The 101,887-nt window shown below is 40.0% G+C and overlaps 3 protein-coding genes across 10 annotated transcripts; all 3 read left to right on the top strand.

Moving 5' to 3' along the window:
• The first annotated feature begins 544 nt into the window (after positions 1 to 544).
• NAE1 (NEDD8 activating enzyme E1 subunit 1) lies at positions 545 to 25,720 on the top strand. Of its 6 annotated transcripts, XM_022583533.2 has the most exons (20): positions 545 to 668; positions 3,867 to 3,970; positions 4,060 to 4,120; positions 5,841 to 5,871; positions 6,614 to 6,685; positions 6,926 to 7,005; positions 7,604 to 7,713; positions 9,601 to 9,710; positions 10,622 to 10,684; positions 11,081 to 11,144; positions 12,010 to 12,101; positions 14,380 to 14,439; positions 14,533 to 14,666; positions 16,851 to 16,926; positions 17,166 to 17,205; positions 18,697 to 18,783; positions 19,606 to 19,698; positions 22,704 to 22,818; positions 22,904 to 22,953; positions 25,486 to 25,720. In XM_022583533.2, exons 1-20 carry the CDS (start codon positions 616 to 618, stop codon positions 25,593 to 25,595), a joined length of 1,605 nt encoding a protein of 534 aa, XP_022439241.1. In that variant the 5' UTR covers positions 545 to 615; the 3' UTR covers positions 25,596 to 25,720. The 6 variants fall into 6 exon arrangements, 5 of the variants coding, with proteins under 5 accessions (XP_022439241.1, XP_089759308.1, XP_089759309.1 ...); XM_089903182.1 differs by lacking the exon at positions 6,614 to 6,685; XM_089903184.1 differs by lacking the exon at positions 6,614 to 6,685 and having other exon boundaries at positions 548 to 668; positions 6,970 to 7,005.
• Positions 25,721 to 25,820: 100 nt separating this feature from the next.
• On the top strand, positions 25,821 to 73,825 carry TERB1 (telomere repeat binding bouquet formation protein 1). The gene is made up of 16 exons (XM_089903185.1): positions 25,821 to 37,870; positions 38,060 to 38,188; positions 39,896 to 40,027; positions 41,172 to 41,232; positions 41,327 to 41,442; positions 41,546 to 41,668; positions 46,094 to 46,246; positions 47,670 to 47,801; positions 49,312 to 49,437; positions 50,572 to 50,729; positions 61,361 to 61,710; positions 63,047 to 63,111; positions 63,404 to 63,499; positions 68,709 to 68,858; positions 69,923 to 69,988; positions 73,142 to 73,825. The coding sequence occupies exons 1-16, from the start codon at positions 37,762 to 37,764 to the stop codon at positions 73,327 to 73,329; spliced, it is 2,154 nt and encodes a 717-aa protein (XP_089759311.1). The 5' UTR covers positions 25,821 to 37,761; the 3' UTR covers positions 73,330 to 73,825.
• A 3,173-nt stretch (positions 73,826 to 76,998) lies between these two features.
• On the top strand, positions 76,999 to 101,005 carry DYNC1LI2 (dynein cytoplasmic 1 light intermediate chain 2). 3 transcript variants are annotated; one of them, XM_022583534.2, is made up of 13 exons: positions 76,999 to 77,120; positions 77,247 to 77,320; positions 79,340 to 79,456; positions 83,300 to 83,530; positions 89,011 to 89,180; positions 89,900 to 89,993; positions 91,209 to 91,344; positions 93,503 to 93,614; positions 94,266 to 94,325; positions 95,079 to 95,120; positions 95,525 to 95,642; positions 96,469 to 96,585; positions 98,032 to 101,005. In XM_022583534.2, the coding sequence occupies exons 1-13, from the start codon at positions 77,014 to 77,016 to the stop codon at positions 98,130 to 98,132; spliced, it is 1,479 nt and encodes a 492-aa protein (XP_022439242.1). In that variant the 5' UTR covers positions 76,999 to 77,013; the 3' UTR covers positions 98,133 to 101,005. The 3 variants fall into 3 exon arrangements, with proteins under 3 accessions (XP_022439242.1, XP_022439243.1, XP_089758498.1); XM_022583535.2 differs by lacking the exon at positions 83,300 to 83,530 and having other exon boundaries at positions 77,006 to 77,120; XM_089902372.1 differs by lacking the exon at positions 96,469 to 96,585 and having other exon boundaries at positions 77,006 to 77,120.
• The last annotated feature ends 882 nt before the right edge of the window (positions 101,006 to 101,887 follow it).

Below are 101,887 nucleotides of genomic sequence, written 5' to 3'. Positions count from 1 at the left end.
TCCCCTAGAACAGAGCCCCAGACTTATTCCTCTTTGCATCTGCATCCAGGAGCAGCTAGCTTTGTGATTGGAAACCTGCCCTAGTGTGAGCTTGTTGAATGACAGGATGGAAGAAATGGGTGAATAATAATGATCATAATAATGAAAGTTATTCAGATATGAATTTTTGTGAGTCTTGTTCTGTGTATTCAAAATCTCATTAAAGACTAATAGAACTCTGTGAAGGAGGCTCATTTATCCCCATTGCACAGAGGAACAAACTGAGGATATGAGCGGTAAAGAGCAGATCTCACAACCAGTAAGTGGTTAAAATCTAAATCTGCCTGATTCCAAAGCTCGAGTTCCCCACAGGTACTGCGTACATATTCTCGGACTGGCGGACTAGAGGGTCTGGTGCACTGGGGAGGACTAGATTACCAACCAGCCCGGAGTCTGAGTTTTGGCCGCACACGCCTGGCGTACAGGCGACGCGTGCGCAGTGCAGTGACGGCGCCCCCTGCGGGCAGCGCGCAGGAGGAAGCTGCAGCGAAGGGGGCTTAGTGCGCCTGCGCGCTCGTGGAGGTGGTGGTCGTTCTCGGTAGTGGCCCGGCGGCTCTCCGCGCGGCGGGCGCGGCCATGGCGCAGCCGGGAAAGCTGCTTAAGGAGCAGAAGTACGACCGGCAGCTGAGGTGAGCCAGGGCTCACCGAGTCGGGCGGGCCAGCGGGTTCCTCTGCGTCCGGGCCGGGGCTAAGCGGGCGGGCGGCGTGGTTGGGCCTCCCTCAGGCCTCCCACCGGGCTGGGCCGGGCCGTGCAGCCGGCGCTCAGGGTTCCGGCCTGGGGCCGGCGGTGCTTCCCGAGGGCCGGGACTCGCCTTCCCCGAGGGGCGCGCCCTCCCGCTCGCCACGCTGTGTGCAGGTCGAGGTGCACCGTCCCAGCGTCAGCCGGGTCACCGGGGCGGCTGCCAGTTCCACCTCGCTGTGCTCAGGCTTCTCGTTTTGCAGAATGAGGGGATCGGGAATACCCCATCCCGGCCGCAGAGAGCAGCACCGAGTCTTAGGTATTGTTCTAAGCCGGAGCTGTCCACTAGAAATATAATGCTAGTCTCATGTAAACCACCTGTGTAGTTATATATATTTTTTGGTAGCCACATTAAGAAAGGAAAAATAAACAGGTGAAAATAATTTTAATAATGCAGTTTATTTTATTTAACCAAATATATCCAAAGTATTACCATTTTAATGCATAATCAGTATAAAAAGTTATTAGAGATATTTAACATTTTTTTCCATTCTGTCCTTGAAATCCAGCACTTTACACTTATAGCACATCTCAGTTTGGACTAGCCTTATTCATTAGCCACATGTGGCTAATGGCTACCTTAATGGACACTGCAGGTCTAAGCCATCGGGCTGGTTCTTGACTACTTCCTCTCCCATGCATTTTCTCCTAACACTCCCCATTCCTTATTTATTGATCATCTTCTGTGTGTTAAGGCAGCAGAAGTAACACAAATGTTTGGCCCGCTTCCTTTCTGGAGCCCCCAAGCCAGAAGTTACAGTGTGTCCCTAAGGACTGGAACCCATTTGTACCTACAGCTTAGTGCTGGGTTAGGGGCTTTATGCACTCAATTCGGAGAGCAGCCTTGAAGGTAGATATTCTCTCTGCTTTATAGATGGGGAAACTGGGTCTTAGAGAAGTTCTGTAACCTGCCCAGTTTCCCATGTATTTGAACCAGGATGTAAACTCAGGTCCTTCTGGCTTTTTCAGAGCTGGTACTATCGGCTCCTGAGCTTCTGGGGAAAGAAGCAAGGTGGCAGAGCCCTTGTAACCAACTTGTGTTCTCTTGTAAATTCTTGGAGATCCTTGTGTTTTGAATGCAGATGTAACCATACATGACAGAGCTGAGAAAATATTTTAGATTACTAAGTAACTGTGACAAAAAAGCATTTTTCCTGAGTCCAGTCCATTTAAGGACCAAACTTTACCTTTCACCGTGAGAACTGTTTATTGGCTTTGAAGTGTCAGAGGGAAGCGGTTACAAGCAAAGCAGCAAAGCTGTTGAGCCAGCTAGCAGTCAGCAGGCCCTGTTTTCCTTAGGCCAGCAAGAGAATAGAGAGGATTGATTTCTTGTTTGGGCCGTTTCTTGAAATATATTACCTAGAGATGCGCCAGTATTCTTTTAGGCTTACTTTCCAACTACCCGGGTATCCATCAACCAAATATGTCAGGTGTCTTCTGTGTGCCCTACTTTCACAGAAAAAACAGACATTTCCAGTCTGTCTGGTTCTTCTAGGCTTTCCTCCATGCATTTGACAGTTATTCAGTGATCACTTATCCTGGGCAGAGCACTGTATCGGGCATTGGGGTTCCAGTGGTGAACAGTGGGAGTGGTCTGGACCCTTATGGAGCTTAGAGTGGAATGGAGAGATGGGTGTTCAGCAAATAAAACACCAAATGAGGGCTTCCCTGGTGGCGCAGTGGTTAAGAATCTGCCTGCCAATGCAGGGGACACGGGTTCGATCCCTGGTCTGGGAAGATCCCACATGCTGCGGAGTAACTAAGCCCGTGCGCCACAACTACTGAGCCTGCGCTCTGGAGCCCACGAGCCACAACTACCGAAGCCTGCGCGCCTAGAGCCCGTGCTCCGCAACAAGAGAAGCCACCGCACCGCAACGAAGAGTAGCCCCGGCTCGCTGCAACTAGAGAAAGCCCAGGCACAGCCACGAAGACCAGGCACAGCCACGAAGACCAAGCGCAGCCAAAAATAAATAAATAAAATAAATTAATTAAAGAAAAAAACCCCAAATGAGGCAGTTACAGTTGTGATATGCTCTGGAGGACATATGGGCTACATAAAAAGAGGGAATCTGCTTTAGATCAGGTGACGGGGAAGGCACCTTAAAGTCTATCAGTCCTCCAGGCTATGAAACTTTTCTAATGACTTGGGCTCCCCCTATACTAGTTCCTATACTGACAAGAAAAGATACATTAGTTAATAGGCTTTCTGGGCGAAGGTAACCAGGTTGGATCAGCTGTCATGATGCTTATTTGATCATGTACCTTGCCATGTTGATGATATGCTGGTGTGACAGGATATAACATATATTTCAGGTTATAACATATTTCTAATCCTTATTACATCTTTCTGTTTGTTAATGTATTAATGCATTTATTAATCATGCTATTAGAATGTTCATTGGGAATTACATTTTAAAGCACTCTTATTGAAGTCAGTGTGAAGGCTTTTCAGATGATAATTCAGTTTTCTTGGTAAAGCTTTTCTCACTCTTGCAGACGTCATGGTGATAAGTCCTATGTCAAGATCTTAAATATTCTGGATCCCTGTAACTTAAGGAGAAATGAAATAGAGAATAATAGGTTTTAAATCTAAGGTACTTCTCGGGACTTTCCTGGCGGTCCAGTGGTTAAGATTCCACACTTCCACTGCAGGGGGCGCAGGTTCAATCCCTGGGAGGAGAACCAAGATCCCACATGGCCCACATGCCGCGTGACACGGCCAAAAAAAAAGAATAATAATAATAAATAAATCTAAGTTTCTTCTCTAATGTTAATGACTACAAAGACTTTCTGTTCTGTAAGTTATCTGGCTTGAAAAGAGTAATGGACTAGGAGCTGGAAGACCAAATTTTTAGTCCTGATTTAACCCCCCCTTTAACCATGCCAGGCATCAACCTGTTTGAGTCTCAGGTTAGTCAGCTATATAATCCCCGTAACACCTCCTGCTGTTCCTGTCTCACATATTTGCCGTGGTTGTCACATCAGTTATTCTATACGAGAACACTTTAAAGATCAAAGATCATGATTCAAATAAAGTTGTATTTTCATGAAAGCTTTGTAAACGTTAAATTTGTGTGTTCTTTTGTAGGTTGTGGGGTGATCATGGGCAAGAGGCTTTAGAATCTGCTCATGTTTGCCTAATAAATGCAACAGCTACAGGAACTGAAATTCTTAAAAACTTGGTACTACCAGGTATTATACTTTTGTTGTTGTAAATTTACTTCTTTAAGGTTTTGAGCTAGAAATATATATTCTTGACTGACTCTTGTTTTGTCTCCCAGGTATTGGTTCATTTACAATTATTGATGGAAATCAGGTCAGCGGAGAAGATGCTGGAAATAAGTATGTTCTATTCTTTTCAAATACCTGCATGTTAGGGAAGGCAGTGCCTTGTCATGGGAGAGCAAGGCCTGAATCGCAGCTTCAACTCCTCAGTCAGGGTGACTTAACTTCCAGGTGGAAATAGTCCCTATGCTTAGGATCATGGCAAGGGTGAAGTGAGTTAATATAGGTAAAGTGCTAGCACAGTGTCTGGCAAATAGGCCTTTAGTAAAAGATACCCATCATTACTGTCTTTATTGTTGTTATTAATGAAAAAGGGTAGTCATTATTTATTTGTGAAATCTGGATCCTTCCTGAGTCCTTATATTGATTCCTAGATGTTAGTATATAATTAACAATAATTGTATTTTCGGATTATAAGATAGTAAAAGCTACCTTTTGTTTGTGGTGTCTTCTAAGCTTAGTCCAGGTATATCTCTTTCTACACTACACTGTCTGTAAAAAATGCTGTTCGTTTTTTTTTTTATAAATTTATTTATTTATTTATTTTATTTTTTTGGCTGTGTTGGGTCTTCGTTACTGTGCACAGGTTTTCTCTAGTTGTGGCGAGCAGGCATTACTCTTTGTTGCGGTGTGCAGGCTTCTCATTGCGGTGGCTTCTCTGGTTGCGCAGCACGGGCTCTAGGTGCGTGGGCTTCACTAGTTGCAGCACGCGGGCTCTAGAGCGCAGGCTCACCAGTTGTGGTGCACAGGCTTAGTTGCTCTGCGGCATGTGGGATCTTCCCGGGCCAGGGCTCAAACCCGTGTCCCCTGCATTGGCAGGTGGATTCTTAACCACTGCGCCACCAGGGAAGCCCTAAAATTGCTGTTTTAAAGATGGCCTGCATATCATTCTTTAAAGATGATCATATTTAGACTTTCAGAGCATTCCCCAATTTGGATTTCATGCTTGCCTTTTCAGGGACTTGGAGTCTGGGATCTCTCATTATATTTGTCAGTAAACAACAACAATGAGTAAATAGAAGGGAAATCAGAATTTGGTTCATATTGAGCTTTGTTATCTTTTCTCTGGGTGGTAATACAAGTTTCACTACCACAACACCCTTTTATTGGTATCTATAAAGAAAAAGTCCTTTTATCTTTGCTTGCTTGGTTGGTTAGAACAGGGTATAATAAGAATGAAGTTTCTTTCTCTTGTGGAGCTGCTGAGCTTGTGCTCCAAGGGTACCCTGACTCTGATCAGCAGACTCAGATCTGGACCTTGGGGCACAACAAGGGTATGTGTGGGAGGAACCCTGAATAAATCTGTTATAGTTACCTGCAAAAGCAGACTATTCAATGCAGCATTTCCCAAGTGTGGTCAGTAGCTGTTAAATGGGCAAATGGATTCCATGGTCAAATGAGTTTGGGAAATGGGTCAAATTAAACTAAATATTTCTTTAGTGTAAGACTTCAACATCATGCGTATTACATATATTATGAATTTCCAAGAGAGAATATAACATATGTTGTTTCCCAAACTTTTTAAAGCCCGGGAACCCTTTTCTCTCAGAGCATTTTGTGAAATTCATGTTCTGTGGTACATACTTTGGGAAACATTGATTTATTAGCCTGTCTTTGGTTACAAGTTTCGTCCAGCTTTCTTCCTCCAGGAAGGCTGTTACAGTCTGAAATTAAAATATAGTTTGTTTTAAACTATGAATGAAATGCACCTGGTATTACAAATAACCTTTCCTTTATAGTCAGAGAAGCCATTAAATTTGTTTTTATTCTGTTTTAGTTTTTTCCTTCAGAGAAGCAGTATTGGCAAGGTAAAAAATCAGTTTGTTATAGAATATAGTTGTATTTGAACATCCAGTGATGCCACTGTGTTTCGATTGTTTGAAAAGCTTTACTTTAAAAGAGCTTATTATTCCTCTGAGAAAAAAGCTAATTATCTCATTTTTTTTCTGATCTCGTAAATCTTTATATGCTTGGTAGTTTAAGAACTTAGAAGTACTATTCGTGTTTTTATTATCCTGTATTAAAGTTAAATATTCAGTGATGTTAATGTTCAGAGGTTGGAGTATTTTGGTTAAGAAGATTTTTTTTTACCAAGAGTTAGTCAGAATGTGTCTTAGTTTTGTATTTCATATTAAAAATCTTACAAAACCATATGGGTCAACTTAGTGTAGTATTCTGAATAGAAATTACTGTTTCTTTAATGACTGACCTCTCATGTGCAGGACTGTAAATGTGGGAGGTTAGAGTAAGTCTCAACTTGACTCAGAATCTCCCTGCCTCCTCCCCAGGGTTTTCTGGTCATTTGCCTAATCAGAAAAGTGGAGTGCAAGTCATGTAAGCATTTAAGAATTCTGAATAATGATGGTTTAGCTCTGTTTTAAGTAATACTCTGGTTTAGTCCTAGTTTAAACACTATGAAAAGCAGAGTTGTCATATCTGTGCATGGAATTTGGGTTGTTTTACAGTGTTTTTGCCTGATCTGTAAATTAAGGGGTTACATTTTAACCAAATTTTTTTCTAATTCAAGTAAAATGTTTTGTTTTTAAAAAGAACCGAGCTCAAGCCGCCATGGAATTCTTACAAGAATTAAATAACGATGTCTCTGGGAATTTTGTGGAAGAGGTATATATATATATGTATATATATACACATTATTATTTCTGGTCAGAAATTTAATTTTTTATTAATTCAGAGCCCTAGGAATTTAGAATTTTGAATCTTTGTATATTTATGTTGAGAGTTGAATTATTTTAACATTGGAGTCTAGCATTTACCTCACTTGTTCTAAAGTAGCTTAACTGTTTCTGTCATCTTTAATATGATTGTCAAATTGTTGGATTTTCTTTCCCCTGTCCTATTTAGAGTCCAGAAAACCTTCTAGACAATGATCCTTCATTTTTCTGTAGGTTTACCATTGTGGTTGCAACTCAGCTTCCTGAAAGGTAAATTTTTAAGTTAATTTGTTTTTATTTTAATCTCTTATTAGATTTGCATAGTTTTGTTTTCTCTGCAGAGTCTGTGGTCCTTAAAATTCTTAAACTCCATAGAAATCTTTAATTAGAAGTGCTTATAGATCTCCAGCACTAAAAAGATAGGGAAGAGAAAAATACTGAGATGTGAAACTTTAAAAAAAATATATTTAGAACAGTTAAATTGAACATTGGTTATTTTTTTAGTGAAAAAAAACTAGTTAGAATTAATTATAGGGAGTGCTTGGTGCTGTATACAAAGGTTTTATAAATATTTTCTTCTTTATTATGGAAATGTTTAGGAGATGTCTTTCAGTAGCATTCTCCCTAATACAAAGGACTAGGTTTTCCTATCTCTCTAGTCCAAAAGATATACTTTCTTTGAGACTGCAACCTTGTGGAATTTCTTGCTTTTCAGCATATGTTTAAGTAAATATGCTGTTTATGTAAATGCAATAGATATATCTTTGCATTTATTATTTAGTAAGAAAGTTGCTTTATTTTAAAGCATTTTCACATTTGGCATGTTTCCATTTGCTTATGTTCTTATCTTTTGTGCCTTCTTTTACAGTACATTACTACGTTTAGCAGATATCCTCTGGAGTTCCCAAATCCCTCTTTTGATCTGTAGGACATATGGACTAGTTGGTTATATGAGGATCATTATAAAAGAACATCCAGGTAAAATTGTTGCACATATGGGGCTTCCTATTGGTTACTTTAGCTATAATTTTAGGAACTTGACAATTTAGAAAGTCAATTTTAAATCACAGAGTAAATTTGTAGCAGCTCAACTCTGGCTATACTTTCAAAGTGGCAGTCAGAATCAGTAGGCTTTAATCTTTGTATTTCCTTTACTTAGCATTATAGAAGGATACAAAGCAGGAGATACAACAGGTGCAGCTGCTTCATCTTATTAGGAGGCCCAGCAGCTATGCAAATACCTAGCTTTTTTTGCCTCCTAACCTACATAGGGCATGTATGTCTGGCACAGGTAAGAGCCAAGGTATGTGGGTTACACTGACACAGAGAGGATATGCCACCTTTTCCCCCACCAGTATTCTATTCCATTCTCATACAGGCATTAGGCTTCCCCAGTTCAGGTGTAATTGCACACAGCAAGCAAGGCATTTACCTAACTACTGTTCCAAGGAAACAGTGTTTATAGGAGACTGAACTCATCCATAGGCAGGCTTGCATCAGTTCAAGTCCCTTTATTTAGAAAATTTTAATCTTAAATCATCATATAAAGTTTTCGTTCAGTACTCCTGCATTGCTCTGAGCCAGGTACTCTGCTAGTGTAATGACAGTCATTGGCATTGGTAGCATCACTGAAAAGTGGTATCTGCCTGGGCAGCTAAGGAGTGGCTTTTGAGGATAAGTTTTTGGCAGTGGTGCTGGGTCATTTAAGAGTTGTAAGTAGGAAAGTGACGAGGTAAACATTTTGTTTTAAACCGGTCACTCTGAAACCCGGTGGAGAATGAATGGATTTGGAGGGACAAAGATTGGAGACAAGGGTTGCTTTTAGGAGATTTTCAGTGGTCTAGGTAAGAGAAAGAGAGAGACAGAGAGAGATCTCCTGACTGAGGGCAGATGTTATAAGGATAGGGAAGAGGGGGTAGATGGTAATGAAGGTTAACATTGCTAGCTGTGTGCCTGCCTTTATGTGGATTATTTCATTTAATCTTTCCAATATCCTTGTAAGACTGATACTGTTTTATCTGCTTTTTACAGATAAGGATGCTGAGGCATAGAGAGATTAAGCTATTTGCCTAAGGTCACACAGCTGGCAAGTGACAGAATGGAGCCTAGCTCTAAACACTCACTGAAATTACACTTTCCCATGCTCCCCTATGTGGAGAGCTGTGTATGAAGTGACATCAGGATGTGGGGAGGGACTGATACTGGGCCAAGGAAGCTCAAAGTCAGGGAAGACCATCACATTTCTAGGGAAGAGGTCTAGGTAGATGGTGATGCTGTCTGTTGAAGACCACAGGCGGAGGAAGGGTAGGTTGTTGGGTGCTATCGGAACGCAAATTTTACCTATTTTGATCTTTTCCAATTGTAATAAGAAAATTCTTCACTAAAGGAATCTTGGTTTTACTTTTATTAAAACTATAGTCCAAAAAAAAAAAAAACTATAGTCCACTTAAAATTTGTGCATTTAGTAAAATACAAATTTATATGTATATGTAAATTAAACTCAATAATGAACAAAACAATGAGAAAAACCTGTAGGCCCTATGCCCATTTAAAAATTACAGATTTCCTGGCTTCCCTGGTGGCACAGTGGTTGAGAGTCTGCCTGCCGATGCAGGGGACACGGGTTCGTGCCCCAGTCCGGGAAGATCCCGCATGCCGCAGAGCGGCTGGGCCTGGGAGCCATGGCCGCTGAGCCTGCGCGTCTGGAGCCTGTGCTTCGCAACGGGAGAGGCCACAACAGTGAGAGGCCCGCGTACCGCAAAAAAAAAAAAAAAATTACAGATTTCCTAAGTTCCTATAATGTATGTACTGCCAGCAGTATTGCTAAAGAAGTAAGTTTATCTTTTGGGATTATTTGTTTCACAGTAATAGAATCTCATCCAGATAACGCATTAGAGGATCTACGACTGGATAAGCCATTTCCTGAACTGAGAGAACATTTTCAGTCTTATGATTTGGATCATATGGAAAAAAAGGTTGGTAGTGTGTGTGACCTTCCATTTATAGGTATACTTAAAACTTTGTTTTTAACCTAAGGTTTTTGAATTACAAAGTGAGGAAATACTATAAACCTCCGTAGTCCTGTCATCCAGGTCACATAGTAACAACATTGTACCTAATTTGTTTTAAATAAATCTATCTTTCCCCAAAATTTAAAAACTTTTTTATTGAAGAAAAGTACATTAACTGAACATATCTGTGTAATCAACACCCAGGTCAAGAAATTGGACATTAACATATCCCAGAAGCCCTCTTCATGGCTCTTTCCTAAACAAATAGATGTCCTTTTTAAAACAGTTTGAATTTGGGGTGGTGTTTGTTGAAATTGACTCCTCTTAAAACTTATTTTTAGTGTTTGAGAATTACCAAGGCAACTGCATATTTCATTATAGAAATAATGATATTTATAACAGGCCATGTAATTTAAGGCATACACACACACACACACACACATATATTTTTTTTTTCCCCTGACTACCCATTAATTAAATGCAGGTATTTGGTTCATCAGAAAACACAGAAAGGATCCCTTTTCCTTAGTCTAGGATTGGTATCTGAAATCAAGATACTTGAGCTTTGTTTTTGGGTGGCAGTCCCTGAGACAGTTTTCTTAATGGTAGAATGGGGACAATCATAGTATATACCTGCCTTATTAGAATTAAATTGGACACTGCCTTCAAAATCTTTGTAAAACAGTTTTTGTTAACCCAGTTCATTTTCCTTTGTTCATTATTCCACATATACTGAGAGATGTAAACATTGTTGAATAATTGAATTTAATAAATATTGTTGAATTTGTTGAAAATGATATGGTATAGTGAAAAATAAATGTCAACTAATTAATGTTAACTAATACTGATATTTCCTTTGATTCTTTTATTTTTAGGACCATAGCCACACTCCATGGATTGTGATCATAGCTAAATATTTAGCACAGTGGTATAGTGAAGTACGTCCTTTCTTGAAAAAAGAAATTCCATATATGACTGTATTTTTTCAGTTTATTATAAAGAATTTCATTGGAGGGGGTGGGACATTGATTTTTTTTTCCTTATGTGGTTATAGGGCAGCTGATTTAAACTGCTAGTTTAAATCTAGCAGTTTCCCTTTTGATACTGACATTTTTATTAACAAAATGAAATTTGAACAAATGTCATTCTGAAACTGGCAGTGGGGAATGAATGTAGAGAAGTGGCCCACAGTTTCTGTTTTCTATCAAGTCAGCTGATTTTACCAAGGTATAGATTTGCTGATGAAATCTCATATGGATAGGGGGAAACTGGACTTACAGTTTCCATATTTTGAGTTTTTACAACTAGATTAAAATTTTTTTAACCCAATTTAGACTAATGGACGAATACCTAAAACGTATAAAGAAAAAGAAGACTTCAGAGATTTGATCAGACAAGGTAATATGGGATGTGATTAAATGTATAAAGTTTGAAAAGCATATTGCTTGAAGCTAATGTTTATTGAATTTCTGTCAACACCTTTGTCAGATGATGCCATCATGAGATTTTCTTTTTTTAATTTGTTTATTTTTGGCTGCACTGGGTCTTCGTTGCTGCACATGGGCTTTCTTTACTTGCGGTGAGCGGGGCCTACTCTTCGGTTCGGTGCATGGGCTTCTCATTGCGGTGGCTTCTCTTGTTGAGGAGCATGGGCTCTAGGCACACGGGCTTCAGTAGTTGTAGCTCGTGGGCTCTAGAGTGCAGGCTCAGTAGTTTTGGTGCACGGGCTCAGTTGCTCCGCGGCATGTGGGATCTTCCTGGACCAGGGCTTGTTGGACCGGTGTCCGCTGCATTGGCAGGCGGATTCTTAACCACTGCGCCACCAGGGAAGCCCCCATCATGAGCTTTTATTTTATTTTCCTCGTGAGGTTAAGGAGCCACTCCTTGTGTAGTTTTAAGAATGACCAGTGGGCTTCCCTGGTGGCACAATGGTTGAGAGTCCGCCTGCCGATGCAGGGGACACAGGTTCGTGCCCCGGTCTGGGAAGATCCCACATGCCGCGGAGCGGCTGGGCCCGTGAGCCATGGCCGCTGAGCCTGCGCGTCCGGAGCCTGTGCTCTGCAAGGGGAGAGGCCACAACAGTGAGCGGCCCGCGTACCGCAAAAAAAAAAAAAGAATGACTAGTGATGAGCCATATTTCTTCTTAAGGTTCAGTATCCAGTCCTCCCTTCAGAATCTGACAAGGTTATCTCCATAATGCTGGGGGGAGAGAAAGAGTGAAAAGAAAAGGGCTTTGTTTGCTAATCAATTTCTATTTTAATAGGAATTCTAAAGAATGAAAATGGGGCTCCGGAAGATGAAGAGAATTTTGAAGAAGCTATTAAAAATGTGAACACAGCACTAAATATAACTCAGGTATTAAAAGCTGATGAGGTATTCACAAATGAAAGGTGTTTTCTGAAGTCCTCATACGTGAAATAGTTGATTTTAATTTTAAATTTCTCAAACTGTACAGTTGGTTAGAAATTAATACCTATAATACAGCTTGAATATTCTTTTAATAAGATTCTGTATTGTCCTTGTTAAAATGGATCTCAGTGCTTCAGCATATAATTTGATACAGTGATTTATATAAATTAATTGTTTGAAGTACATGATTTGTGAATAATAAGTGTTTTGGGGTAGGAATTATATAATGAAGGTGGTATTTTGCTGGTCCAAAATAGTGTTGCCTGAAAAGTTAAATCTTACCCTGCTTTGCTTTTGACAGTAATTATTTGGATACATTGGAAGATGTTCTTAATGACATTGTATACCTTAAAAATTACTTGGAGGATAACCTAGTTTAGTTGTTCTTTGTTTTGTTGTTGTTTTGTTTTTGAATTCTGGCCAGTGAGTTTTTTGGGGAACTTTGAAATAATACAACTGGTAGTATAAGTTAGAATTTTCTTATAATTTTTTTAATCCTTTTTTTTTTTTTTTAATCTTTTTTTTGGCTGCACCACACAGATTGTGGGATCTTAGTTCCCTGACAGGGATTGAACCCGGGCCCTCAGCAGTGAGGGCCTAACAGTTAGCAGTGTGGAGTCCTAACCACTGGACCACCAGGGAATTCCCAGAATTTTCTTATAATTTAAAACAGGAAAAAAATGCTACCTTTCAAGTTAGGAAAGCACTCAAGGTGTCATTACGTACTTTTTGGAGACAGTGAGGTAGTGTTGCTGAGTGATTAAAAGTGTGTGCCCTGTGAATCACACAGTTTTCTGGGGTGATGAAAATTTTCTGTGTCTCAGTTGGGGTGATGGTTAGAAGTATGTATATAGTTATCAAAAATCATTGAATTGTACATTTAAGATTTGTACATTTGGGGCTTCCCTGGTGACGCAGTGGTTGAGCATCCGCCTGCCGATGCAGGGGACATGGGTTCGTGCCCCGGTCCGGGAAGATCCCACATACCGTGGAGCGGCTGGGCCCGTGAGCCATGGCTGCCGAGCCTGCGTGTCCAGAGCCTGTGCTCCGCAACGGGAGAGGCCACAACAGTGAGGCCCGCGTACCACAAAAAAAAAAAAAAAAAAAAAGAAAAAACCCCAAAGAAACAAAAAAGATTTGTACGTTTTGCTGAATGTAAAATTTACTCCAATTAAAAAAAACAAGGTTCTCATGGTTGGGGGACAGTGAACTAAGCAAACAGACAAACGTACCAGGTGCTGTGAACAAAATAAGAGTAGAACAAAGGGGTAGAGCATGATGGAGAGGAGGTCTGGGATCAGGAGGGGCCAGGGAGACTCTCAAAGAGATGTGTTTAAGCAGAAGCCTAAGTGAAGTGTCATGCAGAGGTCTAGAAGAAGAACTTTTCAGGCCAAGGAAGCACATGTGCAAAGGCCCAGAAGTGGGATGATGCTTGGCATTTGTTCAAGGATCAGTTTGAAAGCCACTGTGATTGGAATGAAGTAAACAAGGGGGAAAGAGGTGGGAGGGATTTAAGTTTGGAGAGGCAGAAAGGGCCTGATCATAAAGGCACTGCAGGCCACTAAAGTGTTTTGAGCCGGGGAATGGAGTGACCTGATTTATATTTCTAAAAAAATTATTCTGGCTCTTGTGAGGTCAAAAGACTGTAGGGGACTTGGAGTGGAAGCAGAGAGAGCAGTTAGGAATTACCAGTAAGAAAGTTCTTTTTTCCACACAACAGTAGAATCAAAGCCTAAGATTTCTATAGTTTTTATTGATGTATGATGTTCTTGCTAGCATTAAACGTCCTTAATTTAACTACCTCATTTCTGTCAGAGTGGTTGTCTCTTTCAGCAGTCACTAATTAGGGTGTAAAGGTTTCAGATTTTTGACAAGATGGAAAAACATGAAGGACTACAAATCTAGCTTGGTATTAATGTCTGTTATCTTTGTTCTGTCTTCAAATATGACTATAAAAAGATTTACTTAGGCTCCTTCTTTACTCTATTTATGATGTAAGAGAATAGGTCAGTCTTTAATGCTAACAGCAGTGGGCAGGAGGGGACTTTCTTCCATTCGCTCTTTCGCCAATAAATCTCCATCTGGTGGTGATTCTGAATAAAAGTCTAAGTTTGTATTTGAACTTGTTTGGAAAATTGCAGTGGAAGTTAAAGTGGGCAGTGAAAATAAAAGTGAACTTATATTAATTCTTAGTATAAGTAAATGTTTCCTGTTCCTTTGTTAGATCCCAAGCAGTATTGAAGATATATTTAATGATGATCGCTGCATAAATATCACCAAACAGGTAACAATAACAAAAAAAGTAAAAATAATGCCACCTTAACCTTTGGGTCAAATTCAGATGTCACTTAATATTAATTTTTTTTGCTTCTTTTAGACTCCGACATTTTGGATTTTAGCTCGTGCCTTAAAGGAATTTGTGGCCAAAGAGGGTCAAGGAAATTTACCTGTTCGGGGCACAATTCCTGATATGATTGCAGATTCAGGCAAATATATAAAACTGCAAAATGTGTAAGTCACCTGTTTTCAAACTATGTAGTAGAAAAATCAATCTGTTTATATTAGAGATGAACATATTTTATCAGTCTACCAGAAATCAGAAATCAAATGGAAACCTGTTATAATCTTATCACTTTAAAAATAATCTAAGGGACTTCCCTAGGGGCATAGTGGTTAAGAATCCCCCTGCCAATGCGGGGACACAGGTTCTATCCCTGGTCCGGGAAGATTCCACATGCCGCGGAGTAACTAAGCCCGTGTGCCACAACTACTGAGCCTGTGCTCTAGAGCCTGCGAACCACAGCTATGGAAGCCTGCACGCCTAGAGCCCGTGCTCCACAACAAGAGAAGCCACTGCAATGAGAAGCCTGCACACCACGACAGAGTAGCCCCCGCTCGCCACAGCTAGAGAAAGCCCATGTGCAACAACGAAGACCCAATGCAGCCAAAACTAAATTTATAAAAATAAGCTAAAAAACTTAGGGGGCAGATTTTTAAAATATATATATATTTTTTTGTGGTACACGGGCCTCTCACTGTTGTGGCCTCTCCCGTTGCGGAGCATAGGCTCCGGACGCGCAGGCCCAGCGGCCATGGCTCACGGGCCCAGCCGCTCCACGGCATGTGGGATCTTCCCGGATCGGGGCACGAACCCGTGTCCCCTGCATCAGCAGGCAGACTCTCAACCACTGCGCCACCAGGGAAGCCCATGTTTTATTTTTAAGAATAGTTTTAAGTTCACAGCAAAATTGGGCAGAAAGTATAGAGTTCCCACATACCCCCGAAGGGTCAGATTTTGTTTTTCATATTTCAAGGTAAAACCTAACATTTGAGCACTTAACTCTGTGCTATCAACTGTTCAATGTATTAACTAATTTAATATTCACAATAGCCCTATGAGAGAGATACTATTATTGTCCCAGTTTTACAGGTGAGAAAACTAAGACATAGTAGAGGTAATTTTTTCAGGGTCTGACAGCTGGAAAATGGCAAAACCAAGATTTGAATCTATGCAACTCACCTCTGTACTCTTAACCATGGCCCTATACTCTCTTTTATCTGTAATTTAAAACTTTGAAGTCTTTAGTTTTGATGAATTTTTTGTCATTAATTTTCATAATTTAAAGAGTTCATGACTATAGATAGATACCTATCCAGGTATCACTAGCCTGAACCCAGGTAGATTGTCATAAGGACAGGTCTCAATGGATATTACCCTTGTGTACTTCGGGCATGGTGCTGATGAATCCAGGGCCACTGGCCTTGTTTCTTCAGGGGCCAGATGATGACACACAGAGAAGGTCTCTGTTGCCTAGACAGATTGTATGCTTCATCTCAGTCATTCTCTAACACATCTTTATTGCCCTAGCCTAAAAGTTCAACTACCTAAAACTTGGGAAAAGTCAGTTGAGGACAAAAGAATTATGACCTCACATCAGAGGTAGTCAGCTTAACACTGATTGTCTCTAGAGGGTGAAAGTGTAAATAGACTTAAAGAAAAGTTTTACATGAATTTATAGATGGACAGTTTTGAAGTATTTAACTTTCCTTGGACTTGACTTCAAGGAGATTGTGTTCTTTTGCAACATATTTTGTTAGGTCCTCTGTCAGAGAAGCATGGATCATGGATCTCTCTAGAAGGGCAGTTTTTAAGTTAGTATTGAGGGAGCCTAGGTTATTAGTGCAGTCCAAGAATCCATCACCAACCACTAACAGGTGCTGGTAGAATTTCCATGGCATTGTCACATTTGATGTGTTTTCAGATCAGTATTTTTTCATGAAAGGGAAAGACATTTTTTGTTTGATTCATGGTGAGATTTAGATTTGGTAATTATTTATTTATTTATTTATATTTGGCTGCGTTGGGTCTTTGTTGCTGCACACGGGCTTTCTCCAGTTGTGCCGAGTGGGGGCTACTCTTCGTTGCGGTGCACGGTTTTCTCATTGCCATGGCTTCTCTTGTTGCAGAGCATGGGCTCTAGGCACGCGGGCTTCAGTAGTTGTGGCACGTGGGCTCAGTAGTTGTGGCACATGGGCTTAGTTGCTCCGCGGCATGTGGGATCTTCCCGGCCCAGGGCTCGAACCCGTGTCCCCTGCACTGGCAGGCAGATTCTTAAACACTGTGCCACCAGGGAAGTCCCCAAATTTGGTAATTTAAATATTCGTTAATAGTAGCTTTTTGTTGTTCTTTTCCAGTTACCGTGAAAAAGCAAAGAAAGATGCTGCTGCTGTGGGTAATCACGTTGCCAAATTGCTTCAGTCTATAGGCCAGGTAAGCTGCCGGGCACACTGCCTTTGATGGACAGTACAGCTCCATATAGGCCTGATTGCATCATGTAACTCCAGCCAGAAAAGGCTTAGAGAGAAGGCGTGGCACTGGCTCAAAGCTTCTTTAGAGGTGTCCTCACTTGCCTGCTAATGAGAAGGCCTGTCATAGTGATGGGCTTTGTGCTGCACCCTCTGTTAATCTGCTTTTATACTGGAGCAAAATCTGCATTTATCTCTTTACAGGCACCAGAGTCCATTTCAGAGAAAGAATTAAAATTACTCTGTAAGTCACCTTGACTTAATTTCCTTATTTCGTTTGATAAAAATGTGCCATGGGAAATGTTCCCAGCAATTTTAAATGGTTGAAATTAAAAATTTTCCATGGTCTCAGTGGTATTGACATAGGTAATTATTGGGTAAGGTTTTTTTTTCTCATAATAAATGGAGAGGGTGTTCTAAGACTGGTCAGAGGTAGAGCATATTTATCTAATGCTAAAAAGACATGAAGATCAATTAATTGAAAATTATCAGTAAGACAATTATTTTCAGCTTACTCATTTTTTTTTTTTTTTTTTTTTTTTTGCGGTAAGCGGGTCTCTCACTCTTGTGGCCTCTCCCGCTGCGGAGTACAGGCTCCGGACGCGCAGGCTCAGCGGCCATGGCTCACGGGCCCAGCCGCTCCGCGGCATGTGGGATCCTCCCAAGCTGGGGCACAAACCCGCGTCCCCTGCATCGGCAGGCGGACTCTCAACCACTGCGCCACCAGAGAAGCCCCTCAGCTTACTCATTTTAAATAACTTGGGAAAGTTTTATCTGAAGGCTTTGGGTGTGAAGTCTTGAGTCACATGTACATTGAGAGTATTGGTTTAAATACTAACTTCGATCAGTGTTAAATGACTGTGATAGAATTAAGAATTTTGCCATCTAGTTTCAGAGTGGCTAGGCTCCTGGGGTCTTCTCAATAACTCCTGAGTAGGCCCAGAGAATTTAAGAGTTAGTTTAAGAGTAATAAAATCTGCTTTACATGCCATCTGAGGATTTTTCCCTGTAGCTATGACCCCTGGTTTCTGCAAAAGTCTACATTTTGTATGTTACCCATCCTTAAAATTATTTATCCAAATTATTCATTTTAAGACTCTTCAACATGTTTGTTTAGGCTTAGTTTCAATGTTTTGTTCCACTACTAATCTTACACTGTGTTTATGCATTAGTGTTTGTGCTACTAGATTATATGATACCAGATTAAAAGCTGGATGTGTTGGGTATTTGGGAGTTTATTATTCTGGTCTCTATTGGAATATGTTTGAAAATTTCCATAATACAAAGTTTTTTGCTTTTTTTTAAATTTTTTTAAAGCCTTACATATTCTCAGAGCACAGTATGTATAACACTCTCCTTCAGTACTGCTTGTCCATAATAATGATAAAAACTACTATTCATTGAGCCCTATCAGGCATTCTGCTTGGTACATACTGTACACAGTTACACTTTTGATCCACAGAACAGCTCAAAAGTAAACAATGTATCTCCATTTTACAAGTGAAAACTGAGGCTCAGAGAAGTGCCATCACCTATGTAGTCAGTGCTGAACTGGTTGTAATGCCAAGGACATGAATTTAAGATAACTTGTGTTCTGGTGCCATCTCTGCTAACTATTAGAACCTTTTCTTCATACTTCCATGTCTGTAAAGAGGATACACAGAATTTCCTCTTCTTAATTGGGATAGTCATGTATCTTAACCATTTACTTCCATAATGTCTTTTCTGTGTTCAGGCAGCAATTCTGCATTTCTTCGAGTGGTGAGATGTCGATCCTTAGCTGAAGAATATGGCTTGCATACAGTTAACAAGGATGAAATTAGTAAGTAAGAACCTTTTTTTTTTTAAAGTGATGTTTTTTCTTTTTAAAATTTATCTATTTATTTATTTATGGCTGTGTTGGGTCTTCGTTTCTGTGCTAGGGCTTTCTCTAGTTGCAGCGAGGGGGGGGCCAGTCTTCATCGCGGTGCGCGGGCCTCTCACTGTCGCGGCCTCTCGTTGCGGAGCACAGGCTCCAGACGCGCAGGCTCAGTAGTTGTGGCTCACGGGCCCAGTTGCTCCACGGCATGTGGGATCCTCCCAGACCAGGGCTCGAACCCGTGTCCCCTGCATTGGCAGGCAGACTCTCGACCACTGCGCCACCAGGGAAGCCCCAGTAATAACCTTTTGATGCTAGGTTATTAATTCTAAGGATATAAATATTTTGTGTAATAACAGAATGTATAGTAGAGTGTATGGTGATAACATAAAGGATAATATAAATATTTATACTCTAAATTTTATTCTATAAACCTATCTAAGAAGTCATAATTTCAAATATAAAACTTAATATATACATACATAAAATCCTATTTAGGTCACTGAGTAAGTTGTGTGATATGTAGAAGAGCTAAAGTCAGCATACTACTACCATAGTAGAGGTTATGTGACCATAGCTAATAGTCTATAAGACCTTTGGATTTTATCTCAGTAACGTAGCTCCCTTTATTTTATAGTTATTTATCATTTTCTATTTTATTGTCACTAAATTTTATGATAGAATTGCCTTGTATTCTGAAACTTTTTGAGTATATAGTAAATTCAGTCCTTCCTTATTTTTATGTCATGAATTACACAAATTATACTGAAATTTTTTTCCTTTCAGTTTCCAGCATGGACAATCCAGATAATGAGATAGTATTATACTTAATGTTACGGGCTGTTGATAGATTTCATAAACAACATGGTAGATATCCAGGTAAGAATAGCAATCAAATTATCAAATACAATAAAATCTTGTTTTTTGGCTGCACAGCATGGCTTGTGGGATCTTAGTTCCCTGACCAGGGATTGAACCCAGGCCACAGCAGTGAAAGCTCCAAGTCCTAACCACTGGACCACCAGGGAATTCCCAATAAAATCTTTTTTTTTTAAATTAATTAATTTATTTATGTCTGCGTTGGGTCTTTGTTGCTGCGCGCAGGCTTTCTCTAGTTGCAGTGAGTGGGGGCTACTTTTCTTGCGGTGTGCAGGCTTCTCATTGCAGTGGCTTGTCTGTGTTGCAGAGCACAGGCTCTAGGCATGCAAGTTTCAGTAGTTGTGGCACATGGCTCAGTAGTTGTGGCATATGGGCTTAGTTGCTCCGCAGCATGTGGGATCTCCCCGGACCAGGGCTCGAACCCATGACCCCTGCATTGGCAGGCAGATTCTTAACCACTGCGCCACCAGGGAAGTCCCCAATAAAATCTTAAATAAATACTTAAATAGAATGAAATCTTAAAGGATTCTTGGGGTGTTTGCAGTAGTGATGCTTGAAGTCACACTGTAAACAATTTACACCTGGTTCGTCTCAGTGAGGAAATACCATTTGGTTTTTAAGTGTAACCAGTTGCAAGTAGTGTTTGATTCAACACAGGGGACTGTTGGTTGATTGCATATAGGATAAAATTTTTTCCTGTCAGTTTGTACAGTTTACTTCTAAGACTCACACTGAGTTTGATTTAGTGGAATGAGAAAGCCACAAGAAGTATGCCTGTGATTTCTGAGCTCAGAACTCTGAAGATGTTTCTTTGCTCAGTATCTATTTTTTGTTATCTGTTAATTGGGGAATTGGCATATGCTCAAAGGTCTTCAGTTGCCCAGGATATCTTTATTAAGATTGTAATTTTAATTGTGCAGGATTATTGCATAGCAGCACATTCTGGGTGTGTCATAAAACCTGTTGTCCCAACTGATGTAGTATACCCACTGAGTTATAATCTTAATGAGCAAGCTTACCAGAAAAGGAAAAGGAATAAACACCAAATATGTATTGCTTTATTTGTATTGTTTGCTTAGAATGTATTTTTGGTTATCTCTTGCATAACCAACCATCCCCAAATTTAGTAGTTTAAAACAATCGATTTTTCTGTCTCATTGCTTTGTATGGGCTGGGCTCGGTTAGGCAGTTCTCACTGGGGGAAGGGGATCTCATGGAGTTGCATGACGCCTGGGGCTGGAGTCATCCAAGAAGACATGCTCACTCACCTGTGTGGCACTTTAGTTGGGATATCCGGAACTGCTGTGGGGGGAGCGGGCGGGTGCTGGTCAGGCCTCTGTCTCCACATGGCTACTTGGGGCTTCCTTTTAGCATGGGAGTCCTAGATTTCTTACATAGTGGCTGCCTTCCCCAGAGTTAACATTCCAAAAGACCCAGGTGGAAGGTACAAGGCTTTTTATGACTTGGCCTTGGAAGTCACAGCATCACTTTTGTCATGTTCTGTTGGCTTCACAGGGTCACATTAGATTAAGAGCAGAAGGGGGACCACACAAGGGCACGAAGAGGTGTTCATTGGGGAGCCATCATGGGAGATTAGCTATTACATAGAGCATAGGCTTTGGAGTTAAACCTAGGTCCAAATCCAAGTTCTATCTATCACTTATTATCTCTTGATCTTGGGTGAGTCACTATTTCCCTCCAAGTCTCAGTTCTCTCAGTATGGAAAGGTGATAATAACAACTACTCTATTAGATTGTAAGGGTTAGATACGTGATGTATGAAAATCACTTAACATACTGCTTAGCTTTTTTTAAGTACTCAGTAAAGGGTAGATGCTACTATTTTGAGAAGGAGTGATGATAGGTTTTTTTTTTATTAATTAATTTTTATTTTTGGCTGCATTGGGTCTTCGTTACTGCACATGGGCTTTCTCTAGTTGCGGCAAGTGGGGGCTACTCTTCATTGCGGTGTGCGGGCTTCCCGTTGTGGTGGCTTCTCTTGTTGCAGAGCACAGGCTCTAGGTGTGCAGGCTTCAGTAGTTGTGGCATGCGGTCTTAGTAGTTGTGGCTCGCAGGCTCTAGGCTCTAGAGCGCAGGCTCTAGAGCGCAGGCTCAGTAGTTGTGGCTTAGTTGCTCCGCGGCATGTGGGATCTTCCCAGACCAGGGCTCAAACCTGTGTCTCCTGCATTGGCAGGTGGATTCTTAACCACTGCGCCACCAGGGAAGTCCCAATGATAGTTTTTAAACTAGAGGGGTTAAAAAATAAAATAAACTAGAGGGTTTTAGTAATACCTGGATATTATGGCAATTACATTTTTCCTTCCAGTAGTAATAATAATAATAGCTTACCTTTGGAGACAAAATAGTTTCATCATTAAGAACTGCCTGGGCTCATATCACAGTTTTGCTACTTATGAGCTAAGTAACTCGGGCACATAACTTAATCTGTCTGTGCCTCAGTTTCCTTATCTGTAAAATGAAGATAATAATAGTGCCTACTTCATAGGGTTGCTGTAAGGATTAAATGAATTAATATTTTAGATGGTGTTTAGAACAATGTCCAGCATCTATTAATGCTCTGTGTTACCTATTATTATAGTTTTATATATGTCATTTAGTCTCCTGGAAATGGGTAATAAACGCTATAAGTTTTATAAAGGGTATAAATAGGACATTACTTTCTCATTCATTCAGTTCTATCAAATAATTACTGAGCACCACTACGTGTCAGATACTCTTCTAGATACTGGGTAAGGAGCACTGAACAAAGCAGATTTGTCAAACTCAAATTTTTAATAGATTTTAGACGGTTTCTTTGATTGTTACAGGTTTGTGATAGCTGCAAATATTTGTCTCATACTTTCCATTATTTTTGTTCTTAATTCAGTTTTACACCTTAATGTTTTGACTAGAATACCTAAAACTGGATTAAATAAAGGAGATAGCCAATAATTTTGAGTCACATATTTATTTTAATGAAAATTAATTTGCATATATATATTTTAGGGGTATCTAACTATCAAGTTGAAGAAGATATAGGCAAGTTGAAGTCTTGTCTCACTGGCTTCCTTCAGGAATATGGATTATCCATAATAGTGAAAGATGATTATGTCCATGAATTGTGAGTATTTTTTTAGGGAATGCAAGAGACAATACTGTCCTGTCATAAGGCTAATCTATGTTCATGTCTCCATCCTCTCCTGTAGTTGCCGATACGGAGCTGCTGAACCACACACCATTGCTGCATTCTTAGGGGGTGAGTTCCAGAGATGAGAAGACTGTCACCTGTTGTTATATAGTACAGTTATGAAGTTTTGTTTTCCCAGCTGTTTTAACTAGGGAGGTCAGTGAAGCACAATGTTAATATTGAGTTTAGATTATTTTGGTACCCCCCAAACTGGTCTCCCTGCTTTCCATCTCTCCCACTGCTGTCCATTTTAAACTCCTGAAGAGTAATTAATCTTTCTAAAGCATAGCTCTGATTGTGTCTCTCACTTAACCCTCTCACCTGGCAGTACACACATATACACTACAGTAGTCCTCGGAAAATAAATCCAGAGTCTTTCATTTGACATTTAAAACATTCTGTGTTGGGCTTCCCTGGTGGCGCAGTGGTTGAGAGTCTGCCTGCCAATGCAGGGGACACGGGTTCGTGCCCTGTTCCCGGAAGATCCCACATGCCGTGGAGCGGTTGGGCCCGTGAGCCATGGCTGCTGAGCCTACGCGTCCGGAGCCTGTGCCCCGCAACGGGAGAGGCCACAACAGTGAGAGGCCCGCGTACCACAAAAAAAAAAAAAAAAAAATTTCTGTGTTCTGGTTTTACCCAGCCTTTCTGGCCTTGGTTTTTTCAAGTTACTTGCTTTTCCCCTAGACATGCCCTTTGATTTCCCGCTCCTTGAATCTCTACCCCAATCTGGGCCCATTTGCCTTAAGTCTCCCTGTTGCCTGCATGTCTAAAATCTACCTGTTCTTCAGGACCCAACTCACCAATACCATCTCTTAAATAAAACTCCTTGGAGCCTGGAAGTTTGAGGTCAGGGCCAGCATAGTTGGTTTCTGGTGAGGCCTCTCTTTGTGGCTTGTAGGCAGTCACAATCTTGCTGTGTGCCATAACCTCTTCTTTGTGCAGGAAGGTGAGGAGGCTCTCTGGTGTCTCTTCTTATAAGTATACTAATCCCATCATGAGGGCCCCACCCCCATGACCTCAATTACCTAATTACCTCCCAAAGACTTCAACTCCATCGCCAAATATGGTAACATTGGGGGTTAAGGCTTTAACATATGAATTTTTGGGGACATGCATTCGGTCTATAACATGTGCATTCTATAATCATTCTGCACAAGTCATTTCTTTCAGGTCTTTTTTAAAATATTATCTTCCCTGTGAGGCCATCCCTGATTCATTTAAAACAGTCCCTCCTCTTGCATCATATCCCCCTTCCTTGCTTTTTCTCCTTAGCACTTAGTCACTTGACGTTTTACTTATTTGTAAATTCTCTCTCCCTCACTACTGAAAAGTAAGATCCATGAGGATAAGGATTTTTGTCTTTTGTTCCCTGCTGTATCCTTAGTGCCTAGGACAGTATCTGGTACACAGTAGAGTCTCAAATTTTATTGAATCAGTGAATGTGAAAGCGGAAGCTTCAGATTATAAAAGATGAAAAATTGTCTTCTTGGTAGTTTTTTTTTTTTTTCTGTTGTTTTGTTTTGAATAGTAACTTTAAAACTTGTTACTGTTACTATATACTCAGACTGTTACTGAGTATAGCAGTCTGGGTATCTAATATAGATCCTTTCCAAATTACAGATATTCCTTTACCCTCCCTTTTTAAAAATATTTATTTATTTATTTTTGGCTGCATTGGGTCTTTGTTGCTGAACGCGGGCTTTCTCTAGTTGTGGTGTGCGGGCTTCTCATTGTGGTGGCTTCTCCTGTTGCAGAGCACGGGCTCTAGGCGCCCGGGCTTCTGGAGTGTGGCTCGCGGGCTCTGGAGCGCAGGCTCAGTAGTCGTGGCACACGGGCTTCGTTGCTCCGTGGCATGTGAGATCTTCCTGGACCAGGGCTCAAACCCGTGTCCCCTGCTTTGGCAGGCAGGCAGATTCTTAACCACTGTACAACCAGGGAAGCCCCTTTATCCCCTCTTTTTTTTTTTTTTTTTTGCGGTACGCGGGCCTCTCACTGTTGTGGCCTCTCCCGTTGCGGAGCACAGGCCCTGGATGCACAGGCCCAGTGGCCATGGCTCACGGGCCCAGCCACTCCACAGCATGCGGGATCCTCCCGGACCGGGGCACGAACCCACGTCCCCTGCATCGGCAGGCGGACTCTCAACCACTGTGCCACCAGGGAACCCCCCCCTTTTTATGATAAAACATGCATAGGGTAAAATTCAAATGCAACAGAAGGGTATCCTTTGAGAATCCTTTCTGCCTATATTTAGCCTTTAAAAAAAGTGCAGTCATCTATACTATTGTTTTGACTTTTTCTTGCTTAATATATTTTGCCAGTCTTTTTAAACTACCATAATTAAAAATACTTCTTTTAAACTGTGGCATAATATGCCAGGGTGTGAATGTATATAACAAAATTTTTATTTCCTTTAATAACATAGTTATAAAAAATTGTAGTCCTTTGTTTTGATATGACTCAGTAAGTTATGTCTGTTTTGGATTACTTTTAAACGTCTTTGGTTTTGGAAAGGAAAGGTTTTCTGTACAGAATTGAATATTTTTATAGAACTCTTGAAATTTACCTTTTTCAAAGATTTGCTTTTCTCCTTTTTCCTTGCAGGAGCTGCTGCTCAAGAGGTTATCAAAGTAATCACCAAACAATTTGTAATTTTTAATAATACTTACATTTATAGTGGCATGTCACAAACTTCAGCAACTTTCCAGTTGTAGAATAAGTACCCTATAGTGTGTTAATGATTGAAACTGTAATTGCCTTCAGGTTGTGCTCCAGTCTGTAAAGTTCTGCTAAGGGAGAACTGTTAAGTTGTTTCCTTAATAAACATTTTTCTCACTTGTAATAATGTAGTCTTGTTCTTTGGGGAGCTGAGGTGGAGGGAGGAAGGAAACGGTTTTCTCAGAGAACAGAAGCTATCCATTTCTAACTGAGCTCATTATTTCTGGCTTGCTATTTCAAAGTTACTTAACATAGAAATGTCTTGTATGGACTTCCCTGGTGGTGCAGTGGACATGGGTTCGATCCCTGGTCCAGGAAGATCCCACATGCCGTGGAGCAACTAAGCCCGTGCGCCACAACTACTGAGCCTGCACTCTAGAGCTTGTGAGCGACAACTACTGAGCCTGTGTGCCACAACTACTGAAGCCCACGCGCCTAGAGCCTGTGCTCCGCAACAAGAGAAGCCACCGCAATGAGAAGCCCGCACAGCCCGCACACCGCAACGAAGAGTAGCCCCTGCTCACCACAACCAGAGAAAAGCCCACAGACAGCAATGAAGACCCAATGCAGCCAAAAATAAATTTTAAAATTTTAAAAAAAGGTCTTGTGTTACATTAGAAATAGCTTAAAATATTTTTTCTTATAATCTTAATGAATTTAAGGCACGTGCAGATTTTAGCTGTGGACATCTTAATACCGTCACTGTTTGTTAAAATACAATTTAAAAGGGGCTTCCCCCCAGGACATGGAAGCAACCAAAGTGTCTATCAACAGATGAATGGATAAAGAAGATGTGGCACATATATAAAATGGAATATTACTCAGCCATAAAAAGAAATGAAATTGTTGTTTGTAGTGAGGTGGATAGACCTAGAGACTGTCATACAGAGTAAAGTAAGTCAGAAAGAGAAACAAATACTGTATGCTAACACGTAAATACGGAACCTTAAAAAAAAAAAAAGGTTCTGAAGAACCTAGGGGCAGGACAGGAATAAAGATGCAGATGTAGAGAATGGACTTGAGGACACGGGGAGGGGGAAGGGTAAGCTGGGAGGAAGTGAGAGTGTCATAGACATATATACAATACCAAATTTAAAATAGATAGCTAGTGGGAAGCAGCTGCATAGCACAGGGAGATCAGCTGGTGCTTTGTGTGCACCTAAAGGGATAGGATAGGGAGGGTGGGAGGGAGATGCAAGAGGGAGGGGATATGGGGATATGTGTATACATATAGCTGATTCACTTTTACAGCAGCAACTAACAACAATGTAAAGCAATTATACTCCAATAAAGATGTTAAAAAAATAAAAGGGGCTTCCCTGGTGGCACAGTGGTTAAGAATCCACCTGCCAATGAAGGGGACACGGGTTCGAGCCCTGGTCCAGGAAGATCCCACATGCTGCAGAGCAACTAAGCCCGTGTGCCACAAGCTACTGAGCCTGTGCTCTAGAGCCCGCAAGCCACAACTACTAAGCCCATGTGCCACAACTTCTGAAGCCTATGCGCCTAGAACCCGCACTCTGCAACAAGAGAAGCCACTGCAGTGAGAAGCCCACGCACCGCAACGAAGAGTAGCCACAACTAGAGAGAGCCCGCACACGGCCAAAAATAAAAATAAATTTAAAAAAATTATTTTTAATACAACTTTAAAAAGACAAATATTTCAGATGTATAGTTTTATCAGAAAACAAGAACAGGATACAAAGAGGAGGGAAGGTTGTAAAAGATTAATGATGGCAGTGCTTGGGGTTCAGACGGCCTCCTCCCCACGCCTGCGCACACCTGCCCGAGGCCACGACGCCGGCCTCAGCGACCCCAGAGCCCGTTCTCCTAACTCCTTCGGGCGAACGCCCCTCTGAGCAAAGAAAGCCCTTTACACAGGGAGCAGTGAGATTAGAGGATTTCCCCTTCATATTGCGACTTTCCACTACTTAAACAGGCGCACACTTGCTATCCGCTGCCCTTTGGAATGTGGGTGAGCAGTGGCCGGCGAGAGACTCGGCGTGGGGGCGGTGCGGCCGGAAGTCCCGCCCCACCGAAGTGCGCCGGGTATTCTCGGCGGGAAACCAGGTCGGGCGTCGTGCTAGGCGGGCGGCGAGGGAGAAAGGGCGAATCCCAGGGCGCTGCGGCTTAAGGGTAAAGGCCACGGCCTCCACTCCCTGCGCGTTTGGGTCCTGCCTCAGCCCCGCCTCGGAACCCGCCCGTCGCCTCCTGTGGAAGGTCTGGGATGCAGAACGCCCCGCTCTAACCTTCTTAACCGACCCACATGAGGGGATGGGGCGATGAGGCGGGATGAGGCCTTTCTGAGGAGGCGGTTGCCCCGGGCTGAGGCCCGCACAGGGAAAAAGAGAATTGTCACGTACCACTTAGGCGGCTAGAGCCTGGCCGATTGTACTTCAGAATTCTCGGGCGCCTCCCTAGGTGGCTCTGATGTATGAAGGGGGTGGGCGCTGCTGGGACAGTTGTTTCTCAGATCGGGGGGTGGGAACCTGTGTTCCGCATCACCTGAGGGGGAGGGCACGTTAACGGGGCGGACATTCAGACCCACCCGATGCCCTGCCGGTGAATCGCCCGTGGTGGAGCCAGTCTCGGGTCGCTAACGTGTGGCCACGTCCCTGCAGGAGTTGGAGAACCCTGGTCTAAGAGGGAAGGGCCCGAGGGACCACCTGTGCTCTTCAAAAGGACTTCCTCCAGCTCTTTAGGTGAGCCAGGTCGTGGTGTTAATGAGCGCAAATGGACGAAACAGGGTGGAGTTAGTCTTCTCTCCCGGGAAAGATGTCTGTCGGTTACCTGTGGAAACTGGGATGAGGTGATGAGGATGAATGCGGAACGGCTGCTCCAGTCTCCTGAGGCCGGGAGTGTTGATGTTGTAGTGAAATGGCTCCTGGTACCCTCAGCCTGTTTCTGGACCTGATCGACTGTTTTCTCTCAATCTAAACTATTGTAACAGAAAGTTTACGTTACATTACTTGCATCTTGGCCGTTTCTCCCTTGCCTCTCCTACTTTAGGGGAAAGTTTCCACTTGGTATGAGCCCAAGCTGGGGATCCACTGTCAACAACTTAGTGGTGGCAGATATGGTGGGATTTTCAGCCCTGCCAGCCTTATGCACAGAAAGATGTCATTTATCTTTCAGATATTTTGAGGGTGCTATTTAGATTTCAAAAAGCTTTTCATGTTAACATTTTCTAGGCCACGTAGAAGAGGAAATGTTCAGCTCATTTTCTTGCTTAAATTTGAATTTAACAGTAGTGTTTTGGGGAATTGATTGAGCGCAAACTGTAAGTAGGATAGTTTCTTCCTGTTACCTGGAAAAAAAATCCCTTTTTCCCCCTGTGAGAATACAGTAAATAATTCTGAAATCTTGTTCATGGCAGTCTGCATCTATTCACTAAGTTACTGAAAATACTTAATAATATGTTTTATTGAGCAGATGATTTTGTTCTTGGGATTATACTATATTTTATACTTTTAAATATAATTTTATAGTTATCCCTCCCTTAGAAGTCATAACTTGTCCTTTGCTGTGGATGTTTTTAAGCATGTAGCAGGTAAATAGATGACTTGTATTAATGCTACTAGATATTTGGCAAACTTTATCTTATTTTACTGTGCAAAGTAACCATTTATTAGAAAACAGTATAAGAAAGACAGACAAAGGGGAACAGAAGGTAGTTTGTGTTGTCAGCTTCAATTTAAAACATATCCCTCTTTAAATATGAAAATTATATTAAAAAGCAGAATAGATTGACTAATTAAAATTAAACTCCATCACAAAGCAAAAACCTCCATGTGTGATACGTCTTTTTTTTTTAACAGGCTGTTTTTTAATCTAGTCTTTTTCCAAATCCTAACCCATTTGCTCAAAGATAATGCAACCTTTAAAAAAGGATGTAAATTTTCCTGTAAATTTTCATTTATATATAGTATAAATGAAACAGACATATAGTATGTCTGTTTATAATATGTCTCCAAATTATATGTAGGAGGCAGTATAACAAGATAAGAGTGTAGCCCTTGCCTCAGATTTTCTTGGTTCCCATTCTAGCTCTGGCACTTACTAGCTGTTTGAACTTGAGCAAATTGTTTACTTTCTCCTCATCTATCTTTATCCTTATAGCTCCCTTGTAGGGTTAGTGTAAAGACTAAAAAGATAGTATTTATAAGGTTTATAGGGGTTTATAGAGCCTGGTCTATCATTGGGCTTGCTGAACATTAGAAGCTTCTATTATAAAACTTGTGAAAAATGAAAAACAGTGAAATAAAACACCACCAGCTAAAGACAACAAGTGTTAATATGTTGCTCTTTTCCATCTAGTTTTATTTTATGTTTGCCTCTACATAATTGGGGTCATACTGTAGATAAAATTTTGAGTCTTGCTCTTTCGATTACATTGTTTTTTTGTTTTTGTTTTTTTGTTTTTTTTTTTTTTGGTGGTACACAGGCCTCTCACTGTTGTGGCCTCTCCCGTTGCGGAGCACAGGCTCCGGACGCGCAGGCTCAGCGGCCATGGCTCACGGACCTACCCGCTTCGCGTAATGTGGGATCCTCCCGGACCGGGGCACGAACCCGCGTCCCCCGCATCAGCAGGCGGACTCCCAACCGCTGCGCCACCAGGGAAGCCCTTGATTACATTGTAACATAAGCATTTTTCCATACTGTCAAACATTTCAAGTAAATGTCAATATTCTTGTAACAATATCCTGTCCTGTGGATATACTATGATGTACTTACCCATTCCTTTTTAAATGGAATATTTAGGTTAAAAAAATGACAAAACTAGTAAATATTTGTATATTACTTTATAAAAGATTCTCATATTTATCATTAAATTTTTTGTTTGGGAATTTTCAGTTTGAGAGTTAAAATGAAAGAAAGGATAATTAACGATCTCTCTTTAACCACCCAGTGCTTTAGTAAATAAGAATTTTAGAGTTCTGTGAGTCCTGAATTATAGCTCTAAGAAATTAATTGGACTCTGATGTATTTTTCTAAAAAATCAGTTTAGCATTTTAAAGAATGTGAGAGGCCGTATTAGGGTTGCCAGTTATTTTTAAAATTCATCTAATGAATATAAACAGAGGTTTAAGCTTGAAAATAGCCATGAGTTGTTAGAAAAAATTTTAGTATTAAGCTAAGCTTGTGAAGAGAAATGCACATCTAAAGAGTGTGTGCATATTTGTGTTTTAAACCTCTGGTTCATGGAGGAGTGCCCAATCTGAAATCATGGGATAAAAATTTACAGAAAAGAAAATAAGGAAGGAGAACCAGAAGTGGAGCAACTAGATTCAGTCAACCAATCATTCCTGTGTTTGTTTAATAAAATGTGTTGAATGCCTGTAGTACTTGAGTGCGAGGTGCATTTATGTATGTTTTCAAATTTAATTCTTGTAACAACTCTATGAAGTTGGAAATTTATATTTTACAGATGAGGAAACTGAGCCTTAGAGAACTTAAGCATACCTAATACCACACACCTAATAAGTTTCAGATTCAATCTTTGCTCTTCTGGTTTGAGAAAACTATTGTTTTCCTACCCCTTTGCATATATAATTCTGGAATTCTCAAAATTGATTTAAATTGAGAAAATACCTTTATCTTATAGATGAAACATAAGGTAAAAGAATGCAGACAAGCATGGAAAGTGAGGACACAAAGAAAATACAAGGTGAGAAATTTATGGATCATATATCTGAAATTTGTTTTATAGTGTATTTGTGGGATATACTGCAGATTATCTGACAGGCTTCAGGAAATGAAAGAATTATTCAGCAATTTACATGAATATTTATTAAGCATATACTCTGTGCCTGTCACACTGACTTCAGGAAACTGACATTCTAATGGGAGATGGCATGTTGATAATTAGAATACCATATGATAGCTGATTTAATGGAGGTATATATAAGAACAGTGGAAACCTGAGAGGACCACCATCAAATTTCAGAGCTGTCCTCAGAAAAATGGAAATTTAATTCATGGGCATAAAGGAGGTTAACCAGAGAGGAAATATTAAAATAGAAAAGGATGGGGAATAGTATTCCCTAATGGACCCCATCACATCAGGGTTTGGCTGAGGAAGAGGACCCTCAAAAAAAGACCGAGAAAAACATTTCAGAAAGGTCAGGAGTGTGGTATTTTGGAAATCAGCCTTAGGAGAATGCTTTGAGAAAGATTACCCAAGAGCCTCAGTGTTAAGTATCACAGATGAAGACTGAAGTATCCACTGGATTTTTCATTTAGGAGGTCTTTTGTTTTATTAATAGTAAATTTAATAGATTTCAGCCAGATTGCAGTATATTGAGGTCTGGGTGGGAAATAGTCTGGAGACAGTATGAATAGCTTACTCTTCTTAAAAGCTTGTCTGAAGATATATGGCATTAACTAGAGGGAGGATGTAATGTTAAGGAGTCTTATAAGAGGTATAGAGATAAGAGAATATGTGAAGAGGGAGTGGGGATTATGGAGAGGGAGAAATTGAAGAAACTGGAAAGATGGGATAATTGCTGGAGATGCTCCTCTCAGATCATTTATCACACTATGGGAATTACTTACATCCTCTTCTGTCTCTATCACCAGATTGTGAGTTCCTTGGAATCAGAATCCCTATCTGATACAGAGTGGATGCATAGTAGACATTCAATAAAGATTTGTTAAATGAATATATTTTAATGAAGGTCATAGGCCTGTAATAGTGCCTTTTGAGTTGTATGCGAGAGAAATACAACTCAAACTAGTTCAAGGAAAAAAAGGAAACGTATCAGTTCATACAACTGGGAAACTCAGAGTTGTGAGGAAATGTTCTCCGAAGGAACCACGAGAAGGAAGAGGGAAATCATTCTGGGCAAGAAAAAAACTATAGTACAGTTGAACCTTGAACAACATGGGTTTGAACTGTGTGGGTCCACTTACATTCAGATTTTTTTTTGATAGTACTACATGATCTGAGATTGGTTGAATATGAGGATGTGGAACCACAAATATGGAGGGCGGATTACAAATTATATGTGGGTTTTCAACTGAGTGGAGGGTCGGTGCCCTTAATCCCCGTGTTGTTCATGGGCCAACTGTAGTTGTAGTCATTGCAGGATCCCAAAACACAGGTGAATGTGTTAACCATGAACAGGATGGGAGCTGGATCCTGGTGTGATATTGTAGAGGAAGAGGTAAGAATGGGTGTGGCTGCAGATATTTTTGTAGGAATTCTGTGTTGTGGAAAGTGTTCTGGGAATTCTGTGAAGGCCTAACATCTGTGTCTTTTTGACCGAGAGTTTATTATAGCATTTATAACCTGCTTTGCCCAGAGAGCAAGGCCGAGACAGAGATGACAAATAATTAATGGCATATTCTCTGGAATCAGCCCTAAACAACTGACGGGAGCTGATAGATAAATACTCTTCACACTTTGACTGTGATGACTCTGAGACACATGGCTCTACCCTAGCTCCCAGAGTTTCCTGGTGGGGTTGCTTGTGTCTACCTTCCCTTTCTGTTTCATCTTTTCAAAAAAGTACTTGCACTCAAATTTTTGTTTCATGGTCTACTTCTGGGAGGCCTGAAATTAAAACATGAAGTGGAAGAGAAAGAGATGAGGTTTGAAGAGAGCTGAAGATTTGGAGTAGCCATTGAGGAAAATGGGAGAAACAACAGAAGGGAATTGGAGATGGAGCTGACCATGGATGGGGTTGCTGAGTAGAGTTGGGGGGTGTAACCTGGAATGCATACCAAATATTTGCAATGGCGTAACTGCTTAATTTTTTTTTCCTTTTAGCAATGCCTAAATTTGAGCTGAAAGAGCAGAGAAAAGAAACTGTTTTGAGTCACAATTAGGATTATAAAACATGTCTGGTAGAAGGAGAAGGGGTCCAAGGAATCCTAGCAAGATAATGGTTGAGGTGATGAATCATGGGATCTGGGATGAAGAGGGAAGGAAATGAAACCAAGTCTCTGAGAACATGAGTAAAGGAAGTAGAGATCATAGGGGTCAAGGAGTAAATATAAGAATAAGGAAGTAAGCCAGTTGAAAGAATTAGGAGTAATATTCAGAAAATGAAATAATGGAATTGAAAATATCAGTGGTAGAGCTGTTCTGACTAATGAATGACAAGAGTCCAGATTTGGCCTTGGAAGTGAATAGCCAAATTTACATACAGTTTGTGACTTGCAAAGGAGAGAGACTGTGTCTTTCCCAGCATCCATATCAATCACCCAAAAAAAGTGTGATTGGGGCCACTGCAGTCATTAGGTCAACTGCAGAGCATACCAGTAATTAAAAAATATATATATATGTATACCTACAAATTTATTAAGATGTAATTGACATACCACGTAATTTACTCATTTAAAATATATAGTTCACTTGTTTCCATATATTCACAGTGTTGTACAACCATCACCACAATCAATTTTAGAACATTTTCATCACCCTCAAAGAAACCTGTACCCTTTAGCAGTCACCCCCCCCACACACACCCCTGTTAACCCTAGACAACCACTAATCTGTTCTATGTCTCTAAATTTGCCTATTCAGGACATTTTATATAAATGGAATCATATAATATGTGGGCCTTTTTGACTAGCTTCTTTCACTTAGCATAATGATTTCAAGGATCATCCGTGTTGTCTCAGTATCTTCATTCCTCTTTTTTGTGGAATGATTCCATTGAATGGATATATCATATTTTATTTATCCATTCAAGAGTTGATGGACATTTGGGTCTCCACTGTTTGGCTATTATGAATAGCGCTGCTATGAATATCCATGTATAAGTTTTGGGGTATACATATGTTTTCATTTCTTTTGGGTATATACCCAGGAGTGGAATTGCTGAATCTATGGTAAATTTATGTTTAACCTTTTGAGGAACTGCTAGACTGTTTACCAAAGCAGCTGTACCATTTTACATTCCCACAGCAATGTATAAGGGTTCCAATTTCTCCAAATCTTTGGTCAGAATGTTAGACTATTTTTGATTATAGCCATCCTAGTGGTTGTGAAGTGGTATCTAATTGTGGCTTTAGTTTGTACTTCCCTAAGAACTAATGATATTGAGCATCTTTTCATATACTTATTGACCATTTGTATATGTTCTTTGGAGAAATGTCTATTTAAATCCTTTGCATGCTTTTTAATTGGGTTGTCTTTTACTGTTGAGTTTTAGGAGTTCCTTATGTATTCTGAACACAAGCCCCTTATTGGATATATCTGATTTGCAGATATTTTCTTTCAGTCTGTGAGTTGTCTTTTTACATTCTTAATGATACCTTTTGAAGCTCAGAAATTTTCAGTTTTAAGTCCAATTTATTGAATTTGCTTTTATTGCTTGTGGTTTTGGTATTGTAAACACTTCAGTTTTTGTTTGCTTGTTTATTTTCTTCAGGAATTACTGAAGGAGCTAGCTTGCATAGCCTGGAGAAGATAAAAACCCAGTTGTAGTTATCAGTAGGTGCTTTGTCTGGGAAGGGAGGGATTATGATAGGAAATATTAAAGTATGAAAAAGAAGTACAGAAGGAATTAAGAAAAGTACATAAAAAGTTTCTGTGCCTAGAATTGAAAATCACCATGCCCCATCAAAAATCCTCTTTGGCTTGTTATTGATGATGAATGGCTTATTGATATCTGTACAGTCACACTAACCTTCTTATGGTTTCTATTAATGTATAACATGATCAATAAAAGTTTGCTGTTACTCCAAGACAACTCAGTGATAACCTTTGTACTATGATATTTTACTAACAAACTGAGTCATGAATTATTTCATTGAACCAAATTGCCAGTTGAATTTCTGTCAAGAGGAAGACTAATTGATTCACAATAGATCTTAGTTGTTTTTTTTTAGTGTGCTTCTCTATATTTTTTTCCTCCTTTCATTCTATATCTTTGAAAACTTTAAATATTAATTCAAGCATTATGTCAAAGTCTATGTACAATTTTATTTAAATCCTTAAAACCAAGACAAGAAATTGTTTAAAGGCTATTGTAAAGAATTTTATAGGAAAATGATTGTCTATTGTTTCCTTTTAGTTGTAAATAAATATGTTTTTTTTTGTTTTTTTTTGCGGTACGTGGGCCTCTCACCGCTGCAGCCTCTCCCGCTGCGGAGCACAGGCTCCGGACGCTCAGGCCCAGCGGCCACGGCCCACGGGCCCAGGCGCTCCGCGGCACGCGGGATCCTCCTGGACCGGGGCACGAACCCACATCCCCCGCATCGGCAGGCGGACTCCCAACCACTGCGCCACCAGGGAAGCCCGTAAATAAATATTTAAACTTTGTATTTTGATAAATTTTAACATGTGTATATACCCAGCATTGTGTAAACATCAGCACAATCAGTATAGTGAGCATAGCCTCGTGTCCCTTTGTAATACCTCCCTTCTGTGCCTTCCTGGACCTCCTTTCCCCAAGCAACCACTGATGTGCCTTCTGTTACTGTAGACTAGTTTGTGTTTTTTCAGTATGTGGAATTGTACAGTATACTATCGTATACTCTTTTTTGTGTGTAGTTTATTTCACTCAGCATAAGTATTTTGAGATTTATCCGTGTGGTTGTATGTATGAATAGTTAATTCCTTTTTATCACTAAATAGTATTCCATTGTATGGTTATACCACAACTTCTTTATCCATTCATCTGCTGATGGACATTTCAGTTGTTTACAATTTTTGGTTATTACATATAATGTCACCATGAACATTTGTGTACAAGTCTTTGTATGTACATATATCTCCTTTTATTTTGAGTAAGTACTTAGGAGTAGAATGACTGCATCAAATTTTAGGTATATGTTTAACAATTTATGAAACTGCTAAACTTTCAAAGTGGTTGTACTATTTTATGTGTCCACCAGCAGTATATGAGAGTTATAGTTCCTTTGTATCCTTGTCAAAATATGTTGTGGTCAGTCTTTTAAATTTTAGTCATTTTAGTGGGCATGTAATAATGTCTCCTTACGGTTTTAATTTGCATTTTCCTAATGATTAATGATGTTGAGCAGCTTTTCATGTGCTTATTTGCTATCTGTGTATCTTTTTTGTCTGTTCAAATCTTTTGCTCATTGTTTTATTGGGTGGTTTGCTCTCGTTGAGTTTTGAAAGGTCTATATGTTTTCTGGATATGTTTTTATCAGATATGTGCTTTACAAGTATTTTCTCCATTTGTGGCTTATCTTCACTTCAGAAAACACTACTTTTATTTTAAAGGTATTTAAAAAATGTATTTATTGTATTTATTTTTGGCTGTGTTGGGTCTTTGTTGCTGTGCGCGGGCTTTCTCTAGTTGTGGCGAGTCGGGGCTACTTTTCATTGCGGTGCGTGGGCTTCTCATTGTGGTGGCTTCTCTTGTGGCAGAGCATGGGCTCTAGGTGCCCAGGCTTCAGGAGTTGTGGCTCGCGGGCTCTGGAGAGCAGGCTCAGTAGTTGTGGTGCACGGGCTTCGTTGCTTCGTGGCATGTGGGATCTTCCTGAGCCAGGGATCGAACCCGTGTCCCCTGCATTGGCAGGCGGATTCCTTCCTGTTCACCAGGGAAGCCCCTAATATAGTGTATTTTCATTTTCATTCAGTTCATTCTAAATAGCAGATATTTAAACCAATGTGGCTTTAATTAAAGAGAATAATATTTGGATTTTCTTTTCATATATTTCATGCAAAGGGAAAATCAAATAATTATAAGAAGTTCAAGTTATACTATCTAAGGAACATCTTTCTTTTACATATCTTTATTGCTTATTAGATTTTTTTTAATTTTATTTATTTATTTGTTTTTGGCTGTGTTGGGTCTTCGTTTCTGTGTGTGGGCTTTCTCTAGTTTCAGTGAGCGTGGGCCACTCTTCATTGCAGCGCACGGGCCTCTCACTGTCGCGGCCTCTCGTTGCGGAGCACAAGCTCCATACGCGCAGGCTCAGTAGTTGTGTCTCACGGGCGTAGTTGCTCCGCGGCATGTGGGATCTTCCCAGACCAGGGCTCGAACCCGTGTCCCCTGCAATGGCAGGCAGATTCTCAACCACTGCGCCACCAGGGAAGCCCCTGCTTATTAGATTTTAAAAAGTAATACATATTATTTAAAAAGCAGATACAAAGATATGTATTTAGAGTGTGAAATTTAAATGGTTAATTTTTGAAAGGAAATGTTTGGTTTAAAATAATGAAATTTTTGTTCTTTAGGAATGAAGACTGACCTGAACTTATTATTGGAGTGTCTGAAGTATCAAATGGACAATGCTTTTTCGCAAAAGGAAGCTCTGGTCACTATTCATTCAATTTGCCAACAAAACAGTAAGACATGATAGTGAATTTTTATTTGTGATTCTAGTTGTTTAGTATTGTGATATATGAAATATGCATAGTTCTTTCTCTTCTACTCAGTTATTTTACATATTATGTTACTGGGTTCATGTGATTTATTGTCCTTAAAATAATAATTATAATAAATATTCTTCTTTGTTTTGTCTGCACACTCTACAGGTAATGCAGGTCTTTATTTTCGGGAAATTGGTGGTTTGATGTTTGTAAAAGATCTTGCAAAGTCAAGTGAACATAGTATGGTAAAAGAAGCAGCATTATATACACTAGGAGCTGTTGCAGAACAAAATGGTAAAATAAGAAAACTTTATTTCACTATCCTTTAATCATTGTGTTATACTTTAACAAACTACTAAAAAATAATTTTAGAGTTCAATTCCTTTTTTACATGTCTGGATAGTTTTTTACAGGTATTTTATTTAAATTAATGCATACCAAAGATTTTATTTATCTTATTAACTAATGAGGGAACGAGTAAAATGTTACAACTGTTTCAAAAGTAATGGCAAAAAACAATACTATAGGCATTTGGGAAAGCTGAAATTTAGGAATAGGCACATAACTGGTCAGTGTCTGCAGGTTAAAACTCAATTATGTTCTACCGGTCGAAATGTTTTGCATTTCTGTGGACAAGAGTAACTTGCATTAATATCAGTTTTCTACAATTTACAGAGTTATAAAATAGCCCAAAGACAGTAAAAGACAAATAATCTAGAAGGGTGTGCTAGACAGGACATTCAGTAATTGTTATCATCCATTTCAAAATCTTTCACAATTTTTCTTGCCATTAGTTGGAAACATTTTTTTTACTTTGTCTTTTACTATGCTTTTTTTTTTGCCATATGAATGTTTTTTATTTTTATAAAAATAAAATTCATCATTCTTTCTCTTTTTTGCTTTTGGATTTTGAATCATAAGAAAATTTTCCATACTCCCAGATTACAGGGGAATCCACCCATGTTTTCTTTTGGTACTTGTATGATTTTATTTTTTAGTTATACATGTTTTATTCTTTTTGAATTTTCCTGGGATATGATGTGATGAAGGTTCCAGTTTTATCTTTTTTTTAATATGGCAATCCAGCTATCCCAACACTTCTTATTAAAAGTAGATCTTTTTCACGTTGATTTGAGATGCTACCATTATCACTTAATGAGTCTATTTCTAGTTTTTCTATTCTGTTCATTATCTATATATCCAGGTACTTGAATCAGAATATGAAGATAACTTACAGCCATCTTATATGTGGATAAATATGCTTTCTGTATGGCCAACAAAAACATGTTTCTGTAGCATACCTGAAATGAGGTTAAATCTAAACTATCAGTTTGTCAAATAACTTTATATTCTTATATTTTCAACCGTTAAATATTTCTTCACCACTTGTTGAGAACCAAGCTGTGTGCTAGGCATTGGGGATAAATAAGACATTGCCTTTGCCTTTGAAAGTGTCTAAAAGCTGTTCTAGACACTGGATATATGTGTTCAAATTATTTTTTAAAAATTCTGCTTATTGCATGATTATCACCAAAAAGCCTCTCCTGTCGTGTAGGTATCATTTTTGTCTTTGGGAAAGATATTTTTATATCTAGAAAAGTCTTTAAAAATACCACAAGTATCATTTGTCCTTCTTTTCTAAAGCAGGTTTCTGAATTTTCTTAAATTTTTCTTTGGCTATGTTTTGTTACTTATCATCAATTTTTTGGTCATGTTTTATTTTAAATTTTTGTTCAGTTAGGCTTTTATTGGAAATTCTGTGAGATTGCAAGACATATTTTAGAACCTAGATCAACTACTTCTGATTAAAATATTGCTTCTTTGGTCTGTTAATTGAGTAAGCACATAAGTTTGTCAGAATTTGTTTTATGACTAATAAATGTCAGTGAAATGAGAATTGGTTGAGAATTGTCCATATGGCAATTTTATATTTTGTTCAGCATATTTTAAAACTTGTCTGTGCTAATACATAGAAATTAAAATTATATTTTCATATTTCAGTTTACTGTCAGCAGACTTTGTGCACTTCAGAATTGTTTGAAGACTTAACTTGGTTCTTATCTAACAATGATTCAAACACAAATTTGAAAAGAATGTCTGTCTATGTTATTTTGGTTCTAGTTTCAAATAATAGTAAGTACATTCTCTTATGTTATGGAAATATTTTTAAAATAATAAATTGGAACAGTCATTATTAGTCCTTTTATTCTAGTCTTTATGTCAGTACCTTTTTTAATTTAACTAACTTCTGAGAACTACGGCTTTAAAGAAAAGAGAATTAATAGGGTGCATTTAATTGTTTGATATTTATTAATTTAGTATTTTAAAAAATACTAAAGTGATTTGCATTATTTAATTAACATTGAAAAGAAACAGCTTTAAAAGCAAAAGGGAAGCGTTTAATGAATTAGTTTGGTTGATTTTCCACTGAATTGGCCATTTAATTATCATTGTATTTAAGGTCATTTTATCAGTCAGCAATGGTGTTAAATTTCATGTAGCTCTTGGAGAAAGTTTTACTTTGTTTTTGTTATTGTTGTTTTAGTTTTTATTTTGGAACAATCTTAGATTTACAGAAAAGTTGCAAGGGTAGTGTATAGAGTGTTCCTGTATACCTATTGCCCAGGCTAAGGTTATTTTTTTAACATTGCTTATTTAAATCTTCAAATTGTTAGAAATTTTATATGCATTTTAAATGCTTCTAGATTTTATTTTTTCTATTTTTATGTTTTGAATTAATTTTTTTTCTATTTTGGAGCATATTTTGGTATTGTAACACAGAACCATGCAAAATAAGTGTTTTGCAATTTTTAGAGGAAATTTGATTACTATCATTCTCTAAACCTAAGTAATGTATTTTCCGTAATAATCTTGATTACAGATTTTTACCTACTGTAATTGTGTATTGTACTTTATAATACTTTAAAGTGACTGAAAGTTATTTATTAAAAATACTACTGGGCTTCCCTGGTGGTGCAGTGGTTGAGAGTCCGCCTGCCAATGCAGGGGACACGGGTTCGTGCCCCGGTCCGGGAAGATCCCACATGCCGCGGAGCGGCTGGGCCCTTGAGCCATGGCCGCTGGGCCTGCGCATCCGGAGCCTGTTGCTCGGCAATGGGAGAGGCCACAACAGTGAGAGGCCCGCGTACCGCAAAAAACAAACAAACAAACAAAAAAACTACTTAAAAAAATACTACTTAAATGTTGTTCTCCATTTCTACAAAATTATTTTCTAAACAGAAGTCATATTCGTGTAATATATGGCTGTTTTTTTAAGGGACTGGACAGACGCTTGTGAGAGAAACAGGTTGTATTTCAGTTCTATCACAGTTGTTCAGGTAAGTAAATATACATCTCTTGTTATTAATTATTGATTTCTTAAGACCTTAACACATTTGTATTAATTACTTCCTTTTCTATTTAACCTAATAGGACAGTTCTTTCAAAATATGAGTTGAATTTGTCAGATGAAAATGTTTTCCAGAGTTATCAGTTGTGGTCTTCAGTGTGTAGTACTCTGTGTGTCTGTGTCAACAATCCTCAAAATGGTAATTTTCTCAAATATTTACATATAAAAATAAAGATAAAAACAAATAAAAAACTGATATTTTCCAAGTATATTAAAATATGATTGCCTTTTTCTCCTTTCAGATGAAAATCAAATGCTTTGCTCTTCACTTTTTCCACATGCTAATGACTGGCTAATAAATTGCACGAAACCTGAGATAATTCGCCCTATTTGCTCATTTATTGGACTCACTCTTGCAAATAACAGTAAGTATTCATTATTCTCTAGGTTATACTTTAAGAAACATATTTTAAAGCATAACAAAAGCCTCTTGAATTAATGAATTCCAGTAAGTTGTGTCATTTTGGAACCATTTATACTATTGTATAAGTTAAAATCTTATACATAGAAAATCTTAAAAATAGATATTGTTAAGAAGCTATGGGAAGATGGTGGTGGCAGCATAGTTTTGAGTCTTCCCATATATCCTCACAAAACAGAACACCTACACAGCAAAACTGTAAAAACCCACAGAGAGTGTTCTCTGACCACATAGAATTAAATTAGAAATTAATAAAAGTAAAACATCTAGAAAAGTCCCTAATATCTAGAAATTAAGCAACACAGTACTAAAAAAACCCACATCAAAATAAAAATACAAACCTATGAATCACAAATCATAAAGGAAATTAGAAATGTTTTTAACTTAATGGTAATGAAAACACAAAATTAAACAGTGGGATGCTGCAAAATCAGTGTTTAGATGGAAATTTATAGCAATAAGGCTTGCATAGGGAAGAAGGAAGGTCTCAAATCAATTATATTAGTTTCCACCTAAGGAACTAGAAATCAGAGCAAGTTAAACTCAAAGTAAGCATAACAAAGGAAATAACAAAGAGAAGATTAGCAATCAATGAAATAGAACAGAGTAATCAATTAAACCAAAAGCTAGTTCTTTGAAAAGATCACTAAAATGGATCCTTTACCCAGACTAACCACGAAATAGAAGGCCCAAATTAGAAGAGATGAGAGATGACATCTCTATATCTTAACAGATATTAATAGGATAACAAAGGAATAGTAGAAACAACCTTATGCCGTTAAATTTGATAACTTAAATGAACTGGACAAATTCTTTGAAAGACACAAACTACAAAAGCTCACTCAAGAAGAAATAGATAACCTGAATATTCCTATATCTAATAGTGAAATTGAATTTGTAGTTTAAAACCTTAACACAGGAAATTCCAGGTCATAAAGGCTTCACTGGGGCTTCCCTGGTGGCACAGTGGTTAAGAATCCGCCTACCAATGCAGGGGACATGGGTTTGAGGCCTGGTCCGGGAGGATCCCACATGCTTCAGAGCAACAAAGCCCATGCGCCACAACTGCTGAAGCCTGTGCTCTAGAGCCCACGAGCCACAACTATAAGCCTGCAACCACAACTATGAGCCCGTATGCCACAACTACTGAAGCCCACGTGCCTAGAACTTGTGCTCCACAACAAGAGAAGCCACCACAGTGAGAAGCCCGTGCACTGCAACGAAGAGTAGCCCCAACTCGTCACAACTAGAGAAAGCCTGCACGCAGCAACGAAGACCAAACGCAGCCAAAAATAAATAAAAGAAAAGAAAAAAGACTTCACTGGTGCATTCTACCAAACATTTAAGGAAAAAAAATTCTACATAAATTATTCTAGGAAATACAAGTAGAAGAAACACTTCCCAACAAACTTTTAAGGGCAGCATTATTTCCACACTAAATCTTGAAAAAGACATTACAAGAAAACTGTAGGCCAATATCCTTTATGATCATAGATGCAAACATCCATAACAAAATATTAACAAATCAATCCGGCAATATATAGAAAGGATAATATATTCTGACCAAGTGGCATTCACTTTAGGCATGCAAGATTGGTTTAACATTAGGAAATTCACCATATACATAGACTAGAAAAGAAAAACTATATGATCTCCAAAGATGCAGGAAAAGCTTTTCACATAATTCAACATACATTCATGACAGAAGATTTTGGTAAGCCAGGAATAGAAGGGAAGTTCCTCAATGTGATGAAGGGCTTCTACAAAGTACTACAGCTAACATACTTAAATGGTGAAAGACTTAATGCTTTCCCCCTAAGATTGTAAAAAAGACAAGGATAGCCACTCTCATAATTTGACTGGACATCCAAGTCAGTGCAGTAAGGCACGAAAATGAAATAAAAGGCATAGAGATTGAAAAGGAAGAAGAAAATATGGTATTTATTCATAGATGACATGATTATCCAAAGAAAGAATCTACAAAAAGCTACAGAGCTAATAAGTGATTTTAGCAAGGTTGCAGGATACAAGGTCATATACAGAAATACTAGCAACACTTGGGAACTTAAAGTAACTGCCATTTACAATAATATAAAAAAAACAAAATACTTAGGGGTACATTTAATGATTTCATCTGCTATATCTATATGCTGAAAACTATAAAACATTGCTGAGATAAAACTTTAAATTAATGGGAGAGATATCATATTCATGGATTGTAAGATTCAATATTGTTATACTGTCACTTCTCAAATTCACCTCTAGATTCTTGGCACTCCCCATCAAAATCTCAACGGGCTTTTCTGCAGAAATTGACAAGCTGATTCTAAAATTTACATGGAAATGCAAAGGGGCTAGGATAGTCAAAATTATTTTGAAAAAGGACAAAATTGTAGGGTTTATATTACCTGATTTCAATACTTACTATACAGTAATCAAGAGTGTAGCATTGGTGTAAGTGTAGACATAGATCAATGGAAAAAGTAGAGAACCTAGAAATAGACATATATATATGATTGATTTTCTACGAATGTTGATTTTCTATAAAGGTGCCACAGTAACTCTGTGTTGGAAAAGGTAGAAACAAATGATGCTGGAAAAAGTACTTATCTATCTGTGAAATATGAAGCTCAACCCTTACCTTACACAGTATACACAAATTAACTTGAAATGATCCCTACACCTTAATGTAAGAACTAAAACTATAAAACATCTAGACAAAAACATAGGAGCAAATCTTTATAATTTGGGAGTAGACAGATTTCTTAGGACACAAAAAGCATGAGCCACTAAAGAAAAGATTATAAATTGGACTGCACTGAAATTAAAATCTTTTACTCTTCAAAAGATCCTGTTAAGGTGAAAAGGCAAGCCATAGAGTGGGAGAAAATATTTGTGAAATGTACATCTGATAAAGAACTTGTACCCAGGAAAACCCCAAGGAGATAGCCCTATACACCAACTAGCATGGTTAAAAGTAGAAAGGCTAGTGATAATAGTGATGAGGATGTGGAACAACTAGAACCTTCTCACACGTTGCTGGTGTGTATCTATATTCAGATGTTTAAAGCAAATAGTCATGTTTCACATGCAAAGGAACGTATCTCTATAATTTCAAAAATTGAAATCTATTTCCATGATGCTTTGACATTTCCTCTTTCTTTAAGTACCAACTTAGATGAGTAATACTGCTGTGTCCTACTTATAGGACCTTATTACTCTCAGCAAACTGACATGAAATAGATTAGAGGTAATTTGAAATATTCAGTGTACAGGTGTAGACTAGGATGTTCTTCTGCTTATAAGCCTGAATTTTCATTACATAGACTATAAATGAAAATTTTTGTGGTAACATAGTGCCCAATTTCATCTAAGAATTTTAAGATACTTCCTTTTTTAAAGATTTTTTTAATGAAAATACTTTGTAGTAAAGAAGCCTATTTTGGAGTCTCCATAATATTGAAAATGTTTGCTTATCCTTAAATAACATTTCCTAACAGTTCTGTTCTGATGTAGAAATTTTTGAACATGATTTTTTTAGATTAAGATTTTTGTGTTTTATTGAACAATACAAAAAGTAATTTTTGTGTTTAAATCATCCTGGCTCAATTTGTGGTACTAGAGTAGACTGGGAAGAAGGTTTGTGACAGAATTATAATCACTAGCCCATATATCCATTTGTTATATGCCCATTGCTGGGACAGGGGCTGTTGAATTCACAGACCTGTGGGGTACTTTGCCATCAGAATCATTTCCTACAGGGGAACAAAAGACTAAATGCTTTTTAAAAATGTATCTGTCATCCAGTCTTTGCTTGGAATAGTTGTTATGACTCTCAACCATATGTTATACTTTTATGCTCCAAGAAGTAAAAGAATTAGGCTTAAATAAGATGCATGAAATATGTGGTTTTTTTGGAACAGTTAATTTTCTCTGCCCTTTGTTGATTCAGATTTGAGGAATGAGTTATGTTGGAATTCAGAAAGTAGTCAGCCTGCTAATTGTAATACCAAGCTAAATGAATGAATCTATTCTTTATAGCTCTTGAAGGACTTGAATTTAATAATGTCATTCTTGCAAAATATACCAGTTCTTGCTAAATGAAACAAGATATCTAACATACAAGAAAGAAGTACTGTACTATACATGTAGTTGTACTATGTCAAAGTGAGTTTCTTATGTAAGTAAATAAAATCAATCTTGTGATTATGTATATGCACAGGTAAAGATTGGATTTTTCATTTTTTCATTTTGGGATTTTTAGTAAGTATTTTAAAAAGTCAAGTTAATGTTATATTTAGTGCAAATTAATTTAATGAAACCATATACTTGTTTGAAGTATAATAGTTCTGCTACTTTATTCCTTAAGCATACGTGCAGAAATACTTTATATCTGTGGGTGGACTGGATATATTGTCTCAAGTTCTTGTGCAGTTGGAATCTGATTCACACAAGACTCTTTCCAGTGCTAAGCTTGCAGTGGTGGTGACAAAGACAGTGGATGCATGTATTGCTGATAATCGTGAGTGAAAACACTTAGTAATTTTTCTGCAATTGCATTTTGCTTCAATTCAGCATGGTGAATGTTAAAATGATAGATTGAACGCTAACATGGATTGGACTTCCAATTTCTCATAAGTGGGAGAGAAACTTAGAAATTATCTAGTCCAACTCCTTATTTTCTCATGGAGGTTATGACTTCCCTAAGAATTCAAATCTAGGTCTTCTGACTTCAGGTTTGATGATAGAATCAAGATAAGAGTCTGTCAGTCCTAAACCCTTGTTTCACTTAAAAAGCTGCATTAAATGAAAAAGTTTACTCCACATGGCCCGTGCCAATGCCCGGCTGTTTGGCATCTGGACAAAAAGGGCCAAGGAAGCTGCAGAACAGGATGTTGAAAAGAAAAAATAAAGTGCTGTTGGCAACTTGTGATAAAAAGAAAAATTTAGATGAGAAATCAAGGGACATTTTGGAGACATAGGGAATGGAAAGCCCAATTTATAGATTTTAAAAAGTGAGATAAAGAATTAAGGTATGCCTCTATCTGATAAGCGTGAGATAGACTTACCCTACTGTAACCAGTGAGTAACAGAACCACACTTGAACTCATGGCTGCTTCTCACATGTACAGATACTGAGGAATGATAGTCTATAAATCTCTGTAACTCTCGACATTCACAAATAACTGAAAAAAATAGATCATTTTTTTAAAAATCAGTTATTTAGGGCCTGCTATGTGCTGGGCTCTATGTGAGCTCTAGAGATACAAAAATTATTAAGATGTAGTCTGCTGAGGAATTCACAACCTTTTTGTTGCTGTCAGTAGTTAGACTCTGAACTCTGTTAAAAAAGAAAAAAAAAACACCACACATACACACGAAGAACAAAACTGTGAGAAGTGTAGCTTAAATTGGTGGACTTCTTGAATTTTTCACATCTCAGTATAGCTTCAGGTATGCTTCACTGCATCATTAACGTCAGTAGAACCGTGGCCAGTTAATAGTGTATTTCAATGACAGGCAGGAATCGATTTCATAGGAAGGGCTTTACTGTCAATCTAGATAAGACGAGGAATGTAATGTGAGAGTAAGTAGCTTTTAGGAAGGTGGTATCATTACTTCATATTCACAACATTATGCAGGACAACTTAGAAGAAAGCATTCTTCAAAAAGCTTGCTTTAGTATAATGTCTTTAGTATGGAAAGAGGAATTAATGAGGGCTATATAAGCCACCATTTTATTACAATGAATTTGTTTATAGTCACACATATATATACATATATATTAGATGTTATATGAGATGTGAATTTTAGATATTATGTAGATACATAATGTCATTCTCCCAGGATAAGATCTGAAAAATAGTATAATGTAATACCTGGAAAATACTATATGTATAGCTATACGTTTTAAGTTTGTACTTGTTCTTTTTTTCCTTTTTTAGCTACTTTTGGGGTAGTACTATCCAAGTACCACATTGTTTCAAAACTTCTGGCATTACTGCTTCATGAAAGTCTGGATTCAGGAGAAAAATTTAGTATCATACTTACTGTTGGTCATTGTACAGAGGATTGTGGTAAGTATTGGATTTATTTTGTGTGTTAGTTAAAACGGTGGAGTGGAAATACACTATTCCTCCCCACCCACCCAGCTTAAAAGTATTGCCTTTCTCCTGATCCCCAAACCAGTCATTTTGCTCCTCATCCTTCTTCAGCCGTGGCATTCAGTCAGTCCCTAAGACCTGTGGCTCTACTTCTGTTTACCCCTCCTTATTCCCTTCTGCTCAATTCCAGTGCTATTTTCCCCGTTTAAGCCCTCAGCCCCTCAACATCTTTCACCAATGTTATTACAATAGATTCCTCCCTGTGTCCTCTTCCTTCTATCTCCATTTTTCAATCCACTCTTCACACTGCTGCACAGATACGATCCTGTTTTTCCTTGTTGAAAACCTTAGAAAGTTCTTTCTTTGTCTACTTATCATTCTCTCCTCTCTCTCTTTTTTCTCTTCCCATTTTCTCCTTCTCTCCACTTTCCTGCCATTCTTCCTCTTTCCACTTTCCTCCTTTCCAACCCTCTTCACTTTTTTTTTAAAATAAATTTATTTATTTTATTTTTGCATTGGGTCTTTATTACTGTACGTGGGGTTTCTCTAGTTGCAGCAAGAGGGGGCTACTCTTCGTTGTGGTGCATGGGCTTCTCATTGCAGTAGCTTCTCTTGTTGTGGTGGCTTCTCTGTTGCGGTGGCTTCTCTGTTGGAGAGCACAGGCTCTAGGCATGCGGGCTTCAGTAGTTGTGGCGCACGGGCTTAGTTGCTCCGTGGCATGTGTGATCTCCCCAGACCAGGGCTTGAACCCGTGTCCCATGCATTGGCAGGGGGATTCTTAACCACTGCGCCACCACGGAAGTCCCCCAACCCTTTTCACTTTCCTCTCTCCTTTCTCTCTTCCTCCAATCTCCTCTCTCTCCTCCTCCCACTTTTCCACTTCCCTCTTTTTATTCTCTCTTGCTTCTTCTGCTCTCTCTTCCCTCATTTTCCATTCTCTCCATTCGTTTATTTATCTATACTTTCTCTTCACCTCTGTATAATTTAGGATTCACTATACCTTTAAAATTTTTAATTTAATTTTTATTTTTTTATTGAGGTATAATTGACAACAAGACCTTTTTTTAAACCAAGTGAGGGCAGTTTCTTTACTCTTATGAGGTGTGACACTGCTCTGTGGCTGTGTTTATCACTGTGTTTAAGAGATTATCACTTATGAGACTTAGGTATCTTATATAAGTAGATTATTTTCTAAATTGAAAATACCTTTAAACTTTGTTTTTCTGTATTTTAAAATTTGAACTATGTTCATAATTATCACAAGGAAGAATTATGACCTCATGCATATAGTTTAAGATAAAATAACTATTGGGAATTCCCTGGTGGTCCAGCGGCTAGGACTCTGCACTTCCACTGCCGGGGCCGGGATTCAATCTCTGGTCGGGGAACTAAGATCCTGCAAGCTGCGCAGTGCGGCCAAGAAATAAATAAATAAATAAATAAAGTAACTATCTTCTGCTTTAATCTTTGATGTGTTTTCCAGAGGAAAATCAGTATGACCTTTTTAAAAGCAATGGGCTTCCACTCATGATACAAGTCTTAACTGAATCTCAGAACGAGGAACTAAACAAAGCTGCCACTTTTGTGCTTCACAACTGCAAAAAAATTAGTAAGTTTACTATTACTTTAAAAAAATACCAACCAAACTTTATGCAAGAGAATTATATCTGCTTTGATGAACCAAGCCCCTTTAGCTCCCAAGCTCTTCTTACATTTGAAAAGCAGATTATATAATTTTGACGTGACAACTAGAGTACTACAGCGTGTAAAAAACTTATATGGAAGAGAACAACAGTATAGATAATTCACTTATTTAATGCAGTGTGGACAGATTTAGCTGTAGGACTTAAATTTGAGGGCTACAAGTGACTTATGATTAAATCATAACATAAAGTACCTTAATTTATTTATTTAAAAAATGTTTGAGTGTCTCTTATTTGCCAGGCACTGTGCTACGCATTAGAGATACAGTGATAAGAAACAATAGTCTATGTGTTTACAGAGCTTAGTGTAACTAGAGAAATAGGTAGTAATTGAATAATCCCAAAAATGAATGTGTTATTATAAATTAACGTACAGGTTAAGAATGGATGGAGCACAGATCTTAACCTGTAACAGGGACTGTGACCTAGACTTGGAGCAGAAAAGGCTTTGGGAGGAAGTGATTCTTCATCTGAGATCTGAATGTAGAGAGTTAATTAGGTGAAAAGAAGGGAGTTTGTTATGGTCCAGTGTCTCAGGCATACGCAACAGTGAGGCACAAATGTCCTGTGAGAGGAGGGAGCCTGGTGCATTGAAGGAATTGATGGCTGAAGCATAGAGGAAGTGGCCATGAAAAGGATTTTGGTCTTTTGGGAGAAAACTGCTGCCACAATATGTAAAAAGAGAGTTTAAAAGAATATAGGAAGGAACCACTTTATGGAAACTGTGTTAAAAAAAAACAAAACTAAAACCAGTAGCCATAAACCTGAGGGTTTTTATATGCCTAGCATAACATGTTTTCTTGCTATTTTCTTTTCTCTATAATTCTGAAGAGTAAAATCTAATTTATGACTCTTTGTGTCCTCAGCCTCTGCCAAGCACTTGTTTTCCACTTATTTTCAGTACCACTTAGGCAGTTAAGATGGTTTGGATGTGCAAAATTTAGAGAAGGGGGTATGGGGTATGAGTTTGTCCTTATTTAAAGTGTTAAAATAACATTTCTAGTAATGGATAAACTCCTATTTTTTCCCATATTATAAAGCTGAGAAGTTATCTCTAAGTCTAGGAGAATATTCTTTTGATGAAAATGAAGAACAATTAAAGGACATTAATATGAAAGAGAAGAATCTTGAAGATTACTGGAAGAAAGCAAAGGAAATTCTACACAGAATAGAACAGCTTGAAAGAGAAGGAAATGAGGTTGGCTTCTTTGTTTCAAAGAATGTAGAACTTTTTTCAAATATTTTTTAATAATACAGATTGGAGGGTAAAATATTTTTCTTGCCAAGTTACTTTTTATTTTAATGGTTTTAAATTTAAAATTCATTAGTAATACTTGAGGAATCATCCTTGAATACAGAAAAAAATATTTTTAAAAAGTGGAAATGATGACTGAAAAAATAAGAGACATGGAAGATAGAGCCAAGAGATCTATCATTTGTATAATAAGCGTTCAAGAAGGAGAAAGAATGGAGAAGTAATAATCTCTCTCTCTCTGTATCTGTGTGTATATATATACACACACATACAGTTGACCTTGGACAACAGGTGTTTGAACTGCTTGAATCCACTCATACATGGATTTTTTTCAATGAATATGTACTACAGCACTACACAGTCTCAGGCTCTCAGGTTGGTTGATTCAATGGATGTGGAACTGTGGATATGAAGGGCTGACTGTAAAGTTGTATGTGGATTTTTGACTGCCCCATGTTGTTCAAGGGTCAACTGTATATATACACATGTTTATGTATGTATATATACACATACACACATTTACATATTTTTAAAAATTAATTAATTAATTAATTTTTGGATGCGTTGGGTCTTCGTTGCTGCCCCCAGGGTTTCTTTAGTTGAGGCGAGCGGGGACTACTCTTCGTTGCCGTGTGTGGGCTTCTCATTGCAGTGGCTTCTCTTGTTGCTGAGCACAGGCTCTAGGCGTGCGGGCTTCAGTAGTTGTGGCATGCTGGCTCAATAGTTGTGGCTCGCGGGCTCTAGAGTGCAGGCTCTGTAGTTGTGGCTCACAGGCCCAGTTGCTCCACAGCATGTGGGATCTTCCAGATCAGGGCTCAAAACCATGTCCCCTGCATTGGCAGGCAGATTCTTAACCACTGAGCCACCAAGGAAGCCCCATTTCCATATTTTTACTATGTATGTATGCTTTGTGTCTTTGTATGTGCATGCATTTAAAAAAATAAAAACACAGTATCTAATTTAGTATAGTAATTTTATTCTTTTAAATGACTGAGTAGTATTCAATATCATAGATTACCATATTTGATTTAACTAGTCTTTTATTGATGGACATTTAGAAAATATTTAATCTCTCACCAGTGTAACCAACTCTAGAGTAAGTATCCTGCTACATTTATATCTTTGTAAGAGCTTTATTGAGATATAAATCGCATTCCATACAATTGACCCAGTTGAAGTATACATTTCATTGGTTTTTAGTATACTCACAGAATTGTGTGACCATTACCACATTTAATTTTAAAACATTTTTATCACCCCAAAAAAGAAACTCCATACCATTTAGCAGTCACCCTCTGTATTCCCCCATCCATCCTCCCCCAACCCTAGGCAACCACTGATCTATTTTTTGTCTCTCTGTATTTGCCTATTCTGGACTTTTTATATAAATTGAATTATATAATATGTGGTCTTTTGTGACTGACTTCTTTCATTTAGCGCATTTTCAAGGTTCATCCATGTTGTAGTATATATCAGTACTTCTTTCCTTTTTTAAAAAAATAGCTTTATTGAGATGTAATTTATATACCATTTGCCTATTTAAAGTGTACAGTTCAGTAGTTTTTATTCACAGATATGTGCAATAATCACCAAAGTCAACTTTAGAATATTTTTATTCCTTCAAAAAGAAACTCTGTACCCTTTAGCTATTTCCCTGAACACTCCGATCCGCAGCCATAAGCAACCACCAATCTTCTATCTAACTCTACAGGTTTGCTTATTCTGGGTATTTCATAAGAATGGAATCACATAGTATGTGGTCTTTTGTGACTGGCTTCTTTCACTTAGCATGTTTTCAAGGCTCATTCATCTTTCAGCATGTATCAGTATTTCATTGCTTTTTATGGCCAAAGAGTTTTCCATTGTGTGTACTACATTTTACTTATCCATTTATCAGTTGATGGACATACTCTATTTTTTTTAATTTATTTTTAATTTATATATTTTTGGCTACATTGGGTCTTTGTTGCTGTGCATGGGCTTTCTCTAGTTGCGGCGAGCAGGGGCTACTCTTGGTTGCGGTGCGCGGGCTTCTCATTGTGGTGGCTTCTCTTGTTGCGGAGCACAGGCTCTAGACATGGGGGGTTTCATTAGTTGTGGCTTGTGGGCTCTAGAGCACAGGCTCAGTAGTTGTGGTGCATGGGCTTAGTTGCTCCGCGGCATGTGGGATCTTGCTGGACCAGGGATTGAACCCATATCCCCTGCATTGGCAGGTGAATTCTTAACTACTGCGCCACCAGGGAAGTCCCTGGACATACTCTTTTACCTATAGCCTATGTCTTTATAGTTAGCATGGGTTTCAGTATATAGTTTGGTCTTTATTATCCTGTGTATTTCTGCTTTTTAATCGATGTGATCATTCCATTTCCATTTAATGTAATTACTGATATATTTGGGTTTAAGTCTACCATATTGCTATTTGCCTCCTGTTTGTCCCATTTGTTCTTTGTTCCTTTTATTCCTGCTCTCCTGCCACCTTTTATATTATTTTTAAATATTCTATTATATTTCATGTTAGATTATTGGCTAAATATTCTTGGTTTTTTAAGGGATTGCTTTAGGATTTATAATACACATCTTTAACTCATCATGGTCTATATTCAAATAATATCATTCCACTCATGTAATATTGTAAGACCTTTGCAGTAGTGTGCTTACATTTCCATTTGTTCTTTGTGCTATTGCCATACGTTTTACTGCTACATTTGTCATAAACTGCCCAGTAATATTATTTTTGCTTTAAACAGCTATCTTTTTTCTAAAAATATTTTAATGTTTAATAAAATAATATTTACATACAATGGTAATCACACATTTTAAGCATTCAGTTTGACTTAGGATATATTTTCTTTTAATAATTTTTTTTTTTTTTTGCCATACGCGGGCCTCTCACCGCTGTGGCCTCTCCCGTTGTGGAACACAGGCTCTGGACGCGCAGGCCCAGTGCATGGCTCACGGGCCCAGCCACTGCGCGGCATGTGGGATCCTCCTGTACCGGGGCACGAACCCGCGTCACCTGCATCGGCAGGCGGACTCTCAACTGCTGCGCCACCAGGGAAGCCCTATAATAATTTTTTTTATTCCACAAGAGATAATCTTTTAAGTTTTATTTATTTATTTTGAATTTTAGAATTTTATTTATTTTTTTATACAGCAGGTTCTTATTAGTTATCCATTTTATACATATTAGTGTGTATATATCAATCCCAATCTCCCAATTAATCCCACCACCACCGCCCCCTCCCCCCCCACCACTTTCCCACCTTGGTGTCCATACGTTTGTTCTCTACAACTGTGTCTCTATTTCTGCCCTGCAAACCGGTTCATCTGTACCATTTTTCTAGGTTCCACATATATGCATTAATATATGATATTTGTTTTTCTCTTTCTGACTTACTTCACTCTGTATGACAGTCTCTGGGTCCATCCACGTCTCTACAAATGACCCAATTTCGTTCCTTTTTATGGCTGAGTAATATTCCATTGTATATATGTACCACATCTTCTTTATCCATTTGTCTGTTGATGGGCATTTAGGTTGCTTCCATGACCTGGCTATTGTAAATAGTGCTGCAATGAACACTGGGGTGCATGTGTCTTTTTGAATTATGGTTTTCTCTGGGTATATGCCCAGTAGTGGGATTGCTGGGTCATATGGTAATTCTATTTTTAGTTTTTTAAGGAACCTCCATACTGTTCTCCATAGTGGCTGTATCAATTTACATTCCCACCAACAGTGCAAGAGGATTTCCTTTTCACCACACCCTCTCCAGCATTTGTTGTTTGTAGATTTTCTGAGGATGCCCATTCTAACTGGTGTGAGGTGATACTTCATTGCAGTTTTGATTTGCATTTCTCTAATAATTAGTGATGTTGAGTAGCTTTTCATGTGCTTCTTGGCCATCTGTATGTCTTTGGAGAAATGTCTATTTAGGTCTTCTGCCCATTTTTGGATTGGGTTGTTTGGTTTTTTAATACTGAGCTGCATGAGCTGCTTATATATTTTGGAGATTAATCCTTTGTTCGTTGATTCGTTTGCAAATATTTTCTCCCATTCTGAGGGTTGTCTTTTCATCTTGTTTGTAGTTTCCTTTGCTTTGCAAAAGCTTTTAAGTTTCATTGGGTCCCATTTGTTTATTTTTGTTTTTACTTCCGTTACTCTAGGAGATGGATCAAAAAAGATATTGCTGTGATTTATGTCAAAGAGTGTTCTTCCTATGTTTTCCTCTAAGAGTTTTATAGTGTCCAGTCTTACATTTAGGTCTTTAATCCATTTTGAGTTTATTTTTGTGTATGGTGTTAGGGAGTGTTCTAATTTCATTCTTTTACATGTAGCTGTCCAGTTTTCCCAGCACCACTTATTGAATTGAAGAGACTGTCTTTTCCCCATTGTATATCCTTGCCTCCTTTGTCATAGAGTAGTTGACCATAGGTGTGTGGGTTTATCTCTGGCTTTCTATCCTGTTCCATTGATATATATTTCTGTTTTTGTGTCAGTACCATATTGTGTTGATTACTGTAGCTTTGTAGTATAGTCTGAAGTCAGGGAGTCTGATTCCTCCAGCTCCATTTTTTTCCCTCAAGACTGCTTTGGCTATTTGGGGTCTTTTGTGTCTCCATACAAATTTTAAGATTTTTTGTTCTAGTTCTGTAAAAAATGCCATTGGTAATTTGATAGGGATTGCATTGAATCTGTAGATTGCTTTGGGTAGTATAGTCATTTTCACAGTATTGATTCTTTCAATCCAAGAACATGGTATATCTCTCCATCTGTTTGTATCATCTTTTTTTTTTTTTTGTATCATCTTTAATTTCTCTCATCACTGTCTTATAGTTTTCTGCATACAGGTCTTTTGTCTTCCTAGGTAGGTTTATACCTAGATATTTTATTCTTTTTGTTGCAGTGGTAAATGGAAGTGTTTCCTTAATTTCTCTTTCAGATTTTTCATCATTAGTGTATAGGAGTGCAAGAGATTTCTGTACATTAATTTTGTATCCTGCAACTTTACCAAATTTATTGATTAGCTCTAGTAGTTTTCTGGTGGCGTCTTTACGATTCTCTATATATAGTATCATGTCATCTGCAAACAGTGACAGTTTTACTTCTTTTCCAATTGTATCCCTTGTCTTGTTCCTGATCTTAGAGGCAGTGCTTTCAGTTTTCACCATTGAGAATGATGTTTGCTGTGCATTTGTCATAAGTGGCCTTTATTATGTTGAGGTAGGTTCCATCTATGCCCACTTTCTGGAGAGTTTTTATCATAAATGGTGTTGAATTTTGTCAAAAGCTTTTTCTGCATCTATTGAGATGATCATATGGTTTTTCTTCTTCAATTTGTTAATATGGTGTATCACATTGATTGATTTGTGTATATTGAAGAATCCTTGCATCCCTGGGGTAAATCCCACTTGATCATGGTGTATGATCCTTGTAATGTGTTGTTGGATTCTGTTTGCTAGTATTTTGTTGAGGATTTTTGCATCTATATTCATCAGTGATATTGGTCTGTAATTTTCTTTTTTTGTAGTATCTTTGTCTGGTTTTGGTATCAGGGTGATGGTGGCCTCATAGAATGAGTTTGGGGTGCTCCTTCCTCTGCAATTTTTTGGAAGAGTTTGAGAAGGATGGGTGTTAGCTCTTCTCTAAATGTTTGATAGAATTCATCTGTGAAGCCATCTGGTCCTGGACTTTTGCTTGTTGGAATATTTTAAATCACAGTTTCAATTTCGTTACTTGTGATTGTTCTGTTCATATTTCTATTTCTTATTTCTTTTTTGATGTGGACCATTTTTAAAGTCTTTATTGAATTTGTTACAATATTGCTTCTGTTTTATGTTTTGTTTTTTTGGCTGTGAGGCATATGGGATCTTAGCTTCCCAACCAGGGGTCGAACCATTACCCTCTGCACTGGAAGGCAAAGTCTTAACCACTGGACTGTCAGGGAAGTCCCCGAGTTATGATAATTTTATACAGTTGTGTAACTATCAGGACAGTCAAGATATAGAACAGTCCACTCACCCTAAAATGTTTCCTTGTGTCCCTTTTATAGACAGTCCCATTCCCCATCCTCAGCCTAGGCAATTCACTGATCTGCTTTCTGTCATTAGTGTCCGTTTCTATAATTTCATGTAAATGGAATCATATATAATATTTTGTGTTTGATTTATTTCACTTAATATATAATGTTTTTTAGATTCACCAATGTTGTTTTATTAATATTTGTTCCTTTTTACTGCTGAGTAATATTCCATAGTATGGACACACCACAACTTGTGTATCCATTCACCAACTGATAGACATTTGGGTTGCTTCTAGATCTTGGCTACTAGCAATAATATTATGTGAACATTGGTGTACACTTCTGTGCCTGTAGTGTACATTTTCATTTCTCTTCGATAAATACCTAAGAGCAAAATCACTGGACAATTATATTTTAAAGAAATTATGAACCTCTTTTTTTTTTTTTTTTGCGGTACACGGGCCCCTCACCACTGCGGCCTCTCGCGTTGCGGAGCACAGGCTCCGGACGCGCAGGCCCAGCGGCCATGGCTCACGGGCCCAGCCGCTCCACGGCACGTGGGATCCTCCCAGACCGGGGCATGAACCCGTATCCCCCGCATCAGCAGGCGGACTCTCAACCACTGCGCCACCAGGGAAGCCCTACGAACCTCTTTTAACATTTCCTAGAATACAAGTCTGCCTCCACTTGCCACCACTCAAAACAACACGGCACCAAAAGAAGAAAAAGTCCCTTCTTTTTCTTCCATCCTTGTATTGCCCCTCTAGCACATTCTGATGTCAGAGTCTAACACTGGCTAGCCCTAGAATAGTGGTCTATAGAGTCTAGTTTAAGTTTTACAACGCAGGACAAAGGAGGATAGGTTTGGAGTTGAGGAGCAATAAATTAAGAACTGGTACATCCTTTATGTCATGTACGCAACTGTTACCCTGGGATACTCCTTTACCATCATCTTAATGATTCTCTTTGTATCTTTCCTTGATTCCTGATTTCCTGGATCCTGTGTCATTCTCTCTTTTTTGGTTTAGTTTCCCATTTTGATGGGCTACATTCTTCTTTAGCTTTCTGGAAAAGGGTACATAGTATGTAATTTTTTTGAGACCTTGTAAATATGAAAATAATTTTATTTTGCCTTCAGAATTAATTGATAGTTTGGTTGGACAAAATATTCTAGATTGGAAATCACCTCAGTATATTAAAAGTGTTGCTCCATAGTCTTGCAGTTTCCAGTGTTACTCTTGAGGTCCAAAGCCATTCTGATCCTTTGGTGTGACCTGTGTTTTCCTTCTGGAAGCTTATATAATTTTTATCCCCAGTGTTTTAAAATTTTACAGTGTGGTGTCAGTCTCTTTTCATTCATTGTGTTATATACATAGTGGGCCCTTTCAATCTGTTGACTTATGTCCTTCAGTTCTGGGAAAGTTTATAGCATTATGCTGTGATGATTGCTTCCCTGTTTTCTCTTTCCTTGTTTTCTGAAACTCCTATTATTTATTTGTTGGACTTCTTGAGCTGGTCTTCCTTCTTATCATTTCTCTCTTATTTTCTTCTCTTTTTTTGTTCTACATTCTGGGAAATGTTCTCATATTTACTTTTTAAACTAACCTATTGAGTTTTTCACTTCTGCTATTATGTTTTTAGTTACCAAAGCCTCTTTTTTACTCCTTTTCAATTATCTTATTCTCATTTCATGGACTTAAGACTTAACAGCCATTCTTCTTTTAAATATATCAATGACAATTCTAATTTTTTCTCCTGGTTTTCCCAAAGAGTTTATTAGGCAGACCTGGGGATGGGGAGGCCCTGCATCTAAAACAAGGTGTTTTCTCTAGTTGCAGCGAGCGGGGGCTACTCTTCATTGCAGTGCTCGGGCTTCTTATTGCGGTGGCTTCTCTCATTGTGGAGCACGGGCTCTAGTCGTGCGGGCTTCAGTAGTTGTGGCACGCGGGCTCTAGAGCACAGGCTCAGTAGTTGTGGCACATGGGCTTAGTTGCTCCGCGGCATGTGGGATCTTCCCAGACCAGGGATCGAACCCATGTCCCCTGCATTGGAAGGCAGCTTCTCAACCACTGCGCCACCAGGGAAGCCCTGCTTCATTTATTTAAATTCGACTTTATCAAGTCTGCTAAATAGGCTGTCATTCACCTATCTGCTTTACAATTCCAAAATTTTGTTGCATTTGTATCTTCTTCCATTTCTCCTTGTGGAATTTATGCTTCTCCTTGTGGGTTTATGCCTTTTTTTTTTCTTTTTTTGACTGCGTTGGGTCTTCATTGCTGCACACGGACTTTTCTCTAGTTGCGGCAGGTGGGAGCTACTCTTCATTACGGTGCGTGGGCTTCTCATTGCGGTGGCTTCTCTTGTCACAGAGCACGGGCTCTAGGTGCACGCAGGCTCAGTAGTTGTGGCTTGCAGGCTCTAGAGCGCAGCCTCAGTAGTTGTGGCACATGGGCTTAGTTGCTCCGCGGTGTGTGGGATCTTCCCGGGTCAGGGATCAAACCCATGTCCCCTGCATTGGCAGGCAGATTCTTTAACCACTGTGCCACCAGGGAAATCCCTATGCCTTTTTATTTATTTATTTTAATAAATTTGTTTATTTATTTTTAGCTGTGTTGGGTCTTTGTTGCTGCGCCACCAGGGAAGTCCACCTATGCCTTTTTAAGAACTGTTGTTCTAATTGTTTTTTTGGAAGGAACGAAAATAAATACGGGTGTTAAAGTCATCATCTTTATCTGGAAGTCCTATCTATCTATCTGTCTACCTATATATCTTACAATTGCAGAGTATTCCACTGATGGATATGCTAGTTCCCCTTGAGGTGAGCTTTCAGGTTCCAACTTTTAGCTATTACAAACCATACTGCAGTTAATAACATTAACATTTTGCACATGTAAAAGTATATCTATAGGATTTTTTAAAAAGATATACACAATGTTTTTGTTTGTTTGTTTGTTTTGTGCTGCGTTGGGTCTTTGTTGCTGCACTTGGGCTTTTCTCGCTCTAGTTGTGGCCAGCGGGGGCTACTCTTCGTTGCAGTGCGTGGGCTTCTCATTTTGGTGGTTTCTCTTGTTGCGGAGCACAGGCTCTAGGTGCGCGGGCTTCAGTAGTTGTAGCACGTGGGCTTAGTAGTTACGGTACGTGGGCCCTAGAACGCACGGACTTCAGTAGTTGTGGCTCATGGGCTCTAGAGCTCAGGCTCAATAGTTGTGGCACACAGGCTTAGTTGCTCCGTGGCATGTGAGATCTTCTCAGACCAGGGATCAAACCGGTGTCCCCTGCATTGGCAGGCGGATTCTTAACCACTGTGCCACCAGGGAAGTCCCACAGTTTTTATTATGAAAGATACTGTCAAATTGTTTCTCCATAGAGGTGTCCCAGTTTACACTCTCCCCCATAATGTACAGAATGTTTCCCTATACCCTTTTGATCTTTGCCAATGTCATAGATGAAGAAAGATGTCTAGGGACTTCCCTGGTGGTGCAGTGGTTGAGAGTCCGCCTGCCGATGCAGGGGACGCAGGTTCGTGCCCCGGCCGGGAAGATCCCGCATGCCGCGGAGCGGCTGGGCCCGTGAGCCATGGCCTCTGAGCCTGCGCGTCCGGAGCCTGTGCTCCGCAACGGGAGAAGCCACAACAGTGAGAAGCCCGCGTATCGCAAAAAAAAAAAAAAGAAAGAAAAAAAAGATGTCTACGGCACTTCCCTGGCAGTCCAGTGGTTAAGACTCCGAACTTCCAATGCAGGGGGCGCGGGTTCGATCCCTGGTCGGGGAACTAAGATCCCACATGCTGTGCGGTGGGGCCAAAAGGTAAAAAAAATAAAATAAAGAAAGATATCTCATTTACCTTTAATATTTATTTCTCTTATTAAAGTGAGATGGAGCATTTTTCATATGTGTAAGAGCTATTTATTTATATTTCCTTTCTTGTGAACTGTTCATCTCCTTTGCCTATGTTTCTACACTGTTACTGATCTTTTTCATAATTCATTGTAGTAGCTTTTTATAAATGTTACTAGAAAAATTCTACTGTAGCTCAAGATATGACATACATATTCTTTCTAGCTGTTTTGATTTGTATTTGATTTTGCTTTTGGCGCTTTTTTCCTCTGGGTCCCCACCCCCCAATATTCTTCATCTCTAGCAGAACTTAAAAAAAATTTTTATGTGGTAAAGTATAGGTTTTTCTTTTATGATTTATTGATTTTTTGTAATACTTGGAAAGGTATTCCTCCCATTGAGAATATTAAAACATCATGGTTTCTTTTAGAACATATATAATTTCATTTTTTTATATTTAAATATTTAGTTAATTTTTACTTTATTTTTGTGTAAATTGTGAGATATGTATTCAGTTTATCTTTTTCCCAAGTTGACTACCCAATGTCCCCAAATCATTTAAAGAATATTCTCCCCTTCCTTCCTAATGTAAACTACCCCCTTTATAATGTATATTCTATTGACAACCATAAACTTTTTCTGCATTATTTAAAGGGAGTGTAAATTGAATTATAAAGCAAATGATTATTTTGAAATTATTTACTTATTTTTACATTACAGGAAAGAGTACAAAGAGAAAAATATAAGGATTATGTTTCATCTATGAACATAAATATTCAAAATACATTGAAACACCTCCATGCAGATAGCAGTGGTGGAGGTTCCAAAGCAGAAGATAGGGATAAAAGCCAGTCTAGAAAGCTTCAGAGTTATAAGTCCCATGAAGTCATGTCCAAAGCATGTACAAATGATGATCAAATGAAGACCCTGTTAAAGAGTGCAAATCCAGTTAATGCTTGTTATAGGGAGAGTGAGCAAAATAAGACTTTATGTAAAGCCAATTCAAGCTGCAATCAAAACTTACGTGAAGAAACAACCTTTGAAAAAAAGAATTTTGTTTCTCAATCAAGGTATAGTTTAATAATTGTTTCTAACTTTTATTTATTCAGCATTTGTGTGTGTGTGTGTGTAGTACTATGTGCCATACTCTTAAACACTGGGATATAGAAATGATAAGCATGGTTTTAGGAGGAGCCTAATGTAGGAAATGTTGGGAAAGGAGTTTGGATGGACCAGTATGGGCCAGTTTATCTAGGGCCTTGCATGTAATACTACTCAAGATTTTCTGTTATAACTTATAGAGTATAGGGAGCCGCTGACGATTTTAAATTGAGTGACACGATCAGATTTGAATTTTAGAAGGGATACTCAGAAAACTTAAACTGAACCTCTGTAGCTGAAATAACAATGCACATATTGATAATCCATCAGCAATTTAGCAAAAGCCAGTTTGTAAGTTTAACTTGATAAAAGGGAGTAAGGAGTGATGAAAATCTGGTTTAGGCTTGTCTTTTCATTTGTTCCCTGTACCTCACCTCCAGTGTGTGTCCTTTCTCGCTCATGGGTAGCCTGTGGGGCTGGACCTGGAATTGCAGCTTTTCTTCCTAAAGCCTTTCTTGTGTTCTGCTCTTCTGATAGTTACTGGGCTAGGAGGGAAACTGAAGAGAATGGTGCTATGTTCTGGGGAGGCTGCAGGGTAAACTAAGTGTTAGACAGATGGATTACATCATCACACCCCCTTTTTCCTTTTCAAAACCGTTCTTCATGTAATTTTAACCCGATTTCTCAAGGATATAGAATTGGGAAGTAGTGGGATATGCTCTTGGGCCAACCTTCTTGCCCTCTGGCCCAATGAATTTGTTATTTCCTCTTTTTTGCTCTCCTTCCTTCCTATTTTCCTCTTTTATAACTTTTTATTCCATGTTTCTGCTGGCATCAGTATTATTGACCTCTGGAGTCTTGTTTAACTCCACTTTTTTTTTTTTAAATTGAAGTAGAGTTGATTTACAATGTTTCAGGTGTACAGCAAAGTGATTCAGTTATATATATATATATATACACACACACACACACACACACACACACATACACACATATATATACTTTATCAGATTCTTTTCCATTATACATTATTACAAGATATTGAATAAAGTTCCCTGTTCTATACTATAGGTCCTTATTGTTTATCTATTTTTTATTATATATAGTAGTTAACTCCACTTTTAGAAACAAGGCTATAACCATTGCATACCATACTTTGGCAGAATTTGGTAGATTTTGGTAGATCCTGACTCCAGCTCTTTATGCCTGTCAAACATCAGAATCACACTACTGCTTATGGAAAGATTTGTTCACATACCAAACAATATGTTTACTTTTATTAATCTGGTGTCTATTTTCTTTTAGCGACCATATTTTTAAACATCCAACTCCTATTGGCAAAAACACAAAGCAACAGTTACCAGTAACAGGTATGACTACAAATGTTTCTTCTTTGATTGTTCAAGAAAACATATTTAGGTGATTAATATAGCTAAAAGTAATATCTTCCCTCTAACATATAAGCCATGCCTTTGACTCTCTTTCTGGTCTAAACGCCTCAGTCACCTTTTATTGATATCCTTTCCATATATCCACCAGGATGACTGGAAGTGGAGTACTGGGCTACAGTTTATGAAACTCTTGAGAATTAATAAATCTTATAAATGTCAGGTCCTTTTCACTAATCAAAAATATCTTTCATTTTGCAATTTTTTTCCCCAGATCCATTGACATTATGTTCAGATATAATAAATAAAGAAGTCATTGGTTTTCTAGCAACAGACAATTGTTCCAAAATATTGAAGTATAGATGCTCAGGTAAATATTTTTTTAATTGTAGTTGTTTCATAATTAAAGCTTTATATGATGTTAATTAACTAGAATTTGTAATAGTTCTACCTGTGTGATTTAAAGTTCATTCCCTTTGGAGAAATAACAATCTGGGGTCTCATAAAACACTCGAATTATTACCTTCTATCTGCATTAGTCTGTGTTCCCAGTATTTGCTCATATGAATCAATACAGCTAATACTCTTTTTTCTTTTTTTGAATTTTATTTTATTTATTTTTTTATACAGCAGGTTCTTATTAGTTATCCATTTTATACATAATAGTATATATATATCAATCCCAATCTCCCAGTTCATCACAGCACCACCACCCCCCTCCAGCGATTCCCCACTTCGTGTCCATACGTTTGTTCTCTACATCTGTGTCTCAATTTCTGCCCTGCAAGCCAGTTCAGCAGCTAATACTCTTAAAAAATTACTTTATTATTCTCTTTCTGTCACCATCTATAAGTTTAACTTTACTGAGTAAGGTAAACATTTTTTATATTTTCAGAGAGCCAATAAATAGGTATATGTTCTGGATTATAAATAATCCAGAATTCCACAATGCTTATTCCATCCCTTCTTCTCCTTCATATCCCAGTGTTTGCTCTTTGTTTACTCTTACTGTTGCACCCTGCTCTTTGGAGAAAACTGAGGCTATTCCACATTAGGCTCAAAATATTACTATTCTTCTGTCTTAGATGAAGGGTTTATCTCTTTTACTCTAAAACTGATATCTAGCTATAATCCAAATCCCATCTATGTTTTCTCCCCATTTTATAATAATACTTGTGTAGGCTTTCTCTTTAGTCCCTTTCTATTCATTACCTCCATTTGTCCCACCTTAAACTATGTTCATTTCTCCTCATCTTAAAAAATACCCAAATACTTTGTGTGATTTGCTATCCCTTCAAGTATTCATCTGTTCTTTCTTCCACCATCTATTACCAGATTCCTGCTCTTGTTCCCTTCTCTTTCAGCGTATTCTTTCCCTTCTTAACTCCCTGCAGTCTAGCTTCTTTTATTGCCATTCTACTAAACTTTAATGTTAAAGGTTACCTGAAACCTCTTTTTTAACCCCCAAACCAATGACTTTTTAAAAGATTCTTATTGTCTTTAGTATTTCTGCACTGTCAACTACCATTCCTTGAAATCCTCTCCTCTCATTTGAAAACCATAGTTCCCAAACTGTCCACCTGAGCTCCCTGGGGCTCTGCAGTGAACTCACAAGGGCACTACACAATATTTAAAATTTCATAAGTGAAACACAAAATGGCCAACATCTCCTGGACACCACGTAAACTACTAGCTCAAAGTAGTTCACAGTTTCACCATTAGATTGTACTACATCTCTTTTGATGATGTCACATCTTTGTGAAGCTGGGTTTTCAGTGGTTGTTGTGATTTTTTAATTAATTAATTTATTTATTTATTTATTTTTGGCTGTGTTGGGTCTTTGTTGCTGCACGCAGGCTTTCTCTAGTTGTGGCAAGCGGGGGCTACTCTTCGTTGTGGTGTGCAGGCTTCTTACTGCGGTGGTTTCTCATTGTGGGCATCAGTAGTTGTGACACACGGGCTCTAGAGCACAGGCTCAGTAGTTGTGGTGCAGGGGCTTAGTTGCTCTGTGGCATGTGGGATCTTCCCAGACTAGGGTTCGAACCCGTGTCCCCTGCATTGGCAGGTGGATTCTTAACCATTGCACCACCAGGGAAGTCCCAGTTGTTGTGATTTTTAAAAAGCAAGCACCACGTGAAAATCTGTGGAACAGGAAATGAGGGTGGCAGTGTCCAGTCTGATTACAAGTTTTGAGAACTTGTGCTGTACCCAAATGTTGCACAAATCCCATTAGGAAGTAATTGTAATTAATAAGAATGAAATACAAATATATATATATATATTTCAAATTTAGGTCTATTATTTTTTTAAATGGCTACCAAGTTGTTAGAACATAAATACGTATTGAGTTGTTTTGGACCTAACAGAACATTTGGTATTTCTTTTGGCCTAAGGGTGCTGTGAAAAAATCACCAAGATCTTTTTTTTTTTTTTTAATTTTTTTTTGGCTGTGTTGGGTCTTCATTGTTGCGTGCGGGCTTTCTCTAGTTGCAGTGAGTGGGGGCTACCCTTTGTTGCAGTGCGTGGGCTTCTCTTGCTGCAGAGCGCGCGCTCTAGGTGCAGGGGCTTCAGTAGTTGCGGCATGTGGGCTCAGTAGTTGTGGTGCACAGGCTTAGTTGCTCTGCAGCATGTGGGATCTTCCTGGACCAGGGATCGAACACGTATCTTCTGCATTGGCAGGTGGATTCTTAAGCACTGCGCCACCAGGGAAGTCCCAATCACCAAGATCTTAAAGATGCCACAGAGTGAGACAGTTGGGAACCTCTGGTCAAAAATATTCCAGTTCATAGAATGGATGCTCTATAACTGTTAACTCCCTTTCATCCCTTAGTTTGTTTGAGATAGTTCCTTCCGAGTTGCTTTGCTCCCTCAGTGACCATTCATTTTGCAGACACTTAGGGAGTGCTTATTCTGCAGCAGGCACTGGAATCAGAGAAGAATAGAACTCAGTCCTCACTTCAGGAAGTTTACAGTCTATAAAGCTCTCCATTTTATTACCTTTATTCCTTTATCTTATCTTCCTGCCAAATTTCTACAGATACTCCCCCCAATATATAGTCTACAGCACTTACTCAACTCTGCTGCAGCATCATAGATGCAGCTGGCATCATCTATCATTTTACCAGTGATTTTCAAATCTGTATCTCCATACTTCACTTCTACTTCGGGTTATAGCCTCATTCTTCCATATCCAGCTGTACCTAGGACATACTCACTTTAATATTTTGTTATTTCAAGCTTAATGTATTCAAAATAAAACATCTTTCTCCCTCTTAAACTGCCCCCCCTCCAGCCACTCCATTTTTATTAGTGTTGCCATTATTCTTCTGGCCCCCCATATTTCAAACCTTGAATCATCTATAACTATCTTTTCTCCTTACATCCCCTATTTCTAGTCTATCATATTTGGTTCTTTCTTTCCCACACAGGCCCCTTTTCCTTCATGCCTAAATTACTAGCAGTCTTTCAGTCTCAAGTCTCACCAACCCCCAAGTAACGTGTATTGCTATTAACTTCTCTTCCTCATATGTGCTTTGTATCATGTCACCATGCTAAATAACCCTCAGCGCTTCTCTGTAACTCACTAAATCAAACTCTCTGCCTGGCTTTCAGAATTGTGTGGAACTTTGTCCTGCTTCCACTTGTTAAATTTTACTGCAATTTGTTCTGTTTAAGTCCACCAGAAATGTGCCATGCTTATTCCAAACTTTGCCATTCGATCCATTACAATCGAATTGTCCTAAATGTCTCCCTTACCCCGACAGCTCATTATTCACCAATTTTACCTCAGAAATCTCTGCATTCTCCCTGCAAATGCTGTGTTTCAGAATCTCCTTATTTATCTGGACTGTTTAAGTTACCCCTCAACTGATCCTCTTACCTTCAGTTGAGCTTTCTGTAGACAAATCTTGTCATTTCCCTGCTTAATAAATATCCATCAGTTCTTCCCATTGACTTGAAGATAGTAGTTAAAAATCCTTAAGATGACTTTCAAGACCGTTTTTGACCTGGCCCCTTGCAACCCTTACTAACCTCAACTTTTCTCCCACAGTTCTCTCATACCTTATACTCCAGCCACACACAGTACCTGTGATTCTCTGAACATACTATGCTTTTTTACTCTTCTGTGCTTTTGACGTGTTCTTTGTACTTGAAATGTCCTCATCCTTGCCAACTTTCTGCCTGGCTAACTTTTCCTGTAGGTGACAGGTGGATAGAGAACTTTATAATGGATGGATGTGGCTAACATTACCTGAACCTACTGATCAATCTTAATATCATAAAAAGAGAGATAGTCAAACTTTATGTTCCTGTTAATGTGATGCAGTAAGAAGTACACAATACTACCTGTGAGGAGTTCTACTAAAAACAATTGAACCTGGGCTTCCCTGGTGGCGCAGTGGTTGAGAGTCCGCCTGCCGATGCAGGGGACACGGGTTCGTGCCCTGGTTGGGGAAGATCCCACATGCCGCGGAGCGGCTGGGCCCGTGAGCCATGGCTGCTGAGGCTGCGCGTCCGGAGCCTGTGCTCCGCAACGGGAGAGGCCGCAACAGTGAGAGGCTTGTGTATCGCAAAAACCAAAAAAACAAAAACACACAAAAAAACAATTGAACCTGAATCTGATCAATCATCTAGATCTAATTACAGGTTTCTTGGGCACACAGGAATATTTTAAAGGATGCAGCTAGGATGTAATCAGCAAAACCCAGCCTTTGGGAAACTGCACATTACAAATGACCCAGGGTCTACAACAAGTAAATGACAAAGAGGAAGAGAGGAGAATTGGTAGATTAAAAGAAACTCAAGAGACATACCAGCTGAATGTAAGGGCGGACCTTGTTTGGATCATGATTCAAATAAACCAACTGTAAAGAGAAAGTTTTGAAATGATGGGGAAATTTGAACACTGACTGGATATTAGATTATATTAAGCATAATTTTCTTAGGTGTAATAGTGGTTTTGCCATTAAAAGAAATAAAACAAAGTAAGTGTTTTTTTTAAAAAGAGTTCTTATCTGTTAAGAATGCATATGAAGTATTTACAGATGAAATGATACTAGAATGCAAATTGCAGCCTTCATAATCCAGTATGTACATGGGGGGCAGAGCTGAGTAGGTGGGGGAAGATAAAATATGACAGACCATGAGTTAATAATTGTTGAAGCTGGATGATGGATACGTGGTGGGTAATTATACTTTTCCCTTTATTCTCGTGTGTTTGAAATGTTCCATAGTAAAACATTAAAAAAAAGAAGAAGAAAAAAAAGACGACTGGGCATAAGGGTCACTTCCTTTGGACATCTTCCCTGATAGTGACTCCTGCTCAGAATTAGTCCAAGGTAGATGCTGCTTTTCTATATCACCATAACTCTGTTCACACCGCTATGGCAACAGTTATTTCACTGTATTATATTTGGTGTCTTTACTCTCTCACATGACATGACTTGGAGTTTCTTGATGTATTTATAATTAAGTTGCTGATTTCACTTCAGTTACCATCATAAAGATATTTGCTTTCATAAATTTGTTATTAGATTTTTTGTAACATCTGTACATCACTTAAATTTGTTTTCTTTTAGGTTGCATAGCAGTAGGAAAATCCCTGAATAGCCGAACTTTTAGCAAGCTGTTACACTCTTGCCCATACCAATGTGATCGTCACAAAGTCATTGTGGAAGCTGAAGACAGATATAAAAATGGACTAAGGAAATCACTTATCTGTAACAAAAGTAATTAATTCAGCAATTTTAAAACTGTAATTATAGTAAGTGAGAAAGAGAAAAACAAATACCATATGCTAACACACATGTATATAGAATCTTAAAAAAAAAAAAAAATGGTTCTGAGGAACCTAGGGGCAGGACAGGAATAAAGACGCAGACATAGAGAATGGAGTTGAGGACACGGGGAGGGGGAAGGGTAAGCTGGAACGAAGTGAGCGAGCGGCATGGACATATATACACTACCAAATGTAAAATAGATAGCTAGTAGGAAGCAGCCGCATAGCACAGGGAGGTCAGCTTGGTGCTTTGTGACCACCTAGAGGAGTGGGATAGGGAAGATGGGAGGGAGATGCAAGAGGGAGGAGATATGGGGATATATGTATATGTATAGCTGATTCACTTTGTTATACAGCAACAACTAACACAACAATGTAAAGCAATTATACTCCAATAAAGATGTTAAAAAAACCCAAAACTGTAATTATAACCATACCTTCTGAACTATGATCTAGAACATTAAGTATATTAAAAGATAAAGGGTAAAATAATGTTGAAAAGAAAATCTGGGGCTTCCCTGGTGGTGCAGTGGCTGAGAATCTGCCTGCCAATGCAGAGGACACGGGTTTGAGCTCTGGCCTGGGAAGATCCCACATGCCGTGGAGCAACTAGGCCCGTGAGCCACAATTACTGAGCCTGCGCGTCTGGAGCCTGTGCTCCACAACAAGAGAGGCCGCGAGGCCATGATAGTGAGAGGCCCGCGCATGGCGATGAAGAGTAGCCCCCGCTCGCCACAACTAGAGAAAGCCCTCGCACAGAAACGAAGACCCAACACAGCCAAAAATAAATTAATTAATTAATAAAAAAAAAAAAAGAAAATCTGTCTCTGAGCAACTGTGATTTAAAATGTTCCCAGGGAGTAGGTTTAGTCTCTAGTAATTTAAAAATTCTTCCTAATCCACCTAAGGATTCCCATTAGAAGAGGGAAAAAGGGAATATCATACTAATGGAATTGATGTGATACTACTCAGATTGATACTCTAAGTACACTAAATGTTTTCTGTATTTTTCAGAAATTCTGCTGACCCCACGTAGAAGAGGAAAACTCAATAATGAATCTACTACCCCTGGAGGAATAAGTGAATATATTTAATTTTTAAATAAATATAAATTTCATATATTCCTGAAAAAGAACAGCTGAATGATTGTTCTCAGTCACATCATTAATGGCTTTTAAATGATAACCCTTGCTTCTGATGAGGGTCATACTTCCTGACAAAAGAGGCTTCCCTCTTCCCTTTTTCATGTTGCTTGCTCATCTATTACTTTTCATCTGGGGAAGGGGCAGGAGAAAACTAACATTTATTAAGAACCTCCTATGTGTTAGGTGTTTTATACATGTTATTTGCTTTATTTCATATAATAACATTGTAAGATAAGGTATTATTTTATTCCCACTTTAATTTGTTTTCTTTTAGGTTGCATAGCAGTAGGAAAATAGCCGAAATTTGCCAATGAGTTGGCAAATGGCAGAACTTAGATTCAAATGCAAGCCTGTCTTTCTCCAGAATCCCCTTTTCTATCCTCCGGATCACTTTTCTGTTTTAAGAGCAAAATTATTCTCCTATGCACAAGTGCTTCAGACAAATTTTGTGGAAGATTTTGGTTCACATCTGTAGCACTTTGAACAATCAAAATTGAAGAGACAAATAGTATAAACCTTAGAGCCCTGTTTAAAAATTAAAATATTTCTAAACTATGAGTTAATTTACAGGAGTTTTTCTTTAACTACAGGGTTAATCACCATTTCAAATTTATCACAAGACTTAAAGAACATTACCATTATCTTCGGTTCATATGGAATTAGTATGTGCAGAGTAAGACTAAGCAGTTGAGTACACTCCTTGTCAAAGTCACTTTGAAATTAGTATTATCTGTAGAGCCATTCAGTTATTTATTGTGAAGACATTTGGACTTGATCCATACAAGAAACATTTTGCCACATACTTTTGTTTGGCCATTTTCACTGCCAAAACCTTGAAAGAAATTTCAAATTTACTTTTTATAACTAGGTCTTTTTCTAGGTTAAAATTTCTGCATACAAATTAAAATTAAGTGCAGTACCACTACAGGGTAGCCCACTTTTTGAAGTAATATTTTCTGTAGAAACTGTTAGAGAATGGGTATTTTTCCATAGAAACATTGCAGTTGGAAATCTTTTTGACAAGGAGTTGGCATCAAATAATAGAATTTCTTTTTTTTTTTTTTTTTTTTGCAGTACACGGGCCTCTCACTGTTGTGGCCTCTCCCGTTGCGGAGCACAGGCTCCGGACGCGCAGGCTCAGTGGCCATGGCTCATGGGCCCAGCCGCTCTGCGGCACGTGGGATCTTCCCAGACCGGGGCACAAACCCATGTCCCCTGCATCGGCAGGCAACTGTCAACCACTGCGCCAGCAGGGAAGCCCAATAATAGAATTTCTTGAGCAGCATGTCTTAAAAGCAAATATATAACAACTAAAAGTATTCTATAATCATTTTTCATAGTAAAATCATTTGCAGAGCATCATGAAATATACATAATTATGGTTATATATTGATTATACAGAGGGATCCTAAATATTTTTAAGTCACTTTAAGCTCGTAAATACCTACATCTTTTTTGTAGGTTCGAGTTGCTTAGCTAAAATCCAATAGTTAATAAGTTGGCCTGCTTTTTTCAAATTTAGAAAGACATCTTGAGGAGGTAGTGATTAGATTGGTCTTATATCTCTTTTACAAGCAGGCCAGGAATATTTGATGTACTGCCATTTTTCCCCCTCTTAATAAATTTCCCTTTCATACTAGAGACATTCATCACCTTTCATTTGGTTATAGGTCACACTCAAATTTGAGACTCTTCTTTTGAGAAGGGACCATTTGCAGTATCTAAGTATTTAAAGAGCCTTGGGGGCAAGGCTCTCTTTTAGGATGGATTGATATCTTGAGAGGGTTTGAAAAATAAGTCTCTAGGACTGAGCCCTCTTGCCTATTTTTCCCTGCTTTTTTCTAATGCCCAGTCAGTATTAGGAGGAGCACTAAAGAAGTCACAGAAGAGAGTCTTGTGGTATAGAGAGCTGTTTCCTTCTTCTAGTCTGTCAACTATGCTGCTGTGGTAACCTTTGAGGTATTTGGCACAGATGCTAATTTAAGTGTAGAAGTCAGTGAGATGGCAACTGCAGGGGAAAAGTGGGGATTGGCTATACATGAACACCCCCAGGACCCAATATCTTGAATGTTATAATAACCCATCTGGTCCTGATTATAATGAGTTCAAATCATTTAGCAAGTGAAGTTGAAATCATCTATTTCTCGGATAACCACAGTTTTCCAGTAGACCCAAGTAAGAATTAACTTAATTGATAAGTTTTAAAACAGTTTTTACTGGTAGTAACATTTTTCTGTCAACAAATATTTATTGATCACCTACTATGTGTCAGACACTGTCTTAGGCACTGGGGACACATGGGGAGTAAAACAGACAAAAATCCCAGTCTTCATGGAGCCTGCATTCTAAGGAATACCATTAAGTAATATTTAGACATTATTTTCATTGATATCTTGGCCTTCTGCTGGTAAGATTTTTCCCTCCTGCTTTAAAAGATCTGAACTATGGCTCCTATCTGAGGAGAGATGGACTAACAGTCATGACATGCAAAGGCAAGATTTTCGAAGGTTGTCCCAGCATAGCTATTCAAGGTCCTACTAAAGTAAATAGCAGACTTAATTGGAAATACAAAAACTCTTCCTCATCTGCATCTACCCACAATGATAATGTGCATTAACAGTGAATTAAAAAGCTTAAGGGACTTCCCCGGTGGTCCGGTGGTTAAGAATCCACCTTCCAACGCAGGGGATGCGGATTCTATTCTATGAAGTTATGGAGCCCTTTGGGAAGACTGTATCTGTAAGATAGGTAAGCTGTTTGTTAACTGTCCTCACAGGAATGTTGAGAGAATTAACAATCAAATGTTTATAAAATTTTGTGTTTCTTGATTGAAGGATTTTGCGAATATTATCGCAATAGGATTGTTACAATTATTGAAGAGATCACAGTGATAGCATCTAGTTTAATAGTAAGCACTCAGTTTTGTTTTGTTTTAATTGAAGTGGATTTCTATATGATGAGTAGTCCAGGCATGAAGTTTTCTCACTGTGTAATCCATATCCTTAGAATAAGTTAAGCATTTATTTGGGTCTCAAGAACTCTTTTTTCAGCAAGTACTAATGTATTCTACAATTCTCATTAATTGCAGAAAAAAGAAGAATTCGTAAAAACTTTACTGAAGAAGAAGTAAATTACCTTTTCAATGGAGTTAAGAAAATGGGAAATCACTGGAATTTAATTTTGTGGTCTTTCCCCTTTCAGCAAGGACGGAAGGCTGTGGACCTTGCTCACAAATACCACAAGCTGACCAAACGCCCCAAGTGTGTGGCTCCTTGATTGGAAGACTTGTTAGTTTTTAGTTTGATATCTTAAAATACAGTGTGCTGAAAATACAAAATTTTAAATATTCTTATAAACTCTTATGAGGCAGGAAATGTGGCAATGGGGATACTGTTTTAATTACTTTTTGTGATGCTGTAGCTCATCAAACTATTAAAATAATTTATAAAACAAATACACTTTTGGATTTCCCTGGTGATCCAGTGGTTAAGACTCCACACTTCCAATGCAGGGGACATGGGTTTGATCCCCAGTCAGGGAACTAAGATCCCACATGCCTCGCAGCACGGTCAAAACAACAACAATAACAACAACAACAAAAATTGTTTAAAACAACTTTTTATTGTTTGCTTTTAAGTTAGTTTTCTTCAAGTTGGAAACCAAACTATTAGATCTCAAACTTCTATTTTTCTTACTCTTTTTATATTCCATCATGCTGATGCATCCTCCATTATACCTAAAATGCTGTTGCTATGGCAAAGTGATCAAGTATCAGGGCATGAAAGCTCAGTTGTGCTTATGTACTCATTGGGTCACTGCTTCATGTCATTCATATAAATACCAAAGGGTATTTCCCTATAAGCATGTATTCTTTCACCTTTCAGATCATGACTATGTCTACTTAGATAAAGCAGAATTTTTATTAAATATCTTTTATTCTGATCCACAATGAAAATTCCAGAGGGTTAATAAGCAGAAAAATTTTAAGCATGAGAATAATTTACAATTAGGAAAATTCTTTGTATCATTTAAAGTGTGAATGACTCTAGTCCATTATCTGTCAGTATTTCCTAAGCACTATGGGGATGATTTAAATGATCTGCTGGGTTATTTTGATGTGTATTTCTCAAGATGTATGAATGTTGTTTTAGGTCAAAGGGGAAAATATTTTGTCTGTTGCCTCAGCCTTACTGGCAATAGTTTTTTTTTTTTTTTGATTGATTGGAAATTATCTATGTAACAGGAAATCAAATACTACTTACAGAGCATCCCCAAGAGTATGACATACTGTAGCTGGGACACTGTTTTGTGTCAGTCACTGACACTATATTTAAAATAACCTATACTGCCTTCTGAAACCTTGAAATCTTATCCTAACCCTTGGCTAACTTTTGGTTAATGTGAACTGCTTTTTTCCCTCAAATAGAATTTGGTAGTAAAGTAAGTGAATACACATCAAAAGGAAAGCCAAAGAATGATCACATATTAGAGGACTGTTTGACTTTAGGGACTCAGACCTGGCCAGTTCAACAGGGAATAAAAAGGGATTTCAATAATGTCAGACCCTTGGAGTTGGGGCTGACCTCAGTTATAGTTCCCTGCCGGAGGCATAAACTGCTGTACAACGATCTGGACATTGGCTATCTTTAGTTTTGCATATATCCTCAGAAACCTGGAATTTACTATTTCACAGGGTGATAATTGATGGTCAGTTCTTCGTTATGCTAAAATGAAATATACTTTTCTGGAGTACCTCCTGCAGAACCACAAAAGTTGAATCTCTTTTCCACATACCAGCCCTTGAGAGAGTTACAGATAGATATCTATCACTTTCTCCTCTACATCCTTTATCCTTCATGCTGATGAGCCCCAGCTACTTCCTGTTTCAGCTGAACAGTGTCATGTCCCCTTATGAGCGTAGTCACTGACCACTGGATACCTTTTTGTTTATAAACTGTGTCCAGAAAGAAATGTGGCCTGACTGGCAGAGTAGGGGGATCAGCTTCTTTGCTAGGACCAAAGAGGTTTTATGGACCTTACCTAAGATACTTCTTGGCATTCTACATGACCAACTCTCCGATTATAGTTGATATAGTTAAGACTTATAATTTTTATTAATTTCTATCTTGTTCTTACACATTTATTTTTAACTCCACTACAGGACTTCAGTGGCCCCTGTTAAATTTAATCTTGTTAGAATTAGTTTGTACTCGGTTTGTCATCCAGTGTGTTAGGCCTCCCTTCCTGCTTCAGGTCATCCACAGCTTCTGTGAGTGTGCTGCTGCATTCTCATCCAAGTCATGGATGGCACCCTGAATTGGCTGGGTCAGGGCAGGAGATTGGGCCAGGTCCCTAGCAGCCTCCTCTGGTGGTCCTTGCTCATCAGCCCCCTCTGGGCCTGGTCTTTAACAAGCCTCAACACTATCATCCAGCCTACATTTCACTGTCTTGTCTATGATGTGCATTGGCAAATGCCCCGTTGAAATCTGAATTTTCAAGGTCTGCAGCATCCTCCTACCTGCTATTCCTGCAAAATAGAAACTGTGTAAATCTGGTGCTGTCTTTTCCTTTTCCAACTGGTCACATTAGAGAATTTCACCTAGGGCTGATGAAGTTCACTAGCCTGTAGTTTTCAACTCCATCTTTTGTTCTGTGAAAATTCAGACACTGCTTACCGTTTTATGACTTAGAGCACTTTTCCTGCTCTTCCTAGATTTCCAGGGTATAATTCTTAATAGGTTTTCACTCCCATTGTCTTGTTTGAACCTTATATTCAGGTTGGCAGATGATATGCCCATTTGTTGGATCTGCCATAATTCATGCTGCCAAAATTCTGGCAGAGTCAGGATCAGAATCCTACTCATCTGGATCCCACATACATGGTTGCTTTTCTGACATATCCTACTTTCGTGTGATATTTAGAAATGCCTTGTAAAATGCCTCTGCTTCCGCAGAGGCTAGCAAGAGCCCTCAGGTAGCGGCCAGACCTAAAGTGAAACTCGATAGGCGAAATGTATTTTTTCTTTCCTTTTCTTCCAGTACCCTCTTCCTTCCCCTTCTCTCCCCTGTCCCTTCCCCCTTCATATCTTTTTTCCTTCCTTCCTTCCTTTCTTTCTCTTTTTCTTTCTTCTTTCCTGAAGAAAGGAAATTAAAGCCTCCTATTTCTGGTGTCAAATGCTGGCTCCCAGAAAATATCATTAAGAAAAACCAAACACCTGTTTATAAGTAAAATCAAGCGAATTACTCACTACAGTAAAGATCACTACCTCGTGGTCTTAATAGGGTCAAGGAAGGAGGAGGTGAAAAGCAGGATATTTGTGAGGATTTGGGGGTCTAGTTTAAGCCCGGTCTTTCAATTCGTGGTTCGATTAGGATTAAGCAAAGTTCTTGATAGAATAGGTTAAGATCGGTAAAATTGGAAGTACAGGGATGCTATCAGAAGATAGCCAGAAAGCACTGGGTCCTTGGTCAGGTTTCTCAAGATTTCTGAGCTTCAAGTTCCTCACCCGTAAAAGAGTTAGACAAGATTTAGTGAGATATCCTGTACTGATCTCATCCCAAGACCTGAGCTTTTCGCTTCAGTCCGTCGGGTGCCTCGGCCCCAGACGGCGCAGCTGGAGCGGCCAGCTGACGGAGGACCGGGAACGGGTGTATTTACGCCCCTCGGCCGGCAGAGGCCGCTAGCGCGCCCTCCACCCGGGTGGCTCCCGCTCGCGCCGCCGCCTCCCAGAGCAGGGCTGCCCCGGCGGCCGCCTGATCGCCGCCCACCTCCCGCCACCGCGTTGGCCTCAAGACCCTGCGGGAGCCGCGGACATCGCAAGCCCGGCGGAGCGCGGCGGGCGGCGCGGACCCTGCGGGGCGGGCGGCTGGGGGCGCGGCAGGCGCGGGCGGGCCGGCGGGGTCCTCGCGGGTCCTCGGCGGGCCCGGGGGAGGGCCCTCTTTGTGGCTGCAGTTGGCAAGATGGCGCCGGTGGGGGTGGAGAAGAAGCTGCTGCTGGGCCCTAACGGGCCCGCGGTGGCGGCCGCCGGCGACCTGACCACTGAGGAGGAGGAGGGCCAGAGCCTATGGTGAGACCGCGAGGCGGCCGGGCTGGGCTGGCCGGGCCGGACCGTCGGACAGACTTAACGGGCCGTCGCGGGCCAGTCAGGTTCAGGCTGGCCCCAGGGCCGACCGCTGTGCCATTGTCTCCACAGGTCTTCGATCCTGAGCGAGGTGTCCACCCGCGCCAGGTCCAAGCTGCCGTCCGGCAAGAACATCCTGGTTTTCGGTGAGCGCCGGTGGCGGGGCGTTGCCCGGGGAGCTGGGGTGGGCGAGGCGGGCGCCCTCTCACTGGTGCCAGCCTTCCTCTCCCCTGCCGCCTGCCCGGGAGAGCCTGGAGACCCTGGCTGGACAGCCTGAGAGTGGCCAAGTCCACCACGGCCGAGGCCAGGACGTTGCCCCTTTTCGAGAGCCCTGGGATGCTGGCAAGGGCTCGTCGGCACATTCCATAGTCTTTTGGCCGCAACATCAGCTTTGCTTTAAATGTCCCTGACTTGCTGCGCTCATAGCCTCGAAGTTCACCGAACTGCGGGCGTAGAGAGGGGAGGGAGTAGATGAGGTTAGCGGAGGAGGCGGGCGAACGAGGTGACTGGGGGTCGTCGGGCTGTGGGGAGATGCCACAGGAGCCATTTCTCTATCTTGATGAGCGGTGCACGGTGGGAGGGGCGCTGCAAAGGACAGCAGGACTTGGAGTCTTCCCCAGGGACTTTTCCTACATTATTTTAGCCTTCACTGCTGGGTTACCTGGGTTAGGTCTCTCAGCGTCTCTGGTCTCCTTTCCTCATACAAGTAAGGGAGTTTGGCTGGGTTCATTTATACAGCAGACCCATTTGTTGAGTGGGTCGTTTACTGTCGGTTGGGCACTGGGACAGCATAGACATTCCTCAGACACTACATGTCAGTGTAGTGAGACACAGATAGATGTGTTGGTGATTGCACTACACCATGTTGGGCATAGACAGATGATTTGGGGCACATCATATGGCTTGATGCTGTTTGGAGTTAGGTGTTTTGAAGGGTAGGTGTTAACTTGTAGGGGCCCAGAGGTTTAGTGTTTGCAGGAATACAGAGGTGACAAGGCAAGGCGGGGGTGTTGGAAATTACCACAGCCTCCTTGTGGAAGGTGTCTGATGAGGTAAGTTCAAGGCAGATGGTGGAAGGCTGAAGAGTCGATGCTTTTTCCTGAAGGCGCCCGATTCTCAAGGGCCTTTTATTTTACCTCCATCCTCTGATTCTCACGGGAATCACTGTGAGGGTGGTTTTCCCACTGTTTTTGAGGTGAGTGGCTGGTCTTTAGTTGATGACCACTGCTGCAAGTAACAGAAGACCCTTAGAGGTCTTCACGAATTGGGGGATCAAGGGCACCAGTTGTGTGTTTAGAAAGGGGGTGCTGGCAGCAGAGTGGCAGGTGGCTCAAAATGAGCAGGTACTGAAGTCAGGCTGAATGCTCACCGTGTCCAGATGGGATGTGGAGGGCCTGAGTAAGGTAGTGGCATTGGGGGTGGAAAGGAGGACTTGGACCTGTGGGATGCCTTTCAGTTCTCATGTTCTGTAATTCCATATTACTAAATCCCAGGGGTGCTTAGTAGTGTTTTTTGGTGGTGGCTCTTTCTGATGTTTAAGGTTTCTTTTGGGGGGAGGGAGAGTTGGCGTGGAGGGGGTGGAGGGGGTGGAGGGGGATGAGGAGGCGCTTGGTAATTACTGAGGTAGTGCTTAAGAGTTTTGCTTAGGTCTGTAATTATTTTCATCAGTTTCCTGGCCTTCAGGGTGCTTATGAAAGAAATGTACTAAAATCAAAGGTGAATAACAGCTTCATTCTTTATGATTATGAGGCAGGATCAGACTTTTTCAGTTCAGAGTCCCTAGGTTTTAAGGTTAATTATATTCTGAAGATTTCTTGCTTTCCTTATGGTAAAAGTTTATTTTGTGAGAAACTAGCCCCCCCTTTTACTTTCACTTTTCCAGATGCGTGTCTTATAAATTATAGGTAGGGCCTGCGGGCCTGCCTTCTTCCTTTCCTTGTGAGGTAAGGATGACTGCAGTAGATTGTCATTTTAGATCTTGGAAATTGCCGCCTTTATCACCTCTCCCCACCCTGACCACTCTTACAGCAGGTCCTGCTTTGTTTATGAATACAGGTGAGACCTCAATAGCAAGCTCTACACGAAAGTTCCTTGTGTGAATGTCCAGACTCCCCATCCTTGCCTAGAATAAGCGGTACGCTTTGTCTTACGTGCATCACTTATAGGTGAAGATGGTTCTGGTAAAACAACCCTCATGACTAAACTTCAAGGAGCTGAGCATGGCAAAAAAGGAAGAGGCCTAGAGTATCTCTACCTCAGTGTCCACGACGAGGACCGAGATGGTGAGTGAAGCATTGATCCATGCAAGTCTCTGACTCCTCGGTTGCCACTCCTGCAACATGCCCAGGCATTCTCAATTTTCTCTTTAGGGCTAAGAGAATTAGTCACAGGGGAATAGATGAAGTGTATCTCTTTGTAGGACTTTACCTATTTTTCTTTACAGAGTATGTTAGCAAAATGGGGAATGGGCCTGTTACCTGCTGCTCTGGGTAGCCCTTACTTAAGAGGAGAGACTGAGGGTAAAGTTTCAAATGCAGATAAAAGTAAGAAACTGAGAAGTTTTTGGACTTCCCTGGTGGTTCAGTGGTTAAGAATCCACCTGCCAACGCAGGGGACACGGGTTCGAGCCCTGGTCCAGTAAGCTCCCACATGCCGCGGAGCAGCTAAGCCCGTGCACCACAACTACTGAAGCCCGCGCACCTAAAGCCCGTGCTCTACAACAGGAGAAGCCACCACAATGAGAAGCCAGTGCACCACAATGAAGAGCAGCCGCCTGCTCGCCACAAGTAGAGAAAGCCCGCGTGCAGCAACGAAGACCCAGCATGGCCATAGATAGATAGATAAAATTTATTAAGAAACTAAGAAGTTTTTAAGTGCTTTGGACTTTTCTATGAGAGAAACACTTGGCAGACTGATCTGGGCACCGTTGTTACTCTGCCTGGTTTTAGTGGAGAATCTGAAATTGATGTGGTTTAGAGTATAAAAGCTTAACAGATATTCACAAAAGAGTTTTGAGTCTTTTTGTGACAGTGTAGAAATGCTGATTGCTTGTGTGTTTTTGTTTTGTTTTGTTTTGTTTTTTCCCCCAGTGGAGAGAATAGAGGCTCAGAGGTAATAATGTTCTCTTAATTTCTCATGTCTAGAATGTGGATAATAATCGTTTTCTACCTTCTGGGTAATTGGGATGGTTAAAAGTGCATGGTAAAAAAAAAAAAAAAAAAGTGCGTGGTAAGCCCTATTATAAGGATTAGATATCATTTAAAATTGTGATAAGTACGATTGTGAGTTGGATTGGAATAATGGTTTTTGGTTACCACTAGTCAGTAATACCTCCTTTGTAAAATTTTAGGCTTTGTGTTAGATCTTGGATGGCTCTAAAGTAAATAATTATTAATGCCTAGGTTTTTTTATTTGTAGAAAAGTTACAGTGTAAGGATGAAATATCTTCATTAAATTACTTTCTTAAAATTGCGTTTACCCATTTGTACAGTAAGGACCATGATGTAGGGGTGATTATATAAGGGGGCAAATCCCACCACCTCTGGTTCCCCATTTCCTTATTGCTAAAATGAAGAAGCTGAACCCAGGTCCTTCCTTGCACCTTAATTCTTCGAGATCCAAGAATCATTTAAATAGAGGGGAAAAACCCTTTAATCTTAACTTAGTAGTCACCTTAGGACCCCAAGATTTTATTCCTGCTCCTTCTTCCCTGGCTTCCTTTGCCATACTGAACATTCTCTGAAGGATGTGAAAGAAAGGTAGGAGGTAGACCTGGTGCTAAGGGCTCTCCTTGTGTAAGGAGAGCAGAGGCTTTCCAGTGCCCACCTAGGCCCACTGGAGTTTGTGTAGGTAGGGTTGGGACTCAGGGGTCACCGAGCTGGGCTAGGGGGCCTCATATGTCTGAGTGTTTTGCTTCCTGTCTTTGATGATTATTGTGGAAAGAACTTGGGCTTTGGAGCCAGGCAGAACTGGTTCAGAATCCACTCCGGTAGTTACTAGTTGTGACTGACTTAACCACTCTGCACCTCAGTTTCCTTATTTGTAGTATTGGGCAATGGTACCAATTTGTAGGTTGACAGAATGAGAGGTGGCATGTGTCAAGTGTAGCTGAGTGCTTGAGACAGGTGGTAGGTCTAGTACCCTTTTGAAAGTATATGAAACATGGTGTAGATACTCTGACATTGCTATAGCTGCTTGTTTCAAAGGGGCATAAACATATTTCATGCCAAGCATCAAAGTAACTATATTCACTTACCTTTGAGTTAAAATACATGTTAATTTTTATTTCAGATTCCTTAAGGTTGCCTTAAAAACTTAGATCTCTGCATTTATGGGATTTTTTTTAAGCTGCCTACTTGCAAGTTCCTCTTTGATGAAAGAGTTGCCCTTACTTGTGGTTAATTAAACATCTTTTAGCCCCAGTATTTTTTATTGTGTGGTGTGACTAGGTTATAAATATACATTTTGCAAGCAATCACCCAGGTAGAGAAAATAGGTTCTGGCTTGTCCTTCTTTTGTGGTAGGACATGGCATGTCAAAGGACCTCTGACTTAAGGGTTGGGGGCATCCATTTAATGCCACATGTGGTATGTGTAATCTCCATGCACATGGGTGAGTTATATGTAGTGGGCAGTGGGAAGAAAGGCTAAAAAAATGAACCGTGTCTGGTGAGGGGCAGACATTAAAATCTGTAGACTTCAGGTACAGTTTGTTTGTTTGTTTGTTTGTTTGTATTTTGGCCACGTCGTGCAGCATGTGGGAGCTTAGTTCCCCAACGAGAGATCAAACCCGTGTCCCCTGTGTTGGGAGCACAGAGTCTTAACCAGTGGACCGACAGGGAAGTCCCAACAGTGCAGTATTTTTGAAGGCATTCGTAGAATCCAAGTCAAAACCGCTATCTTAAATGCATTAGAGTGTTGAAAGTATAGCTAGATGTAGATACCTTTGTTGTACTGTTGAAATAAAGTCATGAATATAAAATTTTTCACAGCATGTTAGTGAATTGATTATACCCAAAAAAAGGTAGCTAACAGAAGACAGGTTTTTTAAAGGGTAAGTTGCAATTTATTGGGGAAGAAATTAATGAAATGATATTTTTGATAGTAGGATTTCTCCCTCATGGTGCTTTTATTAAAAAAAATTCTCAAAAAGATGTCTAAAATTTTTTAAAAAGTATATTATTAATTTGGAGAACTATCTTCTACAGTTTGATCTTCCAGATATAATTTGAGAATCACATGCTTCATTAAGTGTCAGCACTTGCACATTTGTCTGTATATGTTTTTAACTTTACTGTGGAAAACAAAACTACATAAAAGCATAGACTATTTTGATGAACCCCAATATATCTGTCACCTGCCTTCAGGTTAAAAGTTCTAGGTCAATTTTATTTCAGCTGTACTCTCACCCTCTTCTCTTTTCACTCCACATTGGATTATTAAAGCAAATTTCAGACATTATATCTTTTTATCTGTAACTACTTCCATATGTATGTCTAAAAGATTAGGATTTTAAAAAAATAATCATATCATCATATCAAAAATAAGTGTAATTCCTTAATATTATCAGGCACCCCGTAATTCATATCTCAGTTTATATAAGTAATGAGTTTATCTTGGCATTTAAATACAAAGGTCCTGTCTCTTTGGCACCCTTTGTGGTATGTGAGCACACTGTTTAGTGTGACTGACACAAGAAGAGCTTGTTTAACCACAGGCTCTTCGGCACAGCTTGCTGCCTCACAGATTGCTGATATCTTAGAAGAATGGATTATTTAGACTATGGCACAGTCGTCCGGGGAACATTTGTAGCTTTTATTAGTATCTTTTGATTCTTATTGAAAGACAAAATGTCCTTCACTCTTTACTCCTCAGACATTGCTGGAATCTTTTTGGATGTGGACACGGTATATTATGGTTGTTAAAAAATTTTATAGTTTAAACAGTTCACAAGGCACCTTGATGAAGAGTTGCTGCCACTGAGCACTTGGACCCTTTTCTGGTTAGGATTTCTGTCTCTGTTCTGTGTGGAATTCTGTGGCTGTCACCTTTAAGTTCTTCCTTATGTGGCTCTTTGAGCTGTGCTGATGGTCGTTGTCAGTAACTTAGCTTCACTTCTTTTCTTAGATCACACACGCTGCAATGTGTGGATTCTGGATGGAGACTTGTATCACAAAGGTCTGCTGAAATTTGCTGTTTCTGCTGAATTCTTGCCGGAGACCCTGGTGATTTTTGTTGCAGACATGTCTAGGCCTTGGACTATGATGGAATCTCTACAGAAATGGGCTAGTGTTTTACGTGAGCACATTGATAAAATGAAAATTCCACCAGAAGAAATGAGGGAGCTGGAACGGAAGTGTAAGTAAAACAGGATTTTCTTAATTGGAAAGTTCACTCGTCTTTTTGGATGGTTCCAGCCACCTTCCTTTTCACAGTGTCAAGAGGCTGCAAAGCTTCCCTTACAGAGTGTTTGTGTTTTGTTTGCACCATTTATTTCAGATTTGCTTTTGTAGATTCAGTAGTCAGAAAGTCTTCAAAGCAGTCTTTATCTCAGCTGTCACAGTTGAAGAAAGTAAATCAGTATTCCTTATTATTTTCATTGGTTCTCTTTTATAATAAGGGTTCTTCCCTCACCCCCAAAATGTGATCAGTTCTGTGAGTCTTTTTGCTGTTCTGTTGACTCGTGGTCTGCTGAGTTAGTATCAGTGGGTGTAGAGATTTACTGGGATCTCTGCAGCTTGAGTCCATTTCCCTGTATTTCCATTGAGGTCCTATGGACCCTCTTGTTGACAGGTTTAAAGGAAGACCCACAAAAGATAAATCTTTGAGTTCCTACCTTAGTTCCTTTGGGGATCCAGCAAATATGATTTTAGTTAGAAATAAGAAATTCTTTTTTTTTTTCATTAAAATGAAAGGATATTTTAAGACTCAAGGCATCCAAGCCCTTTTGAGAACAGAGAACTTTAAAGGAAGTTCTTTTTGTTTTGTTTTCCTTAATGTGGTTCAGAAGCTTGTTTTTCCTTTTCGTTGCTTCTGTGCAGTTACATCAGCTTCTGTTCACTTGCCAGGGAAATGGGAGGGGCAGGGGCTGGAGCTGTGGCAGCAGCAGTGCTGTCTTGGCCAGGGCAGTCTTGGCTTAGCCTGGCTTATTTCCACGGGATGACATCATTCCCTTTAGTGAATTAATGAGGGCTTCTGGAGCATGGCACACAGGATCTTCAAACGTACTGGCAGAAGGGTTCAGAAATTTTGATGTGCTTTTCAAATCAGATTTCTTGCTGTGTGTCTTCCTGTCATAACTTCACTTGCTCCTGACTACATTAGCTAAAACAGGGAGTTTAACGTAGAATTCTTTAGTTTGCTGTGTGCATGTGTGTTTCCTGGGACACCCACGTGTGCTGCAGTGATTGTTATGCAGCTCAGCACATCTGTCCTCAAACACTGACCTTTCTAGATAAAGCCTATTTTTCCCCTGAAATAGAGACCCTAAAGACAACTTCTGAGCATAGTTCAGAGCCTGAAGAGCTGTTCTCCTTTCGCTACGCATTTACCATCGTACCCAGACTAGTGGGTTAATGCACAGGAGATTTCAGTTTCTGAACCTGTTTTCCTAGAGTTACAACCTTGTAAAGATTTGTTAAAACAAAAAAAGGAAGAGATTGAGCCAAGGATATTTTTCTTTCCCAAATAGGGAGACTGTCTGCCTGGTGCCAGATCTGTTCAAGGCATTGGGGATACATACAGCAGACAAGGTGCCTGCTCCTGGGGAGCTTGTGCTCCCATGACACACTGAATTTGTTTTGTGGTCTTAGTCATTGATGTCTGTGTTGCTTAGGATTAGATGGAGCTGCTTGTGACACAAGCCCAAAATAACAGTGGCCTAAACAAGACTGGGTTTTATTTCTCTCTCCTGTGAATGAAATCCAGAGGCAGTTCAGGCCTGGAAAGCATCTTGAGGAAGACAAGTCAAGGACCCTGGCTCCTTTGTGCTTACTGCTTTGTCATCTTTAGGGTGTGGTTCTCTTCCTCTTGGCCACCAGAGCTCCAGCCTTCACATCTGTGTTGCAGGCAGCAGGATGGAGGAAACGCAAAGAAGGGCTGAAGGGTGTGTGCCTGCTGTCTTCCTAAGGAGACACTTCCTAAGGAAATGTAGTCTGTGTGGCCGTGTGTTCTAAGTATCAGTGCTCGATTTGGTTGTAAGGAGGAAGAGGAGAGGACACTGGAGGGCGGCTGGCGATTGCCGGAACCACATCCGTGCCTCATGGCTCTGGCTAACCTTCTGAGAGCCTCTCGTGTGTTCACCACCTTTCCTCTGAGGTGTTTGGAATGGTACTCACGCCTTTCTGTTACCCGTTGAAGGAGTGCCTTTGTTAGTGCTAGTTTTAGGTTACATTTTAATAAAGTGGTTGGCCATCCTTTTGCTTAGAGGACTCCCACTTTCCAGATTAATTGGACTCTAGGTATTGTATTGAATGAGCAAAGGGCTGTCACCCAACCTGCTTTCTGATCCAACACCAGTCTCCAATCTGCTGAGTTTGGAAAGCTGCTCCATGGCCAGCCAGTCTCTTTCTGGATTAGGTTCCTCAGTGGTCCTGAATCTGTGGCCCCTGCTTGGCTGCAGGGTTTGTCTGAGGGGGAGGGCAGAGCAACCCCTAAAGCTGCCAGAAGGTGGTGCTTGTGTGTAGGTTAGTCTTGTCTTTCCTGCTTTGTGTCTGGGGTTTCAGTTGCTTATCAAGTAGAGGAAAAAGATTAGGTGCAGTCTCTTGGGTCTTCTCAGAACTGTGGAACTAATGGGTGATCAATGAGGTAGGAGGGAAAAGAAGAGAAAGAGGCAGTGCTCTGCAGTCTCCTTCCCATAGCCACTCCCATCTGATGCTAAAGGAGAGCCCCTGGTGGGCTGATGGCCCCTGCTGTGAAATGCTGGCCATCCCACCACCTAGAGAGAAACTGCTAATACTGTGGTATGTGTGTAGCCTAAGGGAAATGCACATTTTATTATCCAAATTACACAGTCCTCGCTATGTTTTTATCATTCCTTTTCAACACCCCCGTTATGAATATTTGCTCTGCCTTCCAGCTTATTTTCTAAAATGCTGAGTTATTAAAAACACGTGTGCATTTCCTACTGTTTTTGGATAGCCATAATTCAGTCATTCCTTCAGAGAATGAATAGCCTAGCCCAGGGTTTCCCAACCATTTTCATATCATGGCCTATGTAGAATACAGCAGAGTTTATACAGCACGCTGGGTAGTGGAGGTTCATGGAGCAGACTGCTGGAGCTGCCCCACCCCTGCCTTCCTTCCCACAGTCACTTAGCTTACCTGTAACCTGTTCCAGGCTCTGCCATGCTCACTGTCTTGGAAGCCTGGTTGAGTGCCTCACGTGACCTTGGGCAATTATAGATATTACCCAGACAGTTAAGCCATTGTATTTTTCATTGACTTGAAGATTTGTTAAAATGCTTTTAAAGAGAAAATGTGGGAAGACTAAAAAGAGTACATATTCTCAATTATATTTATATTATAAACGTAATTACATATGTAAATGTAATTACATACATGTAAATTACACTTATAACTCTAGAAAATGCAAACTAATCTGTATTGAAAAAAAAAGCAGATCAGTGGTTGCCTGGAGTTAGGGATGGTGTTGAGGACAGGTGGGGAAGATAGATTACCAAAAGGTACAAGGAAACTTCTGGGGGTGATAGATAAATGCACTGTCTTTTTTTTTTTTTTTTTTTGGTGGTACTCGGGCCTCTCACTGTTGTGGCCTCTCCCGTTGCGGAGCACAGGCTCCAGACGCGCAGGCTCAGCGGCCATGGCTCACGGGCCCAGCCGCTCTGCGGCATGTGGGATCTTCCCGGACCGGGGCACGAACCCATGTCCCCTGCATTGGCAGGTGGACTCTCAACCACTGCGCCACCAGGGAAGCCCTCGAATGCACTGTCTTGATTGTGGTACTGACTCATAGGTGTATTCATATGTCAAAAATACCAAATTTAGGGAGTTCCCTGGTGGCCTAGTGGTTAGGATTCCAGGCTCTCACTGCCGTGGCCCCGGAGAACTAAGATCCTGCAAGCCGTGAGCCATGCCAGAAAGAAAAAAAAAAATCAGATTTACATTTTAAACATGCGCAGTTTCTTGTGTGTCAATCTTGGCTCCATAAAGCTAAAGTAAAGCAGATTTAAAAAAAAAAAAGAGAGAGAAAATGTGGGAGCCTTTGATTTCTTAAGAGCCTTCAACAATCATCAGAAAATGCTTCTCTGTTTTTGTCCAAAGTGCAATGCAGTAAAGATCTCTTGAGTATTCATTTATTGAATCTGAAGAAATAAACTGCACTGATGGTTAAAAAAAAAAATCTCTTGAGTAGGTTGTTTTTGTGCGTTTTTTTTTGTTTTTGGCCACGCGGCATGCAGGATCCTAGTTCCCCGACCAGGGATTGAACCTGCGCCCCCTGCATTGGAAGCATGGAGTCTTAACCACTGGACTTCCAGGGAAGTCCCATGAGTAGATTATTTATATTGGCAATGAAATTATATGAATGAGCTAAATTAAAGAGAAGTTGTAGAGATGAAATGTCATATCTGTGCTTTAGGGTTTAGGCAGTGGTTTTTTCCCAGTATTATATGAAAGATATTGTGCTCCCAGATAATTCCAGAAGCTTATATAACAATAACCTAAAGTCTTTGTAAATTAGGACTCACTGTTTTAAAGTATTCGAAACCTGTTCTGTGGTTGAAGAAGAGTACATGCACTTTTCTCTAGATTCTCTTTAATCTAGTTGTCTGTGTTTTCTCAGTGAGCATGTTGTGGATGAGAGTAAAAGTCCTTTTGGTCCTTTAGTCATGTTGTGTGTAGAAGAGTAGAGCTGCCGGCTCGAAGTAGCTTTAATCACCATGTCCTTGTTCTCTGGCCTGACATATAACCTTGAAGCACCCAGGAAAATGTGCAGGTCTGTGGACTTTGTGTTCACTTGCCTTAACCAAGACCATGGACCACTCAGCTTGAAGGCCCTCCTGTGGGGTTGCACCCATGGCCAAAATAATGCCAAGAAGTAGATGTTATATCACTCACCCCTTATTGTGTTAGGCAGGAACAGGTCCGTGACACATGTGACTCAGGATCTCCTAAAGATGAAACTGAGCCCACAAGAGTGAGGATGATGAGATGCAGATGGTGCTGGCAAGTCCAGCCTCGCTCTTCAGCACGGACGCACCTCAGCTGTATGGCAACAGCATGTTCTTGGTAATTCAGGTGGTTCTGATGAGAACTCTGAGGAGTTTTATAAGTTGTAACCTATTCTAGTGGTCGCGTCTGTTGAAGTAACACAGTTCGACTATCCTAATATTTGAAAATGTAAAATATATAGGAAAAGTGTTGGGAATTCCCTGGTGGTCCAGTGATTAGGACTTGGCTCTTTCACTGCCATGACCTGGGTTCAATCCCTGGTAGCAGGACTAAGATCCTGCAAGCCTTGCAGCGTGGTCCAAAAAAAGTGTTTTGTTTTGTTTTTCATAGTAGGAACTATTGAAGCCTTAGGAGTTTTTAAAAACCTGTTTAATTGTTAAGAGTTAGATGCAATTAAAGATAACCAGGGGAATATCTTTACTGCTCTGAAGTTATACTGCTCAGACTGACTGAAAATGTCAGAATTGGGGTTTTGTATCACCACCCCTAAATCCCTAATATTGCAGTTAAGTCAGATGCAGTTAGGAAGTTTGTCACAACTCTTTATGTTTTGTGCTTATTACTACCTGCTTCAGTTTTCTAAAGCTGGCATGTGCATTTTTTATTGTGTGTGTGTGTGTAATTTTCTTTTTCTTTTTCACCTGTAGTTGTGAAAGATTTTCAAGACTATGTTGAGCCTGAGGAAGGTTGTCAAGGTTCCCCACAGAGAAGAGGGCCTCTGACCTCAGGTCCTGATGAAGAAAATGTTGCCCTGCCTCTTGGTAACAACGTGCTGACTCATAACCTGGGGATCCCAGTGTTGGTGGTGTGCACAAAGGTGTGTGCCAGGGAATTGTACGCTTGGCTGGGTTTGGCAGTGCAGCAAATAAATAAATTAAATGCATTAAGAAAAAAAATCCAATAAAGAACAAACAAAAAAATGGGGGGTTTCAAAAGTTCTTTGATCCTAGTCAGAGCCACTAGGTTGCCCAACTGCAGCATGTGCCATTCACATCATATTCTGTGAGAATGGAGCCCTGTGGAGTGTGCAGTGCACAGCCATGTCCAGTGGGCCTGTTTCCTGATGTGACCTTGTTTGATGCTTAGAGCAACTGTGAGGTGATCAGGGCTATCATATCCCTACTTTATAGATGTGGAAACCGAGGCCCAGGATGAAAGAAGAATCTCCAGTGGCTTTTCACTCTTGTCTATTTATTTAATTAACGCTTGGACTTTGGGCTGTGGCAGCCTTCTTTTTTTTTTTTAATTAATTTATTTTGGTTGCTCTGGATCTTAGTTTTGGTTGGTGGGCTCCTTAGTTGTGGCATGCGAACTTTTAGTTGCAGCATGAATGTACGATCTATTTCCCTGACCGGAGATTGAACCCGGGCCCCCTGCATTGGGAGCGCGGAGTCTTAACCATTGCACCACCAAGGAAGTCCCATGGCCGCCGCCTTTGAAGCCATGATACTTTATTACTGACAAAGACAGTGTTCCCATCCTTAGCAGGCAGAGAGGCAAAAAGATGACTCCTTTCTCTTTCTATCTTACCTGCAGTGTGATGCGGTGAGTGTCCTGGAGAAGGAGCATGATTACAGGGACGAGCACTTTGACTTCATCCAGTCACACCTACGGAGGTTCTGCCTCCAGTGTATCCTTGGGGCGCTGTGTTGGGGCCCAGGGGCACAGGCTCCCTTCTGTGTGTGCTAATCCAGGCTTCCTCCAGATGGGGCATCTTCAAAGAGATAAAGTACTTCCTGAATCCAGAATAGTTTTTTGCCAGGGTGAAATTGTATACATCAGCGGTCCCCAACCTTTTGGGCACCAGGGACCGGTTTCGTGGAAGACAGTTTTTCCACGGACCACGGGGGGCGGGGGAGGGTTCAGGCAGTAATGCGAGCGATGGGGAGCGGCAGATGAAGCTTCACTCACTTGCCCACCACTCACCTCCTGCTTTGTGGCCAGGTTCCTAACAGGCTGAGGACCAATACCGGTCTGTGGACCCGGGGTTGGGAACCCGTGGTATACATCATTTTACTTTCTAAAAGTTTACTGTGTTAGAATTTGAGACTTAATAATTTGTGCCTATTTTTGATTACTTTTTATTTTTAATGGTGTACATTTGATAGGCTTTTGTATTAAGAAGAAAGCTGATATGTGATACTTTTATTGCAGATTATTTTTATCATATCTTGGAAATCTTTTTAAACTTTGCTTTTTTTATAGAAAAGGTTAATTATCCAACATGATAGTGTTTTGGCTGCTACAGGGTTTCCTTTATGTTTATGTTTTGTGCTGTCCGTGAGAGAGATGCTGTGCCAGCAGACTTTTGAGTCTTGTTTCTGTAAAAATCCAATAGCAGTTGGTGCCATCATCCCACATCCTGGGCGGGGGAGGGTAAGGGTGGGTTCCACTACTTCCTTTGGGCTCTTAAGCTTGTCCAGCTCAGTGGAAGGTGCCAATAACATGTAGGTACCCAACTCTTGTATGCTTAATGACCAACTTGATCACATGTGGGCATCTGTCTAGGAAAGAATCTGTGTACCTTGGATATGCTGAGGGTTTTCCTGGGCTACCCTCAGAACCATTAAGTTGACTGCTTGGGACGCAACATGATGGGTCAGAAGACAACAGTTTACATGTTCAGAAATGAACTACGTGGCCCGCTATCATCAACATGCTTTATGCTTTTGACCTGCTTCTTCTGCTACTATTACCTTTTTAGTTCTTAACATTTTAACACTTTCTATTAATTGTTGATCAAAAACTGAGTATCCTGTGACTAGTACTTTGAGGATTGTGCTTGTATGTATTTGCTTTTGTCTCCTCTTGCAGTGAATTGGTTTTCCTTAAGCAGATTGATTAGATGGAGCTGCCTTGATTTACACATCAGTGAAGGAAGAGAAAAACCTCGACTTGTTGTATAAGTACATAGTTCATAAAACATATGGTTTCCACTTTACCACGCCTGCCTTAGTTGTGGAAAAGGAAGCAGTTTTTATGTGAGTTCTTTATAGGTGATGCTTTCAAACGCTTCTCTTCCTGGTACATTTGCTCTTTACATTCTATCCTTCCAAGTAAGATGGCTCTGTCTCTCTCTTATACAGCCAGCTTTCTACTACCTTGGGGCAAAGTGCTTGGAGTTGGACCTCACAGGGGATATATACACCCACCTTTCCATCTCTGCTCTTTTCCAGATTAGTTGCCATTCTGCTTCCAGTCTGGGGGAATTGGGTGGAGTGAGGTTAGGGGTGCTGCCTTTCTTCATTGAGAGCAAGTTGCTAAAACATTTTTGCCACTTACTGTCAACTCTGGTAGAATACCGGCTGAGTGAGGGAGTTGCAGTATATGGAATTGGTGCTTTGAGGATCCTGAACGTTTTCCGTTGAAGCATCTGGTTTATTGGCATCCATTGGCAGGGATGACTGCCTACACCCTCCTTCGCGCCCCATCAGCTTGGGCTTTGGCTGTACTGAACGCCTGTTGTGTTTCCGGTGTTTCACATTTGAGGAGCCACTGGGGCTGATTGTCCTGGGCAGAGACTTGGATACCTGTTAGTCCTAATTTGTGTCATTCTCTCAGTGGAGAATGGTGGGTGTTGTGCATGCATAAGTAAATGTTGAAGGTGTGGTCCCTGAGAGGACTTGTGCTAGTATCATGCTTTTAGGTTTAGATATCCTCTTAAGAAAGAATTACAGTTCGTTCAGCAAATACTGAGCATTTCTTTGGAGACCAGGTTCTATGCTGAGGGTAGAAATGAACAAGATGTGGTCCCTGCACATGGCACTTTAATGGACACACACAGCCGAGGAGGGGTAGGGCAGTACTGGGGTAGTAGAGGCAATGTGGCAGGGAGAGCAGAGGAGTGATGCTGGGAGGGTGAGTGGTGCGTCCCAGGCAGGCCAGAAGGAGTGGAAGGGTGGGAGAATCTGGGAGAAGACTGAAGGTGTGAAAGCCGAGAGCTCTCGGGACCGAATAGGCTGCCTCCTCAACATTTAGGGAGAGCCTCACTTGGGCTCTTCCCAGACAGCAGACATAGAGACTTAGACTGATTTTAGAGAATCGTTGTCTAGAGCAGTCAGGCCAGCACCAAAGCCACAAGCTCTCAGTGAGTGGTATGCTTTTGGAGTCAGTCAGTACCCAAATCACTTGTGATCCTGAGGAGAGGGAGGATCAGGGAGACTGGATGTGTTCAGGGCTGGTCTGGAGTGGAGAAGAAGCTCAGAGCTTCTGAAGGTGACACGGGTCATGGCAATATCTTGGTCATGCTCTGTCCCTTTGCACCTTTGGTCCTGTTGGTAGTTGCCTGTTGGGGAGCCAGTGAAGTCGTCAGAGCCATTGGGGTGGAGAGCCCTGGCTAAGCACCTTCTTGGTTCTAGAGCTGTGGAGCAGGAGTTGGATGGAGAATGAGAAGCCTGTGGGAACAATCAGTTGCCACCTTTTAGGGTTTCTAGATAAAAGTATGTCATACAGGCCATTTTACAATTGTTCCTTACCCTAGGCTGCAGCTTAGCTTAATGGAACCTGGGTGCCATCCTGCCCTGCGATGTCAAGCTGGGCAGCTCCCATGTAGGATCCTCAAGAACTCCTTGTGTCCCTCTGGTTTGAGGCCCAGGATAGTGCAGGTCCTGCTACTCCCCTTGGCTCCAGGGTACATATTCACACATCAGTAAAATTAACCAATCCATAAGAAAACTGTTGTCAGAAGAGTTCTCAGAGAAACAGCTCACAGGGGTGTCTTCATACCAAAGCCCAGAGAAACAGCCCCATCCTGAGCTCTGTCCTATGTGTTGCTCTGTATTCTCCACTCTGTCAGAACAGGGCCCCATTGTGTCCTTGTTCTTCTCAGCAGAGTTGTGGAAAAGCTCTGAACACTTCCTGTGGGTCAGCATGTATAGTCAGTAAGATCTCGCTCTGGCTCCTTAGGCCTTGGGCCTCATGAACTCAGTATGGAGCAGGACCTGTGAGGTTGAGCTGATGGACTACACTTGCAGTGAATATTGGCTTGTCTGCCAAAAGCTACAAGCCGGCCCAGCAACTGCAGACCAGAACTTGTGGGAAAGGATCTCAGCCAGGAGTCCTCTCTAACCCGGAGTGTGCTGAGTATTCCATAAGGCAGTCCCAGGAAAAGCAAGTCAGTCTCTGTGTCTTTGCCTTTAGACCTGCAGGCTGGGACAATGAAAAGAAAATAGCTATTTTACATGAAAATTTCACAACTGTGAAGCCAGAAGATGCATATGAAGACTTTATTGTGAAACCTCCTGTGAGAAAGGTACCCAAATCAATCACTTTAAGAGTTGCAGGTGGGGAATTCCCCAGCGGCTCAGTGGTTGGGACTCTGTGCTTTCACTGCTGAGTGACTGGGTTCGATCCCTGGTCAGGGAACTAAGATCCCACAAGCTGCGCAGCGCGGCCTCCCCCCCCCGCCCCCCACCGCCAAAAAAATAAAGAAATAGTTGTAGGTTTTTTTCATGGGAAAAGAAACATAAACAAGTCTTACACATTGAACCATTTGGGGGGGTAAAAAAAAATCCAAGGGCCTTTTAAAAAAAGTCTTTAGATGAAATCGTGTTATGTAGTTGGCTCTGGGTGGCACAGCATGAGTGATGGACTGCCACTGCTGCCTCTGGATTACTGTTAGTAGATCCCACTTGCTCCTGTGATCGCCTGCAGACCCGGATCTGGGAGGTATTGTTTAGAACCTGCCAGACTTAAAAATGTCATTTGGCCATATGCCAAGACTGGTCTTGGAACAGGGTCTTTGCCAGGCTAGAAAGACTTGACCTCTGCAGTCTCCGCAGGGACTCCCCAAACCCATGTTGAGACATGAGCACAAGATTCTCCTTTCAGCATGAATTTTGACAAGTAGTTGGGGGTGCTCTTGGTCTGTGACCACGAATGAGTGTGTCACTTCACTTCGCAGCTGGTCCACGACAAAGAGCTGGCAGCGGAGGATGAGCAGGTGTTCCTAATGAAGCAACAGGTAAGAAGACCAGTGAGGCCAGAGCAGAGGCCTTCTCGTGAATGAAACCAGCTCCCTGGCGTGAAGTGGGGGGTATCACAAAGAGCTTGCAGGGACAAAGGGGTTGCCACCAGTTCTTGTTCTCTCCCATTTCTAGGATTGGTACAGGGTAGGGGGCCTCTCAGGGGATCCCCTTCCTGCCTTGCAGATTCTCCTACAGTGATAGGCTTAGTATCTTATTAAGTACCTGTTCTGTCTGCAAATGTAGATTTTCTGGCGTAGTATTTCCCATGTTGACAGTTTACCAAACGCCCTGACCTCACTTCCGTTAGTTCACATAGTCCTACACAGCCCTGTGCGTGAAGGCAGGTGAGCTGATATACACATTATGTAGGTGAGGAGAGTAAACCCAAGATGACAGTTCAGAATGCAGACCCAGTCCCACCTTTCTGTTTCACTGAGAGTGGTGTTAGACACATCACGGGTTTGCCTGATGATGCAGGCAGGTCAGCAGGGGGCGTTGATGTTTCTTTTAACCAACTTTTCCTTTTGTGCTCACCTTGCTTCTTTAGTTTCAAAACTGGTTACTGGGAATATTTTTTGTTCACCATATACCAAATTGCTCAATTGAAATATTTTGCATTTATAGTGTAGAACCTCTGACTTGGTTGTTGTTAATGGTGCCCTCTAGTGGAATACTTGGAAGTGTTTCTCCGGACCTTCAGTACACTCTGCAGGCATTGGTTAATGGTCGGTGTGTCCCTCTCTTTGCAGTCACTCCTTGCCAAGCAGCCAGCCACACCCACGAGAGCCTCCGTGAGTACCTTAAACTAAACAGAGGGTCAAGACCCAATGTCATGTCTTCAAACTTTATACCATTATTTGTGAGAGCTTACATTTGTGTGAGCTTTTGTATATTCGGAGGGAATTTGGTCCCCCTAAAAGCCCAGGGCCAGGAACATGGTAGGAACTCAGAAAACGTCTGATGAAGGAATACAGCTCTGGGAATTAGAGTGAATGGGTTTTGTTATCTTGGTATCTCTTCTCTCAGGAGAAATTGGGATCTAAAAAAGGGACTGAGCTGGGCACAAACTCCCATTCCTGCCACCCTTCTCCCTAGACTGTAAAAAATACCCTGCAGAAGCATGTCTTCATTTTTGGAATATGTGCTTTCTGTTATTTTTATGCCTGTGTGTGACTTGGGCTGGTTTTGGACTTAGGAATCCCCTGCAAGAGGACCCTCTGGCTCTCCAAGAACCCAGGGCCGGGGAGGGCCAGCCAGCGTGCCTAGTGCCTCCCCAGGCACGTCAGTAAAGAAGCCGGACCCAAACATCAAAAGTATGTATCCTGTCTCTTTGGAGAGTGGTTTAGTCCTAGGCCTCATTCCTACTTTAGGGGCTGAGTAGCTGGGTTTGGAAGGTGGAGACTCAAGGCAGCTGAGCTGTTTTCTTTCCCAAGAAGGGCTGCTTCCCACTTCCTCTCTCTGAGAGAGGGAGTTCATGGTTGGCAGAGACCAAGGCCTCTTCCTTTGTTGGAATTGGTGGCCCTTGCACCTGGCTTTGTTTAAGACCTTGGTTAGGCCTCTATATTCAGAGAAGAATACAGCATAAGAAGTCACTTTAAAATGTATATTTTGAGTTCTCGGTTTTATTACTTATAAGGTTTATATTATTACCATTTATGAATTGTCACTTGTTTTGTCAAGCTCAGTTACTTACTAGTTTAAGTAGCCCTTACCCCAGTGACTTAATAACACCCCAAGATGTTGGCTGCAGTAAAACCCTCAAATTATATTTAATTCTTGCATGTTCGATGACTGTCTTCTATTCTGAATGAGAGCTTTTCACAGCAGCTTTGGAACGTTACGGGCTTATAAAACTTTGAAAAACACTGCCTCATGGACAGGGAGATGATGTGGAGCACAGGTTATCTGTTATGCCTCTGAACAGGTGGGAAATCTAAACAGGTTTCCACTTATTAATTATGCTAACACATAATCAGCCTTAGCAGTGGCAATGTATAAGGCATCATAGTGAATGAATCTGCTCAGTATCCTAGGAAGATCATAACCACAGATGGATAATTCCAAGCTGAAAAATAGTTTGTTGCTGTTTAATTGGGTCATTCAGTTTGTGTGATGCTTTTTTTCTTAATGTTTCCTTAGATAATGCAGCAAGTGAAGGGGTGTTGGCCAGCTTCTTCAATAGTCTGTTGAGTAAAAAAACAGGCTCTCCTGGAAGTCCTGGTGCTGGTGGGGTGCAGGGCACAGCCAAGAAGTCAGGTACTGAAGGGCCCCCAAAGACTTAGGACCCTTGTGATCAAGGAGTGCTGGAAGGTGGGGTGGTGGACAGGAGTGTCTGCTTTCACTGACCTGCAGACCCCTTGATGTTCTGAACAGATTTCCACCTTACACTGAGCAGTATACTTTACAGTAGGATTACCTTATTACCATGCGTGTTTCTTGGTACATTTAAGGTGGGATTTATGTATATTCAGGTTCTCAAGAACTGACTGTTGGGTGAGTTGAGGTAGATCCTAAATATTGGGCTGGCCAAAAAGTTCGTTCAGGTTTTTCTGTAACATCTTACGTAACGAACTTTTTGGTCAGCCCAGTACATGGCCCAGGTGTAGAAGTTCTGTCCATTGGAAGTCATGGTCTAGAGTGTACCATTGACATTTTATTTAGTCTTTAATATTCTGCGTTACTTTATAAGGATTTTGCTCACTCTACTGCCTCCAGTCTTGCCGTTAGCTGCCTGTGAACCCTCACTGTCTCACTGGAGGGTCGTCATTTTCTCCTCCATGAAGCTCCCCACCCTTGTCACACATAGACATCTCTGTGACAGCCCACCCATCTGTTCTTCCATGTGGGCACATAGGGCAAGTCTATGTCTTTTTGGTCTCTGAAACAAGAGAACCAGGTTCCTTGGGAATTACAAATTTTCCCAGAAAGCTTGAGGCCATTTCCAAAGGGTTTTAATTTTCCATTGGCTATAAGTAATATTAATACAGTATTTTCCTTAATTGGTGTTTTCCAATCAAAGGAAACCCTCAAGAAATCACTCCATCGTCAGGTCAGCCTGTGCCTTCAGGTGCTCTGGAGTTCTTGAAGACTCAGAGTCTGTCTGATCTGTTGGCCCAGGCTATAAACTGGTATTCCCTGGGAGGAAATAGGGGTCACTTCTAGGCCCCAGTTAGTGTTCAACAACAAAAAATATGTGCACCAACTTTGTGCTGTATCGAAATGGCCAACCTTAGTCTTATATTCTTATTGAAATATGGTGTTCCAGGATATCCATGTGAATCAGTTGTAATTAGTAACAAAACATAAACACCTGTTCTGTCTGAGGCACAGAAAGTCGTTTGCTGCATGCCAGAAACTCAAATACCATCTCTAGGAAGATGGTGATGAGAGAGCATAGGGGTGAGAGGGTTTTCAGAAAGGCCTTTGTGTTTGGCACAAAGGCATCCCCAGGCAGGGGGCAGTAATGTAGTTGGGGAGCCCAGACCTGTGGCATTTGGAATTAAGAAGGGCTGAATTAGAGCCTGTCTCCTTATAACCATTGCAATGAAAAAAGACTTTCCTCATTCTTATTGGAGTTATTATCACCAAAAATGATTATAGAAATCTGTATAATTTTTTTTTGAAATCTGTATAATTTTAAATGTTACTTAAAAAAAATTTTTTTTTCTTCTCTCATCACTGCTGCTTTATTTTTCTTTAAAGGACAAAAGACTGTGTTGACAAATGTTCAGGAAGAACTGGATAGAATGACTCGAAAACCAGACTCCATGGTAACAAACTCTTCAACAGAAAATGAAGCCTGATCCTCCTTAAAAAGTGCATATGTAAAATGACCAAATATCTGTATTGATCTGCTCTAAGACCAGGATTTTTCTGATACGGCACATGCTATCAGTTTTTTGGGGCAGGGGAGATGAACTTAAAAAAAAAAAAAAAATACTTCATTGGCTTGTCCGAGTGTGAAATGCACCTTTAGGAAGGTTATGTGTCAGACCCCTTTGTGAAGGATAACCCTTGGACTCTCAGGCATGTGGCTCTCTCATGGGCCGCAAGTGCAGCTGGGCTTCTTGGGGAGGGGAAGGTAGATGGAGAGAAAGAGGGCCCACTTACTTTCAGGGTGGAGCCAATGAGACCAGGAAGTCATTGATCAGATGGTGGCTAGTCTGACCAGTTGCATGTTAACAGATTCACTTGTTCTTGGGAAGCAGATTAAGGAGCAGAAAGTCCAGGAAAGAGAAAGACTGAAAGGAGGAATGAGAGAAGTGTTGGTAGGGAAGCTGAATGTTGCAGGAAGTGGAGGAGGAGGAGATGAGCAGTGTTAGTAAATACTGTGTGTTCAGTAGAAGTCGAATAATCATTTTTAAGACTTAAAATCAGAAGCATTTCCAAACTAAACACTAAACAAAATGGGAATTGGACTTGTTCTGAATGCATCTTTAACTTATGAAAGATGTGTTAAGTGTGGGGATGCCTGAGTCAGGTGGAGCTGGTATGGGGGTGGGGAAGATGGCAGCTGCCCAGGACTCACGTGTTTAGCCCAGGCCATGTCCTTGTGGGAGGTGTGTTGGGCTCCACGCGTGTGTGTCGTGGGGCAGTCACTGTGGGGTATGTTTAAAGTCAGCAGTTACAAATTTAGCTTACTTTGAATTGTGTTTTCTAAATAGCTTCTGCTTTGTTTTAAAAAAAATTTTTTTTTTTTAACTGCCACAGGCTGGCCTACTAGTAGAGAATGGGTGACCAACCTCTCATTTTACCATAATGCAGTGTGCTACAGAAAGTTTGAAGGAGGTTTTTAATGTAAATACACTCCAGTTAATTGGCTTACACCAGTCCCTGCCTTATGGTCATTGGAAACCTTCGTGGAGTTCCATTGATGCAAAAGGGTTTTGTCCTAGCTCCCTGGTCTGATCAGTGCTATCAGATGGACAAATAAGTGTGAATGTTTTATATTGAAAATGGAAATTTCTCTTGTTTTATGTTTTTCATAAACTGTAGCATTTTTTTCTTATGGAAATAAGTGTTTCAAGTGTCTCCATGTAGGGCAAATTCATGCACATTGTCATGTCACACCATCATCCTGGAAGTGACTTCTATGGATTTAAAATGGCACTTTTAATTTTATACATGACACAGAACATTAAAATGCAAACACTACCATTAATTTAATATATAAAACATTTGTTGTCAAATCAAGGGAAAAACTACAGTTCACTTATGTGGAATTTACTTTTTTTATATGAATGTTTGTTGTACTGTGTCTAAGCATAACTTCCCTAATGTCATTACTTTTACATACCAGATTTGACTGACCACTAACCATACTGGACATAACTTAATATCGTATGTTATATAACAAGACTCTAAGACTGTCTTGAGTTGCTTTTCTGTAAAGGTCTGAACACTGTTAAGGAGAAAGCTGAGTATTTACTTGCCTTTCTGACAAACATAAAAATGTGTTTCTTGTGCCAGTCTTATTGTTGAAAATACACTTTTTTTCCCCCTTTTTAATTCAGTTTTTTTTTTTTTTTAATGTATTCTGGCTTCCAGTTACCAGATTTTCCAGGTAATGACAGTAAACTGACTTGGAATGATGGTTGTGGTATAATGACCAATAGATGCCAAACAGCTTGTGGCCACACGAATGATGGGGTCACTTAATCCCTCCATAGCAGCTGGCAGGGGCAGGGAGCACAAAATGAGTGACCTCAGAAATAAGAAAGAATTCTTCGAACGGCACATGCCTAAGAGGGATACAGTGTGATTTTAAATTTTAATGCAAAACTTTACTTTTTGTTTATTTTTTATCATTTAAACTGATAAGCACTTTTTGTGTCAATATAAAATGTACTAAAACCGAAGAAATGCTAAGACACCTGTCTTGTGAAGGAAGGTTTCTTGGAGATCACTTTAGTTTCTCGTAACAAGTGGACACTCCTAGGATCAGAAGAAACTGATGTGTAGTGTCATGTGCTCAGTGGTTGCCAAAGTCTGCCAACTTTGGGGAGATGCAGGGTTCTTTTTAGGGGGGGTGGGAGGAGGGAGCATATTTTTTGTTATTTTGGGGTTTTCGTGCATTGGAACCAAAGGCCAAACAATAAACAGCCTTTACTTTTTAAAGTAAAATTCATTTCATTTGCAGAATACACTTGTATGGTAGACTGTTAAAGATAATTTTATGACTATTTAAGTACATTGTAGTGGTTACATCTGCTGTTTGTCTTTAAAATGGAAAAATCAAAGAAATAAGCCCAACCTTGAAGATAAGGCCACGATAAAGGCCATGAATTGGTCTTTCCTAAAAATGCAACGGGTATGCTGCTAGAATTATTTAATTTTGTTTGCACTTTTTTTTTTTTGGATTGGCATTTTTAAACCAGTATTTAAACTGAAGATGTGTTTTATTAGTTTAACAAAGTTGAAAGTGACTGCTCTGTACATCATGACCTTAACAATGTTGATGCTGTAAGTGAAAGTTCACTGTTGTCTCTATACTAGGTTTATTGGTGTTTTTAACTTAAAATTAGGACTGCAGATTATTCCCCCACCAGCCTTAGTCCAGGGGTGTGGCTCTGTCCAGATGCAGTATGCAGTCATGTGGAACCTTGCTTTCTAGTGCTGGAAAAGAAGATGTCTCTAATTACTGGCTTCAATAAACACGAATCCAGACTGCTTACAATTTTTGGTGACTTTCTTTATGATAAATCATCCCACTGGAGATACACTGAATTGTCTGCTAGTCATATAAGGTATCTACCATGTAGCTAAAAATGTATACCTCTCTCATTTGAAATTATCGGAAATTCTGTTAAAGAATATTTTAAAACCATATTTTGATATATGTGGAGTTCCAGGCTGTAAGTAAAGTGCAAGGGGTGTGAGTTGTCCAACATATTTTCTTGTCTATTAGATAAGTTTTTGATTATCTGAACTGGGTAAGAAATTTTCACTTAACTAATTTAGAAGCCTTGAGGATTCATAGAGGAATTTCAGAGCAGCTGTACCATAATTCTTCTCACCTGCTGAAATGGGCAACAGTAAAGTATGTTTAAGAAAATCGGACACTTTATATTAGAGATGAATTGTGTTTCTGATTATTACACTTTAAGCATGTTGAATTTTCTGTTCTTTAAAGCTGATCTATTACACAGCTTTTCTCCCCAACTTTTTATTTTGAAAAATTGTAAACCTACAGAAAAGTTGGAAGAGGATATATTGAATACCCATGTTCTTTTACATAGATTCACCAGTTACTAACTTTTTGCCATATTTGCTTTCTCTGTCCCTCTCTTCCTCCCTCCCTCCTTCCCTATATCTGTCTCAATACACACACATATACTTTTTTCCCCCTGAGTCATTTAAAATAAGTTTTAAACACCAGGGCATTTCACCCCTAAATATATTAGCTGAGTCCAGGCCAGTTGTCTTATAGAATATCCCACAATCTGGATTTGTCTTATTGTTTCCTCATGATTTCATTTAGGTTAAACATTTTTTGTAAGAATGCTATAAGTGAGATTGTGTATGTTTCAGTATTGCACATCAGGTTGTCCCTCTATTG

The sequence above is a fragment of the Delphinapterus leucas genome, chromosome 20, assembly GCF_059928025.1.
Source record: "Delphinapterus leucas isolate spDelLeu-1000000601 "Yukka" chromosome 20, BTC_Dleu_Yukka2, whole genome shotgun sequence".
Classification (NCBI taxonomy): Eukaryota; Metazoa; Chordata; class Mammalia; order Artiodactyla; family Monodontidae; genus Delphinapterus; species Delphinapterus leucas.
Note: the sequence above shows the minus strand (reverse complement) of the source record. Positions and strands in the feature narration are given on the sequence as shown.

Excerpts from the sequence above, each read along its gene's own strand:
- NAE1 (XM_022583533.2), top strand. The coding sequence starts at position 616 with ATGGCGCAGCCGGGAAAGCTGCTTAAGGAGCAGAAGTACGACCGGCAG. Across the intron at positions 3,971-4,059 it reads TAAAAACTTGGTACTACCAG|GTATTGGTTCATTTACAATT; the intron begins GTATTATACTTT and ends TTTGTCTCCCAG. Across the intron at positions 11,145-12,009 it reads CAGAGATTTGATCAGACAAG|GAATTCTAAAGAATGAAAAT; the intron begins GTAATATGGGAT and ends CTATTTTAATAG.
- TERB1 (XM_089903185.1), top strand. The coding sequence starts at position 37,762 with ATGAAGACTGACCTGAACTTATTATTGGAGTGTCTGAAGTATCAAATG. Across the intron at positions 37,871-38,059 it reads TTCAATTTGCCAACAAAACA|GTAATGCAGGTCTTTATTTT; the intron begins GTAAGACATGAT and ends CACACTCTACAG. Across the intron at positions 40,028-41,171 it reads GGTTCTAGTTTCAAATAATA|GGACTGGACAGACGCTTGTG; the intron begins GTAAGTACATTC and ends TGTTTTTTTAAG.
- DYNC1LI2 (XM_022583534.2), top strand. The coding sequence starts at position 77,014 with ATGGCGCCGGTGGGGGTGGAGAAGAAGCTGCTGCTGGGCCCTAACGGG. Across the intron at positions 89,994-91,208 it reads ACGGAGGTTCTGCCTCCAGT|ATGGAGCTGCCTTGATTTAC; the intron begins GTATCCTTGGGG and ends CAGATTGATTAG. Across the intron at positions 95,643-96,468 it reads GCCGGACCCAAACATCAAAA|ATAATGCAGCAAGTGAAGGG; the intron begins GTATGTATCCTG and ends ATGTTTCCTTAG.